Genomic DNA, 144,179 nt, shown 5'->3' on the forward strand with positions numbered 1-144,179 from the left:
CTACACAACTACTAGTATTAGTAGTTAGTGACTGCTTTGTACTGCCCAACTAGTAGTGCTAGTATTATAAACTAGTGACTCGTACATAGTACTGTGTGACTGTAGTAGTCACTTGTTACTTTGTAATTGTAGTCCTACCATATTACTGTACTTGAAATAGTGTGTTACATTTTTATCCATAAACTTATAAGATTTCCTCATTCTCACCTTCTTATTTAACCAAAACTAACTGTACCATAATATTTATTTCCCAATAAGTAATGATGCCTTGTAACTACAGGGCCATGCTTGGTTCTTTCTCTGAGTGACGGAAGCTGTCAAAAAGGATCCCAGAGGTGTTCTAATGTCTGGAGACCCATAGACCGTGGAGCTGATGTATATATGTTGGCACTGACCTGGGTGCAGCATCTCGTGGTTGCTGAGCAGAGGGCTGGTGCGGATGATGTTGATCATGCAGCCGGGGTTGCGACGCACGCGCTCTACCACCATGGACAGGTTGTGCACCTGCCGCTGCATGTCGTAGATGAGCGAGCTGTGGACCTGCAGCAGCGCCGTGGCCTCCGTGTAGCTGTCTTCCAGTGCATGGAAGCGGTGCTCCAGAGACGAGTTCCAGCCCGTCCGGGCCTGGTGCTGCCGGGCGACCACAAAGCAGAGTGAACATCATAGCGGCCAATAGAAACCACGATAATCAGGAGTGGAGCAAATGCTAAAATGTTCAGATCATCACCATGACAATCAGGAGCATGGTAAGGAGGTAAAAGATTTAGGTGGTCACCATGGCAACTAGGAGTAGGCGGGGAAGGGGGGGGCTCTGAACGTTTCTGGGGGGCCCAGCAAATTGTAGGGACCCTGGGAAATGCCAAGAAGTATAGCAACAGTAACAGTTTGTCTATAGCAATTGAGATGTTTTCAGAGGCTCCACAGTTTCCAGCTATGGCCTGATAGCTATCATACAGTTACTCTCACACAGGTCAATAACACTGAATTCTTGTTTCTGAGGAGGTCTGTCAACCGGCTTTTTTTCTGTAACACTTTTCTGTGTTTCATGGCATGTCCTTGACGACAGAGGTTAAAACTGAACTCTATTACCAAATCCCAAATTAGAACAAGAATACTAAGAGGAGCAATCCTTTAATCAAATAGCTCAGACCATATGCTAAGTAAGGTATTGCTTTATATTTAGACTATCTATTTACAGCATGCACCTTCATATAGTAAATAAACAAGTGACACAAAACAAAGCGTTTTCAGAGTCCTCCCATGAAAGAATGACTGGTGTCTTTAAGACTAAGTACACACATAGAACCCTGCCAAAACAACATCCCCCAAGCTCCTACTGTGCGTGTACACCAAACAAATTTGATTACCACGGTGCAAAAGCCTGATTAAACTGAATCATTCTAGTTGTTCGCTGTGTGAAATCTTCCAATACTTTGTACACACACACCATCCATAAAATGAGCCCTTGTAAATGTCAGGCGATGCCCTCAGTCTCTGGTCCACCTGCTGTCAGCGCTGACTCCCGCAGCAGGGCGGCACGTGGGTCTAGAGCCAGGTTTCAGGCCTAATCCAGTTATTGTCCAGGGGTTAAGGAGGAATTAGTGGAGAGACTGGTCGTTGCTTGGTGAGTTTCCCCTCATGTGCCTCGGAGAGGCTTCCGGAAGGGGAGATCGCCAGGGCAGGTACACAGTCATCCTTTTCATGCTCAGCTTGCTGCAGCTCCTGAACTTCGCTCCAGTGCCTTAGGTCTTCAAGTAGCTTATGGTCACACTCACTGACACATGCGCACATATCCCTCATACATACCATACATATACATCTCCCCAAACCTTACTCACACACACACACACACACACACACACACACACACACACACACACACACACACACACACACACACACACACTACATCCCCACCACAATTTCCCACACAAACACACACTACATCAGCTGTAACATTAGACAGTACATAGCCACAACCACCACAATTATCAGCCCCTCTTTCCACACACCCACAAAATGCACCCCATCACGCACAGTGTACATACCTGCATCTCCAAAACTTTAATGCGGTGCCTGTGGCTTCTCAGCTCCTCCAGGAGCTCGGAGATGGTCTCCTTCAGGTCCTGCACCTGCTGCTTGCGCTCCTCGTTCTCGTGCAGCCAGTAGGAGACCTCGTCCGTGCAGCGGAACATGTCTGGGCATCGCTGCTCGGCCAGCTGGGGCAGCGTGGCCATCAGGCGGCACTGCCCGTTGGGCAGCGCCTCATTGCTGTACTCGCCGCACTGCATGAGGCCGCTGCTGATGCGGTGCGTGCTGTCGTCGGCGTAGAAACCTGTCATGTTGTCCGACACCAGCGCCGACACCAGCGCCGTCACCCATTGCAACCACAGAGCCAGCTGGACTGGCGTGTGTGGCGGGGAGAGCCTCATAGTTCTGTTGGGTCCTGCCAGTCAGGTCCTGAGGTGGTCCAGGTCCAGTGACAAAGCAACAGCCAGTTGCTGTTAACAAAGGAAAGACCCAATGCTCTTCTGCATTCAGGTTCTGATGGAGACATTGGTCCGTTCACATATTTTTGAGGAAAGTGTCTTTTCAGTCTGTGCAAACAGGGTGGATTGCCAATCCTCAAGAAGCATTTGGTAGATCTGAGTAGAAAAAAACTAGGATAGTTACAGCTCAGAAACTTGGTTGGGGAAATGTGTCAGCAATTAAGAAACGGGACACATTTGCATAATCACTTGCGTTCTGACAACTAAGCGTCTCACAAACTCTTGGCAGTGAGCCAATAAAGGCTGTCCATTCACTATCTATATGAAACCACACACAGTTCCCTTTAAAGCTGAATGGTATACTCCATGTGATCAAATGGGATTCCTCTGTGTCATTCAGGTAATAGGTGGTGATGGCAGATGTCCACTCACTCTGTCTGTGGTCACTCCTCCATCAACAGGCTTTATGTATATGACTAAATGTATTTTAAATTGTATCCAATTGAACCATGACAACAAAGTTACACACACAGTACACTTCCTCTCCTTCTCCAAAGAAAGTGTGAACTATGAACAGATTCCTGAGTGTAAATTATGAACAGATTTTTGAATGTATCACTAACTTTCTAACTAACGTTTATTATATATTTTTTCACACATTTACACTCATACGCAGCTCTCTACATTCCTTTAGTGAACACTTAATGCCATATATTTAAAAAAAATAATCTTCTGGTCAACCAGGCCCCATCAGACGGCTCAGATCTAAGCCATCATGGCCGTGGTCAGTCAACTCAGGTTAGTCGTATTACAGCGAGTGGACTGATCGTCGGGGTTACTACCCCTCAGACAGCAACTGCCAACTCGTGACTCGTTTCCGTGGCATCAAGGTAACTGGCCATTAAGATGAGCTCAGGGGGAAGATTAAACAACTGCTGAAGGGGTCTAACAGGATTTACAATGCGGCCTGATGAACACAATGCACATAACAAAAGAGAATGTATGCCAGATGTTATTTGTGGATTTTGGGTTGTTTGTAAATATGAAGAAATAAAAAAGGTTAAACAAATGCATTGATAATCACATGTGCACTTGGCAACACTGGGAGAGACCTAGTCCTACTATTGTTATCTGCATGTACTCTCAACAAAAGTTGACTGCTTATTTTGCAGAGTACTGAGAATGCACCACATGTCCAAGTGTCAGTTACACAGCGAATGTAAGGAACACTGTTTATCTTAAATGAAGTCCTCGATGCTAATGTATTATTGTTGTTCTGTAACACAGCCAACTTCTCAGTCAGCTTCTTTGATGCACTGCTCACTAACAGAAAAATGTTAAAACTGTTTGGGAAATACATACATCTCTTTGCTGCTTAGTTATTTTTCATTCATTTATTTTTTAATTATTTATTTGTATGTTTCTTTGTTGCTTTAAATATGATGCTTTTTAATTATTATTATTATTATTATTATGAATGTCACCAACATTGTACCTCTGTTTATGTCTGATTACTGTAAGCATGGGTTAAGAATGTAATTTATACAATTATCTCACAAAACCAAGCCTTGGATGATAGCTGCTACATTCAAATATAATAGCAATGCTCTACAATGACCAAACACCTTGCTTACTACCTCAAAAATAGTACTCACAAGACGTAAGGAAAATAATTACACTGGTCAGGCATCTGAGACACAGGCCTCGGTCTGTTTCTCTATCAATGGAATAATACAGACAGTCACTCGCCTTTAGATGTGCACAGATGTCCATCCTCCCCGGTCATGGCACAGAGGATGAAACAGCAACATCGGCCGTTTTCACGCACAATCAAATTGTCCTCGCAGCAATGGGCAGACGCAATGCAGAAGGAGAGCATTTCTCTTTCGCTGGAAAGTAGTCCTGTGGGACAGAGCTGAGTTTCTGTGGACTGACAAGACATCTTATCCTCATAATCCACTCTAATAGGATTCCTCACAGACATGGCGCTACCCTAGGCGTTCTCCACTAAACACGATTCTTTTCCTGCAAAATACACATCTTGTCAAAAATGGAACTGGTCATTATCAGTGTTATACCCTTTAAGGATACCGATCGGATGACCACAATTAGCCACTAACAAACTTATATCTGCTCCAACTAATAGAATGTTGATACAACTCCACCTACTGATGAATCACATTCATAGCATCATCTTCTCGTTTGTTTCAACTTCTCGGTCTCGCTACTTTTCTCATTAGCTATACTTGTGCGGTTTGAATATTCTTCACTATTGGTGAAATATCCTACTTATACGAAACGTGTTTTCCACCACTCTACACCTTATGAGGAGCTATACATTTGTATTATTCTGATGAAATTGCGATTTTTATTTTTTTTTCTGAAAAAAAGACTTGCAATATCTCAGTGATGCTTAATCTCAGTCATGCCCTTGGAGGTTGGCCATTCATTCATAGAGCAACCACTAAAAGCTTTTCCATTCAATAGACCCATTCAGACCAACACAGCCTTCCTTCACACATGTAAACAACCTATGAGGCAGAGGCCAGACTCCCAAGGTCACAAAACAGTATTAATTGCTCTAAAGGATAATGGGCAACAAGGTTTTTTTTTTTTTTTTTCCTATACACTTCTTTTTGCGAAAATAAACATAAAAGAGTCACTTCCTTTATTTGTCAGTATTCACCATGCACTATGCACCAAATAAACACCTTTTGCCTATTCAATCCCTGCACTAAAAAAGGCATCAAGGTTGAAAGAAGTCAGGCTATTAGGATCAAAGAATACAAGTGCACATTCAGCCTTTAGAAAGCAACTCATAAGGCCATTAACTATTTAAAGAAGAAACTGCGTTTCTATTATCAGTTTGCATCTTAGAAACAGCACTTAAGTGTTACTTACGTAAAGAGTGATGCCACTGACACTGTATACACTAAGGACAGTTTTTTTCTTCACTTTTTTCTGTTGCAGTTTGAAGTTGCAGTCCAGGGTGTTTCATGATGTCCAGTGCATTGTTTTTTAGGTGTTTTTTTTTTTAAATAATCATTTCATTTAGGATTATAATTGGTTTTCTTTAAGTATATTCAATACAGTATAAATACATTACAGGAGACAGAAAACAGTCAAATGGGCCAAACTGAAGTATGGACAGAGGAGTGCAATGGATGCCAGTATGGGTAATGTAATGTGAGGTGTGTACGAAAGGTGTCTGTGTGTAAGGAGACAGTCAGGAAAGTGAGCTTGTGCACCGTCAACTCAGAAAAAGTTTGGTTCTCACACAAGTTTGGTTGAAATTTGAACTCTATCAAACACCTATAAACCTTAGCACTGATCGTATCCACTTTTCCCATGATGTGTTCGTTTTGTGTTCCTGATTATGTCAAGTCATTCAGAGCTCCAGTTTCATTTATGATCATATATGATCACCATCATCAGGAATATATGCATCTCAATATACGCATCTAAATATAAGCATCTAAATGAATCAACATCTTAAAACATCACTCAACAAAAAGTGAAGAGAAGTTGTGGCAGCCAGGATGAAATGCAGTTGATTGGCTTCCAAATGTTTGCCTGCTCATGTAAGTTCTAATAAAAGAATATCAAAATAATTTCCCCCATCATTTCCAAACCTTTAGAAAGTGGAATTAACACCTACATGTACCTACCTTAGTCCTGATTTTAATCTTCTGCAGTTGGACCCATGTAAGGGGACACTTGCACCTTTACGCCCACCAGTAAAGATGACCCATCCTGACTTGACATCTACCGAACACTTGCTAATCTCTATCTGATGTCACTTGACCTTTAAATAGTTGATTGGCAGAAACAGGGGTCAGATTGTTTTCATTGTCTCCAATTTTCCGGAACTCTGCTTGTGACTTGGTGGGCTAAGTGGCATAGAAGCAATCTGACGTCATTGAAAGGTTGTCTCTCTGGTACGGCTATAAAAACAGCACTCTTATGGTCTTCAAGCATCAGGGAGTGTGAGAGGACTGTTTGGTGTGCAGAGAAACAGACACACAAACACACACACACATACGTTCACAGACTACAAGGGACAGACGCTGAGGAGAACCTTTACGGAGAAGAAGGAGTACATTCTTACCGTGCGACAGGTGAGTAATTTCTGAACAGGTTGAACCAAGATGTAGTTTTGTGTGGTTTAACATTTTGTGATTTTTATTATATTTTCATGTGGTGTTTTATTTGTAGACTATTATTATATAATTTTTAGGGATGCACCGATATGGAAATTCTTGGCCGATACCGATACCGATGCCATAAACATCGGCCAGTACCATCGGTGAAAGTCAAGTTTATTACCGATAGGCCGATAACATTAAAAGAGGCAAACATCGGCCGATACCGATGTACGGCCGATGCATCGGTGCATCCCTATTAATTTTACATGCACGGTCAGACTTTTAACAACTTAGATTCTAGTCATTTCTAGATATTTAAAAAAGATGAAAGCTGTACCGTTCAAATCGAGCAACTTAGTCATTCTGAGAGACAGTTTTGTGCAGTAGTTCACCTACTGTTATGAAAAGTTGTTTTCTCCTCATGATTTAAACTTCAAATGCTGAAATTCAAAGTCGCAGCTATCACCTTATGAACTGATTACTTTGCCTTTCAAGGGCTATCTTAATCAATGTCTTTCATTCATTTTATGAAAGGTTGGAAAAGTGAAGTACTGTTTGTAAGTGTGTTTCCAATAAATAGTCTTGTTTCAATAATCTTCACTGGCAAAATTGATCTCTTAAAAAAAAGACTCATTCAAGAATTAAATGTAGTCATTCAATGCAATTGAATTTCAACATACTTTTGTATTATCATACTCATCAACAACCCATAACATGTTGATATCTGCCCTTTGCAGTGATGTTAAAAGGACTTAAGATGCTGTGTCCTGTATGGACATTGGCCATGGCTATGCTTTGCGTACTCGCTACGGAAGTCAGCAGTCAATGCTGGGAGAGCTCCTACTGCCAAGACCTCAGTTCCGAGGAGAACATGCTGGTTAGTGTCCTTCAGGGAGGAGTAGGGTTGGGCTGGGATATTCTTCAACTCTTAATGTGCATGAGTTTTGTTTCTATTGTAAAATGTGTATCTATATTTCTGTCATGTAAAAATTGTCAAATATCTGAGTGGAATATCCTGATTAGTGTTAGAACAGAAGTTGGTGTGTAAGTAAAGGAAATGTGGATCCTTCTACCTTGGTTGAGATATGTAGACACATTTCCCCATTTTCTGTCTTCTCATTTAATGAGTTTACTACAAGAATCCAATTGAATTTTTTATTTTTTTTAAGATTTGGAATTTTATGTATGAATTCAATGTGTATGTCTGTTCAACGTATGTTGTGTTGTGTGAAGTTGAGAATCTTATTCTTATGGGTTGTGTCTAATGTATTTTGTGTTGTGTGAAGTTGGGAATCGTATTCTAATTGGTTGTGGCAAATGTATTTTGTGTTGTGTGAAGTTGGGAATCTTATTCTAATGCGTTTTGTCTAATATTGTGCCTACTGACAGGAGTGCATTCAGCTGTGTAAGTCAGACCTCACAGCCGAAACCCCAGTCTACCCCGGTGATGGCCACCTCCAGCCCCCAGAGCAAGAAGGCAATGACGTAGACTCTGTGCCCGTCCTCCCCCTCACCCCCGCAGGGTCCCACCAGGACCTGTCCGAGGTGAAGCAGGCCTTCCCCAGGCACGAGGAGAAGCGCTCCTACTCCATGGAGCACTTCCGCTGGGGCAAGCCAGTGGGCCGCAAGCGCCGGCCCATCAAGGTCTACACCAACGGCGTGGAAGAGGAGTCTGCCGAGGCGCTGCCGACAGAGATGCGGCGCGGTGCGGACTACAGCCTGGACGAAGAGGAGAACATGCTGGCAGGGCTGCTTCAGCAGAAGAAAGACGGCTCGTACAAGATGAACCACTTCAGGTGGAGCGGGCCGCCCGCCAGCAAGCGGTACGGCGGCTTCATGAAGTCATGGGACGAGCGGAGCCAGAAACCCCTGCTGACTCTCTTTAAGAACGTCATCAACAAGGACGCACAGCCTCAGTGAATGGAGGGGGCAGGGGTAGGGGGGGTGCAGAGAAGGAAAGTGAGAGAGGAGAGGAGAGCAGATGGATGAGATGGATGAAGGGAGAGAACCTGAAGGAGAGAGGAGTTTGAGGGAAGGAAGGAGAAAAGGATACATGATTTTCCCCTCGCATTTTGTTTCCCTCCGTAAAGAGGGGACATACTTTTTCTCCCCTTACTTACCCTAGCACACAGTAAGCAGATTGCTTTGTAATATTGCTAGGGGTACCAAAAGGCTTTGTTTTACAAGTAACTCCATAATTAACATTGCTGTCATGAAATAAATTCTGAATATTGTACATATGCTGTTGTGATTGAGTATTAGTGAGAAGGCGGTATTCATCTAATTTATTGATGTAATATACTGTAAATTAATTACATGTGAAACATAAAAATATTTTATCGCAAGCACTTACAGGCATGCTTATTTATTTCCTGAATGCTTGATTGCATCATGGTACAAATTGAGCGGGTAACAAGTTCATTTAAATCTTTTAAATGCATGTGTAGAACAATAGATAGATAGATAGATAGATAGATGGATACTTTATTGATCCCGAGGGAAATTAAGGTCATAACATAACACGATAACAATTCATTAAAAAAAAATTACACATTGTTTATGCCTTGAACACACAAAAAACTGTTAGGCTTAGTGTGATTGGATAAAATAAAATAAAATAAATTATTTCATATTCATATATAATCTTTACACCATTTCCATACAATATATTTACATCACTGATTTAGCACTTCAAATGATTAAACATTTACACAAAGTCAAAAGTTGTACAATTTAGAGATGAAAGTGCTTGTCTGAGCACCTGTTCGGCATACACACATTAAAGCTTCATCTGGCAGAAAGACTGTTGAGCTGAAGATGGTTTGGGCACAGTGATAACATGCAGCAACTCAAAGGAAATCTGTCACAAAGTTCAACCACAAATATTTCTGCATCAAAACCATTGCACAGTTGCACAATCATCACCGTACTCTCAGCAAAAACAAAAAATGGAGAAAGATCTGTATTCTGTTAAGATGACTCGCTCCTTTTTAAAACCAGCGTCGTTTTTTAGCAGCGGGATGGAAACAGGTGAGGCAGGCTTGGAAGGCAGCAATGAGAATACTAACACTACAACATATTAGACACTACAGGACAACGACATGCAAAAGCAGAGATCTTACAGAGTGAATCAGAACAACACAGTTCAAACAAGAGGTAAGTGCTAAGTGCATATCAGTCAACAACAGCTGGAGTAGGAACAACAACCAAACAAACAAACGAAACTAAATATCATCTATAAATAAACTCACGACAACACACAACAAAGATGAGAAAGTACCATGGAATACAGCACGTACATCACAAACATCTGGTCCGACATTTTCAGACAATGGACAAGGACTGCGAGCAACGGTTTAGAGTAATCATTTGCCTGATCACTTCATCTGTTACCAGACCAGTAAGCCAACCTCTGAAAAATAAGAGGTACTGGCGCCACACCCTGACCCACTATGCAGCAGCTTTGCACAATCTGTTAGATGCATCTCTCTGAGCCTGTATTAAGACTTCATGGTGCCCCTGGGCAACATCGACTCTCTGGTGCCCACCTACCCCCACCCTGCAGAACACAAACCATATCTATCCACAGGGGTGTATTGGTACTTGAGTAGAAATACTTTCTGACTGCACTCAAATATTATTTCTGAGTATCTGTTATTTTTTATACATACTTTTGCTTTATACTGCTCCACTTCATTTTCCATACGTTGATGTAATCTATGTAAGGAATAATGCACTGGGAGCAACCGTTTACCCCCCTGAAGTGCGGTTATTTTCCATAACTCACTTGCTCCCAGTGCATTGTCCCACTTATATCACAGCTAACTTGCCAAAGTAATTAATTCATATGCTGTAAATTATGTTTAATGTAAACATATGTTATTAGAAATCATAACTTAATACAGTGCAGAACTATTGTTTTATCTTTTGTTGACCTTAATGAAATATCATTACTAATCTCAACATGTATATTATTCGTCTAAATCATAAGAAAGTTTATACTTTTACTTTTGGTACTTAAATCTGCTATAATCTACACAGAAAAGACCATGAGCACATGTACAAAACAAATTGGCACCAAATGTATTCTGCAGCAGGAACATAACCCCAAACATACAGCCAATGTCATTAACAACTATCTTCAGCTTAAAGAAGAACAGAGAGTCCTGCAAGTGATGGTATGACCCCCACAGAGCCCTGATCTCTACATCATCGAGTCTGTCTGGGTTTACATGAAGAGACAGGAGAATTTTAGGAAGCCTACATCCACAGAAGATCTGTGGTTAGTTCTCCAAGATGTTTGAAACAATTTACCAGCCGAGTTCCTTCAAAAACTGTGCGCAAGTGTATCTGGAAGAATTGATGCTATTTTGAAGGCAAAGGGTGTTCACACCAAACATTGATTTAATTTAGAATTTTCTTCTGTTCCGTCACTGCATTTTGTTAATTTATGAAGAATTGATGAAAATAAACTGTTAACACTTCCATTTTTGAAAGCATTCTTAGTTTACAGCATTTTTTCACACCTGCCTAAAACTTTTGCACAGTACTGTATTTATCAGAGTATACCGATCATCTATGTTGATGACAAATATTGTATTTCACTGACAAAAAGACGGTTTTTACATCATTATTGAATTGACCAAAATTATTCAAAGTAATCATCTTAATATCCTTATCCTACCCTGTCATGGCATACCAATGACCTATTAAGCTTTCTCTGAACCTTTCAAAAATGGTCTCACCAGTGTCTGTGTCTACTCCTGCTAGCTTCTAGCTAATTCCTTTTAGGGAGTATTGCTTCTCGGTACAAATGTATTGCAGCATATTGACACACCGCGTATACTATACATACACATGCACTACAAGATATGTATGGCACTACACCTGCATATGTCCTACTGTGAATTTCTGATGAAACATATGACTTGATAATACAGAGGACACATCATTGCCACACACCTCTGACATTCTATGTAAACAGTTGAATCAACGCTTAAGGCAGTCTTCGCTTTTTGCACAGGTGTGCCAAGTGATAGCTTCCGCCGAGTATTTGGTGATCCTTTAGAGAGTAGTTAAACATATACAGGTATGGATATCCATAGATTTATTCTTGCATCTTACAAACAAAAACAGTGCGAAAACAGCACCACAACAAACAAACGAGCGAAGAAAACAACAAGCTTCTGACTGATTAGTTGCTTGTTCAAGAAACGCATCAAAGTGATTCATAAGTATTAATTCTTTTGGAGGGTTGTAAAATTTCACATCAAACCCACTATTCATTGTCAGCATCATCATCATCATCACTGTTTAATCTGCTATCTACACCATTTTTCCTCAAAAGTTTTAAAGATGACACATCAGCTGTATAGCTCTCTGATGTAGGTAACAGATGCAAAACAAACAGAGATACAAAACAAACAGACAAACACAAATACTGGGCTACACAGACATACGGGGGGGGATCATAAGCTCCCTCAGTAGACACAGAGATCGGGGAATATCATCTCGTAGACGGGTATGGAGAGGCTCTGTCCGCGAGCATTGACAGTTCCACTAAACATGAGTCCACTAAAACATGAGTCATTCAATGAAAGAAAAGAGGGGAAAATGGATTCTATTGTAAAGCAAGCTGACCTTGGTTTCTCCACAAATACATCCTCTGGCAGTAAGTAAGGGATCTCCTTCTGTCGAGCTTCAATCACCTGATAAAGAAAAGCAACAAGAAAAAGAGTTTTTCTAAGATGGCTGCCAACTGAAACCATTCCTTGCATCTCTTAGTGGCTGCCAAGCTGAATCTATGTGTAACATTTCTGAGTGACTGCCACTTAATGAGGAAATGAATAAGAAGAGTGAAAAAGAAAACTGCTAAACCTCGTGTACGTGCTGGCAAAATGTTGGCACGGTTGTCAGCTGGCAGATGAGGTTCAGGTAGGCAGCAGAGAGGGCATGAATGGCACACCAATTGTACACAGGCAGCGCCTCTTCGCCCGCCAAGTCCTGGTGAGAAAGAACCAAGGGCAAGATGGTGAGTGGAACAGAATTACCCCAGACTCACCTCCCACCGTACCGCCTGGCTCCCCTTGGATGGATACGCCCCATGGATGGAGCCATTCCGGTTCCAAAATGAAGTGAGGCGTTGCAGTTTGAAGGTGCAGTCCAGGGTGTTTCATTGATGTCCATGTCAGCGTTGTTTTTTAGTTTTTATAATAATCATTTCATTTAGGATCATAATTAGTTTTCTTTAAGAATATTTCAATACAATATAACTACATTACAGAAGACAGAAAACAGTCAAATGGGCCAAGTATGGACAGAGGAGTGCAATGGATGCCAGTATGGGTTATGTAATGTGAGGTGTGTACGAAAGGTGTCTGTGTGTAAGGAGATAGTCAGGAAAGTGAGCTTGTGCACCGTCAACTCAGAAAAGTTTGGTTCTCACATAAGTTTGGTTCAAATTTGAACTCTATCCAACACTGCTAAGCAAAACCTTAGCACTGATCGTATCCACTTTTCCCATGATGTGTTTGTTTTGTGTTCCTAATTATGTCAAGTTATTCACAGCTCCAGTTTCATTTATGATCACCATCATCAGAAATATATGCATCTCAATATACGCATCCTAATATAAGTATCTACATTGCATAGAGGCAATCTGACGTTATTGAAAGGTTGTCTCTCTGGTACGGCTATATAAACAGCACTCTTATGGTCTTCAAGCATCAGGGAGTGAGAGGACTGTTTGGCGTGCAGAGAAACAAACACACACACCCATAGGTTCACAGACTACACGGGAGAGACGCTGAGGAGAACATTTACGGAGAAGAAGGAGTACATTCTTACCGTGCGACAGGTGAGTAATTTCTATTATTAAATAATTTTACATGCACAGTTAGACTTTTAACAACTTAGATTCTAGTCATCTCTAGATATTTAAAAAAGATGAAAGCTGTACCGTTGAAATCTCAGTTCAAATCGAGCAACTTAGTCATTCTGAGAGACAGTTTTGTGCTGTAGTTCACCTACTGTTATGAAAAGTTGTTTTCTTCTCATGATTTGAACTTCAAATGCTGAAATTCAAAGTATCGCAAGCACTTTCAGGCATGCTTATTCATTTCCTGAATGCTTGATTGCATCATGGTACAAATTGAGCGGGAAACAAGTTAATTTAAATAATTTGTAAACAATAACATAACACGATAACAATTCATTAAAAAAAAATTACACATTGGTTATGCCTTGAACACACAAAAAAACTGTTAGGCTTAGTGTGATTTGATAAAATTAAATTAAATTTATTTATTTCATATTCACATATAATCTTTTCACCATTTCCATACAATATATTTACATCACTGATTTAGCACTTCAAATGATTAAACATTTACACAAAGTCAAAAGTTGTACAATTTAGAGATGAAAGTGCTTGTCTGAGCACCTGTCGGGCATACACACATTAAAGCTTCATCTAGCAGAAAGACCTGTTGAGCTGAAGATGGTTTGGGCACAGTGATAACATGCAGCAACTCAAAGAAGGAAATCTGTCACATAGTTCAACCACAAATATTTCTTCATCAAAACAATTGCACAGTTGCACAATCATCACCGTACTCTCAGCAAAAACAAAACATGGAGAAAGATCTGTATTCTGTTAAGATGACTCTCCTTTTTAAAAACCAGCGTTGTTTTTTAGCAGCAGGATGGAAACAGGTGAGGCAGGCTTGGAAGGCAGCAATGAGAATACTAACACTACAACATATTAGACACTACAGGACAACGACATGCAAAAGCAGAGATCTTACAGAGTGAATCAGAACAACACAGTACAAACAAGAGGAAAGTGCATATCAGTCAACAACAGCTGGAGTAGGAACAACGACCAAACAAACAAACAAAACTAAATATCATCTATAAATAAACTCACGACAACACACAACAAAGATGAGAAAGTACCATGGAATACAACCCGTACAACACAAACATGAGGTCCGACATTTTTCAGACAATGGACAAGGACTGCGAGCAACGGTTTAGAGTATCATTTGCCTGATCACTTCATCTGTTACCAGACCAGTAAGCCAACCTCTGAAAAATAAGAGGTACTGGCGCCACACACTGACTCACTATGCAGCAGCTTTACAGAATCTGTTAGATGCACCTCTCTGAGCTAACAACCACTTTAAAGCTCAAATCACTGTAACCTCAATGCCAGAGGGGTGACACACATTCAGTCATTACAATCATCATGTGCATAGCAGCTCTCACAGCGCCGAGCTGAAACTCACCACAAATGTCATCTTTCAATTAGACGTTATGCTTTTCCACTCTTGAGATGAAATACAGTTTTGACGAGAATCATGAGATGGAATATTGTTGATATATATATATATATATATCAGAGTATACCGATCATCTAATGTTGATGACAAATATTATATTTCACTGACAAAAAGAACTACGGTTTTTACATCAAAATTGAATTGACCAAAATGATTGAAAGTAATCATCTTAATATCCTTATCCTACCCTGTCATGGCATACCAATGACCTATTAAGCTTTCTCTGAACCCTTTAAAAATGGTCTCACCAGTCTACTTCTGCTAGCTTCTAGCTAATTCCTTTCAGGGATTATTGCTTCTCGGTACAAAAGTATTGCAGCATATTGACACACCACGTATACTATACATACACATGCATTACAAGATATGTACGGCACTACACCTGCATATGTCCTACTGTGAATTTCTGATGAAAAATATGACTTGATAATACAGAGGTTGAATCAACGTTTAAGGCAGTCTTCGCTTTTTGCACAGGTGTGCCAAGTGATAGCTTCCACCGAGTATTTGGTGATCCTTTAGAGAGTAGTTAAACATATATGGATATCCATAGATTTATTCTAGCATCTTACAAACAAAAACAGTGCGCAAACAGCACCACAACGAACAAACGAGCGAAGAAAACAACAAGCTTCTGACTGATTAGTCGCTTGTTCAAGAAACATGTAAAAAGTGATTCACAAGTATTCATTCTTTTGGAGGGTTGTCGTATAATTTCACATCAAACCCACTATTCATTGTCAGCATCATCATCATCATCACTGTATTATTTGCTATCTACACCATTTTTCCTCAAAAGTTTTAAAGATGACACATCAGCTGTATAGCTCTCTGATGTAGGTAACAGATGCAAAACAAACAGAGATGCAAAACAAACAGACAGACACAAATGATGGGCTACACAGACATACGGGGGGATCATGAGCTCCCTTAGTAGACACAGAGATCGGGGAATATCATCTCGTAGACGGGTATGGAGCGGCTCTGTCCGTGTGCATTGACGGTTCCCGAGGGGCTGGGGGGCGGCCTGGGGAGAGAGGGGAGGTGTTGTACAAGATGAGAGTCCAGTAAGGAAGATGTAGGCAAAGTCAAACACAAGTGCTTAACGCAACCAGAATGGCTACATAGCTAGTACTGACGCATCCCAGGAGAGAGCTTTCAACAAACTACTGTTCCATACCTGATTGTGATCTCAAAGATCTGGTTGAGTTTACTCTGCAGCAGTGAGGTCTGGAGGGAAAACACACAAAATAGTCATTATAAGCAGCATCATCGTTATCATCAACAACAAAATGTAAATAATACCAATCAACATCATCATCACTATCATCATCATGATCATCATCATCATCATCAACCACATCACTACAATCATCCCAATCATCAACAACATCAACATCACTATCATCATCCCAATAATCATCATCATCTTCTTCATCAACAACATCACTAGAATCATCCCAATCATCATCATCATTATCATCACTATCGTCATCATCAATACCACCATCATCATCATCATCACCACTGCCATTGTCACCATTCATTTGAATGATGTCAGGAAGAATGTGCATCTAAGGCATATTTGGCCCTGATCTGGACTGGACCCGCAGACTTCAACCTGAAGAAGTCCCCCTGTGTGGGTTACGTACTCACCCTAGCACCACAGTGTGCAGCAATCTCCTCAAAGGGAGCCGTCTGGAACCTCTCCACCACCAGCCTCCTCCGCTCTCTCTCCTGCTCCTCCATAGTCACACTGTCCACTGAGGAGGGAGAAGGAACAAACGGCATCAGCCAACATCACTATAAGCTCTTCAGTTTATTACCAGCAATCTCATTAGATGTCATTTTTCTTCATGTTCTTCCAGGGTTAGGTATAACATCAGACAGCTATGGCTCTATGAATACCCCTCTCTCCGAGCTTAAGAGTGTTATCTAATGTTCCATATGAATACAGTTGTGGCTAAATAATTAAGTAGGCCTACAGTCGTAATTAAGACAGTTCCTGCATGTACAGTTCCCCATGGAACTGAGCTATGGTTGACAGTGCTTTATCCATAGAGTTTCAAACTATTTATCAAACTAAAAAAGTATCCAACGGATGACACATTATTTCTGTCAATGGCTACCAATGACACTGCATTTGAAACTCACCAATAGCTTGCTTCAGTGTTTCGAAGGTGATCTGTTCAGTTGGAGTTTTCTGTGGGCACAGAAAAAAGGGCTTTCATGGCACTGATACGTAGCTAGACCACAAACCTGAAGGGCAGAGCTTGGACTGTTTCTGATAAATATAAATAGGACACAGAGGACAGTCGAAGGGCAGGTGCTCATTCAGTATATTGGAAATACACTTGTTCCTTTACTCCTTTACCTTTAAGAGGAAAGTGTAATTTATTTCTCTCTGAAATATTTCTGCTCTGAACCAGTTTCAAACACGTTTAACTTGGTGTTCATTGAGGTCCAGGAAGCGTTTTATACTTTCAAGAATACAATCTTATTTCACTGCTAGATTTAGTTCTGAAAGATTATTCTCTGTCTTAGCAGCCAAACTTGAATGAGGTATTTTGAGGGCCTTGGTTATCGTGTAAACAAAGCTGCGTGTTGTCTCTGTCTGTCTCACCGTCTCTCTCTCTGGGCTGTGTCTGGAATCCATTTCTAGCTGGAGAGAGATGGTGTCCCCGATGCTTTTCCTCTTTGACAGTCTGTCCTCATCTGAAGGCAGAGACAACCACAGGAAAACTCAGTTACTATTCCAGCCACACGCATAAACACAAGGCACCATTTGATTGTGCGTCAGCTGTCTCTATTTGCAAAACAAATATTTCGTCTCACTCTTTTGAGCTCAAATAAAGATTTATTTTTTTAAGATGTGTTCAAACAATTTTTCAGACATATTACTTGCTATTGCACAGCTACATATACAGCTAAACATATAGAGAATAGCATTAGCAACACCAAGGTCATTGGTCCACTCATCAACCAGTGCACATATTATCACTCCTGATAGAGGCATCTATATTATGACTACAGGTAAACATTAGGAGCTGTATGCAGGCCTACCTGTTATTTCTGGAAAGTAAGGTGTGGCAAGCCTCTCTGTGTTGTAGCCGCTCCCTCCTAGCGTCTCCGCTATTTTGGACTGCAGGAAGACGATGTCTCCTTCAGGCTTCGGCAGACTCTCTGGCAGTCTGAGCGGGAGAGAGAGAGAGAGAGAGAGAGAGAGAGAGAGAGAGAGAGAGATGGAGACAGAAGAAACACGAGGGAGAGAGAGAGGAGGGAGGGTGGGAGAGAGAGAGAGACCGAGATAGGAGCAGCAGAGAGACGGCAAGAGAGAAAGAGGAGAGAAAGAGAGACACACAGACAGAGAGAGAGGGAGAGAGAAAGAGGAACATAGAGACAGAACAAGTACCTGAGCCATCACTGTCTTCCATCATCAAATGTTATTTTCAGAAAGTGAGTAGCTGATAACATCTTTAAGGTTGCATGAGGCTGGAAGGTCTGTAATGGACTTCCTGATCAGAGAGAGCCCCTACTGAGTTCAAACCGTGCCAAAATTCTCACACTCCCTGGACTCAGGAATAGTGCGAGGCATGTCCTTTAAAAGCCTTCAGCGAGGCCGGGGAGAACGGAAGAGGGGCCAGAGAGACAAAAAGACACACAAACATGTGAATGTGTATGGACTGTGGCAGAGACAACTCTTTTGAAGTGTCTTTGCGGGGGGACATTCATAAAGGCCTCTGATGATTCACGGTAGTTTGAAAGAAGGCGCAGGAAGAAATGGACAGGGATTTGTTAGCTTTGCATTGACTCATAACTGGGATGAAAGGTGGCTATTAAATATTGATCATCACAGAAGCCCTTTGGCGTATTTAAGTTTACAATTTGTTTGAAAGTCCACTAAAACATGAGTCATTCGATGAAAGAAAAGAGGGGAAAATGGATTCTATTGTAAAGCAAGCTGACCTTGGTTTCTCCACAAATACATCCTCCGGCAGTAAGTAAGGGATCTCCTTCTGTCGAGCTTCTATCACCTGATAAAGAAAAGCAACAAGAAAAAGAGTTTTTCTAAGATGGCTGCCAACTGAAACCATTCCTTGCATCTCTAAGTGGCTGCCAAGCTGAATCTATGTGTAACATTTCAGAGTGACTGCCACTTAATGAGGAAATGAATAAGAAGAGTGAAAAAGAAAACTGCTAAACCTCGTGTACGTGCTGGCAAAATGTTGGCACGGTTGTCAGCTGGCAGATGAGGTTCAGGTAGGCAGCAGAGAGGGCATGAATGGCACACCGATTGTACACAGGCAGCGCCTCTTCGCCCGCCAAGTCCTGGTGAGAAAGAACCAAGGGCAAGATGGTGAGTGGAACAGAATGACCCCACACTCACCTCCTACCGTACCGCCTGGCTGCCCTTGGATGGATACGCCCCATGGATGGAGCCATTCCGGTTCCAAAATGAAGTGAGGCGTGTACCCTTGTGCCCCCCATAAGAAACCCACACTCAGGCCTGGCAATGCTAATCTAATCAAACCTGTAAAGGCCAATGCCAAACAGACTGTACCTGCAGAGCCAGAGCCAGGCGGATGAGGTCCACCACCACCTCCTCGGTGGCCAGCTCTATGGAGAGGAGTGCCAGCAGGGAGAAGAGCGACTCGAAGTGGCGCTGGGTGCTGTTCTCCTCCTTACACACCAGGTAGATGTGGCGGTACAGCCTCTGGGCATTCTGACATGGCATGAGAAAATGAGGGAAAAGGTTGTTGTGATGACTGAAGGTCATCGAGGCTCCATCTTTGTAGTTTTCCACCATCTGGATTTACATTAATATACTCATTCCGAGGGCGTGGCTGAACTACTACGGTTTGTGAAATATTCCTGTGCATCCCTTACTGTCGCTTCATTGCATTTATATGTATTTTCAATCCTCAAACAATCAGTCATGCACTAACAACACTTTAAACAATCCATCAAGATATGCAGAATATACAGGAATGCTATTTCTCCTGAATGAAAGCTTTATTGTTTTTATGAACAAAAACATATAACCTATGAACAAAAACATATAACCTACACTGCAAGAAAACCATGAAATACACTTAATACATAATACATTATTAACATACTGTATACTGTTTACTGAAGCACTGCTCTGGTCCTTCTAGCACATTGCAATGTATTTCATCATATGTCTTCCATCTTAATTGGATAAATAAACCTCCACTGTGTAAAGATTGACATTACCTTTTTCATGAAGAGATTGTCCTGCCTGGAGCATTTGTCCACCTTAAGTTTCAGCACGGAGATATCTGTGATTATACTGAGAAACAGGGAAGAGGGTGTCCATGTTAGTGGCATATTCCTATTTGTAAAATATCTGAAACTAATGTCACTAACTAATGTAGGTTGTTTGTTTTGTTGTTTGTTTAGATTTTTCATCCTCGTGTTGCAGCCTGACCTGATGGAGGAGAACTTGAGGCGGTTGTCATGGCGATCGATGAGGCTGATGAGGATGTCCAGGACCAGCAGGCGGACTTCTGCGTCCTCCATCAGCGTGAAGGAGAGCAGCGGGTCCAGGAAAGAGGTGGGCAGGGCTGTCAGCATGTTGGTGGTCTGGAAGCCCACCGTCACCTGCAGACAGACAGACAGAGTGATGAAGGGGGGGGGGGGGGGGGGGGGGGAGAGCGCTGTAATGTAATGTTTAAGTTACAGTGTAGACAGAGTCAAACCCCTTTTTAACAGAGAATGACATTTCCATTGAGTCATTTCCATTCATGTCCATTTAGTGTCTTCCATTTAGACACTTTAGTGAGTTACAAGTAATATGCATAGCAAACAAATAGTAAAATCAAGGTGAAGAAATTGAAAGCAAAGTGCTATAAGAAAGTATGGAAATTTTTACAGCATATTACTTCAAAACCAAGTACCAATACACCAAAACAGCATTTCCAGTGTTTTTGAATAGTACTGCACCTGTAATAGTGACTTGAGCAGCATGACTTGAATCATGCGACTGCCCTCAAACCTGAAAGACATAATGAGAAAGACTGCGTTAGACGGCTCTGCCAGCCTCACTCCCCCCTGAGGCATGCAGACTGTGTCTCCTGGAAACTCTCTCACTTAGCAAAGTACAAAGTCTGTCATTTATTTATTATGAGATCGACAAACACTTTGGCACCGGCATGCAAATCGAACTGGGACACTAAATTGAAATGCAGACATGAATGCTGCCTAAACAGGAACAATTAATGACCTACCAAGACGTCAGGTCGGCAATGAAATGAGGTTCTGAGCAAATAGCTTTTGAGAGAGCAGAAACTATGTAGATATGTCGCATTGTCACAGTGTGTCCCAGTTCCAAGTTTAAAGGAAGCCATACATCCTCAGTATAGAAAAGGATCATAAAATCACAAATCTACTAATAGTCTATTCCAGAAGCCTCATGCAGATGAGATCGGAAAACCAGAGCTCAGAAAGAAAATGTCCTGCCATGTATTTATCCCTCAAGCTGATGACCCATGACCCCTACCTCTGCTTTGTGCTGACCAATACATTCAGACTACTGATTTAACATCTGGGAAAGGATTTTTTTCCTACTGAACACCACCTTTTCCATCTTAAGTGTATTGTACACATTGAATCTTCTTGAAGAGTCAATGCAGTGGAAGCAGCACTCCAAAGCATAAAAAAGATGCCCTACATTATCTCACCGAGGATAAATTCTATCTCTCTCAATGCTTTACATCAGAAAGACACTACATACATCAATAATAGTTCACGGACTGCTCTATGCTACGTTCATACATACATACACATATACATATATACATACATATACAGTAGGTATCATTACCTACAGATACATTACTCTAAATATAACTCCATGGAGTTAACACATGTATATGTCTCATGCATCCATATTTCTCAAATGTATAGTGGAGGGATCGGGGGCAGTACACTATGCTATGTGTCTAGTCTATTTCAAAGTGCTCGGGCAAAGTACACTATGCTAGGTGGCTAGTCTACTGCGGAGCGCTCGGGGGCAGTACATGCATAGTGCTGCTCTCAGAGGGTTCTCCCACCCTGTGTTGGCCGAGCCGAGGGCCGGGTACATCCCCGGTACCGGGATCTTCCCCATGATGAACAGCATCACCTCTGAGCGCTGATAGGTTGGGAGCGTGCTGGCAAACGAGCCTGCAGACACACACAAACAACACACACACACACACACACACACACACATGCATGAACCACACACAAACACATACACATACAATTATGTAAGTATAGGACATATATTAACAACAATAATTAAACAATAATCCACAGTATTTATGATTTTAATATTATTTTACAACTTTTAGTTCTAGCAATATTACGATTATGCTTACCCATTTTTCATAATTGTTATTACTGTACTTTTTTCATCAAAAGTTTTTGTAAGGTGCTTTTGACCAAAGCATCTGCTAAATAAATGAAAGAAACTTCTTGCTGTAAAAGGAGTTGTTGGTAGTGATCAATTAGACACATACACACACAGATACACACACACACACACACACACACACATGCACACTCACACACACACACACACACTCACACACTCACACGCACACAAACACACACTCACGCACACACACACACACATACACACACACTCAGGCACACATACACACACACGCACAAATGTACACAGACAGACAGACACACACACACACACACTCTCACGCACACACTCACGCACACACACACACAAACACACACACATGTTCTTGTGTCTCACCGATAGTCTTAATGACAGACTCCTGTAGCTGTCTCTCCTCGTGCTCTTTGATGATCTTAGTGCCGATGTTGCTATAGTCGTAGGCGCCTGTGAGCTCATAGTCCACACTGAGACGCAGCTGCTTCAGAAGGGTGTTAAACACCTCCAGCACCGTCGGCCCTGGACACAGGACAGTGTAGTGTAGTGTAGTGTAGGGTAGTGTAGTGTAGGGTAGTGTGGTGTAGTATTGTATAGTAAAGTAAGGTGCATGAGTATATGACCAAAAATATGACTATCATGAAAAATTTGATTGAGTAAGAAAATGTTAAGGGACAAGGGGCCTCATTCTCGAACGCAGTTGAGAAGAATTTAAGAAGGACTTTCTTCTGAACTCCACCTAGGCCGACGGGGCCATCTTGTGGTTATTGGAGCAATCGCATTTGAAAAAACTGTCCGTGTTAAACGGGTTAACGGTTGAATTTGTGAATACTCGTTGGTGATTGCGTTCACGTCAACTCTACAGACATCCTCGGATTAAAATGATTATAATAATAATACATATGAGAATATTTGTATCATTAACAGTTAAATTTCACATTTATTGATTCTACGAGGCATCGTGATGTCATTAAATAAACAAAAGGACTACACCAGGATGCTAATCCAAACTATTCTCATTTGTAGATCCAAACTATTTCTCACTTGTAGGCAAGTGAATTTCTCTGATGATGAATTGAATAGTCCAACAAGCTCCTTGATGCTCCTCTCTCCAGCTCTGCTCCCACAAAATGGCCAGAGGAGGGTTGGCCTTATATAGGCCAGAGAGGGGCTGAGAGGCATGTCAGGACATGCCTCAGGGGGAGACTCGAAACTGTCCCCAAACGTATGGGGGCTGCCTTGAAACTGTCGTGGGGTGTGAAATTCCACAGTTTACGACCCCCCACGAGGTCCTGTGAGTGGCCTACACAGCAGGGTGCACTGCTGGATTCATCTGGGGGAGCAGTCTTTTTAACAAACTGCCTAGCTAGCACTACCAGAGCAGGCGCGTCCCTCTCTACCTTTAAGAAGCTTTTAAAGACCCAACTCTTCAGAGAGCACCTCCCTTCCTAACTGACACTTCAACTAGTGCTTGTATTGCACTTACAGCAGTTGCATTCCTGCACTTCTTTTTTATTTTCTACCTCGTTTTTCTATTTCTTATGTAAAGTAGTATTTATTGTTACACTAGGTCTCTATTGCTCGTAACTGTTCTCTCCCTTGTACGTCGCTTTGGACAAAGGCGTCTGCTAACTGACTAAATGTGAATGTAAATGTACACGCACACTGCAAATGTAAGTGAATAAATAAATAAGCACTTAACTCAATTGCGTTAAAATAGCCATGGTGGAATAGAATAGACACATCTATATCCTACAGTACCTCCACGTCTGCACCGGGTTAGAGCTGCGTTTTTTGCTCGTTTTCCGCTGAGACATGACTCGCCTTATGAGGTGCTTTCGTGTGGATTCGGGAGATTCCGATAGCACACGTCTCTACGGTTGCGTGCCCTAATAAGGAGCTGGCGGGGTGTGTATGTATGCCAATCCACTTTCACGAGAACACGCATCAATTTAAGAAACTATTCCGGGAGAGCACAGCTGAGAAGACTTCAGCTTCTTATAAACGCATTTTCAAGCATGCAGGAATGCGGCAGAGGCGTTTCCCTTACGTTGTTTTTAGGAAAGTCCGTAAGAAACATTTCAGAAGAATTTCAGAAAATGATCGAGAATGAGGCCCAAGGTCTTTATTTCCCCATATTGATGAAAGGGGTCCTGCGGTCCCTCAAGTGGTGTGATTATGTACTGCAGCTTCCCCTACCTACGGAGCCACTGGCTTCAATCACTGCAGCCTCGGAGAGCACCTGCACTATCCCAGCGCGCACTTTGGCCGAGCTTTTACTGTTGGCATCCAGGTGCCCAAGCAGCTGCTGTATCACCAGGTGGGAATGCTGGGACTGCAGAAATATAATATAATATAATTTCATATAATATAGGCCTACTGTATGTTTTAATGTTTTAACAATATCTAAAGTTGTTTTTGTACCTGAATGGAGTACATGATGATCTTGAAACAGCGCACAGCAAATGTTTTAGTCTCCCACAGGGAATGGTTATCCAGATGCCTAGAGATATAAATAAATGTACTCCCATCAGCATCAATCAATGTGGTACAACAAACAAAACATGAACTTACTGCACTTGCTTTTCGGTCACTGAGACCGAGGATACAGTATAGGTTTCTGTACGTTGACACTGTAAACTGCGATTTCCATTAATTCCATTAATTTGGCGGTCTTGTTTCTCATAACTGGATCAACCCTCATTTTAGGTTGGAGCAGTTTGTAACCTCCCCACAACAATATAGCACGTCATAGCACATCAACCAAAACGTTCTCAATGCAGGATCCTTGAATAGCTGCATTCAATCATCCAAAACGTTCTCACTGCAGGTTCCTTGAATAGCTGCATTTAATCATCCAAAACGTTCTCACTGCAGGTTCCTTGAATAGCTGCATCACTGGACTGCATCCCTCCTCTAAAGACATCTGCATCCTGACTAAGGGCAAATGCGAATGTAAATGAGCATCTGTGCGTCAGAGCTGGTGACTCACATGAGGACGGGCTTGACGGCATTCTTGATGTTGCCGTAAGCAGCACGGCCCAGCAGCTCCCTGAAGCAGCGCTCAGTCAGCTCCACGGGACTCTCCTTATCCTTTTCTGCCTCCGGAGAGGGAGACTGGCTGCAGGTGACACACACACAATATTTCTTTTACAATTGTTTTCATGGTATGGACATGGTGCAGCACATAACTGTCAAAAAGCTAATAGGGCGTCACCATTTTCCCATATTCTTGCACTTTTCCATCTTCCAGTCTTCCTATGTTTTGCAGTCATCTGATTATACATTATTTATTACACTATTATATGTTATTACTGCCAGGATCCGCAAGAGGAGCCGAGATGGGAGAGGATTGTCAGATGTGGTGAGATTCATTTTTTTAGTTTCTTACAATTTCTGTATGGGCTTGGTGCACCATATGGTCTATGTGTTCTTTTTTAGGTGTGAAATTAGATGAATAAATCAATCTTACTAATTTCTCTACACACATACACACACACATACACACAAAGAAGAGAAAATTATGGATGTAACTTTCTGTCATCAACACATTGTTGCCCTAAGGATGTAATTTGTATTATTACCATTTTACCACTTTCTTGCATTTTTCATCTTCCAGTCTCTCCCTAAGTTTTGCAAAGTCATCTATTTACAGTGGCATATGATAAATGCCAGAAGTCTGTGTTTGAGCTGCAAGATCCCATTTGGTCCCATCAGAAACTCTCTGCTCAGCTCATGTGCACACACACTTATACACTCACTCACTCAAAGAGACGCTGGGTGGGAGAAAGGGGGGCAGAAAGGGGGGGGAGAAAAAAAATTGTCATGACAATAAAGCTCAATAAATTAAATTTAAAATTGATAGAAAAAAGAAAGAAAGAGGGAGGGAGATGGAGGGTAAGTGTAAGAGAGGGAGAGAAAGGATGAAATAGAGGAGAAAATGTGTGTAAAGCTAGATGAGGAGGGGGAGAGAAAGAGAGAGAGAGGGGGACAGAGAGAAATAGAAGGATAGGGAGTATAAGAGTATGTAAGTATGCATGCAAGAGAGAAGGAAAGGGAGGTGGAGAACCAGCCAGTTTTAGTAACTTTCTCTGGAAGTTTTTGTTCTTTAATTAATATGAACTCCCTCACTGTGGACAAATGCAATTCGCATACTGCTGAAAGTAGCATTTATGGGTGTGATAAGATTGCCCTGCACTTACTTGTGCACTTGAGAGCTCCTTCATAGCATTACACTCTGTGCTAAGAGCATTCGCCACTAATTATATCTGGATGAGTCATTCCACTATGGCTGTAATACACTTACAGCCTCAGTGTTCACTGCATAAGACAGTTATCAGTCAGGTGCTGCCCATAGATGATTGTCTATTTCTGACAGACCACAGGCTCTACCAAGGCATCTGTAGGCTACGGGGTCCCAGAGAAGCACTTAAGCTTTGTGTAAAGATGAGCAGTGATTGCATGTTCACTTAAAGCCTGAGACATATGTTATCGTTGTTATTTCAATTCATTTCAATGCTAAAATCCAGTGCAATAGAAATTTGAATATTTGTAGATAATACTTTATAACAAATATTTAATTGAATCAGTTTTAGTTGTCCAGGGTGAGACTATTACACACAATTGAGGTGGCTTACAATACTCAAGCATGTCTGTGATCCATACAGAATCATTTTGGTATGCTACTGGATACTGTACATATAAACAAACTGCATGGGAACCGATGGACTGTGGCAGTGCTCACCCAAGAGGGTCCTGAATTCAACTTTCCCTTTGGTCCACCGCCACAACTAGACAGCATGCTGTCACCTTATATGTCCATACACGGACACTAGATTCCCGGTGATAAAGCCACAGTGTTGCCCCTTGATTTAAAACTAAGCGCAGCACAAGACAGGTGATTGGGGGACAGCAGAGAAGGCCATAGCCCTTACCTCTCCACGGTCTCGTCCTGCAGGTTGAAGAGCAGGGAGGGGACGATCTTGTCCATGTGCTGCGGGTCCCAGATGTTGGCCTGCAGCTCATCGTTCACCGTTTTCCTCACCACCCCCTGCAGCCCCCTGATCCCCGCCATGCGAATCCTGACAGAGGAAACACATTGACAGTTTAGCCTGCTTCCTTTCGCACTTTCCTTCCGAACGCGCCAGACTTAATAGGCACTCGAGACTCATTTAGCACCTTCTGCGATAATCAGGAGAAGTGTCAGCGTAAACTGTTGGGAGTCTTTGAGGTGCAGTTGGGCGGGGTGGGGGGGGGGCGGGGGGGGGGGGGAGTGTGAGGTGTGTTTCCTCACTTGGTGCGGATGTCTGGATCCTCGTAGCTGGAGTGACACATCTCGCTGAAGCGCGAGACGAAGAAGTCGTAGCTGCGGTGGTATGAGGCTGTGTCCTCCTCGATGTTGGCGAACTTTATAAACTGAGAGGGGAGGAGGATATTCAACATGATGTGTGTTAACGAGTGATAGGTGAGATCAAAGCTTAAAGAAAAACAAATGTAAAAAACAATATGACACATCTGTCACAAGCAGATCAAAGTCAGTCTACATCAAGAGGCCTGTGACCCAGCCTATTTTCGACAAAAACAAACTAAATCTTGAAGAGATGTTCTCGTCCGTGACTACTGCACTACACACTGCCACCATCATATTTATCGAAAATACAATTTAAACCCCAGTCCTGGCTGTCCTAGATCTGCTTAAGTAATCTCTCTTTAATCTTTAAGCCTTCATATTTTTCTCTCCCACTCCGGATCAGCCTTCCTGTCCATTTGGCTAGATGTGATGGCTCTGCAGAAAACGGACACATTTGCACCGATACACGACTTTCCGCTGTTCCTGCATTGACAACAAATCAATGTGCAACTCACAACACTGTCACCTCCAGTCAAAAGAGTGCCCCAGTGAAGAGGAAGGGGGAGAAACATATACACAATAGATTTGCCTCTACTACTAGGCATTATTGTGAGTGGGGTACTTTGTCATGTTTGTCTATGCAGGCTGCCAGCCGTGGTGTGGCTTTAACAACTGTAAATATTGAGTGTTGCTTGATAAGTCAGCCAGGGTTTATGGAGGCGGGTTGCTAGTGGCATTGTAGATGTGGCCCTTGGGAAAATAACAACCTCCCTTCCTCCCCCCTCCCCTCGAAGAATTTCCCAACATCTGCTCGGAGACGCTGAAAATGGATTGGTCTGTGCCGTGATGACATGACAGAGTGATGATGAGGCCTTATGCCAGAAATCTCTCTCTTTCCCTCTGTCGGCTCGTCTCTCCTTCCCTTTCTCCTTCTTCCTATTTCTCTAGCTCCTCTCTCTCTATGTCTCTCACACACACTTTTCTCTTCTACTGTCTGATATACCCTACACAAACACCCATACAAGCACACACGCACACACACACATTCACACACACACACACACACACACACACACACACACACACACACACACACACACACACACACACACACACACACACACACACACACACACACGCGCGCGCGCGCACACATGCACACGCCCACGCACACTCACTCACACTCACACGCACACACACACGCACACACACACACCATAATTCTGGGATGTCAGCCATCCAGCGTAATCAGACTGAGCCGGGATCTCTCCTCTCTATCCTCTGACCCTGCAGTTCCAGGTCAGCCTCTCTGGCCCACAGGCAGACCCACCCCACCCCTACTCTCTCTCTGTCTCTCTGTCGCTCCCCTTCTCGTGAAGCAGATGCATGCTAATGCATGCTTACACAAGCTACTGAGGCCGCGCTGTTGCCATAGGGACGCTATTGACAGCATGGGAAAAAGAGACGTGATATTGGCACTTAGGTGAAGTGACAATAATAGCCCCGACAGAATGAAACACTGCTGGGAGCCTCTTGATGATGATCGTCCATTTGCACTCGTCTCCTTCTGATCTAACCATTCTCTTCATCAAAATGCTAAGACAGAGCCAGACAGACACACTGAGATTCCTTTATATGTTTTCTCCTCTTCGGCTGTCTATTTTTGACATTGTAATATCTGGACTTGAACATCCCTGAGGTCTCTGCACAGATATGAATTATTTCCTTGCTATCCCTACCTTTTCCTTCAAATCAGGGCCTCAGAGGTAGAACAGCCTCCACATGATCCTACATACTAGATCGACATGAGCCCTTAACTCCCTAAACTGATATGAATTGGATATTATATGGATGAGAAGGAAGGGTTGAACTCACGGAGTTGGTCCCAAGGATCTGGAGGTTGGGCTTGTCGGCCTCCAGGAGTTTGCGCACCATGCCGAGGAAGCTCTCCACGAACAGGTTGATGCTCTGGCAGTGGCACGCCATCAGCAGCTGATCCAGAGCCTCCATAGCGATGCACACATACCTGAGAAACACACACACACACACACACACACACACACACACACACACACACACACACACACACACATAAACATACACACACACATACATACACACACTCATAAACATACACACACATACATACACACACACACACACACACACACACACACATACACACACACACACACACATACATACACACACACACACACACACACACACACACATACACACACACATACGCACACAAACATACACACACATACATACACATACATACACACACACATACACACACACACAAACACACACAGGCACACACACACACATTTATTTAAACATTCCTATATTTTGGTAGTGAAGTACACTACTGTAACACTCATTTTGCTAATCACTAACTAACACCAATCTTTGCTCTCAGTGGGCATTTATACTGATTTTAAAATCCTTCCCTTTGGGTAAAAGTGCCTGACTTTGTATTAAGGAGGTTTCCTAGACTGTACTGTACACTATGTACACTAGATTTCAGCTATTAAAAATAGCGCGAACACCGCCCATCCAGTCACACACTTACTTATTTATTGCAGTTGGTGAGATTTTCCACAACGGTTGCCATGCACTTACATACAATAACATTCATTCAGCTGACAGACACTTTTTTCCAGTACAAAATGAGGCTGTGTATGAGTCAAGATCATCTGGTAGAACCATTTGGAAAACCTCACTGGAGGCTTTGACACCCTGGTCACATTGAAAACTGAATAAAACGTGCGTTGTTTGTTAAATGCGAGTTGTTTGCTTGTATGCAGCCCACCCGTATCTGTGCCGGGTCACATCTCGAGAGAGGCGTTCTGACAGGTAGGCGCCGATGCGGTCCAGTTTTTCTGGGGCAGACAGGGCGTAAAACGTCAGCTTCTCCATGTTGGCTTTCACCAAGCCATCCTGCACAGAGGGTGGGGGGTGGGAGGGGATCATAGGGAAGTTAATGTGTTTTCAGGAACAGAAAAGCCATTCATTTTCATCCTCACTGAGACTCATTTTTGATCCCTCTTTTAAAGACTTGTATGTAAGGCAATGTGTGAGTGCATGTGTGAGGTTGTTATTTTCCTCTTTTAAAGCCTTGTGTGTAAGGCAGTGTTTGTGTGTGTGTGTGTGTGTGTGTGTGTGTGTGTGTGTGTGTGTGTGTGTGTGTGTGTGTGTGTGTGTGTGTGTGTGTGTGTGTGTGTGTGTGTGTGTGTGTGTGTGTGGTTGTGTGTGTGTGCATGTGCGTGGGCATGGGCATGTGCGTGTGCGTGTGTAAGGCTGTTATTTTCCCCCACCCTGCTTTTTAGGAAGTGACACAACCTGAATAAAGAAAAGATCTATACACCACTATGAGACTAAATTCCATTACATAATGTTGGTGTTGCCATAAATAGCAAGAATCAATTTGGCTGCTGGAAAACAAATATATGTTGGATTTCACAAAGGGTTTCAAACATGGAGGGCAATGACCTGTAATCCTCTAGCTAATGCACTAAAAGCACTGTTTGCTTCCATATGAGATGTACCACAGGGCTATGCTGTTGCAAGAATACAGCAATGAATTACCTGTGTTTAAGTATTTATTAATCATACAACATGGTGTTGTCCTCGTATAGGCCTAATAGTCCCAAATCAAACCAACAGACAGGATAATAATAATAACATCATACAGTTGCATTTATTTTAAATTCCTTTTTGAATGTGCTACATAAACATCCATGGGCCACATTGGGAAAAACACAGTGAAGCCTTGATTAGAAACGCGCTTATACTCATTTAGTGACAATAACAGTTGGCAATGTATGTGCACAATGATTTTGAAAAAGTCTAGAGCTTTCCTCTTAAAAATACAACTTTATCTTTTTCTTTACCTCTGTTTCTAAAAGTCAACTAAAAGAATAGACTTCAATGTAAATCTTAACAGTTTTGCGTTAGCCAACCTCTATTTAACTTCAGAATATCAACATCCACACTGAAATAATTCTGTGAAGTTTTTGCAAAATTCTGGAAAGCTACCCCAAAACATATGGCTTCAACTGCTATTCCCATTTATGTGCAGAGTGATTCTCTGTGTGTCAGTAAGCTGACCTCTGATCAGACATAATCAGAACATTGAGGAATTGTGGAATATCCATCTATCTTTTCTGAAATTGTGAGACATACTGGAACAAGTTTTAGTCTTATACACAGGAGTAAATAAAGAAATAAATGGCCTAAACTGAACAAAATGTGAATGGTTCTGCCAAGTGGAGATGCTGTGGATCACCCATACCAGTCTGCCTGTACACAACCTTGCAGAACTATCAGTGAATTGATTTTGTGTTGATTTTTTCAGTGCTCAAGGATTCCTCCAGGTCACTGTCCAAGTCTAATTTGCAGTGAAAGGACATTTTTGATTAAGGTTATTGATGTGAAAGGATTCTACTCTGGGTCCAAGGGCTCATATAGATTTTTCCACAATGGACTCTTGTGTGTTATGTTCAACCAGACTGTGGCTGTGTCGTATTGTGATTTCAATGGAGGCATCACCCAGTGCTGAGAACTAGTTGTGTGGTGTCAGTGGCTTATTTTCTATCACATCCAGGTTGTCAGGGTTTATGCTTTTACCTCTGGGTCCTCAGGGAAAATGTTGTCCACTAGCCTTTTGTACCGGGGTCGCAAGGCCCCACAACACCCGCAAACACCTGCGGTTGGGAAGACAAGGGCAGACAATGTAAAACAGAGAAGGTGAACTTGTTAGCTTTGGTCACTGCACAACTAGAGGAATACAGTAACATGATGCCTTTTCTTTATTAAATGGGTTGGGTTTTTATCATATGGGCTTGACAAGCAATCGGTTAAAGGCCTGTTTTAAAGAACAATCCCCTTTGAAGGAACCTCCTTCATCATCATCATCATCATTATGGTGAGCCTAGCTCATTTCCTGTGTCTCCACATTGACTGACTGAAGCCATAAGCACTTGTTGATTTAATTGATTAGCTTGGCTCTTTAAATGAATAGCCTTGAGGTGCAGCCTGTGCCAAAGTGATTCAGTTTACAGAAAATGGCAATTACTTTTTCCTATCCTTTTACAACCACTGCAGTTTCTGACATCTTTGAGAGGCAAAACTGTACAGAGCAGTAAAGAATTGCCTATGGATCCCACCCCCCAAACCTTCCAGTCTTACACCCACACTGTCTCTCTCTCACACACACACACACACACACACACACACACACACACACTGAAAAGGATCAGGTAATAACGACCTAGAACACAAGGATTCTCAAACACACAGCATTGAATGACATCAAGCCTGAAAAATCATTCTCTTTGCCAACTCATTCTGCCCACCACCAACAAATCAGCCCCTAGGAAGAACATCTCTGCACTAACTAGATCAACAGAGTCTTCGCCCCCACCCTCACGCCCACTGATGCATCTAGAACAACGCACTGTGGTCTTTAGGGGTTGAGATTTTAAGAATTAATTTCCCCACGATTACGAGACCCAAAGATCAAACAGCGGGAGGAGGGGGGGGGGGGATAAAAAAAAGAAAATGACAACCCTGAGCAGCAGTAATCTTATTATGCAAGCTGTTTGGCTATTCATGCCAAGAGCGTAACAAATATTAGCTGAAGTAGACACTGACAAAATTCTGGGAGATTTGGTGCCTTTTCGTATGAAACGTGCAGTGCTTCTAATCTCATCAGCCCCAGAATAGCAATTCATGATCAGACCTCCACTATTTCACTGCAATCAGACCACCGGACCAGCTATTTAACTATTTATGACTCATGAATCTTCCATTTCTTGTCTTTTTTACAAAGACACTTCCCAGGAGCCCCTGCTAAGATGCCTTGAAATTCTTCTTCTGTGTCTTTAGCAGACGAGGAGGCCAGAACACACTGCAGCCTCAAAGAGAAGCGTGAGGTCGTGGGCGAGAAGCGGTGAGTCACCAGAAGACACGGCAGCTTTGCTCTCCACTCCATACCGGCACTCTCTGTCTCTCTCTGTCTCTCTCTCTCTCTCTCTCTCTCTCTCTCTCTCTCTCTCTCTCTCTCTCTCTCACGCGCACACTGCACGACGCGACAGCGCCTACCCCTAAGACAGGCAGCAGACGCCACGGATAAGGGGCCAATAAAGACGCTTGCTCCAGCCCACCTCCCTCGTCCTCGCCCTCCAGCATAAATTATCCATCATCGGCCTGACGTCTTAGATCTCTCCTGCCGTGGGTGACCACGTGTCTGTGTGCGAGCGGCAGGGAAAGAGGGGAAATACTGCAAAGATTATCCCTGATGATGGAAACTAAAAGTGTATATGGAGGAGGGTATATGCAGAAGAACATGGATAATGTTTTTTCTCTGTCTATTTCTCTCTCCTCTCTCCCCACTCTTCCTCTGTCTCTCTCTGTGACTCCCTTTCTCCCAACTCTTTCTCTGTTTCTCTCTCTCTGTCTCTCCCTATCTCTTCTCTGCACCACGGGGAAGCCAAATGTCAGGGTCCAAAAAACGTTTGCAAACAGCACTGTCACTGTTTGCAAAAGGGAGGGTTTAAATCACTGAAGCGCTCTTTCAGATGTTTCTTTTTTTTTAATGAATGGTAACATTACCGTCCCATTCAGCCCACCTGTCTGGACCACAGAATGACAGCAGATGTGCTCCATATACAGGGACAATTTATTTTAACATTGGCCTGAAAGGAGAGCCAGTGTGGTTTCCAGTCCCACGCGACACACATCACGCCTGGTGCTACGACAAGCCATGCCTTGGATGCACGCATGCCACATCTGGGAACAGCTTAAAACAAGGCAATTGAAAGAGATGACAAGAGGATTAGGGGCTAAGTTACAATGGCGAGCCGGGTTTCCCATTATCCCTGCAATGAAGTCAACAAAAGGAATGGAAACACTGGAGGCAAGCCAACTTATTATAGCATCGCTCGATACTACAACTTTGATTACATAACAGTGTGTGCATGTTCATTAAGGCAGTCCTGTGTAACTGCAATGGGGGGATCTCTTTTTCCAGGATACAACGCTAAATATAGCCTGCAATCCCTTTGATACAGTTTTTTCTGAGAAATACAAGGCTGATGCAGTAGTGATTAGGGCAGTGCACAAACTGCTTAGCATCTCCCTCCAACAACCAAGCCATTTTAGGATGTGAAATATAACCACACACCTTGCAACAAGATATTTCTAACAAGGCGATGCGACAGATACAGCAAAGATTTGCATGATTGTTGTATGCTTTGTTACCCACTGACTTTAATGGGTGAATTTTTTCTTTCCCCTCATGTCCTTTTTTTTATCTCCTGTCTGATCAATGTGGACAACTAGGACTGTCATTAGTATTATAGCTTTAGATCACAAGCTTGATTGTTTGATTTCACAGTGTATACTAATAGAATATTGAATACATCATAAATCAAAATACTGCCATAGTTAGTCAGGACAACTAAAAAAACTGATACTGTCTTAGCCAGCCCTGGTCTATTCCGAAGAGCTGTTCTGTTGTATTTTTTGACAGACGAATACAAAAAAAAAAACTTAAAGGGAGTGAATGAGCTTCAAATCCTAAATAGAGTCCAAGAATGTTTTAATTACAGGATGAAGGTTGATTAAATATGAAATTTTCCATCTCCTGAGGGTAGCCAGAAATAAGTTCTCTCTCTCTCTCTCTCTCTCTCTCTCTCTCTCTCTCTCTCTCTCTCTCTCTCTCTCTTTCTCTTTCTCTATCTGTGTGTGCAGCATTTCAAAAAGCAGGAAGTGACAACCGACAGTGTAAACAAATTGTGGCCAGTCATGTTGTATGTCTTAAATTATTATGTTGCCTGAGTAATGAACAACAATCTGCAACCATATTTTTAATAATGATTTGGGTACAAAAATGTCCACGAAATGAGGTTATCTACGAAGGTACAGCTATTACAATTCAGTAAAGGGACTGAATAGACTATGTTGCTCTGTCAAGAACACCAACCTTGCTTGGAAAACACATGAATTCCCCAAGCTCCGCTGATGATAAAGATACAATGATGACAGAAAACAGTAGCAGAGGCGCAGGACAGGAAAGAAACAAACCAATACACCACACACATTCACAAGTATCGTCCACAGGCTGACTGCATGTTCACTCTCACATTCTGCACACACAATTGCCTTTGCACACAGTGGAGGGAAACTGTCCTTACCGTACATCGATGGAAACGCTGCTAATATTCCACCCTTCTGGTTTTAGCCTGAAGCCTTTTCTGTGTCAGAGCAATGCTCTCACACACACACACACTCTCTCTCTCTGCTCTCTTTCTCTCACACACACACACACACATACACACACACACAAAGCAAACAGTCGCGCTCTCAGCAGCAAACACACTCACAAACGGTGCATGTGACCAGACTCCATGACCTTGGATTTTCCCAATAGCGTGGCACAGCACGGCTCAGTCTCCCAGGAACAATACTGGCTGCACACACACAGGTGCAAAAACACGCGCGCACATGCACGCTTGCCGCACTCTCTCACCACACACACACACACAAGTAGACAACACACATTCCCGTCACAACCACACAAACACACGCCCCCTACCCAGTCATGCGTAACAAAGACAGAGAGAGAGGGAGGGGGAGAAATGGGAAGGGAGGGCAGAGTGTGCATGTGAGCCGGAGCAGGAGCCAGTGAGAGGGGGAGAGAGAAAAATAATAGAAAGAACTGAATCTACTGGTACAACCAGACATCAGTCTTCTTTTTCTCCACCCCCAGCCCACCCCACTCCTACTGTGACAGCATCTCCACAGCATAGCACAGCATCACTACTGAAATCATTACAACGACTGGACATTAGTCTGCTTCATGTGATGTGCTGACAGAGGGTTTTGGGGTAAATTACATTAGGTTTAATGATGGTTTATTATACCTGAATTTAAGTTTAAATCTGAAGGATCACTGACTATTAAAAAGGTCATTACAACAGCTTCTACAGTAAAACAGCTTCTAAACAGAGTAATAAGAGTGTAATTGAAATAAATGAATGTTATTTTGAAGTATTGTTTACCACAAAGTGCAAGTCAATCTTTTAAATTACGTTCACATAATAAGACTGCAAAGTAAGAGCTGTTTCTTTGATATGGAGAAGGCTCTGAGGGGAACTGCCATGATCCTCGCCATGTGAATTGGCTCAGCGTTAATCCGGTTGAGGCACGAATCATAACACATGAAAATCAAATCTTTCTCTACACAAACTTTTTAGTGTGCTTTTATCACACCAAAACCTTCTCTGAAACTGTAAAGGGAAGGAATTTACTTCTGGTTTCAGAGAGATTACTTTTCAAAATTGATTTGACAGAAAATGTTAACATATCAAATGTTGCTGATATGATAAGCTTTCTATAAACAGTTAGTTCTAGGGCTACAGTTTTATTGCATATCTATCAACTCAACTAGAATATGAAGATATTTAAAACTGCACTGGACTATGAATAGAGGCTATCATTTACAGATGACTGACTGAAGATATTACAATACAAAAATGTGATGAGTTAACTTACCACCACCAACCTGATGATCCAAAATGGTGCAGCAATCCAACAAAAGTGTTCGAGGACTTGGAAAATTTGGAAAATTTGGCAATGTAAGCCAATATGGCATTCTTGGCATATTTGGCAAACGTGGCAATGGCATCTTCGCAGTATTCCAGCTCCTGACTGAAAAATAATGGAGGAGCAAGTTGCTGTTGGTGTTATCCCATTTTCAGCTGCCAACAACTTTTGAAAGTTGTTCACAGAGTCCTTTCAGAGGTGGCCCTCCTCCTCCTTCACTCACTCCCTCCCTCCCTCTCTCTATTTCTCTCTTCCTCTCTCTCTCTTCCTCTCTCGCAGTTCAACTCGAGAAAAGACAAGCTAGGGCAAAGTGCAGACTTGGAAAACTAAATATAACACTCGTACTATGTGACAAATCTGCAAATGTCTATAAAATGTATATTAATATCTGTGGGTTCTTCGAAGAAGACAATAGTGAGTGTTGTGTTGTTTAGCCGCAAGTCTTTTATTTTTAAATGCACACAGGCTGGCACACTGTTACACACTGAGACGAATAGGAGTTCTAGCTTTAAAATAACAGAAACACTGACACTGCACAAATAACGCAGGTATTACAACTTAGTACACAAATCATAACAGTCATACACGCCAAATCTGGACACAAAAGGGAGACACAAGCAACATTCTAAATTAAAAACACATACTGGCTCAAATTAAACCGCACAGCATGCTGGAAGTCACTTGCAGTCTCCTATCTAGAGCATGCAGAAGCTTCAGAACCCCCTGCATGTTACACAGCCACCACCTAGTGGGTTAGTTGTGCCCAACAACTCAGGTGTTTAGCACAACGTCTCTGAGGTGCTAGGGGAGCTGATGTTGTAATTATGACGGCGGTTGCTTGAGGAGGAGTGGGGCTTACTGAGTCTTTGTCCGGACCAGCCAAGGACCAGTTGGGTAAAAAGCCAGTCTTGGTGGAGTACCAACGCCCTGTTCTGTCTGACCAGCCACACCATATACACAACGTCCAAAAAACTCTCGATAACAGTACATGGACCAACCCATTGGCTCTTCAGCTTTGGAAAAAAGAGCTTTTGCACTCAGGATTGACAACCCATACCTGTGTGCCCAGAGCAAAGTCCTCTCCCCGGTAGAGGGTGTCATAAGCCCTCTACTGTTGAGCCCTGGTGTCAGCAAGAGCTTGCCTGGCCAGCTCGAGGACCTCCTGCATCCGTTGCAGAGTTAGTCCAAGCCAGGTCCACCCCTCACCTCTGGTTCTGGCAAAAGCCTGAACACTAAATCCACAGGAGCCTGAAAGCTGCAGGGGTGCAATTTGTGAACTGCCTTACGGTACGCCTACAGGACCAGGGGCAGATGCAAGTACCAGTCCCGCTGCCGACAGCTGGTCAAGATAGCATTAGTGGCCAGAGTGCAGTTAGAACGTTCCACTAGTCCATCACTCTGGGGATGCAACTCTTTAGTCCAAGTGTTTTTTAAGCCTAGCCGCCAGTAGACCTCGCTGACCATGCCAACATCAAAATTCCACCCCCTGTCCCTGTGCAGCTCCACAGGCATTGAAACAGCAGAACATTTGACTGACCAGGATCAGTCGTGGTGGAAGCCCTCTGGTCAGGGGATATGCATACGCCTCTGGCCACATAGTGAAGAAGCCGTTGGCTACAAGGCTATAGCGATTCCCAAGGTTGGTGGTGGGAAATGATCCCAGGATGACCCTACCTGGAACTGCAGCAGCACAGCATGCTTGGTCAGCCCCTTCTGAGTCATGCAGGAGTTATACCATTGGACATAGAACGTCCTGGCAACATACCCGGACAGTAGAGGTGGGGCTGGAGAATGTGAAGAGTCCTAGTGCGCCATGTACCAGCTGGAAGACTCTGGAGCGCTGTCACAGAGGCACTAGGAGCAGCAGGACATCATAGTGGCCCCAGGAGTCTGCCAACGGCTTTGCAGGCACCCATCCTGGCTCGTGAGGCAGGGCCACTGCGAGTAGAGGGCTTTGGTGTCAGGATCCAGTGCTGAGACAGCAACCCAGGCTGGTTGTTGACTCGCTCCCACCCTGGATCTGGGAGAGAACGGGTTCCTAGCTTTGGTCTTTTGTCAAAGCTGCTGGGTGTCGATGAATTCCAAACTGCTGTCGCCAATGGCTACTGGAGCCTGGATGCTGCTGTCGCTCTGAGAGGCATCGCCACCACCAGAGTCGCTGCATCCATGTCCTCGACACGCTGACAATGCCAGCACCCGTCCTCCTCACATGGTCATCAGGACAGAGCATCTACTTTCAGGCAAATCTCAAAGTCGTAGTCCTACAGTCTCTAGCCACCGTGCCATCTGCCACCCCGAGCCATCTGCGCAGTCCTCATGCCATGGGAATGCTTGCCCAATGGTGGCAAGTTAAAGTCTTACGAAGTGCTGGCCGTATGACACCAGACACAGGAAGCTCTACAGCTCTCCAATGCTGCAGGGAGTGGTTTAGTCTCTCAAGGCTGCTACCTTTGCTGGGTAGATGGGCACCCCTTCCGTGCTGAAGACATAGCTCAGGAAGGACGTCTCTTGTTGGAACAGAAGACACTTCTTCGGTGCAGACACAGGCCAGCTTGGCGCATGGCATGGAAGGCGTCACTCAGGTTAGCCAGGTTGACTTTGACGTCTGCAGCGTGAACAAGGAGGTCATCTGGTTGGACCATGCTGCAGCTCTGGGGGGCATCATTCAGGAATCTCACCATCAGGCGCTCAAAGGTGGCTGATCCATTCCGGACCCGCACTTTGAACTGCCAGAGACAATGGCTGATAGAGAAATCAGTCTTGGGGGATGCCTCTGGAGTCAGCTCCACCTGCCGATAGCTGCTATGTACATCAAAAGAGCTGAACCAGTGGGACCTGTTGATGTGTTAAAGGACGTCATCGGCATGTGGCAGCAGGTAGGAGACTCTTCGAGTGACATCGTTGAGGAGGGCAGGGGACGAGGTGTGCATCCTGGGCGTGCATCTCCAGTGTCGGTATCGTGCTGGACAAGGTTGGTGCGTTTGCAGTTCTTGTCCCTGGCCACAAAGATGTTAGTGAACAGCTCCAGAAGCTTTTGCAGTTGGTGTCTCGGGTTCGCCTTCATGTCCTCACAGCTCTGCTGGTACAGATCATCGACAGAGGCAACGCAGAGGCTATCCCCCCATCTGTCAGTGGCGATGCAGAGGACTTACAGCATCGATGTGGTAGCCCCTCTGGTTGGCAGCGATGGTGTGGAGAGCCTCTGGCTTAATCGTTCTTCTCTGTCATTAGCATGGATTGCCATAGCTCCAACACCCAGAAGTAGACTAGCTCAAAACACATCCACCGTAGGCCCCAGGTTTTTTTTTTCTCATAACGGCAGCGGGCGGATGGGCTCTTTCTGTAGGAGCTTCATTGCTCCTCACTGAGGTCGGCTCCTGGGTAAGCCACAGTCCTGAAGCACCCAGAGCGTCTGCACGATGATTATGAAGCACCTGGTCCTGTCCTGCAGCATCGACTAGCGGGGCGGCGGAGACAGCAACCCGCTGCTTCCTCGCGCTAACACAGGGCCTAACACACAGGCATTACAGCATAACAAACAGACATAGTGTAGCTTCTAAGCTGAACTGGTCAGCAAGCAACATAACACTGACTATCCTTCCACCGTATGAGGAATGTCAATGTTCTTATCCTTGCCAGCAGATTCAGCATCGCGTTTGCTTATAAAAAACTAAAGCAATGTAATATCTCAGTTTATGGTGCTAACGTTACTGATATTTGTATTTTAATAACCCCTCATTAAAATATAAACAGATGATTAAAAGTTCTGTACTTGAACCTGGAGATTAAATACCTCTCCACATATTCAGGGTGGTGGAAATCTGTTCGTTCCCATGGCAACGACAGATGCCTACATTGTACCACCCTGAATATGTGGAGAAGTATTTAATCTCCAGGTTCAAGTACAGAGTTTTTAATCATCTGTTTATATTTTAATGGGGGGTTATTAAAATACAAATATCAGTAACGTTAGCACCATAAACTGAGATATTACATTGCTTTAGTTTTTTAAAAGCAAACGCGATGCTGAATCTGCTGGCAAGGATAAGAACATTGACATTCCTCATACGGTGGAAGGATAGTCAGTGTTATGTTGCTCGCTGACCAGTTCAGCTTGGAAGCTACACTATGCATAGACAATCTTTTAACATTTAACGTAATTTTAATATAATATTTCATGTAATGGCGCGTATACAGCATAGTTTGGGGTAATATGTATCGCTAGCACGTCAGCGTCAGTATTTCAGCTGTAGTTGCATGATAGCCCATTAAGGAAGCCGAGTGTTTACTCCCAACGTAGCTAGCTACACAAGCTAACAGTCCAAACCAGTTAGCTGTCTTTGTACTCATGAATATCAAATTGTAAACTTTAATTTCAGTCATTGCAATATGGAAACAAATGTGCAAAAGCGACGTGAAAAGAAGTCATTGCGTGTGAAAGTTATCAGCTTGGGGAACGCTGAAGTCGGGAAGGTAAGGCAATGTTATGCAGCTAGTTAGGTAGCTATCTCCTTAGCATTGGCTTTGTGGTGATAACGTTTGTTGATTGTGGTCAGCCAGCTGTTTGATCGTAGCCTGCTCAGACCATTCCTGTAGCTAAGAGGATGAACACGTACGTTAATGTCAGCTTTTCGTACTTTTCAATCTTACAGACACGTTATATTAACAATAGATAACTCAATCGTTAGCTATGTCAGGAATCGTTAAGTAATGTAACGAGCTGTTCGTCTTGCTATACATGGACGTGACAATTGCCCCCCTAAACGCTGTCGTATGTTGTTAACATGAAGTGAGACGAAATGGTATAAATCATTCGTCAGGTCAACCCATTTCACACAGATGCACTCTTGAAATACACGAAGAATTGTTTAGTTACATAGATAGGCCTACATCTTTGAACATTAATGATAATTGGTGTTCTTTGTTTCTCAGAGTTGTATCATTAAACGCTACTGCGAGAAGAGGTTTGTTCCAAAATACCTGGCCACGATTGGAATTGATTATGGGGTGACCAAGTAAGTGAACGCAACTGTTGCTGTGATATGTGAGATTTTAAGCCAAGAACTACGGTATACAGCAGAAGTCACTGCCCTGTGCGGTATCACTTCAATGTCAAATTATTGTATCACCTCTCAATAATTGCATCGTTTCCAAGTTGAGAAAAAATGAAAATTGAAGACTTTAGAAAGACTAAAAATACGGGCTCAAAGCAGAAACTCAATAAAAGTGACAAGATCAGTGACCAGTGATCAGTGGCACACAAGTTAGAAAACCTGTGATCATTAAAACAAAATTCACACTAGTGATTTACAATGAGCCAAATTGCATGAACATGGTAATGTCTGTATCATGGCTCTATGTGGAAAATGATTGTCCTCAGTGGCCGCCCTCCTAAAATTACACCATGGATAGTGCGGTAATTTGCACAATGTAGCTCTGAAAAACAGACGAACAAGTGCTTCAGATTTGGCATAGGGGTTATCAATGGAGTTTTTGTTGCCGCTTAAACAGTGTGAAAGACATTGCATAATGTCAACCTCTATTGACAGCGTCCAAGAAAATGACCCTTTCTTGCCCTTTGACACAAAACTGCAAGATTAAACTTGCAGAACATGAAAAGAAGCCTGGTGAATATTGGGAGCACATTCTTCGGTCAGATGAGGCCAAGTTGCAGGTAAAACATTAGTTTTTTTAAGAAAAGGTTTATTTTACTGGGTGTAGGTTTGATATGCTCTTCCTTTCTGTCCCTGGGTTCTTAAGACCACAATATGCATTTTGGTGCACACAAATTCCTTGTTCTAATTTGTAACTGAGGAACGTATCAACAGGACTATGGGGACTTCCCTCAGGCAGACATGAGTCACAATGTAACATACACTGCCTAAACAGTAGCTGGAAAGGCTGCTGATGTATGTAATTTACACCATGGGATGGAGCATGCAATGACTTATAGAATGACCGAAGGATGCATATAGTGTATTGTGAAACCCCCCTCGAGACATCATTGTCAGTCCTAGTCTTGATGGAAACCAGCCATAACTAGTTTGGTCATATGCCTATATCCACGTGTCTTACACCAACATAATGGGACCGTATGTTGGAAGTGAGTTGAATTTGTAATAAGAAGGGACCTCATTCCACAAAGCTTTGGATTAGTTGCTTGAACCTTGTGTTGCTTGTAACTTCCCCTGGTGCCGTGGATAAAGCTGCACCTGTGTTGCCTGAACGTTGCTACCACACAGTCTCCAGAAACCTGGCAGAAGAGGGAATATTCCAGCATGATAACGATCCAAAGCACACTGTTTATAAAGAAGAAAAAAGTGAATACTTTGACCTGTCCAAGTATGACGCCTGACTTAAATCCAATAGCACACCTTTAGGGCATTTTAAAGAGAAAGGTCGAGCAACACAACCCTTCCTGCAAAGAGCAGTTAAAAAAAATCTCTGAAGAACTGTCAGAAACTTCTCTCCTGAAAAAGTGTGCAACACTGGTATCCTCCATGCCAGGAAAGATTGAGTCTGATATCAAAAATAAAGGTGGACCTACAAAGAATTGAAAAATGTAATATTAAATTCTGGGTAAAGAAAGATGCACTGACTTGTGTTGCATTGAGTTCCTACTGTGGGGTCTGTATTTCCAATAGAGTACAGCTAAACAGTTCTTTTTTTTAGAGCAAATACCCTACTGCTTAACATAAGTCATGCATTTACATAATTTTGAATTTACATAATTTTGAATTTATAATTTTGAATTATTTGACATGTCATTGACATTGCACAGGGTTGTACTGACTTCTGTAGTATACTGTAAAGGAGACACAGGAGGTTGATTGCAAGGGTAATGAGATAGCAATATTTGGTGGTTGTCTTTGGTTTGACTTAGGGTTCAAGTCCGGGACCGTGAAATCAAAGTGAACATTTTTGATATGGCTGGACATCCTTTCTTCTATGAGGTAGGAGCACCTTTTTTTGTATTCTTCCTTGACCTAAGCAGTGACATTATGTTTCTAGGGTTGTTAACACAAGAAAAATAATTGTTTCGTACTCTAACTGTAAAGGCTGCTTTGGTATCTGAATCTTTGGAACCACAGTAAAGAAAACATTCCCATCAGTACACACCCTCTTAATATGAGGGTGCTTTCTGACACCAGAGGAGGGCAGCATACAGTGCAATAAAACATACAACATCAGTATCGGTAATGAGACATGAAGCCATTGTGCCTGCAGCACATAATGAAGCCATGTTTCTTTTAGTCGCACTTCATGATTAGAGTTACCATGGTATTTAGGTTATTTTCGTTGCAATTTGCTTTTTTTTTTGCTTTCTGAAGTGTATATAGGGCTTCCCACACATTATCAAAGCAAAGTATTTTCATGTGATTATTATGCAGACACTGCGGTAAATTACTAGTTAGTTTGGTAGTTTCTCCACCACCTGTTGTCATTCAGTATCTCTCTGTCTCAGGTACGCAATGAGTTTTACAAAGACTCCCAGGGGGTGATCCTGGTGTATGATGTGGGACTGAGGGAGAGCTTTGATGCCCTCGACAGCTGGCTGACAGAGATGAAGCAGGAGATGGGCTCTCAGGCAAACATGGAGAGCATTGTCTTTGTCGTCTGTGCCAACAAGGTTAGATGGATGTCAGGAAGATTGAATTCTTTTATCCCCATTTATATCCTGACAAATGTCTTCTGGGAGCGCTTTCAATTTGTGTTGGTTTTCTAGTATCATTGCTGATGCATCGCAAAGCACTTAGTGTGGTTGTTTTGAAAATCAAATCAATTTGACGAGAAGAAACTGCATAAAAACACTATTTATGTTAACAATACTTATCTTGGTATTGCTGATCTTGACTTTTGCCTCCCCAAAGTCACAAACAAATGAAATTATCTCAGATTGAAGCATATCCCACAGGTAGTGGGAAAGCAGTGTTTATAAAGTGGCAAGGGCCAGATGATGTGTGACCCCGGGTGATGTTTTTGGCTGCAGGTGGACCTGACGAAGAGGAGGGTGGTGGATGAAAGCGAAGGCAGACTGTGGGCAGAGAGTCGGGGCTTTCACTACTTTGAAACGTCCGCGCAGAGTGGAGAAGGCATCAATGAAATGTTTCAGGTTTGGGCATGGATAACTTCCATTCTTTTATGCTGTTTTTTTTTTCTAGACTTATTTGCCTCTATACCCCCTTCACTCCTTACACATGCTACCTGTTTATTTAGATATTTAGTTGGTAAGTTTGGTAGTTAATTGATTTAATCTGTGGTTGCTCGCAATCTGTTGTGCCTATTTTGTTGAGCTATTTTGCCTTAAGTTCGTCAGTGACCTTTTTATAAAAAAAATATATAATTCATACGTTCATCCCAATGTACTCTTTTCTTTATTCTTTTTTTTTTTCTCTCTTTGTTTCCCCCAGGCCTTCTTCTCCTCTATAACAGACATGTGTGAAAATGGAGGGAAGAGGCCAACACTGGAGGTCAACGTTGGCTTCACCAAGGAGCAAGCAGACACCATCCGCCGCATCCGCAACAGCAAGGACAGCTGGGATATGCTGGGGGTCAAGCCTGGGGCCACCCGGTAGGTCAATGCTGCCAGTCTTTGGACTGAATGTGTGTACTGTCTATCTCCAAAAATCAAGCACAGGTAATGTTCACTGAGGGGTAGTGTTTCCAATACCGTAATTTCCCAACTATTAACCGTGATTTATACATGGAACATTTCTGCAGCCATGCGGTAAATACTCGGGTGCATCCTATCACTTAACGATTTGTCTTAAACATTAAGCGTCCATTCTCACACGACACCATAACACTAAATATGGCGCTCAAGAAATGGTTTTCACTTTTTTTTGAGTGGGAATGGGGTATTTGTGCGTGTGTGCGTAAGGGGAGGGGGTGTAGCTGCAGTATGTTTGCTTGAAATGCCCATCCCTATCCCTATCCCATACAACATTTTAAATGGCTAGTAGCGCTTGCACCACAACTACATGGCATGAGGAAACACTGAATAAACTGTGGTTAATACACACGGGCAGTCAATACAAGGGTTTGTTTTATAAAATTGCATAACATACTGTAATGTGATGTATGTATTGTGCGGTTAATAGTCTGGAAACTACAGAACTGAAAGTCATTCCCAGTCTTTGCCTATAATTTTTACATGTTTGAGAAACCAGCAGCACCCCAAAAGAGAACATAATAACAGTCACAAAGTTAAAAAAGGTAAAAGGTAAAATCTCTTAAATGCATCCATGATAGGGGGATATCAGATATCGCAATCGTCACTAATTACTTCATCACCTCAAAAGCAATGTAGCAGCACAATTTTCTAAATCCTGTCAGTGGAATTTTGCTGGGCAAAGAGGGGATGTGATGTGATGTGAATCCTTCTCACACCTGAGACTCCCACAGCAGGAGGCTGAGTGCATATAGGAACCCACAAAGCAATGAGGGCCCATTCTTAACGGCTGTTTTTATTATTATTATTATTTGTGCAGTGTTGGTGAATATTGTTATTGTATCAAATCGTAGTCTCTGCCTTTTTTAAATGTCTGTGTTTTGTAGAATATAGCAGGAAACCTCCTAAAAGAAAAGCCATATGGCTTTGTTAGGACATTTATCACAGTGAGTCACTAAACCACATAGTTGGAATACCCCCATGTCACTGCCCTTAGTTCATTGGGTTCTCTGAAACACTACTCAGCATGTTTGTTATTGCCAAGTTTGAGTAGTTTTTGACAGTCAGCTCTGCAACCATGCTGACTTTTTGTCCATCTTTTTACCAGTTACATTTAACATTTTACACCTTGTACATACGTTGCCACATTCTCAATGCAGTGACATTTCCTTCTTCAATCCAAAATGGATGTGTTTTTGTGTTGAACTTACATGAGCGTGTCTGGTTAAGTCACACTGTTGTGAACAGTTGTTTCAGTCAGAGGGCATTAGTGTACATTCCTCTGTACGGTGCAGGTTTGGGGCTGCCCTGTTGTCCTGCTGTGGGCACTATAATGAGTGTTTGTGGTGGCCGCCGGGGCGTGTGAACGTTGGGTCTGTTTCCAGCCCTGGCTCTGCCATGCAGGCGAGCTCTCGGCTCTAATAATAGAGGGCTCGGCAGTAGGTCAGCGAGCCAGTGGCGCAAGCAGGACAACGCACGAGTCATCATATGTGCTGGAGGACAGGCACAATCCAATTAGGCTTCACCTACCAGATTAATCAGGCTTGCCAATCCAATCTCTCTCTCTCTTTCAATCTCTTTGTCTCAATCTTTTTTATTTAGCTCTTTCTGTACTTTGCTTTCTTTCTTCTTTCTCTCATTGATGTATTTTTCTTTTTTTGTCTTTCTTTTTCTCTTCCTCCCTATTTCCATCTGTGTTTGCTCCATACCCCTCGTCTCGTATTCCCTCTCCTGGTCTCTGGAGCACCACTCAAAGTGTACCCGCCCAGGTGTCTGCCCTGTCTGCGCTGTTCCTCTCATCCTGTTGGCAGCTGGCCAACACCCACTCAATAAACTCAAGGCTGAATTAACTCTCTCTGGTGAATCAAGCCAAGGTCACAAATGGTGTCAAATGAAGTTGCCAACAGAGTGTTTGGAAACAAACACTGTCACTCCAAAAGTTCTCACAATTCTATGAATCAAAGAAATTAGACAACTAATTTTACTTCATTAGCAATAAACTTTGAGCTCTTTCAAAGAGCACTTTTTCATGGACTTGTTATGGATCTGAATAAATGTAAAACCATTTCCAGTGATGCCAGGACTCTTAAGGACTGGTTGATGCAATCAGTATGGTACGCATCAGCATGCTCATCTCTTGTGTGGTTCTGTGTGTTTCAGGGAGGAGGTGAACAAAGCCTACAGGAAGCTGGCCGTTCTTCTCCACCCAGACAAGTGTGTGGCACCAGGCAGCGAAGATGCCTTCAAGGCCGTGGTGAACGCTCGCACCTCGCTACTCAAGAACATCAAGTAGGGTCGCAGAAACGTCTTTCCCAGTTCTCCCATCCTCTGAACGCGCCTCAGAATTACTGTCCAAGAGCGAGGGTGGAGGAGTGGGGGTCTGCCATTTTGTATCCACGACAGAAAATCACCATGGATGTGCCACAGTTACTTTCATGTCTCTAAGGTTGAGTTTTGTTATGTTATTTCAGTGAATATTTAATTAAAGCCTAACTATTATGCCTGTTGACATGTTAAACTAAGCATCCATTGTATGTAACTGTAAAATAAGGAAAGTTACTCTTTAAAGGAAACCAGGGAGATAGATTACCTGATCTGGTGTGTTCCTGACTTGTTAGGCATTTACGTCTGCTAAGACTGTTCTCGTTACCTTCTACAAGTTTGAGCCTTCCTAGAGGGAGGGTACAAATAAGACAGATGGCTAAATCTGCCCTGTTGTGTAGAAGTTAATGATTGAACAGTGTATTGTTGGGCTCATTAAAAAACTATAGGGATTTATTATTTTTGTACTGGTACCGCATTCATAACTAAATGAGTGGCAACTGTAACTATGCACTAAATTGAATCCACATTCAGTCAAGCAGTTTGGCCTCTAAATGATTCTGAATTGCCTGACTGTGTTACATCTTGGCCGTCTAGGAACATTGCATCCTGGTTCTTAGCAACAGACTGAATGAATTCAAGACGTTTGTGTTAATGGCACGGACTCTGACTGCTTCGGCAGATGATCGCTGATGGGTATTTCAGCCACCTATGTGAGACACAAGCGTGAGGGATCATGGAAGGCTGCAAGGTGCAAGACCACTGCAGCATTAATAGTCTTAGCTGCAGTTTGCCGTCAGTGTGTTTGGGCTTAAAGTAATCCTTTCCTCAAGGTCCAAAGACCTCCATGTCCACCCATCCTTTCACCCGATTAGCCAGACCACTCACACAAATACTGTGTAATGATTTCCTGAATTCCAGCCACCAACAATGATTTCCTTTTTCTTTTTGTCTTGTTTGGTGACCACAAGACTGTGCTTGTGGAAGTAGGCATTTTGGTCTGTTAAGCGTTGTTGGTGTCCATATGTACAGTGAGTACTACACGGTTATTTAATTCAGAATATATGCTTATTTATTGAAAAAAAAATATAGCCTATATATGGTGTGAAATCTGTATAAATTGGTATCGTGATCTTGAACCACAAGTGAATGAAAGACCTCTACACTTTTGCACGAACTCTACACAGATGTATCGAAACAATCTATGTAGTTACAAAGATATTCATTTTAATACTCTGAAAGATGGTCATCATACAACTTGACTTAAAAACTGCACTTTCACTCCAGACCTACATGTTTAATTCATAACTTGCATCCTAGTACTCTCCAGATGCTAGTGTCGTCTAAAATCTCAACACTCAAATACTCCACTTTACACAGCTCTGAGAGAAATTGCTTTAAAAGCTTAACTGTTTACAGATGACATATCCCTTATTAACTTACAGACATGCTAGCTCACCAGGTAGGATTTAAAATTAGCCTGTGAAATCATTTTGTCATAATTTGGCAGAAGTACCATAGAATTCAAGGCTTCCTGTTTTCCTCCCCAAGTGGTGCCAACAAGGGAATGTTTCCGCAATGTTTACAATGAGCAACTATTTCTACTCGTTACTGTTAAATAATGTTTTAAGAAGAGCTTCATTATTTCATATGATGTGAATGCACCATATAAACCTGTATTTTTTGTTTAAAATAGTGCCAAATGCTAGCCACCGGCTGACGTAGTGGCACTTGTTTGTACAATAGTCCAGGTGAAGCACTACCATAAATATCTATCTTTTTTTGTAAGTTTGATCCATTTATCTGAACGTGTTGGATAAAGTTACATATCTCTGTGTGTTCTGTTTTAATAATTCGGAATGAATGTGTATGCTGTAAATTCTATCTATTAAATTTTACGTTATCAAAAGTTGCACTTTGAGTTGCGTTCTTAATGTGAGAGGCATGACGTGTCCCAGTCGTTGTAAAGATTGCCTCGAAAAGCCAACGCAAAATGAAAAGGCTGTTATTATCTTAAAACAAAAGGCTTGCACATTTACATTGTGCTAGTACCATGAGTCCACGGCATGACAGTGCCTCGATGGATCTGTCCTGTTTCGCATGATGTTTGAGGAGCTACTGCATGTTCCACGGGGATTTTCAAAATAATAAATGTGACCGATGTATCAAGTAATGGGTATGAGTTGGGTCATTCCTTGCTCTGACTGGAGTCCTGGCTTCTGGAAAATGCTTCCTTGAGTGTCAGATTGGCAGTGTTTTGGAGACTTGGCACTCTATTGGCTCCATTGCCACTTGGCAAGCTCAGTGAAGGCCGCTAAACCGTCAGAGCCAACAAAGATGCCTACCAACAGATTGGAGGACAGCATGACCTTGGTGGACAGTATGACCTATGTTCTGTAAAGCACCTTGAGACAATCATGATTGGTGATTAAAATGTAATCAGAAATTGAGCGGGCAGGAGATTCCACCCCTATTTCAAAGTCTTACGAATTGTATTATCAATTTATTATTAGTATCTAGACTACATAACTATCAACCTCAAAACTTTGGTCTTTTGAGAACTGTGCTCTACCAGTTTAGCCTCAAGACCAAAAACGCAAATATGTTACCCCAGCAAACATGCAGCACAGCACATGTGAAAAGCCAACTGTTTTTAATGGTTGTTTATTTGTTTAGTTGTTTCAGCGTGCTTGATCCTCCATTACCTCAGACTCCCACCCTTAATTGTGGCCTACATTCCGTACACTAGCTCATGAAACAGACCGGTCCTAGTAATTTCAAGGTCATAAATTGCAATCCTAACAAGCTTTATTTTGAGTTTCTCTGTGTGTTGCTTAATGGAGGTCCATCGCAACACAATGCCCAAAGCTCCTGCAGATAATACAGAAGCTGTGGTTAAGTTGCTGGAAAACAGGAAAATGACTTTTGTTCTGCAGGAGAGTCAGCGGCTGGCTAATCACATCATTCCCAGTCAACGCCCTCAATCCTATGTCATTGGCGGACGTCGAATTACAGAAAGGGCAAGACCCAAGTTACCTTGAGGCTACAAAAGTGAGAGATTAAGGTGTTTCTGGAGTTGAGTGACCATCAACTCACAACTTTACAGAAGGGAACTCTCATTACGCTAATAGTCAAGCATCAAAACACAAAAAACTATTGAAACATCTTAACATGATGCTACAGTTTGTTTACAAATGACACACACCTGGGTTTACCCTTGATGCCCTTATTCGCCTGTGGGTAATCCCCTACAGATAAGTCAACCCTCTGTGTCTATTTAGAGCTCATTGGGAAGCGAGGCATGCAAGACTCTTTTTCATTGGACTCATTTGCTTCTCGTGTGCGTTTTTCGACCGTCTTCATCTTTCGCTCTGTGGGGGAGAGTGGGACCATTACTTTGGATTAGCACCTGACAGATTGCAATCCATACACCGCAGAGACAAAAGAGTGAAAAGGAGCTTTTCCGGGGCCATCTGGCTAAGGGGCTGGCATGAGGAGCTTTGGTGCAGCACGGCTCAATGGAGTTTACTGCACATTATACCAAAGTGGTTGCCTGACTTCCTGCCTGTAATGTGGAACTTGTTCCCAGTTGAGATTCTTGTGAAAGTGATGTGATGATGAGAGCTCTTAGGACTCAAGACCGGGTCTAAAGTTTGCCTTGAAAGAATAATCTTTCACTTGTTTACATGGAAATACTGTGGAGGACACTGGACATGGATTTTGGCATATGGAGATTTGCTGAGGGAAATGATTGATGACTGTACTCTTTAGCCATGTCGCTGAGAGCACAGTTCACGTTATTCTTGGAGTTTTGCACCAGGAAAAGAAAGGGTTCATGGATGCTCCTTTGCCTAACAAGTTTATATCAGTGGTGAGTGCACTAAATAGATGGGTTAGCCCTCTCAGTGGCTGTTTAATGTCTATTTAAACGTCTATGTTAAGGTTTAAGGTTGTTTTTTCCATCTAAGCTGTTGGATAGCAACACTATTATTTTAACCAAATATCATGGGGTTAACCTTGAATAGCTTGAACCTCTTTACATTCCTGAATGTTAGTGATATGATGAAAAACTATCCAAATTACATCAATATGGATCTTTTATAGTAAAAAAGTCTGATAATATCTCACCCATGCTGTCATGCATCTAGGCTTTTTGAATGCTGACCTGATTTGTGTACACAGAGCTCGTGACCAGCCCTTCTCTGTGAGCTCAGGTGAGGTTTCACCATGACATCAGGAGACGAAGTCTGCAGCTCCGCAGATGTGATGCTGCACCCCCCTCCCCCCCAGCTGCCCACCATAGAGACGCCAAACAAGAAGCGCAAGCAGCTGAAATGGCAGAACGCTGTGCGCAACATTATCGACCAGCGCGATCTGGCTCAGACGGGCGACCTGCCGGCCACGCACAAGATCATCGTCACCGACGCCTACATCGAAGACATCAACCGGCAGATCCGCAACAAGCTGCAACGTGGTGGAGGCGTCAACAAGCGACGTTCCTCTGTCGCCCGCGTCAATCCGGCGCGGGACCGCAGCTCCACGGGCACGCAGAAGAGCATGGACGGCATCAGCGACGCCGACTTCTTCGTCAGCTGGGGCTCGACGGTGCGCGGCGTCTACCTGCCCGTGCTCCACCACACCTTCAAGTCACAGGACCTGGAGAAGCTCTATCAGCAGTACTCCTCGGACCAGCGGCGCACCTCACTGGTGGTCACCAACCTCATCGACATAGTCACCAAGCTCAACATCATCATCATCTACCTGGCCGTGGCTCCCGAGATGGTGGACTCGCTCCAAGGCTGGCTGGCAGGTCTCTTCATGGGCCTGGGCGCCTTGCTCTGCATTCTGGTGCTCATCTGCAAGGGCAACATGTCACCAGCGTACCTGCGCTATGCGGGAATGGCTAGCTGGTTGTCTCAGACTGTACAGGTGCTGGGAGGGTTGGTTTATGGGCTGGAGAAGGACCAGTCGTGGTATGTGCTATTCATTCTGTTTGCCACCTACACCCTCCTCCCTCTACCCCTGCTCTGGTCCATATGCACCGGATGCCTCACCTCCACCCTACACCTCCTGGTGGAGACCATACAGAACTATAACGACGTTGCCATAGTCAGGAAGGTGAGATTGACTGTTCACAATTGACACCGACCACACGTATGAACTGTGTACCTCAGCGCTCTCTGCAGATTAGAAAAGGAGTGCTACAAAACAGTGATTCGATGATAGATTTGTGTATTCCTGTTTGATTTGGGGCAGTTATATCTTGGAATGGAGGGCTTCATTCCTTGGTCTGTACACTGTATGTGTTTCAGTCCGTTAATCTCATGCATTGGAGTATAGTCCAGGTTAGCCCTGGCCAAAAAAAATCCTCCTACAGTGGCTGTCATGGCTCAGATGGTGCTGAAGACGAGCAGTTTCACACTCCCTCTATTAAAGTTGTGGTTCTGGTCAGAGGAGCTGTGTACCAAACAAGCTCTGCTTCCCAAGCATTGCTCCAATTTGCCCCATTGCTGGCAGTTGCCAGGTCATTGTCCTCCTTGGCACCTCCACAGTTTTGTGAATGCATTGACACTTGAACCAACAATTAGGGGAACTTTCAAATAGCTTGTTCACTGACCTATTGCCTAAGTGGAATTAGAAACATGCACTTGCTGAGACCAAATGTTACCTAACTTGCATGCTGTTTTGAAATGTGTTGCTGTGCAAGTGAGATTTTGGCATGGGTAGTGACTAGTGAGATGTTATCAATGCAGATGAAAATGAACAGACCTGGATGCAAAGTGGAGCTTACATAATTAATTCTGTCAGCCCTGAAATAAGCCTGAAAATGTTGCCACCAGATACTTTTAACTGACAAATAGGATGTTTAAAAAATGTACTCAGTTGTTGCAGAACTGAGTGAATAAGATTGTTAAAGACTCACTTGTATATTCTGAAAATTAAAATTGTGTTCAAATGAAGGTGAACTCAGACACTGACTGACTTTACGGGCTGTTTCAGGTGCTGTCAAAGGGGCTGCTGTACATGGGCATGAACACAGCAGGCCTATTCATACACTACCTCTCAGATCGGGCCCAAAGGCAAGCCTTCCTGGAGACCCGGCGCTGCATCGAGGGCCGGGTGAAGCTAGAGAGGGAGAACCACAGACAGGTCAGGCCATGGAGTGCTGCTCACATCTGTTAATGGACGTGTAATCAGTTTGATACAAAGCACACTAACAGGACAGGTAACAGGAACAGAGGACAGCAGGAGTCTGAAGAGAGGACAGGATGAATACAAGAAGAGTGACTGTGGTGAGAGTTGTCACCTCACCCAGCACCAAACCCATGTCTCCAGGCAATAACTCTGCACCCTGACTGCAATGCCATAGAGCCAAACACATTAGTATGTCAGTCAGAGCATATCCTCAACCGTTGAGGTGAATTGTTTTTGAGAGCAGCTGCAAGCTGTTTTGACAAAGTAATTTTAAAGTTTGTGTGTGCGTGTTTTTGTAACCAAGCTTTTATGTTCGAACACATAATATCCAGCAAGGAATACATTCGTTGCCCATTTGTTTTGTCAGTTACTGAAATTCTCTTACTGAATGTGAATCAACAGTGACTGTTCTGTTGCCGTCTGCTCTCTGCAGGAGAATTTAGTTATGTCCATCCTGCCTCGCTTCATTGCCTTGGAGATGATCGCTGACATGAGCACTTTGGACGATGACGTACTGTCTCAGCATTTCCACAAGATCTACATCCACCACTACACAGACGTCAGGTACTTTAAACCCTCCTTTAAATCCTTCAGCGCTCGTTATGACCATGGGAGGTCTCATGTGTATGTAGTACTTGACCTGCTGTGTATGCCTTTTGTTTTTGTGTCAGTATCCTGTTTGCTGATATACAGGGCTTCACCACACTGTCAATGACCATGTCTGCCCAGGACTTGGTGCGGACACTCAATGAGCTGTTCGGCCGCTTCGATCATCATGCAGAGGTACGAAAACACAGAAGCAGATATTGCAGAAAGTGCTGATTGCAAATATCACTCTCCCATCTCAGTTGTCAGATTGCCAAATATCACTCTCCCATTTTAGTCATCAGATTGCCAAATATCACACACCCATCTCAATCGTCAGATTGCCAAATATCACTCTCCCATCTTTGGGCAAATCTGATTGGGAAGCAAAACATGACAAAACACCTCCTTGAGCTAAATGTAATGTTGACATGATGTGGTATCGGTGTGTGGTATCAAAGAAGTTTGATAAGCGCAAGTACTATGAGTACTATGAGTACGAGTACATCACAAATACATTGAGAAGCTTACAGGCTGAAGATGCAGTATGGAGGATTTAGGGTGGATTTAGGGCTATTTCTACTAGCAGAAATAGATAACAGTATTCATAATTATATTTTCATTAGTGAATGTATACCTGTAACTATGAATCATTATCTTAGAAAGAGTCCTGCGTATCTATGTAGAGAGCGGCTCCTCCTCCACGGAGCCCCCCATGTTGCTTCGCCATGTTTGTACAGAAGCCCAGAATGGACAAACTGCCTTTTAATGGCACCTGACAGCCACAGTAGCTTCTCCTACCTACACACTTGGAAAGGGAGAGTTGGTTGCAATCTGCGGCCCTCACCACTAGATGCCACTAAATCCCACATACTGCACCTTTAAAAGATAAGAAAATGATTGGCTTACAGGTTAATGTACTGCTCTTAACAGCCAAAGAGTTTAGTCTCCAAAGGAAACATGACCAAGCCATTCTTGAGTGAAAAGTGAACTTGCATGGTCATTTAGCTCAATAGGTTTAACAATAACTGTAAGTAAGTCAAATATAGGACATTCCTGTAACTACTCTAAACTGATTCTTTATGGTGCGTTTAACTGGTTTGTCAGGAGCATCACTGCATGAGAATAAAGATCCTGGGGGACTGCTACTACTGTGTGTCTGGGGTCCCTGAGCCCCAGCGTGCCCATGCTCGCTGCTGCGTGGAGATGGGCCTGGCTATGATCAATACCATAAGGTGGGTCTTGGACCTCTGCTCCAGGGGAAGATTAAGCTGGCTATCATAAAGGTTATTTTGAAGTTCTCATAATAGCATTAAGAGTCCAGGATGAATGCAATTGCTTGCAGTCCACTAAGTTTTTTTTTTTAATCAAATCTAAATCCAATTTGGTTTTGCCATAGCTCTACAGTCTGAGAACTGAACATTATCAAACCAAAGCAAATACTCTGAACCTGAACAGTAATCTGCAATTTGCTGAATAACACCTTAGTGAAATCAATTGATGCGATGTGATGTAAAAGGTAGGGTTTTACTTTCTGAAACTAGAATTCTACATCTCTGCTGAAGCCAATTGATCTCTTCCTGTGTGTCTGCCGCACCGCATATTGCAAAAAAGACTTCATGTGAGAGTTCAAGAGTCCTTTGCTTTGACACAACCAGAACTTCCCTCTAAACTTGTTTAATCAGTCAACTACAATGTGTGGTTATTAAAAAATATTGTTTATATTGAGCAGTTTAAGGCAAATCTATCTATTAGATACATTATATAAGATTAAAATTAATGCATTTTGACCTTGTCTTTATAAAGAGTACCATAGGTTTTATAGTGAATGACTAGGTCTCTCTGAACCTCTCAGGTATGTACGCAGGGAGCTAAAGCACAACCTGGACATGCGCATCGGCATCCACTCCGGCTCGGTGCTCTGTGGCGTCCTGGGCCTGCAGAAGTGGCAGTTTGACGTGTGGTCCTGGGATGTGGACGTGGCTAACAAGCTAGAGGCAGGGGGGGTACCTGGGTAAGTGGTTAACAGGCTGGAGGCAGGGGGGATACCTGGGTAAATGATACTGGAGCTTAACTAGAGAGCCAGGTGCCAACCTCAGCGGTGAGTGTAGAGTGCACCTGCTGATGTACTGTAAGGGCGGCTGGGGGTGGTGGCAGATATACATCCATTGATCACTCAGGGGTACATATACTTTTTTCCCTTATTGTCAAATGTACAGTAACTTCAATGTCAAAAGGCCCCTTGTAGAAAGATCTATAAAGTTCAAATATGAAAAGGAGTGTTTCTCATTCATATGAAGTAATATCTTCATTTTCTATTTTATCATCTACTAGAACATTTTTGCTTCTCGTGTCTTTTCTTTGTCCTGCTTGTGTAGAGGAAATAGGCCCAACGTAACAAAGAACATGGAAGCATGTCATGGTTAGCTAATCATTCTGTCATTTCCTTAGGAGAGTTCACATCTCACGTTCAACCCTGGACTGTCTTGGCGGGGTGTACGAGACAGAGAAAGGGCATGGCTATCAACGAAATGAGTTCCTTCGCAAGCACAAGATTGACACCTTCCTCATCCTCCACACCCCGAAGGAAGACGTAGCACTACCCAAAGTTCGACGCGCAAGCCGAGAGGAAACTTCCTGGAGCGCCGAGTTGCCCTTTGACAACATAATCGGCATAAATTGCGTGAGTCCTCTGAACAATATAACACCAGTTCAGATTAACTGGATTGAATTTGATTGAGAGCAACTTGATTAGATGCAGCTCATCGTTTTATTTGTGCTGCTCTTTTAGTTACGTAATGTCACAAAGTAGAAATACATTATATAATTATGATTAGTATTATTAACAATACAAACAAAACAATGTTGGCTCGTTTTAATTTACACGATGCTGTGCTTATGTCCTGTAGCTCTTGGCCACATTCACCAACGGCTCGTTGGTGCAGCTGCCAAATCAGATCTCAGTGGGATACTCTCAGTCTCGTGAGATCAACAAGCGCATTAGGCAAGCCATCGAGGTGCGCAGCAGTGAGCTCATGAGGAAGGAGCACATCACGCCCTTCACCCTCGTCTTCAAAGATGGACACATTGAGGGCAAGGTACAATCAACACAGTTATCCAAAGGGGATTTTCAACAATTCCATCATCCTAAAATATCATCCTAAAGAATTGGTAGCACAAGAACATTGAACTGAACTCAATACTTCAAGATTTTGAAGGTTACTGACATCCCAAAGACCTGGTTGAACAACAGCATTAAACTAAATGTAATATTCGTTCCCAAGCTGTATAATTCCGAAAATTAGGATCACCCTGAAAATTTTACATTGGTGAGGTTGTGTGTAACTTCCTTAAAATGTTTAGCAAGTTTGCCTGGTTGAACATTTTATGCTCTGAACTTTAGGGTTTAGGCCTTATTGTTTTTCCATGTTCCCTTCCAGTTTTCCCAAATGAGGGACGAGATGTTCAAGTCCAATCTGGTGTGCTCCTTCATTCTGCTCCTCTTCATCATGGCCGTGCAGCTGCTCATCCCAGCGCCTCAGTGAGTGAACACCAGCACTCAACTACTCCACAGCCTCACAGATAATACACACACTTTTTCTCTCCATTTCTCTGTCTGTCTTTCAAATGTTCTCTTGCTCTCTCCTTCTCGCGTGACAACTGGCTACGTACTCACCTGTTAGCGAGTAAACATCAGCACTCAGCTCCTCGCCAGCCCCTCAAATAATACACACACTCTTTCTCTTTCTCTCTGTTCTCTCCATCTTTCAAACACTCTCTTTCTTATGCCATGACTGGCAACATCTCCACATGTTAGTGAGTAATCGCCAGCAGTCAGCAGGCTCCCAAGATGATACAAACACTCTCTTTTTTCTTTCTCTGTTTCTCTCCATCGCCTCTCTGTCTTTCTCCACTTCTTCTTTCTCTCCGTCTCGTGTCATGACTGGCCACCCCTCTGAGTCACCCCCAGCACTCTGCTCCTCCACAGCCATGACTCTCTGAGACAACACAATACAGCCCTCACAGCAATGCATACCACCATCTCCATCATGATATTCTCTTCCTCTCTCTCTCTGTGTCTCTGTGTGTCTGTCTCTCTCGCATCTGCTATGACTTTATTTTTTACTTTTTACGTTTATGTTTTATTTATTACTTTTGACCCTCTATACTTATTTATGTTCTTTGGCTCTTAGTTTTATTTAGTTATTAATGATTAAAGGGACATTTTGAACCCTTTTAAACCTCTGTCTCTCTCTCTTCATCTATCTCTCTCTCTCTCTCTCTCAGAATCTGTCCCATGATAGTGCAGTTCTCCCTGTTCCTGCTGGCATACGCTCTGCTGCTGGTGGTGACGCTGGCCGAGGAGTTCAAGCAATCCCCTCCTGCCCTGCAGAACCTGTGCTGCTGGATCCAGGAGACCAAGAGCGTCCGCAACCTCGTCACCCTCACCGCCATCGCCATCAACTTTGGAGTGGCCTCCTCGGATATCGTACGTAAAACAGAGGGACTTCCCTCATCATCCAACCAATAAAGTACATGTTATTAGGCATACTGAATCAATAGCTTATCACCGACAAATAACAATATACAGTATGCTGTATATCAGCATGTTATTATGCATACTGTATTCCATGCAAAATGCTAATATTGTTAAGTGTTCGTAGGACTATTCCAGTGTACAGTAGTTACATAGAGTAGTACAAAGTAGTATTACAGCAGTACATAGTAGTTCTTTATTTTGGTGAAAGAAAAGTAGTTTGGGTCTGACTGAAACAAATTTGTCTGTGGCCACCTCGGACATAGTACATGAAGTAGCGGGACTTCCCTGATCATCCAACCAACAAAATACATGTTGCATAACATATGCATACCAACATGTTGTTTTTTGTCTACATGAAGCACATTTGTCTTTTTAACCCAGTGTGGAATCAAGTGCAATGGCATAAAAATGGATTAGTTGATTGATTAACATTATGTGAGCATTTATAATACATATGCGAGTAGGTACCCTTCGTAGACACATATATAAGTTAGGTAAATTAGTCTTATCCTTGGACTTTTTTCCTGCAGTTGTGGTGTAACCTCATGGAGACAGAGGGTGAGGAGGCCAACTCAAACTCCCAGGAGATGCCAGCTGATGGCCTTTTAAACATCTGCACATATCCTGAGGTAAGAGATGGAATGCCACTCACTAAGGTTACCTCTTGTTAAAATGGTATACATAAAACTATTTATTTTTTTAAATACTTTAACATCATCCACACCGGTATACTAAATGTGTTTGTCATTTTGAATATAATCTATGTATAGTCAAATTTAAGTGCTCACAGCATACCCAAATGGTCACTAAAGTCACTCACCACTTGTCATCTCCCTTGTAGTACTTCGTACTAAGTGGTGTCCTCGCCATGGTAACGTGTGCAGTTTTTCTGAGGCTAAGCTGCTTGCTGAAGCTAGTGGTGCTGCTGATGGTCATCGCAGTCTACACGTACTTCATAGAAGTGGCACTGCACGTACTCTTCGTCCGCCATCACCACAACGGCCAACTCCAGAGGTACGGAGACAAAAATGTCATGTCATTTAGCATACATTTTTATGTGTAGACCGCAGGCCGATTAAAGACTATTCATTTATTTTCCCAGATCCCAGTACCTCAGAAGACAGGGTATTTCCGTGTTACTGGTGACTATGTTTGTGATCGCTGTTCTCTATAACAGCCGAAAGGTAAGCCCATAAATACATTAACAACAATATGTTTTTGTAAAACTGCAGATTATATTTCTTTTACTTTTTACTTTTAGTTGAAATTTTTTGGTAAACAGGAACTCATTCTCATCATCTCTCAACCTGTCCTTTTTCTCAGCTGGAGACGACCGCCCGCCTGGACTTCCTGTGGCGACTGCAGGCCCGAAAGGAGGTGGAGGACATGAAGGAGCAGAGGGAGCACAACGAGTGCCTGCTGTACAACATCCTGCCCTCTCATGTGGCACAGCACTTCCTGGCCAGGGACCGCCATAATGAGGTATCCCACCGGAGAACCCAACATAAAGAACTATTATCATGTACTTTCATACAAAAAAAAATAACAGGTAAATTGATGACACCTTTATAGGGTATATTTACTCATTCCCACTTCCCACCAGTTATCTTCTCTGTGTTGGGCTACAGTGATGGCATACTTGTGACTCGTGAACACTCCTCGTGCTCAGGGTTAGAGATGCACCTATAAATCGTCTCGATTTCTTACGTAACCTCGGTTCCTTTAGTAAAGGACCAGATATAACAAATGGGACTTGACCTAGTGTCATGGACCAATGCGCTGATAGGCAGGGAGACGTGCGTCTCGCTCGGGCCCCGCCCCCACCGGAGCCCATAAACACAGAGGCGCACGTATCCTTCTGCCTTGGATCAAAATCTGAGCATCGAAACACCCACCAAAGAAAAACACTGTATCACGCAAATATTGTTATATCTGGTCCCTTACTAAAGGAACCGAGGTTACGTAAGTAACCGGGACGTTCCTTATCGGGGGACTGCGATATAACAAATGGGACCCTATTTATTAGCGCGTGTAAATACAGTGATTGCCATAACACCCCAACTTATTATGCTTTGCCCTCATAGAGGTTCATACAGCAGCTGGTGGTGAAAATTCATAGGGCCTTACTGGTGCTTGTGAACACTTACTAGCACTTCACCGTGCACATATGTCAATCACTATCCCCTTGTCCATAGAATCACCCCTTGATCAGTTCATTGCGTCATGACAAGCAGAGGCTGATGAACCTATGTTTAACTAAACTTTCTTAAGTTTAGTACCTTGTTCATGCATTCTACCACGTAAAACCGATCAACAAATATCACATTCTAATTATTCTCAGGCTCTGGCGGTACAATATTGCTGGCCCGCAGAACGCTTTGTAAGAAACTAGGCTCTGTCACATCTAACATATAGAACCTAATGAAAGTGTGGCGAGAACTCCAGCTTGCTGCCTTACATATATCTTCCACTGATACGCCTTTCAACAAGGCCCAGGAAGAGTAGACCCCACTGGTCGAAAGCATGCAGCTTCGCCGGGGGGTCCAGAGACAAAATTGTATAAGACAACACTACGTATAGCCTCCACTATCCAACGGGATAGGCTGGGTTTAGTTAGAGGTCTGCCTTTTGCCTGCCCCCCGAAGCACACAAACAGCTGATCTGATCGTCGGAACGTTTTGGTGCGCTCTACATAACAACGAACAGCGCGCACCGGACACAATGTATTCAAACGCTCCTCCTCTGCTGACGCAAACGGACTCTATAGGCTCGAACAGAGGCCCTGTCATAGCACGTAGCACAATCAGTTAATCCCTTGACGGTACCAGGTGCCTGTCCGGCACTCTGAGACGTCTCACCTCTGCCATGAAGCGTGACGCTAATGGGTGGCAGCCCGGGGATTTATTACTAATACCTGCGTGGCAGGCGGACATGGCTGCCAAGTAAACCTTGAGAGTGGAAGCAGCAGAAAAATTACGCCCAGCGCACAGTTGATAGGATCATGTTGACGCTCAACACACCCCTTCTCAAACCTGCGGCACTTTAGCGTGTATAGAGACCGGGTCGAAGCCACCCGCGCACTCTGTATCGTTGCCAACACTGAGTCAGACAAACCTGAGGCTAGGAGCTTATGCCTTTCGGGTGCCAAACTCTGAGCCGCCACTGTGCACCTGCGATAGGAGATCCCTCCTCAGAGGTAGGTCCCATGATGGCTGCACAGACATTCTGATTAGATCCGCCAACCACGGGTGACTGGGCCAGTAGGGGGCCACTAACAACAATTCCCTGCCCTCTACCGCTTTCCTGCCTAACAGTAGTGGTAGAAGCGGGATCGGGGGGAATGCATACAGACTCATGTTTGGCCACTGGTGGCTCAGCGCATCCACGCCCAAGGGGGGGCGACAGCGAGAACCACAGAGGGCAGCAGGTGTTCTCTCTGTTGGCAAACAGGTCCACCTTGTAAAAGCTTTGCCATATCTGTTTTACCACCTGAGGGTGCAGGGCCCAGTCTGCCGCCCGAGGATTGCCCCTCGATAGCAGGTCTGCTCCGTAATTGAACTGGTATGTGTACCGCTCTGATTGAGGGAAAATGCGCCGCTGCCCAAAAGAGCAGGCGATTCGCCCATTGATACAGTGAGAACGAACTCCTCCTTGGCGGTTTATATACGCCATAGCGGAAGTATTGTCTGTTCTTACCAGCACATGTTGACCAACTTATCTGGGTAGAAAAGGCTGCAGGGCTAAAAAAAAATCGCCGACACACGCAAGACGTAAGAAGTCGCGCAAGGGGCGCGCAAGAGGCCGCGCAAGCCCCTTGCGCGACTTTTCACGTCTTGCGTGCGTCGGCCCCTTTTTCTAGACTTGCGTCATTTTTTACGTAAGCTCTTACGCGAGCCTCGCAGCCTGCATTCTATCAACGAATGTTACGAGATGAGGTTACTAAAATATTCTGCATGTCTACTCAGTTTTACAGTGCTTCCCAAGTAAAGGTTTGAAAAGAACTTCAAGCTTCAGACTTTCTGTTAGGGAACCTGTTATCTATCTGCAGAGCAAATGTCAGGCTCATACAAAAACATTAACATGAATTAATTGATGCTAATACCTAGTGCGGTGTCTATAGGATTTCCCATATACGTTAGCATTAAGCTAACGTATTTTCTACCACAGTAAAACATGCAATACTATGTGATTGTTTTTAGAAAACGAATGTTACGTGATGAGATTACTAAAATGTAGTCTGCATGTCTGCTCAGTTTAACAGTGCTACCAAAGCAAATGTTTGAAAAGAACTTCAAGCTTCAGACTTTCTGTTAGGGAAACAGCTTTCTATCTGCCAAGCAAATGGCAGGCTCATGACAACACGCGCAACCTTTGGGAGCATGAACTGCTTTGAGTAAATTTTGCGCAACAATTAACCCCAACGCAGAAGCAAGCAGCCTCCTTTAGGAGAAGGGTTTGCCGGCTGCGGTAACGGTGTGGACATTGTGTGTTGTGGACATGGTGTGTTGTGCGTAGCGATTGCCCTGTAGCTATCAAGCAGGTAAGCTAACCGCCTACCAGGTTTGCGGTAGCTTTGTTGGGGTGGGTAAATGTTTGTTTGTTAACGGGTTTAGTTTTGGTTTGTCCTAACGTGTATTTGAAAGCGACCTTTTGTCGGCAACTTTAAGTTGGTGAATCAGTTTCTAAATATGTTTGTATTATATATGGTTTTTCATAATAAGAATTCGCTAGATAAAGCAATTGTGGTTGTTTTTATGTATATTCATACTGGGAAAAGTGGACCCAAGATTATAATAAAGGAGATAAATGAACTAAAGGCTATTCTCCCTGATCTATTATCATGGAGTAGTGAAGGGAGCGCTACACTAACAAGTTGGAGACAGTGAACTCGACTTTCTGAAAGCGAGACGAGCTTGTAGCACTCTTGAGGTAGTGAAGGTTAAATAACCCGAAACTCACCAGCTCATATCGAGTTTTAGAAATAGAGAAAAGTAATACGACCAGCAAAGTAGAGCGTCGAATAGTTCTTGGAGTATTCAAATATTATGCGAAGATTTTGAAAGAGGAACAAGTATACGTGCGCCTCAGCATTTATGGGCTCCGGTGGGGGCGGGGCCCGAGTGCGACGCACGTCTCCCTGCCTATCGCCGTGAATGAATAAGTTCTCCGATTGGTCCATGACACTAGGTCAAGACCCATTGTTATATCGCAGTCCCTGCGATAAGGAACTTAACTGACACTGTGCACTGAGCTTTGACATGATAACAGCCTGTGCTGAGTCCCCTAGGGAAGAACACTGCTTCAAACAAAAAGAGCATAAAACAACTGAACAATGCCTCATGTGTATGAACATGCACATAAATAAATGTAGGTAGTGCTGTGCTCTGACATTTAATATGGGACCAGGACTTGACTGGACACCCATATAGTTACATCAATTAATTGGATTTGCCCAATTTAACTGGAAAAGGCCCTGTTTATCTTTTTATCTCTCTTGTTCTCTAGGACCTGTACTCCCAGTCCTATGAGCGGGTTGGGGTGCTGTTTGCCTCCATCCCAGGGTTTACTGACTATTACGAACAGAAGGAGCTTGACAACCAAGACGTGGAGTGCCTGAGGCTCCTCAACGAAATCATAGCTGACTTTGATGAGGTGAGTGCCAAAGAGCTGACAGCCACTATCATGTACTTGTTCTTCTCTTCCTGTTGTCTTGACAAGCCTTTGCGGTATCCGTGAATTTGTCAGGTTAAATAAGAGGGCAGAAGTACATTTTCTCAAAGATTGCAATTGTTTATCGAATGTAGAATGATTGGGTGTCCACATGACTCATAATAGAACATTAGGATATGTGGGGAAAAAGAGGTTTATCTCATCATGTCTTTTTTGTCTCTTTCTCTCTCAGTTGCTTGAGGAGTCTTACTTTCAAGACATTGAGAAAATCAAGACTATTGGCAGTTGTTACATGGCTGCTTCTGGGTTGTCTCCTGACAGGCCGGTAGGTTTGTCACTGTCCAACTTAAAATTTAAATTTTTTTTTGCAGCCAACTGCGCCCACACCCACACACACAGACAAACACACTGGCACCCCTCCCTTAAACAAAACTGGCAAGAATGCTTGAGAAGAATTGAAAATATTGCTTCTGTGCCTAATGACTTCATTTTTGTCTCCCCAAGACCAGTGCAGATGAGTGGGCACACCTAAGCGAACTAGTGCTATTCTCTCTGGCCATGCAAGAGACGCTGAAAGAGATCAACAAAATCACCACCAACAACTTCCAGCTTCGCATTGGTGTGTATGCCAGCAGTACAGAGGCATATTGATTGATTGATTTCTCAACACCACTACCTTATTATAGACGCTTGGAATACTGTAGATGCTTAAATGGAGGCTGATTCACTTGATTTGCATTTTCCCAGATTATGCCCCAGAACACTCACTGCCAGCTCACATTCAGTAAATACTTTGTTTTGTGTGGTTTGGAAACATTCAGGGCCTGATTTACTAACATGCGACCGCTGCTTAATCTGTGGTCGCACATTAACGCACGGTGTTTTTGCGCATTTTCCGTGGTATTTATCAACCCAGATCCGCACTGGGCAATCTGTGTTTACTCCGCCCTATATAGGGCCTGATTTACTAACATGCGACAGCTGCTTAATCTGCGGTCGCACATTAACGCACGGTGTTTTTGCGCATTTTCCGTGGTATTTATTTAGGAAGAGAAAATAAAGGTTCAGCGAAGATGAAGATAGATATATTGGTTCACGTTCGCTCAATCACTGAACCTGATTCAATGTGTGAATATTGTTGTTCTGCCCGCCATCACCTACAGCGAGATGTTTAAAAGAACATGATTATAAAGAATATGCTATTGGTGGCATTAATGCATAAACTGTCTATTATAACAATATAGATGTGTACATGGCGAGATTAATAATTTCTACAAGAAACATGGGTTCACTACAATATATATGGACGTGGGTGCAAGCAATGGTTCCAATTACGTTCGGAAAGTTTGCAATTTCAAAAAAAGTCCTGTTTGATGTCTAATTTCAGCTATGGCAGTGGGGAAATGTATTGACCAGTGCGCCGTAGCAATGCGTCGAGTACCTGGGTGAATATTTGGCTGAGTGAAGGCTGCGATATACCAACTGCTGATGCTATAACTGTTTGAAATGATCCGATGCCAATATTTGCAATGTTGTCCGGAGTTTAATAACGGATGGAATGGAATGTGATCTCCGGTTGGAGGGTTCGATGTCGTCTCTGATCTGGTTCAGTAATCGAAGTATTGCGTGGCTGGTTAACCTGTACCGTCTAATGATTTGTGGTCGCTCTTATAACTGCTGCCATATCAACGTTTTCAGACTCAGTGGAAATGCGCTTCCTGGTTAAGACGTGCTTTAATGAGGCGGAGAATTATCCCGCAAATTAGAGACGTGCGCTTGCAAGGCAGTTTTAGTAAATACCACGCAATACATCATTAGGCGCACTTACCTTCTCTCCTCCCATTAAATAGCGCTTTACGCCCACGTTCCACCCACGTTTCCACATTCACACCCCCAAAGCGTTAATATGCGACTCTACTCAAATGCGCCCCCTTAGTCAATACCGTTTTATGTTTACGACCGCTATTTTACGCCAGAAATGGGCTCAATCCTGTTAGTTAATCAGGCCCTCAGTTTCACTGGAATTGGGTGAGGGGTATAGCCAGCTAAAGATGCTCACAGTGCAATGTGAGGCTAAATAGATACCGTAAATCAAAATGAACAGACATGAGCAACACAATCTTTCACCCAATGAAAGGGCTTTCGTGACATTCAGCTGTTTTGCATGACTTATTTCAGATAATATTGACCCAGCTGAAATATAATCATGGTAACAGACCACTGCACTGGAAGCAGAGTAATAGTCTTATTTGGGACATCAATCCAGACAGATTAGATTTAACAGAAGCTGTTTCACTGTTTGCCTGTGTGCTCCTCACGACATACCCTGGGGAGTCTGTCACTGGTTTGCTATTCTGGTCCTCATGCTCAACAGGCAAAGTGGAAACTAATAGGTTTAACCAGGGGCATCAATCCAGGGTGATTGGATTTTGAATCAGAAGGCGAATACGCCAGCGCTAGCACCAGCACCAGCTAAACTTGGTTTACCAACATTGCATACTGTCAGTTTTATTTAATATTACTTCTGTTGTGTACATTATGTTTAGCTTGTCATAGAATGTCTGTCAGTAGGCACCACCACTAAGGTTTGGTCAAGGTGTAATGACCACACGTCTAGATATCTCTGTTATGAGTCCGGTCAAATACGTGGTCTGTACAGGACAATGTAAATATTCACTATTTAAATCCAAGACATCACATCCAGTCCTGTGGTGACTAGGCTAGCACAGTGGTGGTGAGGTATGTTGTGTGTAACCTATAATCAGGCACTAGGTCCCTGAGACCTAAAATAGAAAACATACCTCCTGACTGTAGCTGTTGTCATTAAAAAACTATTTATTAGCATATGAAGAGATAAGCCTTTTAATTCAGTCGATCATTTATGAAGCAGTGGTTCTGTAGCCAGACAAATGTGGCTCAGATTGGTATCAGAGTTTAGGCCTGATAGTAGTATTATTGCAACTGTATAGACACCATAAAGGTAGGAAGGTAGGATTACCGTTAGAGGTACTTTTTTCTGATAACTGCTACCATTCTTCCCTCTTGAACTCCAGGTATTGCTCATGGCCCAGCTGTGGCTGGGGTGATTGGTGCCACCAAGCCCCAGTATGACATCTGGGGGATGACTGTGAACCTTGCCAGCCGGATGGACAGCACTGGGGTCAGCGGGCGCATCCAGGTCCCAGAGGGAACTAGCAAGATCCTGGCGGAGCGCGGCTTCAAGCGCGAGTTCCGTGGCGACATCTTTGTGAAGGGCGTTAGCGAGAGGCAGGGTGGCATCCGCACCTACTTCATCAGCAGCCGAGAGCATAGGTCTGATGCCATCTTTACTGTTGACATCTACACTCTCCACCCCAATGCAAATATATATATATACATAGATAACCAACTAACTAAACAGGCAACTACAGTATATATATTTATACTGTATATAGGCAGCGATATGGCAGTGAAAAGCGTCAAAATAAAAATCCACCTACTCTTATGATTTTTAATGCTGCCACTGTTGTCGTTTCTCACCCTCTGTAAGTGACTTTGGATGTATATACAGTATATGCTGAATGAACAATCATAACTTAAACCTTAGGTCCAGCTATGCGGAACGCCTCACCAGCCGAGCGGGCCAGTTTGGACGCAGCACGCTGTCTGGAGTGGTGTTTTCCCTGGTGCAGGCGCGCAAGAAGGAGACTCTGAGAGAGGCTAACGGAGGTTTCCATCTACTGGAGGTTTCATAGTATCGGATCCCTAGGGCCATGCTGGGTTCTGCGTGCAAGAGCCACAGACAGTTGACAGAAATACCTCCACAGAGGATCCACTGAGTGAGATTAGGCTCCTGGAGATCTGTGCACATTTCCCTGCTTTAACATGGAGCCCTCTCGTCCTCAGTGATCAGCTGACCACGTTTCCTCACCTTTGACCTCACTGGAAACTCAGTTTTCCTACTACTTCAGCTGATGTTTCTGGCCACGTTGCTGCACTTGGTGTGTTTCTTTTGACAGACTAGTCCATGTTCACTTTTATAAGCTGGGGCAACTTGAATTGAGTCAGCATGTTACACCAGATACTTGGAATCTACTGCTTAATGTACTTAAAATTAAGACTTCTGAGGTCAGAGGTAATTTGCTCTCTTGCTCCCAATTACCTTCCATGATTGAGTGCTTAAACTTGAACTAATCTCAACTATTAAACAGCTCTGAACAGTATGCCTACAAGAACATTTTGACTTATAGATACCACAAAATAATCAAACGAAATGTTTTGTTCAACAGCAGATAGGCCTCTGACTAATTTAATGGGAATATTCTTGCCAGGAAAAAGAATGGATATAGGTCTAAGAACAGAGACATGACGCTGTAGATTTGCTTGTATTTGTATTTGGCCTTGTTGATTTCTAGAATGAGAGTATTTGAGGGCCTTCTCTAATAGTCTGAGTCATGAGATTGCATAACAAGAATTAGCAAAATCACCAGCAATTATCAGTGAAGAGAAGTCATTACTCAATACTCAGGTACTTGTTATGACCACACAAGTGTTCAGATAATGAATCCATTTTCTCAATTCATGATCATAGGCTAGGTATATGAATGGACTCTTTTTGTGACCATTAAACTGGCATGCCATATACTTTAGTGCCCTTCCTAAATTAGACTGTTGTTTATGCACTATTTTTATATAAAGTTTTTTGTATGAATTATTTTACTGGCATAAAGAACTGTCCTCACTTTTATTGTTAAAAATAATTCTGATTAAAATGATAATATACCTATTGACATACAATTTTAATTTCATAAGATCTTTTGCTGTTATTGTCATTTTTATGTTTCGGATGAACAAGACCTTTCCAGTCTGGGGTTCAGGACCCTAAAAGCAGACCCAACTGTAAGCCGGATGAGGAATTGGGTTTTAGAAATTGAACTAGTGACGACGTGTTCTGTCTGTGTATTGATCTCCGCTCCTTTTCAGTACACACACCCAAAACCGCTGTCCATGGTTCTGAAACAACAGCTAAGCATTACTCACTCAGGGCCTGATTTACTAACATGCGACCGCTGCTTACTCTGCGTTCGCACATTAACGCACGGTGTTTTTGCGCATTTCCCATGGTATTTATCAAACCAGATCTGCGCTGGGCAAACTGTTTACTCCGCCCTATATAGGGCCTGATTTACTAACATGCGACCGCTGCTTAATCTGCGTTCGCACATTAACGCACAGTGTTTTTGCACATTTTCCGTGGTATTTATGTGGAGTAGAGATAGATATATTGGTTCACGTTCGCTCAATCACTGAACCTGATTCAATGTGTGCACTGCTATATTGTTGTTCTGCCCGCCATCACCTACAGCGAGATGTTTAAAAGAACACGATTAGAATATGCTATTGGTGGCATGAATGCATAAACTGTCTATTATAACAATTTAGTAGTGATGCGCGGGTTACCCAATTACCTGCGGGCACCCGCGGGCCGGGTGGGTTGGGTAGCAGATTTCTCTAAGTATCGCGGGTTCGGGTGGGGCGGGTCAAAATAGTCAAGACCCGCAACCCGGAACTTTTGGAATACATAGGTGAAATCGCAATTTTGCGTTAGCCTACAAAACTTATCAATTGCATACATCCCACTGTCACAAAGTTATTGCACTCAAAGCTCCCACTCCTGCTAGTCGTCTGAGTTATGCTACATAACATGGGTGTCCACCTCACATTTTATTCTATACTTTATATTTTGTAAAATGATGTTACCTTTTAGAATGGTACAGTTAAAGATACAGCTCCGGTTAGTTTATCCCAACACGCCATCCGTAGTTTTTGTTTGCACCGCCAAAACTTCTAGGAGGACTCCAATAATGGCTTACTTAATAAGAGAGAAGATTAAAAAAGGCGATGCAAAGGAAAGCCGACCAAAAGAGCAAGGTGTGGGAAACATTTGGACAAGTCGTGCTGTCCGATGACACCATTGCAGCCTATGTCATGTGTCTTCAATGTGAGGCGCTGTACAAATATGATGGGCATAAAACAGGTAGGCTACATCAAATCTGTTACGACATTCATAGACATAGGCTATGTCTTCCACGCATTTGTTAACAGTTCTTCAATAAATAATTGCGTAAAGCTGTCGTTGTTGTTGTTGTTTGATGTAGACCTGCCGTTGAAGTTTCACAATAATGCGAATTTAGCGCAAATCCTTCTCATTTAGTTACGTGTTAAATTAAGCATAACCCTCAGCCCCAGGCTTTTTATTGTATTTGTTGTTATTATTATTTGTATTTTTTTGCGGGTCAAATTGGGCGGGTCGGGCGGGCCGCTCCAGAATTCCCCACGGGTCGGGCGGGGCGGTTTGGAAAATGTCTTGGGTCGGGTTGGGGCGGGTGTTAAAATAACGCCCTCTCTTGCATCACTACAATTTAGATGTGTACATGGCGAGATTAATAATTTCTACAAGGGACATGGGTTCACTACAATATACAGCCGCGGAAAAAATTAAGAGACCACTTCAAAATTATCAGTTTCTCTGGTTTTACTATTTATTGGTATGTGTTAAAGTAAAATGTACATTTTAGTTTTATTCTATAACCTACTGGCAACATTCCTACCAAATTTCAAATAAAAATATTGTCATTTAGATCATTTATTTGCAGAAAAATGACAATTGGTCAAAATAGCAAAAAAGATGCAGTGTCTTCAGATCTGGAATAATGCAAAGAAAACAAGCTCATATTCTTTTTTAAACTACACAATACTAATGCTTTAACTTAGGAAGAGTTCAGAAATCAATATTTGGTGGAATAACCTTGATTTAAAATCACAACTTGCATGTGTCTTGGCATGCTCTCCACCAGTCTTTCACATTGCCGTTGGGTGACTTTATGCTACTCCTGGTGCAAGAATTCAAGCAGCTCGGCTTCTTTTCATGGCTTGTGACCATCCATCTTCCTCTTGATCACATTTCAGAGTTTTTTTTATGGGATTCAGGTCTCAAAATTGGGCTGGCCATGACAGGGTCCTGATCTGGTGATACTCCATCCACACCTTTACTGGCCTGGCTGTGTGGCATGGAGCATTGCCCTGCTGGAAAAAACACTTCTCAGAGTTGGGGAACATTGTCAGAGCAAAAGGAAGCAAGTTTTTCTTCCGGGACAACGTTGTACTTTGCCTGGCTGGGGTTTGTAAAAGACCATAAGGATTGAACCAAAGCGGACTGGAGGGTCTCCTAGTTCGTCTTCTCTGATGAGTCCAATTTTCAGCTTTGCCCAACACATGGTCGTCTGATGGTTAGACGGAGACCTGGAGAGGCCTACAAGCCACAGAGTCTTGCACCTACTGTGAAATTGGACTCATCAGAGAAGACGAACTAGGAGACCCTCCAGTCGGCTTAGGTTCAATCCTTATGGTCTTTTACAAACCTCAGCCAGGCAAAGTACAACGTTGTCCCGGAAGAAAAACTTGCTTCCTTTTGCTCTGACAATGTTCCCCAACTCTGAGAAGTGTTTTTTCCAGCAGGGCAATGCTCCATGCCACACAGCCAGGCCAGTAAAGGTGTGGATGGAGTATCACCAGATCAGGACCCTGTCATGGCCAGCCCAATTTTGAGACCTGAATCCCATAAAAAAAACTCTGAAATGTGATCAAGAGGAAGATGGATGGTCACAAGCCATGAAAAGAAACCGAGCTGCTTGAATTCTTGCGCCAGGAGTAGCATAAAGTCACCCAACGGCAATGTGAAAGACTGGTGGAGAGCATGCCAAGACACATGAAAGTTGTGATTTTAAATCAAGGTTATTCCACCAAATATTGATTTCTGAACTCTTCCTAAGTTAAAGCATTAGTATTGTGTAGTTTAAAAATGAATATGAGCTTGTTTTCTTTGCATTATTCCAGATCTGAAGACACTGCATCTTTTTTGCTATTTTGACCAATTGTCATTTTTCTGCAAATAAATGATCTAAATGACAATATTTTTATTTGAAATTTGGTAGGAATGTTGCCAGTAGGTTATAGAATAAAACAAAAATGTACACTTTACTTTAACACATACCAATAAATAGTAAAACCAGAGAAACTGATAATTTTGAAGTGGTCTCTTAATTTTTTCCGCGGCTGTATATGGACGTGGGTGCAATCAATGGTTCCGATTACGTTCGGAAAGTTTGCGATTTCAAAAAAAGTCCTGTTTGATGTCTCTAATTTCAGCTATGGCAGTGGGGAACTGTATTGACCAGTGCGCCGCAATGCGTCGAGCACCTGGGTGAATATTTGGCTGAGTGAAGGCTGAGATATACCAACTGCAGATGCTATAACTGGTTGAAATTATCCGGAGGCCAATATTTGCAGATTAGTTTTAACAACTGATGGAATGGAATGTGATCGCCGGGTGGAGGGTTAGATGTCTCTCTGGTCTGGTCCAGTAATTGAAGTATTGCGTGGCTGGTTAACCTGTACCGTCTAATGATTTGTGGTTTGCTTAACTGAAAATGTTATACGAGTTGAAAAAATGATTTCTGTGCGCTGTCTCTTTCTGTGTGCGCTGTCTTTCTTCCCCTTGCTCTTATAACTGCTGCCATATCACGTTTTCAGACTCAATGGAACTGCGCTTCCTGGTTAAGACATGCTTTTATGAGGCAGAGAATTAGCCCGCAAATCAGGGACGTGCGCTCGCCAGGCAGTTTAGTAAATACCACGCAATACATCATTAGGCGCACTTACCTTCTCTCCTCCCATTAAAGTGCGCTTCACGCCTACTATGCTGTCCTCGTGGCGATGTGTGAGAACATCCACTAGACAGCTAGCTAAACTCTCATTATGCTCTCTTAAATGAAGAATGCCGTGTTTTTCGTTGCCTGGTTTATTCTGACTGAATCCACAATACAAGTAATGAGTGATGAGAGTGAAACTAAAACACAAACAAAATGGTGCAATTAGCCACGTTATATATACACATTTTGACTACAATGTAATGAACTAAGATGAAATAAAAATACATACAGCCAGGCCCGGTTCTGAAGGGGTAGCAACGGGAGCAATTGCACCCGGGCCCGTGTGGAGGGGGGCCCGTTCTCTTTGATCCTTTCTGATATACCGAGTGTGTCTCTAACAGCACAAGTTGATCCTGTGGCCTGTGCAACGCAATCTCCCTATTGGCTGTTAACGATTTATTTAAAAAAAAAAATGTATCAAAACACGTATCACACACCCCTCCCCCCGTGGGAAAATCGCGACGCAGGCTGGTTAGTTAGACTTAAAACGTAACAATAAACATCGAAGTTATGGTCTCCACTGTCAGTCACGGAGGAAAAGATTTCCAAATCTTTGTTTTTAATAATTTTTCTAGACACTCTATTATGCTTATCGCGGACTGAAAAAAATCCATTCGACGAGGCTGGTTTCCATATCCAGGCATACTTTCTTCCTACCTCCACCTGCTAGTCGGGCTCTGGTCTTTTTGGCTTCATTCAGTTCATTATTTTGCTTCTTCCAGTAGCCTATGTCGAATTCGTCTCGGGTCAATGTTAAACTGCTTTGCTGCTTTTTGTCCCGAATGTTCTTCAGCATACACCTTCTCTTTGAATTTAATATCAAAGTTTCGCCTTAGTGGCATAGTCTACTGCTTTATGATCCCTTCTGGAAAAAGTAACCTAGCCAACTAAAACTTTACAGATAAACAACAGTAGGCTACACGATACGTGCATTTAGGCTAAACAATAAGTAGGCTAAAATGTCGGGACACAAATCCGGTTCGCTAAAGAGAAAGGAAAGTAAATGGAGGAGCAAAGGTACAAAAAAGGAGGCAGAAAATGCGAAGAGAATTTATACAGAACTTATACATCTTGGCTGAGTAGTAGGCCTAGTAGACAAACGGCAGAGGATACGGGCCCTGAGACAGATGTTAGCCGCACGGCAAGACAAGTGGATTACAGTGGCATAATTGCCAGATTTGCTGCGGCCAAGACACGACGCTTACAGTTTTAAGGTAGGGCAATGGGGAATCAAGACAGTCCGCTGCGGCTGCTGGGTTCAGTTGTGTTGATGTTGTTCAATTGATCGGATTTAGACTAGGTTTTTTTTTTTTTTTGCGGGGGGGGGGGGGGGGCTGGCTGTGCGATGTTGCACCCGGGCCCAGAATAGCGCCGGACCGGGCCTGCATACAGCGATGCACCTGCTGGGGAATCAACCGTTAACTTGCTGTATGTGTTGCTAAACCTCCCCTGTTCACACTAGTGATGGGAAGTTCGGATCATTTTACCGACTCGAATCTTTGAATCTCGTTCAGTAAAATGAACGAATCTTTTTTCGAGTCACTCGTTCATTTTAACGGGGGGGGGGGGGGGGGGGTGCTACTCAACATTTTTAAATTTTATAGCCAATTCACTGGCGTAAAAACGTCCACTACAAATGCGTATCATATTTTCATGGAGGTTACTACATGTAAACACATACTAATTCCTGCATTCAAATAATATTATATGAAAGTTTGGATGAAATGGTCATTTATTATCACATAACCATTTAATGATCACGGCAAACAATTACGCTGCACTGAACTGTAAGTACAGTTTTAAAAAGTTAAAATAACTAAACCTGTAATTATTTATTGTGAACGAATATCATTCACGTCTTACTAAACATAGACACTCGGAAGTGAACTAGGTTAATAAGTCCTTTCTGTTTCCTCTTCTGAGCCTATGCAGGTTACGTGAAAAAATATCCAGAGCCCAGTCAAAATGAACGAAACATTTCGGTTTTCTCTAGCTTCCCATGCTGAGCCTATGGAGATCACGTGAAAAATGATCCAAATACTTGTATCCGGCAGATGACCTAATCGTTCACCTCCCGACCGTCTTTGGATCAACGTTTCGTTCATCTGCCGGATATCGTTCAATGATTCGTTCTTTTGCCGGATATCAGTCTTTCGTTCAATGATTCGTTCTTTCGCCAACCGTGTCTTTGGATCTATGATTCGTTCATCTGCCGGATATGGGTATTTCGTTCAATGATTCGTTCTTTTGCCGGATCGTTCAATGTTTCGTTCTTTTGCCAAACGTGTCTGTTTCGTTCAATGATTCGTTCTTTTGACAACCGTGTCTTTGGATCTATGATTCGTTCATCTGCCGGATATGGGTAGTTGGATCCTTTTCCACGTGACCTGCATAGGCTCAGTACAGTCAGCTAGAGGAAACAGAAATGATTCGTTCTTTTTCCGACTGGGTCTCTTGGATACGGGTCTTTGGATCATTTTTACGTGACCTGCATTCAACAAATCATTTCTGTTTCCTTGGCTTAGCCAATGCAACAGTCCCAGTTGTCCCGATGCGCGGTCATGAACGAGAAAAAGAACGAATCTTTTTTTGAGAGGACTCGTTACTCTCGAGTCGTTGTAAGGATTCGTTCAAAATGAACGAATCGTTCACGAACGACACATCACTAGTTCACACCCACAGGCGTTATTATGCGCTGCGCCCCCTTAGTTTTTGGGGGGGGGGGGGCAGCTTGCAAAAGTTTGAAAACCCCTGATCTAGGGTACACAACATGGTCTTTTGCTTTTCATGCTCTCAAGGTACACACCCAGTAGAACCCTCAGGTCCTCTGGCACTGAACTCCTAACAGTTTGAAGCGGGCCGCGGGCCGCGGGGGGGGGGGCTCCAACTACCCCTAACTAGCAGTGTTGGGAGTAACGTGTTACAAAAGTAACGAATTACTGTAATCTGTAATGCATTGCTTTTTGCGGTAACGCGGTAATGTAAGGCATTACAGAAAACAAATTGGTAATATTTACCTCGGTACAAATGTCAGTAACGCGCGTTACAATGCATTTTTAACCTGGAATGAAGTGTTTTATTTTCCTTCATCCAAATTCGCCAAAATCACCGCGAGATCAGCAGAGGTGAAACGTCGGCGCAAAATGTTTCACTTCCTTTTCCTTTAGGCTAATCGATGCCGCTTTCAACGGTGGAATCGCCAGCTTTCCGAAAAATTGGCAGCAAGATCCCTGTGGCCACTAGCAGCAATGATGACAAGGTAAGGCTAAAACGTTCAGATATGGTATCCTTGCAGATATGATACCCACACTACCATTGCGTCAACATGTTTTTTTCTTACTGGGCTAAGGTAACTTTCCTTCTGAAGCCATGTCACAATTAAATTAAATGTGGTTTGGAGCCACAAATGCATTGGTTCTAACAGACATGAATGAAAATGTACTTTTCCATTCTCAGAATATAGGTTAAAAAATGAATCACAAACGATTAAATATGTGGCCATCAACATGATCAGACAAGTTCAGAAAATTAACGTTAGCCTTATTTAGCACCAAGGTTCTCCCTCCTAGGCTAGGCTATGTGATGTTACTTCAACAGCCACTGTGGCTGCCTGTATCGTTTGACTTAAGACTCTTATCAAAGCAAACAAATGTATTGACAGTCTCTAGTTCCGCTACATATCTAACTGAACACAGGCTCCAACTACCCCTAACTAGCTTTGGGGGGAGCCAGCTTGCAAAAAAGCCCGCCAGCGCTTTTTCCAATCGTAGCCGAGTTTTTTTTTTTTTTTTTTTGACAGGCTCACAAATGAAGAAAGCTGATGCTCAGAAGAAATGAGAGAGAACATCAGGGCACCATGATTTGATCATCTGTCGTCTTTAACTGAACTTCAGGCCGACAGAAGGGTTTGCAACAAGCTATTTGCGTTACAGCAAAATAAAAAAACACAGGTTTATGTTTTGCAAAACGTAAATACTTTGTTGTATCGTTCGTTTGTTTGACTGTTCTCCTGAAAACCATAGTTGACTTACAGAACCCCCTAGAAAATTATATTAAATGAGGAAATCTTCAAATTAATTTTTTTGAGATGAGAAACGAACAGGAATTACAGTCATTTAACAGAGCAAAGAGTTGAAATTAGAGAGAGAAATAGAAAGAGAAAATTGATTGAAAAAATAAGCTTGAATGTTGATGTCAGATGGACTCATTACAAAAGAGTGTATTTTATTTACTAACATTCATTTAACTAGACGTAACGCAAAGCGTTACAAAATATGACCGCCGAACTGTTCAGTAGGTTTTGGCACAGAATGAGTCATGGTTGTCAGTGTGTTTGTGTCTATTTATGTGTTTTGTGTGTGTACATTGGTTTGTGTTTCATTTTTATGTATTAAAGGAATTATTTGTGATAGATTTTGATGATTTGGTTATGTAATGTTTTGTGTACTTCTTTTTTGTGGATTGTTTTGGTATATTTTCCTTTTGCAATGTAGTTTGTTAAAACAGGTCAAATAAAGAGGTGTGGAAACCAAGTTAAGTTTCCAACCACCAACAGATGGTGCTATAGGTGATATCAGCCAGGCATATGTACGCGTTCGGGCTGGATCCAGCGTCCTTTCGACATTTTCTCTGGATCAAACAATGTACGCAAGAGTTATAAGAGACTTTGTGTTTTGTGGCAAGCACTGGCAAGTTGGCAAAGTTTGAGGGTCTGCCACGCCCACACCTTCCGACTAATGAGAAAATCTTCTATAACTTTTAGTCGCCCATGGCTGAAGAGTAAGCTGACCACATTTCAAGGCGTTACCATTAAATTTGTCGGAGGAGTTCGATCAGATGCGAGGTGTGCAAACGCCGTCAAAACGCATCTTCTACTCAAAATGGCTGACTTCATGTGGACCTGCCACCATGGCGTCAAGAGACTTTTTTAGTGCGTCCAAGCATGATGAAGACGTGTACCGAATTCCGTCAAGCTATGCCAAAATAACCCCAATGCGCAAGGTTTTTTGCAATGTTCTAGGGGGCGATACAGAGCCATTTTGCTCCATTCATGGACAAAAACTCTACCGAAGATGGACGGTAACAGGCTTGATGTCCCTGGCAAATTTGGTAATTTTTCGAGCACTTTGCCATACATGCGATTGAGTTATAAGACACTTTGTGTTTTGTGGCAAGCACTAACAAGTTGGCAAAGTTTGAGGGTCTGCCACGCCCACACCTTCCGACTAATGAGAAAATCCAATATAACTTTTAGTCGCCCATGGCTGAAGAGTAGCCGGACCACATTTCAAGGCGTTACCATTAAATCTGTCGGATCAGATGCAAGGTGTGCAAACGCCGTCAAAACGCATCTTCCACTCAAAATGGCCGACTTCCTGTGGACCTGCCACCATGGCGTCAAGAGACTTTTTGGTGCGTCCATGCATGATGAAGAAGTGTACCGAATTCCGTCAAGCTTCGCCAAAATAACCCCAATGCGCAGGGGTTTTTGCAATGTTCTAGGGAGCGCTACAGAGCCATTTTGCTCCATCCATGAACAAAAACTCTACCGAAGATGGACAGGCTTGATGTCCCTGGCAAATTAGGTAATTTTTCGAGCACTTTGACATTCATGCGATTGAGTTACAAGAGACTTTGTGTTTTGCGGCAAGCACTAACAAGTTGGCAAAGTTTGAGGGTCTGAAACGCCAACACCTTCCGACTAATGAGAAAATCCACTATAACTTTTAGTCGCCCATGGCTGAAGAGTAGCTTGACGGAATTCGGTACACGTCTTCATCATGCTTGGACGCACCAAAAAGTCTCTTGACGCCATGGTGGCAGGTCCATAGGAAGTCAGCCATTTTGAGGGGAAGATGTGTATTGACGGCGTTTGCACAACTCGCATCTGATCGAACTCCTCCGACAAATGTAATGGTAACGCCTTGAAATGTGGTCAGGTTACTCTTCAGCCATTGGCAACTAAAAGTTATAGAAGATTTTCTCATTAGTCGGAAGGTGTGGGCGTGGCAGACCCTCAAACTTTGCCAACTTGCCAGTGCTTGCCACAAAACACAAAGTCTCTTATAACTCTTGGGAACATTGTTTGATCCAGAGAAAATATCTTAGGGTGGATGCTGGCCCGAACCCGTACATATGCCTGTACATATGCCTGACTGATATCACCTATAGCGCCATCTGTTGGTGGTTGGAAACTTCACTTTGTTTCCACACCTCTTTATGTGACCTTTTTAACAAACTACATTGCAAAAGAAAAATATACCAAAACAATCCACAAAAAAGTAGTACACAAAACATTACATTACCAAATCATCAAAATCTATCACAAATAATTCCTTTAATACATAAAAATGAAACACAAACCAATTTACACACACCAAACCCATAAAAACACACAAACACACTGACAACCATGACTCATTCTGTGCCAAAACCTACTGAACAGTTCGGCGGTCATATTTTGTAACGCTTTGTGTTATGTCTAGTTTGTAATAGACCTATCCATTCTCCATGTAGGCCTAGTTGTTGTGAGTGCACGTCAGGGACACCTATCGCAGCGCCTAAATAGGCAGTAACCCAGACTCTGGCCTGCCACCTAGTGGCGAGGAAAAATACTGGCCCGTTACTTGCCAGCCCCTGGCCCACTTCCATCACCAACCGGCCCTCCCTCTAACACCAACTATGTTTCATACTACACAGAACACGTACAATTTCTTCTAATACCTTCAGTAGATCAAAATCGCTGACTTTTATACTTACATATTCACACTCCTGGTGCCTATTTTTTGAACATTTTCTGAGGTGTCTTCTGAAATGTGTTCTTTCGGATTCTTATTTGTTCTTCGGAAGTTCAGCGTAAGAAAAGATCTCCACCTTACGTCTGAAAATGGGTTCTTACACAGCCAAAGTGTGCTGATTGAGAATGAGGATTCTTAAATTGAACGCACGTTCTCGTGCACCTGGATTTGCATACATACACGCCCCACCAGGGCACGCAACCGTAGTGACGTGTGCAGTCAGCCCTTAGCCCCAGGGGCGGTGCGTGCCAATGGGCAGTTGCCTAGGGCCTCGGCCACCAGGGGGCCTCGTCGCATTAAAATCAGAAAACTGCATTTTATAACATTCATGACTTTATTTGCATTTGATGCAAAAAATAAGTATTTGAACCCCCAAGCAAACAGCAAGAATGCTGGCTCACAATGACCAGTTATGTGCCCCGTTTATAAAAGAAACCTGTCCAAAGAATCATACTTCACACCTTCAACCTCACCACCATGGGGAAGACCAAAGAGTTGTCCAAGGACGTCAGAGATCAGATTGTAGACCTACACAAGGCTGGAATGGGCTAGAAAACCATTGGCAAGCAGCTTGGTCAGAAGCAGACAACTATTGGTGCGATTATTCCTAAATGGAAGCAACACCAAACAAATGTTAATCGCTCTAGGTCTGGGGCTCCATGCAAGATATCCCCTTGTGCGTTATTAGTAATCATTCGAAAGGTGCAGAAAATCCCCAGAACTACACAGGGGGAGCTTGTGAATGATCTCAAGGCAGCTGGGATCACAGTCACCAAGAAAACCATTGGCAACACACCACGCCGTAATTTTTTGAAGCACTCGCAAGGTCCCCCTGCTCAAGGAAGCGCATGTACAGGGCCATCTGAAGTTTGCCATTATAATAAACTTTATTACAGGCTCAAGGCCCACATGGAAGATGCACAATACATATAATCAATAAATTACATATAAATATACATACATAAATACAATCATAAATACATATAAATACACTAGGAAAGAAGGGCTAAAAAAGGCACTTATGCCAGTGTTCCCAGATCTTAGTGTACTTGACAGAGCTGCGGCAAGGGTCTGTCATCAGATCAATTATAACATTTGAACAGCGGTCCAGCTGACACAGACACTTAAAAGTAAGGTTCCTCAGCAAGGCCATGAAGGTGGTTAGACCCATATTACAGAACAGCTGACTGGCTCTAGTACTCATGGGTTTCTTCAGGAGTATCCTAAGACAGTCATTATAGGCTACTTTCAATTTACGCAAGCTCTCCTTCTTGTAATTCACCCAGAGTGGAGCTGTATAGAGAGGGGTGGAGTAGGCTCTAAACAAATTCATTTTTACATCATATGTACAATGGTGGAATTTTCTAACCAACATGTTAGCTTGGACATAGAGCAATCTCCTCTGTCTAAACATGTCGGCATCATCCTCCAACTTGTCTGTGATAATGTGTCCTAAGTATTTGGTACTATTAGACACCCCCAGAGCTTGCCCAGAAAGATGAAAGGCAGGAAACTTAATATCCATGCCAATGGTTTTGTAGCCCATTCCAGCCTTGTGCAGGTCTACAATCTTATCTCTGACGTCCATCAAGCATGGAGGTGGAAACATTATGCTTTGGGGCTGTTTCTCTGCCAAGGATACAGGACGACTCCATCGCATCAAGGGGACTATGGATGGGGCCATGTAATGTGGAATATTGGGCTTGAACTCCCTCCCTCCCATTGAAAACGCACTTTAAAGATTTGGAGAGGATCTGCAAAGAGGAGTGGACCAAAATCCCTCCTGAGATGTGTTTAAACCTGGTGACCAACTACAAGAAACGTCTGACGTCTGTGCTTGCCAACCAGGGTTATTCCACCAAGTACTAAGTCATTTCTGTCAATCAGTTTTGCTAGGGGTTCAAATACTTATTTTTTGCATCAAATGCAAATAAAGTCATAAATGTTATAAAATGCATTTTTCTGGATTTTTTTGATATTCTGTTTCTCATTGTTAATATACACCTTCCATTACAATTATAGATCACACATTTCTTTGCAAGTGGCCAAACTTGTGAAATCGCCAGGGGTTCAAATACTTATTTTCCCCACTGTACCACGGCTGCCCATATCCGGGACACTGACACCAAGTCATATACTCACAATAAATGTCAGTTTCAAAAAGTATTTTGTGTGTGTGTGTGTGTGTGTGTGTGTGTGTGTGTGTGTGTGTGTGTGTGTGTGTGTGTGTGTGTGTGTGTGTGTGTGTGTGTGTGTGTGTGTGTGTGTGTGTGGATGTGTGTGTGGATGTGTGTGGGGTTGGAGGGGATTGGTGCTTTAGTGGATTTCTTTTTTTGTGGGTGGAGGGGGGGGGGGGGGGGGGGCCTCAACATTGTTCTTTGTCCAGGGCCTCCAATTTGCTATTTCGCATTCTGAAATTCTGTTCTAAATTCAAAACAAATCCCAGATGAGAAAACGTTCATGAATGCCCTAAAATGCCCATCATTATTGGAGTTCAGAAGAAATTCCTTCTTAAATTCTTCTGAACTGCGTTTGAGAATTAGGCTCATGGTTTCCATCTTCATTGCTCATCTAATGTCTTCCGTCAGTCTAACTTTGTTTTAGGTGTAAACGTCAATCACTTTAGCCTACATTTTATTTTATTTGTTTTAATTCTTTGTGGCCTTTCCTGTTATTGTATATGTAAAGCACATTGAGTTGCATAAATAAATAAATAAATAAACAAAGTTGCCTTGCCTTGCCTATACTCAACACTTGCGGCACTCGCTAGCAGTAGCAGATAAAGTTGTTTTTGAGAGTGAGAGCCTGTCATCGGCACCAAAACGTAAAGGTGGAGCTGAAAAGCTCAGGGAGAAAAAGAAAATATGTCTGAAGCTAGGTGGGAAGGTGCATCAAAATATTTGAAAATCTCTGATTTCTTTGGGAAACCAGCGACTGTGACAGTGATACGAAGGTAAGTTGTGGCATTGACTTGGCCCATGTACTGTATGCTTGCTAGTTTTCACAGATGAGGTAACGTTCCCAACAACATGCAAGCCTAGCTAACATTAGGAACATTACCACTGATACCACCCCATAGTATGTTCTATTCTGTTCATTTCTACAATGTAGTTCATACTAATTCTACCCTCTGATTCCAGTTTCTTTATTGTGTGGACATTCATTCCTTAAGGCTCTGTAGTTATATGTAAACCATCTGATATTAGCCCAGAGTAAAGCATATTCATCTAGCAAACTTGACCTACCTTGGAGGGTTACAATAGCCAGTATCCTTTTATTCCATGTGTCCATACAGGCAAATTGGTGGATCCAAATGTTCTAAAAAATATATATATACAGTACTGTGCAAAAGTTTTAGGCAGGTGTGAAAAAATGCTGTAAACTAAGAATTCTTTCAAAAATGGAAGTGTTAACAGTTTATTTTCATCAATTCTTCATAAATTAACAAAATGCAGTGAAGTAACAGAAGAAAATTCTAAATTAAATCAATATTTGGTGTGACCACCCTTTGCCTTCAAAATAGCATAAATTCTTCCAGATACACTTGCGCACAGTTTTTGAAGGAACTTGTCTGGTAAATTGTTCCAAACATCTTGAAGAACTAACCACAGATCTTCTGTGGATGTAGGCTTCCTAGAATTCTTCTGTCTCTTCATGTAAACCCAGACAGACTCGATGATGTAGAGATCAGGGCTCTGTGGGGGTCATACCATCACTTGCAGGACTTTCTGTTCTTCTTTAAGCTGAAGATAGTTGTTAATGACATTGGCTGTATGTTTGGGGTTATGTTCCTGCTGCAGAATACATTTGGTGCCAATCATACGCCTCCCTGATGGTATTGCATGATGGATTAGTATCTGCCTGTATTTCTCAGCATTGAGGACACCATTCATCCTGACCAAATCTCCAACTCCACATGCAGAAATGCAGCCCCAAACTGGAAAGGAACCTCTACCATGCTTCACTGTTGCCTGCAGACTCTCATTATTGTACCTCTCTCCAGCCCTTCGGCGAACAAACTGCCTTCTTCTACAGCCAAATATTTCTAATTTTGATTCATCAGTACAGAGCACCTTCTGCCATGTTTCTGCACCCCAGTTTCTATGTTTTCGTGCTTAGTTCAGTCACTTGGCCTTGTTTCCTTGTTGGGGTAGAGCTTTTTGGCTGCAACTCTTCCATGAAGACCACTTCTGGCCAGACTTCCCCGGACAGTAAATGTCTGTACCTGGGTACCACTGGTTTCTGCCAGTTCTGAGCTGATGCCACTGCTTGAAATCTTCCGATTTCGAAGGTAAATAAGCTTGATGTGTTTTTCATCAGCTGCATTAAGTTTCCTTGGCTGACCACTGCATCTACGATCCTCAACGTCTTCTTCAAAAGAGCTTGAACTGCACATTTTGAAACCCCTGTCTGCTTTGAAATCTTTGTCTGGGAGAGACCCTGCTGATGCAGTATAACTACGTTGTGTCTTGTTGCTTTGCTCAGTCTTACCATGTAAATGGATACAAAATAAACATTTATTGTTTACATTTTTCAAAGCATTCTTAGTTCATAGCATTTTTTCACACCTGCCTAAAACTTTTGCACAGTACTGTATATATGATATATGAATCAAGTGTATGGGTATTTTTCCAAGTAAGCCACTGACTGGTCGATTCGTGTGATGCATTAAGTGGGCAGCGCACCTTGTATTGAGTGGGGCCGGTCGTACAGTTACTCCCGGGCCACTATTTCCCCCCAGTCCGCCCCTGGTCTCGCTGACTGGTTTACTGATCCATTACGGCAAATCTGTTTCAGGGGGCTCCCCTGAGCCAATCAGCAGCATAGATCGAGGTGTTCACAGACACCTCACCCAAAGGATGGGGCGGATATTTCTCACCGAAGGCCATTTCGCCCAGGAGACCCCGCACATAAACATCAAGATAATGGCAACCGTGAATGTATGAATGCACCACCACGTGGTTTCTCAGCAGGCGTCATTGTGACTATTCAAGGTGCCAGGCTTCCTATGCTACACGTTAGTACATAAAGACAGGAAGGAAAGAAGGAAAGGGTAAAAAGGTAAAAAAGAAATCCCATTTATTCATCCACAAGAGAGAGAGAGAGAGAGAAAAGGAGAGAGAGAGAGAGACCACAATCACTTAACTTTGATTACATTATTGTACCGTGGCCTACTGGTCAGGGTTTCGGGTTGGTAACCAGAGGGTGGCCGGTTCGATCCCCGACCAGTAGGAAAAATGTGGGCGGGGGAAGTGGTAGAGCACTGCTTTCCCATGCCCACATCCATGGCTGAGGTGCCCTTGAGCAAGGCACCTAACCCCGATCACTGCTCCCCGGGCGCCGCCAATGGCAGCCCACTGCTCCGGGTTAGTGTGAAACATCACTTCACTGTGTGTGTGTCACTTCACTGGATGGGTTAAATGAAGAGGTGGATTTCACAGTGTGTGTGTCTACACCACCTCTGCCATAGAGAGGACTTTCACTTTTCACTTTAGATTTGGCCAGAAGCCTTTTTATTTTGAAAGCCACAAACAGTAACACACACACTTAATGGCATGACGAGGGTAGGGCACACTTAACAATGACGATTACACTGACGGTGAATAGATAACGTTAGACAAAGAAAGGACTAAAGCGGCACAACACAAGGATCAAATAATAAACAATCACACATATTGTGTTACATAAGAGATACATAACCTGGGGTGTATTCCAAATATGTTGTTTAGTGATAAACATATTAAACGGGACGGAGGTTGAGCGTGTCCCCAGCTTTAAGTTCCTGATAGCCCCCCCACACACACCTCCTCCAGTGACTGTATTTTCCCCCTCCACCTGGGCCCTCCACACACCCTCCTCCAGCCAATTTACATGTTTTTACTACCGTATTTATCCCACTTATAGTGTATTCAAATGTATATCTATTTATATACTTATCTTGTCTATAGTGTATTCATTGAACTTATATCATACCTCCTAACTTACTCTGTATATAACATTACTACTACCTTTTAATTTCATTTATCTAATTTTCATTTCCTTTACTACAATCACTTATACTTACACCTGCACTTTATATATACTTATTATATCTGCACTATACTTACTTCTATTGCTGCTATTCTTCTAGTAATACTGTTCATACTCCATATCTTATTCCTTACTGTACATATCTTATTTATTTACATATTCCACTTTACATATGCACTTTTTCATACTCTGCACTTTTACTGCTTTTTTGCAATTCTGGTTAGATGCTTAACTGCATTTTGTTGTCTAAGTACTTGTACTTTGTGCAATGACAATAACGTTGAATCTAATCTAATCTAAACCTTTTAATAGAATAACCCTTCATTCTCCTCATAAAAGAAAGCCATCAATTACACATAGGCGTAAATAAAACAATCAAGGTTTGTTTGACAAGTGATTTGGGAAAGCATTCAAAAAATACCTTGGGACTGAAACTGATATGGTTAACACATAACTGATTGAATCCATTTGCATGTCATGACTTACACAATTAATAGATACTTAGATGTTTTGAGGGTTAAGACTTAACAGCAGACGATTATAGATGTCCTATTCGTGAATGTTCAAAAGCATTTGCAAAATATTTAAAATACTTAGAAATTGCTGTAATGATGTCTAGCAGGGACGAGTTGAGGAAGAGGTTGAACAAACAAGAATTTTAACTCTGATCTGAGGAGTGTATTATAGTATGAAGCCCTCTAACGGTCACGGACTGGTGATAGTTTTTTATGAGCAATTTTTGCGTTTCATCGCAATACGTATGTTCCTCGCGTTACCTCCACGGCACAAAAGTATTGCGATGTAACACAAGATGTATTGCGTGGGAACACAAAAACGCCTGATATCACCCGACCCAAATTTACTGAGAAGTGGGCGAAGCCAGGTTGCACAAAAGCAGCTCAGAGAAAAAAAATCACCACCATGACCCTTAGGGGGCTCCGTATTAATCCTTTATTTCCATGCTCCATTATGTATAGTGAAAAGGAATGCAAGTTTATTTTAATAATAACTAAAGGAATAAATAGTACATTGCTGCAGAGCATTTTGTAACATATTTCCACAGTTGCAGACGTGTCCCAACAGTCTATGTGGTGTGGATCATATCTGAAATGTGCTCTCCCAACTTTTACTTTTATCTCTGTCAGAAATATATTTCCACAATTGGTGGCAATATTTGTCATTCTGTCGGAATGGGTTCCAGCGATCTGTATTGTATTGTGCCTCCATTTCAAAACTATGGCGCTACCTTTAGACCTTTTTATCTGTTAGCTTGTGATATGCTTTGTCACGTGTTATAGACAGCCAACAGCTGAACACTGGTGTGAAATGAACGTCCCGTGTCCTCAGAGTCTGTGTGACATCCATCCACTTTCCTCCGTCTGTAAAGGCGCACAACTGCTACAATAATATGGCGAATATTGACAGGGAAAAACTTTCAGCTATGGAAACATCTGGGGATGAACTTGTTTTCTTTGTAAATGGGAAAAAGGTAAGTAAAAAAAAAAAACGGACCCTCAATATTCCATACATTATATCAACCAATTGTCATTAACTTACAGGTTAGGTTATTTCAGGTTACAACAAAGTTGAACATTTGCGATAATTTGTGCTATTTATTGCAGATTTTGGAGCGAAATGCAGAGCCAGAGATGACACTATTGACTTACCTCCGAAGAAAATGTATCCAATGCAATATGCCTACTTTTGCTTGTGCACTTTGTCTGACTTTAAATTCATGCCGTTACTGAATTATGTTGCCTCAGCGGTCCGTTTAACATTGCCTTTCACAGATCATAATAACCCTCTTTTAAGAAGCCTTTCGATTATGTTAATAGCCAAAGATACCGATTAAAATAACTTTTTTTCGAAGTGCTTTTATTAGCCTTGTTAAAATATTAATATTTAAATGGTATTGCTAAAGGCGTTGGTATGTTATGTAACACTTCCAATGCAAACACTTTCACATTGCCTCCATTGTATTGTTTTCACAGTGAATTGTGCAAAAGTACAAGATCCTATATGTATCGAAAACAATGTAACTGCAATATTCTTTCAATTGATCTTTTAGTCAAAAAGCATATATTCGATTTTGAATCTGAAATGGTCTCATATCTCCTTAGGGACAGATTGAAGAACTTAAACTTAGCGTGAATCCAATCCCTTAGCGTGAATCCAAACTACTTGCCCATGCAATTTTATTCACCCTTGTTAAAAAAATGATTTGTCTCTGCATTCCCTTACTTGAACTTGCACATTTTTTTCTTTAAATACAATTGAATGGGATAATGCTAAAAACAAATGTATTTATTCAGTTCTTAGACATGTTTTGCTTCTGTTAATGATAATACAGTATCAGTGTAGTGTTTCTGAAATATGCCCCCTGGCTCCTCTGGTCCATGACTGTGACATGTCCTGCTCCTTGACCATCTGTCAGTGGGTCTTACTGGAACCAAACTGGGCTGTGCTGAGGGAGGCTGTGGGGCCTGCACCGTCATGGTCTCCAAGTTCCACCACCACCAGAACCGCATTGTGTATCCTTTTCAGACAGCTTTTTTTGCTCATACATACATGAATTCAGGCACTCGACACATCACTATTACTGCTTGCACAAATGACAAATTCCTCTTTCCTCTTTTTGTGTGACAACTGATACACCCTCCTTTCACCTTAACCCTTAAAATATGCTGACCTGTTTCTGAGTAGAGGAAGGAAAAATTGTCTACATTTTGAAAGGTGATCTCAGTCATCATGCATCCTTAACTACCCCTACTATTAGGCACCATTCTGTGAACGCCTGCCTAGCCCCCGTCTGCTCTCTGCACCACTGTGCTGTCACCACTGTGGAGGGAATCGGCAGCGTGGCGAGCAAACTTCATCCTGTGCAGGCAAGAGTGCAAACATTAACATTGCAGTAAAGTTGCACTATGTAGGATTTGAAGTGGTCCATTAGCAGAAATAGAATGTAGTAATAACAAAATTATATTTTCACTAGCTGTAGATAGCTACAAACCATGGGCCCTCCGATATACATAGGGAGTGGGTCCTCATCCAAAGAGTCCTGCGAGTTCCTGCAGTACCCCAGAACAGACAAACCCAAAACATTTTGCATTTTTATGGCACATAATGATCACTGTAGTTTGTCGTACACGCCTGGCAAGGGAGAAATATTCAGCTTGTTGCAATCTGCAGCCACACCGCTAGATGCCACTGAATCCTATATACTGTACCTTTAATATATATTATTAATATAATGTTAAAACTGTGAATCAATGTCCCATTTGTGAATCAATGTCCCCCGTTTTTACAATTCTCAGTTCACAAACGGCTGCTTTATCCCTCAACTCACCTTTGTGTTTTTCTTGAAAATACCCGATTACTCAGCTTGCTCAGTTTTCTCCATGTAATATTCGTCCCCTTTCAGTTTAACACAAACTGATGACTGGTATAATGTTGGCTTTGGTGTTGAATATTCTCTGCAGGAGAGGATTGCCAAAGCTCATGGCTCCCAGTGTGGTTTCTGCACCCCTGGAATTGTGATGTCTATGTACTCACTGCTGAGGAACAACCCCCAGCCAAAGATGCAGGATGTGGAGGAGGCCTTCCAAGGTGGGACACTATAGCATCAGTCCATCAGTCCATCTATTGAGTGGAGAACAATGGACAATTGTGGTTGACATTTTGGCCCTGGTCTAGCTTGGATCGACTGGATCAAGACCAGATTCATGCAGAAGCCTATTAGTTTGAGGGTGTGGGGTTGGTTTAATTTGATTAATAGCGTACATTGCCATTGGTCTGTATCAAGGTTTTTATATTTGTCACCCCATAGGTAATCTGTGTCGATGCACTGGCTACAGACCAATTTTGGAAGGTTACAAAACATTTACAAAGGTATGGTTAAATGCCCTTCATCAGAGACCTTAGTGGCACTTCCAGAGCTTTCTATATCAGGTCATAGGCCATGGTAAGAGGTCAACTAGAGTGTAATGAGATATATCATACCTCTAATGTTAATATGATATGATGGGTGATGAAGCCATAGGTTACCCTTAGAGGTACATTTTGTATGTCTATCATACAGCCTCTGTGGTAAGCTAACGTGAATTTGTGGCTTGTCATCATGACCTGTATTTCTGACTCCTTTCTGTCCTGCACGTCTCCAGGAGGGGGGCTGCTGTGGGGGGAAAGGGAAGGCAAATGGCTGCTGCATGACGAATGGAGACGCCACGAATGGAAACTCAACCAATGGACACAAGGAAGACCACATCAATGTAAGTCCAGCCCGTTGACTTCAATGAATCAGCAATTTAAATAAAACTGTGACAAATGCTATGTTATCTTAAAAAGATTGTGATAGGTGTCGTTTGAAAAGTGATATTTGGGAGTCACTGAAGTCGGCCAAGTTATGCTCTCCCTGGTCTCGAGTATTCAGCAGATAGTTTGCATTCACGTTTGATAATCGATGTGTCATAGCTGGCTCGCAGTCCCAGGGCATACAAGGAATCTGGTCACATGTTTGAACTGAATCTCACTCGTGTTTTTTTTTTTCAAGGTCAGAAAGACTGCAATAGAAAAAACAACATGGGACACAGGTCCAAAGGAGTAACTCTCCCCCCCCACACACACACACACAAACATACACTTTCCCCCCATCCCCTGTAGACTGTTCCTTCAATGAACCATCTTCAACCCGACAGCCATTTTAACTGTGTATTTATGTTTATTCTATTGCAGGGGAATTCAACCATCTCAATCCAACCACTGTATGACCCATCTGAGTTTAAGCCCCTGGATCCAACACAAGAAGTCATATTCCCACCAGAGCTGATGGTTAGTGGCACACTTATTTTCCATTCTTCAGTCATGCATGTTATGCCTTCAATGGTAAACACATTGGTAACACAAGTGTGTAAATTAAGCACATCCCAGCACAGATCCCAATTATTGGAGTCAAAAATGAACGTTATTTGCACTTTATACACAGTCACACACTCACACATTCCGACTAATGTTTGCCAAACGCTTTACACGCAGCCAACTACAGTATATGCATAACTACATTTTATACATATTCAGAGTTCTCGTTCATTTGCAGAGCATGTGTAAGCAATCTCCAAAAGAGCTGAGGTTCAAAGGGGAGAGGGTGATGTGGATTCAGCCCAGTTCTCTCTCAGAGCTCCTGGAACTCAAAGCTCGCTATCCAGACGCCAAACTTGTGGTCGGGAACACAGAAGTAGGTGAGTCTGTTTCACCAGCCAAAGAACGGAAATCAGTAACCAGGAATTGGGATTATTGCCAACTACGTTTCCACATAAAATAACTTTGTCTTGGCTTTGTGGTGCAAGCAAGCTAAATAACCAGGTGAGGCAGAGACAAAGACATTTGAATGCAAATTATACATGCTGTAAGGCATACAACGGCAGCCAAGTCAAAGGCAGTTTAAAAATAAACATAAATATAGTGGTGTGAAGTAGGAGTCAGTGTTGGTGGGCGTTATTGAAGGGTAAATTAACTGACCCCCAATCAGACGCACAGAGTAAGCACATAGTGTGACTGAGACATAGCTGCTGATTTCAGGCAGAAGTCCACACACTGAACTGTACTTGAATAGGATTTATGCACTGTGGTCGGGTATAGATAAACTGTCACAGAAATGATTAACAAGTACAACGTCAACAAGTACTCCCGGACACCAGTGCTGGTTTAGCAATGGTAGCCATTACTGGAGACTGAGATTTCCAATTTGTCATATCTGAGGTGGCTTTATTATAGGCTAGGCTTAATAGCTTTGGGCAACACATAGCATCTGTCTTTTCAACGACCGCAGGGCTTTTAGAGATTTCCACGTCTTGTCAGAATTTAACTGAGAGCTGTTGACCAAAAATGGAATTTCTTTACAAATGTCTTTATAGCTTGGTGACATCAGTAGTCATTTAGGTTGTTTTGTCATTTTTGACACAACTCATGTTTCTGTGAATTTGTACCCACTTTTAATTTGATGTATCCCCCTGAATAAATCCTCCTGTGCTTTAGGTATTGAGATGAAGTTCAAAAACCTGTTGTACCCGGTCATCCTCGCTCCTGCCTACATCCCAGAGCTCAATGACATTCAGCACACAGAAGATGGTAAGCAAGCTGTGTGAAATCTTGCCAATGTCCAAATTATGCAAACTTGATATGGGGTAGCCCCCTAAAATAAAATAAAGTCTTACTTACTATCCCACAAACCTCCACCAATAAAAAGGGTCCTTAGTGCAAGTACTTTTAACAGTGCCACCAATAATCATCCCCATAGTGCTTGGCGTATTGTATCGGGGCAAATACTTGAAAATGCAGAACGGCCTCATGACCTCATGACCTTTGGTGTGTGTGGTTGAGCACTGTTTACAGAATTTGAGTCTGATTTGCCGTCATCCCCGTGTTGTGTAGGGATCGTGTTTGGGGCCTCATGCACGCTGACACTGCTGGGAGACGTGTTACGCACGGCTGTGACCAAGCTGCCCTCGCACCAGACGGAGGTCTTCAAGGCCGTGCTGGAGCAGCTGCGCTGGTTCGCCGGTCTGCAGATCAGAAACGTGGCGGTACGTCACTCAAGCAGCAAATAAAATATTTTGAATTTGATACGCAGCTTTTAGAGAAGTATAGAATTATGCATTTTGAACACATCGGATATGTTAATTATTTCATCATTATAAAAAAATCCATTTTAATGCTATGATGTATAAAGGTCTGAGATTAGATCTACCCTCTGTTTTTAGAATACGTAGATGTGATGGGTTGATTGTATATAAATGTGTATGCCTTTTAGGGATGATCGATATATTATGGAAATATATATTACAGCACGCTTGTTACAATACTTGCAGTTGAACCATTTACTTTTTATGATCAAAGTTTTACTGGCCATGTGCTATGTGCCCTGTGTTTTTCTAGGCCATTGGAGGAAACATAATGACAGCCAGTCCTATCTCTGACCTCAACCCTGTATTCATGGCTGCTACATGCAAGTTAACTCTACTGTCCAAAGGTACTGTAAGCAGTTACTTTTTAGTCTTTGACCGAGGGTAATCATTTACCTGAGCTGAACTGATAAAGCTGTGCACAAATATGCAGAAGTGATAGGATTGGACCAGAGCACGGGCAGTCCTTCCTCATAGAGTTTCTGCTAGTCTCTGAGTCATGAATTAATCCCGGACTGTGAACTGTGAACGTTTCTCGACATCCGTTTGGAAATGTACACACAGACTCTGCAAGGGAGTGAAGCACCAGTGCAATTGATTGTTTTGAAGCCTCATGTGTCACTAATTGAGTATTGATTATGTTGATTATTGATGGTGCTTGATTGAATCATTGACTATGACCTAAACCCCCACAGCATAATTATACCTGTAAAACAGCCAAGGCATGGAACAATTAAAAGTCTCTGTAATATTTTTTTTACCGTCATTGGGTATGTGTTTATGTGAATACTGTGATCTTTATGGCCAAGAGGGAACAGTTCTTTAAATTCTAAAGGGCTTTGACATGTACAGTAAGTAAGCCTCTCGTAAACCAGAGAACTGTAAAATCTTTAATGCTTGTTTCAGGAGGAACACGTGTTGTCCAGATGGATGGCAGCTTCTTCCCAGGCTACAGGAAAACTGTCCTGAAGCCCGAAGAGATTCTGCTGTCAATCGAGATCCCCTACACCAAAAAGGTAAAACACACAAGCATAAAGGCATCTTTTTAAGCACTTACCTCAGTACAAGGAGGAATATGTCTTTGCCATGTATTTTACCCTTCACGACATGTGTAACCTTGACCCATGGTTTTCCCCTGTCCCTCAAATGATTTACTTGACTTAGTAAGAGCACATGTGGATTGTTTCATAGCAGCTTTAGAGGCACACATGAGGCATATTATCAGTTGAGAGGAGACAAACAAGCAGGTCTCCCTTAGACCAGTGAAGATCTCATAAATGCTGCTGTCAGAATAAGACACCTTCTATCTCATTTGATTAACGTCTATATCAGTATCAGTATCAGTATCAATGTTTGCTTTTAGGGTAGTCACCTCAGAGCTTAACCCACGTGTTCACTTTATGTGTTCCAGGGTCAGTATTTCTCTGCCTTCAAGCAGTCTCCTCGTCGAGAGGACGACATCTCCATCGTCACCTGCGGGATGAACGTGGTGTTTCAAGAGGGCTCCAACATCGTAAAGGAGCTGCAGCTCAGCTATGGAGGGATGGCTCCCACGACGGTCCTAGCCAAGGCCACAAGCATGAAGCTCATTGGCAGGTTTGTCAACTGTACCAACATTTCCTGACAGTGATGGGTACAGATGGATGTGTTTGTTTGGATTGTTTTTGGTGTTTTTTTTGTTTGGAAACATACTTGTTGTTACACCTACTGGTATTATTGTTTGGCATGGAGACTGCTCATAGCAGTTACGGTCATTGGCTTACTGGATAATTACCTTGTCATCCAACAACCTGATCCAAATTTATTCCAAACGCAAATGTAACTGCACTTGATATATGAATGAAACTGATATTTGAATGAGGACAAAGTCCAAAAATGTTGTTTTTAAGCCCAGGTGTACACAAAGCTCTATGTACCAAGGCCTTGTGACGGTGACTTGAGTGTAACTGGCCTCTGCTCTGCAGGCCGTGGAATGAGGGTCTGCTGGAGGATGCCTGTGTGTCCTTGGCTGATGAGATGGCCCTGGCTCCCTCCGTCCCAGGAGGCATGGTGACCTACCGCCGCACCCTGACCATCAGCCTCTTCTTCAAGTTCTACCTGACCGTCCAGCATCAGCTGGCCCGAGATGTAAGTGTATGGTTTCATAAAGAGAGCGCATCAGCAATTCATATCATATTCACAGGTCACCCTTTTGGGAGAGGGGTCTGATCAGAATGGGTAAATGCATTTAAACATGTAATGGTAAAAGGTCAGGTGTTTAGAAGACGCTTTTATGCAAAGCGATGTAAAGACAACCTGCAGCAATCGTGGATCAAACCCAGGTCAACCTCTTGCACCATGCCTCATAATACTGACTACTGACTGGCAAACAACAGATCCATGTCCACAACTCACCCAACACGCATTTTGATATGACATGTATACATATATTCTAAATATGATCTGGTATTACAACATGTAGCACTGAAAATACAAGCTGAAAACAACATATCCCAACAACTTCTGTGTTTGTAATATTTTATAACACATATTTAATGAAAATGAAATGTTGTTCTATGCTTACATGGCATGTATCATCATGTTGTGCCCATTTGTGGTCTACAGGGTGTCATTGTGGAGGACGTCCGGCCAGACTACAGCAGTGCCACAGAGATCTTTCACGCAGAAACTCCCTCCAGTGTCCAAGTATACCAGGTAAAGCTGTGGATATGGAATACCTCTCACAATTCTCCCTGCTGTCAGAAAAAAAAAAACGGTGAACAACATTTGTTGGGTCCTACCCTCTTAATAATATCACAAAATAGATAATTTTAGAAGCACAAGTCTTTTTTTTCTTGGTTACAAAAACAAGCACATCTGTTTTGACCAACTGATAAGCTTTTTTTCAACATTAATAAGTCTTGAGCCAGAAAACAAGTTTAATGGCTGATTATTAAACCGGTATTTTCCACTTTAAAAAAATCTTACTATGCATTACTCACTAAACTGTTGAAAATGTCTTTGCAGACCGTGCCTCCTGGACAGAGTGCTGACGATGTCATTGGACGGCCCGTAATGCACCTCTCTGCCCTGAAGCAGGCTACTGGGGAGGCCATCTACTGTGATGACATCCCCTGCTTCGAGAATGAGCTCCATCTCGCTCTGGTCACCAGCACCAAAGCACACGCACATATAACGTAAGCCCAAGCATGTTGCCTAGTGTGTTTAATTTGTGACTCAGCTATCTGACCTTAAACCCTAACTAAAACCAAGGTATTGCGAGAGCAGATAGTTATTATATGTGTTAGACATGCTCAACAACCCCTCCAAAATTCCTTCATCATTCTCACCATCCAACACAGTATGTTAATAACCTAGAGCTATTAGAGAAAGTTGCTGAGATGGCTAGCAGGAAAATTCTTTACTTGTGTGTCTGTGCTGGTGTTGGCAAAACCATCAGCACCCAAGGCTAAGAATAGGAGTTGCTCTTTGTCTCTATATCCAGATCCATTGACACAGCTGAGGCCTTGGCCATTCCTGGAGTTATCACATTTGTGTCCTACAAGGACATCCGTGGCAGCAACAAGACAGGACCTGTGCTCTATGACGAGACAGTCCTGGCAGAGGACACGGTAAGTTAGCCGAGATGTTTCACACTACACTGAGCGTGTACTGAGCGTGAGTGGTTGAAGGGGAAGGAAGCCATGTCGTAAAATCACATGCTGTGTCTTTCTTTCAATCACAAATCAATTCCTCTGTGTACACAAATGACACAGCCATTTAAATGTGCAGCCGATACACATGACACACATTCACATCAATGGCCCACATTCATGAAACGTGACCACAAACGTCATGAGCGTGACGAATGTGTGAGCGAGTACTTTTCTCTTAAACCTCAATGCTCATTGATGTTTGCTGATTTCAGTTTTGGTTATCATAAAAAAGTTACACTTATTCCCAATAATTAAATGATAAACTAATTTAATTAATTAAATTAGAATGTTTTGTATTTCGACAGGCTTGGCACAATGTTGTGAAATGATCATCTAATTTTTGAGACAATGACTTGCTGTGAGCACCATGTTTGATCCATGCTATAGAATGCAATGCAAGCTATAGTACAGTATGTTGTGTTATTCTGAATACCGAAGCTATGAGGATAGATTTGCTTCCTTGTGAAATGTTACTTCACGTGTTCCTCACCTGACTCTCATTTGCTATATGTGGCAAAGAGTAGATCAAACATCTAAACTGTCCTTGTGATTCTGTAGAGTGTGGCAGGATAAAAGTTTAGATAGTTTTTTTATAGATAGTAGTTCAAAATGGGTGTCCGTATATTATTTAAAGTGCCAATTTATCATGGTATATGCAGTTTAACAATCAGTAGTATCCTTCTCCCTTTATCAGTAAGGAAATCAGTGTTGGAATTTAGTGCATTAGTCTGTGAAGTCTGGAGTAACCTACTTGACAAAGAAGCAGTTTATCCACATGGTTGTAGCAAATGAACAAGCAAAAAAGTAATTCTTACCTAAAGGATGACTAATACGTTGTTATAAAATGTTGTGTTGTAATGATGACGCAAGCCCGGCTATTTCCTTAAGTTTTGCTTGTGTGTTTGTGTGTGTGTGTATTTGTGTGTGTGTGTGTGTGTGTGTGTGTGTGTGTGTGTGTGTGTGTGTGTGTGTGTGTGTGTGTTTGTGTGTGCGTGTGTGTGTGTTTTAGGTCACATGTGTTGGTCACATAGTGGGAGCAGTGGTGGCTGACACGCAGGCACACGCCCAAAGAGCAGCCAAAGCAGTGAGGATCTCCTACAAGGAGATGAAGCCTGTCGTCACCATCCAGGTTGGTGTCCCCTCCCGCCATCACCGTGATTCTTATGCACATCTCGCTCTCGAGAGGACGGTGTACCTTTCTAACGTGTGTTTGGTACTGCTCTACTGTGAGGCACTGCTTATTGTAAGAAACTGCTAGTATTGCTGTAGCTATTGCTGTTTGTCAAATTCAAAAGGAAATTTCAGTCTCCTCCTGTCAGGCTGGTTTTTATTTTTCAGTGACTCCTGTCAAGCTGGTTTTTAAGCTGACATTTACTCAGGTGCCAAGTTGATGGTATAAATCCAAATATGAAGATAAAGTTCAATACGTGTCAATTTTCTAGATTTTTTTAACACATTTTTTGTTTTACCCTCAAACAGGATGCCATCGAAAGCCAGTCATTTTTCCAGCCAGTGAGGACTATCAAGAAAGGAGATGTTGCTCAAGGTTTCAAAGAATCGGATCACGTTCTTCAAGGTGCTGTGAAGTTTCACTGGTCTACTGGCCCAACTTTTACCCAAGTAAACATACTGTAAGGATATTAGTAAAAGTATTAAAACCTCCGCAGTCCTACATCCACTGATTTATCCTCCTGTATCCTGTATCCTCAATGCATTCTGTCACTAGAAGTTAATGACACTGCAGAGACTTTATACCCCACACTGAGCTTGTCTGGATAACTTATGGTGTATTCAGTTGTATTCTATAACTATATTCATGTTAAATCTTTAAGTCATAGTGCCACAATGGGTATACCATGTTGTAGGTCTGGGGCCAAAGCTTGAGGGACTAACTTATTCGCTTTGGCAACATAGGGGAGATTCATATTGGAGGCCAAGAGCACTTCTACCTAGAGACCAACTGCACCGTGGCCATTCCTCGTGGAGAGGATGAAGAGATGGAGCTCTTTGTGTCCACACAGTCAGCCACGAAAACACAGGTCAGCCATGACTAGGAGTATTACGGGAAGGAGTCTGTGAAAACTTGTTGGAGAAGATATATGATATACATTTTTGGAGAGGCTAGTTTAGATAATTTAGTGAGGTGCTTGTTTACGTGTTCATCTTTTTTTAGAAGATGCTTTATACCCTAGGCCTTGGTTGCTAAAGCACTAGGAGTGCCAGCCAATCGAGTTGTGTGTCGAGTAAAGAGAATGGGCGGTGGCTTCGGTGGCAAGGAGAGCAGAAGTACAATCCTTTCAACAGTGGTTGCCATAGCAGCACAAAAGTATGTACTCTTCGGATGGTGGTTTGTTATTACACATCTGCATGTTTACATGTATTACTGAGTATGTGAAATATGACACTATAGAAGCATCAGTGAGAATGCCTGAAATTGAGCTATATGGTTTTTTTGTTTGTTTTCTTCCCAGAGTCAAAAGACCTGTTCGCTGCATGTTGGACAGAGATGAGGACATGCTTGTTACTGGTGGCCGGCACCCATTTTTTGGTCGATACAAGGTGAGATGTGTAATATTAGTTTTCATTCAGAATGCCTTCTTCTATTTCATAGTTCTATCCATTCATGGCCTATTCGTACAGTTATACATACTGGACTAGAAATCTAGGGCCTGATTTACTAATATGCGAGCGCTGCTTAATCTGCGTTCGCATATTAACGCACAGTGTTTTTGCGCATTTTCTGTGGTATTTATCAAGCCAGATCTGCGCTGGGCAAACTGTGCTTACTCCACCCTTTAAAGAGCCTGATTTACTAAGATTGATTTGCGAACGCATCTTAATCTGCGCCTTTGCCAGGCGCACATTAACGCACGGTGATTCCCCGCATCTTCCGTGATATTTATCAAGCCAGATACGCGCTGGGCAATCATTATTTAGCGCACCGTTAAAAGACTGGAGAACTTGCCAGCAAGTTACTGCCACCATGGAGATTCGAGGAATGGGGACATGGGTTCACTACAATATATCCCCACTGAAACAAATACATTTACCAAGTAGCCTGCAGGCCTCTCCAAAATCACCGTTGCTCAAATACTGGATAGATGGCACTATTCCGGAAGATAAAACTGTCATGGACAGACCACTACCACGTAAGTAATGGTCATGTTGGCATCACATATGACCTGGACATTAATTGAATATGTGTGCTTTCTGTTTTGGTAAACGTGTTCGTGGATTGAAGGTGGGACTGTTTGTATGTGGGTGCGATCAATTTCTCCAATTACGTTCGGAAAGTTTAATTTCATATATGAATATATGAATTATACGAGTTGAAAAAAATATTCCTGTTCGCTGTCTCTGTCTATGTCTTTGCCTTGCTGCTGCCATATCAACGTTTTCAGACTCAGTGGAAATGCGCTTACTGGTTAAGACGTGCTTTTATGAGGCGGAGAATTAGCCTGCAAATCAGAGATGTGCGCTCGCCGGGCAGTTTAGTAAATACCACGCAGTTCATCATTAGGCGCACTCCTCCCATTAAATAGCGCCTCACGCCTATGTTACCACCCACGTTTCCGAACCATCCCACCTGTTTGCAGGTACACACCCTCAAAGCGTTAATATGCGACTCTACTCAAATGCGCCCCCTTAGTAAATACCGTTTTATGTTTACGACCGCTATTTTACGCCAGAAATGGGCGCAATCCTGTTAGTAAATCAGGCCCCTAGAATCTGAAAAACTAGAAACTGTTTTATCTGTTTTATTCACTGCTAAAATGAATTTCCCTGACCATGTCACAAATGGCAAATATCTATTTTCTTCCCAGGTTGGCTATATGAACTCAGGAAAAGTCAAAGCCGTGGAAGTGACATTTTACAGTAATGCTGGGAATTCCATGGACCTGTCATTATCAGTATGTATGAGTAGCATTTACCATCACTTTTCTTCTCCCCTCTATCTATGACCTCTAACCCAATGGTTAAGTATTTGTTTGCTGAAATAGTTCAAGATGTTGGATACCTTTTCCTTTATTTTTATAATATAGTAGGGGATATTTTGTGTCATTCGTTTGTGCTGTATGCTTTTAAGTAGAAAAGTTGAGACTGTTTTGTAAAGTACTAAGATCCTCCTCCTTGTCTGGTTTTAAAAACAAGTTTGGTCAGTTGTTTATATCTTAGTCTTGTCCCAGGTTATGATTTTGGGTGAATGTTGTCTCCCTCTCTACACTGCAACCCCTTGACTTTTAGGAAGACTGACAAAGATGGAAACATTTCTGAAGTACATACAAGTTTCCTGGTGTGTTTCCTTGTGTGTATTTTATGACATCCCAGTGTATTTTTTTTGTCTGTTTCCTTTTTTTAGATTATGGAACGGGCCCTGTTCCATATGGAGAACTCCTACAACATCCCACACATGTGGGGCACAGGCTACTTGTGTAAAACCAACTTGCCATCCAACACAGCCTTCAGAGGCTTCGGAGGGCCACAGGGCATGATGGTGGCAGAGAGCTGGATGAGTGACGTGGCTCTGGCCTGTGGCGTGCCATCTGAGGAGGTGACTGGCAATGTTCATCAGTAAAATATGATGAATGCTTTACAACGCATTTAAAGGTTATGCCACAGGAGTCATTGTAGCATCTTAATAGCAGTGCAAAGATTAATGAAAATAGGGCTTAACAACAGTATACTGACTTAACAAAAGTACACTTTAAGTTGTTTAATTCTTGATGTTACCTTCCAAAAAGCATAACGTGATTGCATTAATGTTCTAACAGGTGAGGAGGTTGAATCTGTACAGGGAGGGAGATCTGACCCCCTTCAACCAGTGCTTGGACCAGTTCACTATTGACCGCTGTTGGAAAGAATGCTTGGAAATCTCCAACTATCACCAGCGGAAGGCTGATGTGGAGAACTTTAATAAGTAAGTGGAGATGAAAGGATAGTTTAGCCACGGTGATGATTGAAGGAGAGACTTTAACCACGTTGGCACAGGTCCACTGGGTACCAGGGCCAGATACATTTATTTAAAACCGTGCTGTTTAAACATTAAAAAACAAGCCTTTAGTTATCCTCTTATTCGTTTTTCTCAGGGTTAGCTTCTGTTGCATCCTTCTTTTATCAAAAATGTTGCAAGCTTGCTATATGATTGCTAGTCAAATAGCGCTTGCTAGAGTTATACCGAGTGTCCACGCCTCTTAAGAAGTGATGGAAGTGGCATTGCTCCTAGTGTTATATTGCTAAGATATCTCTTTGGAACATTGCTTTCAGGCAGCATCGCTGGACAAAAAGGGGTCTCTGCATTGTCCCCACCAAGTTTGGAATCAGCTTCACCGCTGTCTTCCTTAACCAGGTTACCTCATCTTAAAACCCTGATTTTACACTGATTTCAGTTTTGTTTTTTAGACTCCATTAATTAGATCCATGTGAGTGGAAGCTTGATCACCAGTCCACATGCTGTTAAAGACAAATAAAGTTTTGAATACAATTATCTACAGAGTGTAATAGTATATATGATTTTGTGCTGTGATGTGACCCACTGCCATGGCAACAGGCAGGAGCCCTTGCTCATATCTACACAGACGGATCTGTGCTGTTGACTCATGGTGGAACGGAGATGGGACAGGGACTACACACAAAGATGGTCCAGGTAAGACAGTGGATATTAAAAAAGGTTTTTAGTTCTTAGTGCAGTTTCAAACAGAATTCATACTAAAGTGTATGAATACAAAATACCAAAGTTGGTTAAAAAAAGGAGGATTTTGAGATGATACCTTCCTATGCTTCATGTGCTCACATTTCAGTGTACTCACATTTAAGTTAACTCTTTTCAAAATAGATACTGGGATGTTTTTGAGATTCCAAATTTCCAAGAGTACAAAACAGGACGGAATCCAGGACGATACGCTAATGCATTCATTTGAAAAACTATTTTGCTGGTTACATTCTACCACTGCTTAATGCAATGCATCCCGAAAAAACATTTTTGAATACCTAGAATAGATCATTTGTGTTAGCGCTGTGGTTGTGAAAAACAATAGAACAGATCATTCGTTTTCATATTGTGCATTGCACAAAAATTGATTATCGGCATAATTTGTGGCTGTTCAGGTTGCCAGCAGGACACTGGGCATCCCCAGCTCTAAGATTCACATCACTGAGACCAGTACGAACACTGTGCCCAACACCAGCCCCACCGCAGCTTCTGCCTCATCTGACCTCAATGGCATGGCCGTCCACGTAAGACATTCCCTTACCTCTCTATTACGATCTGCCCAGTCTTTCTGCCATGTTAAAAATCGATCACAAAGTTAGGAGTGCATGCTGATATATACTACCATTCATTCTGTCCACCATGTTGAAAGTCCATGATCACATCAATGTCAAGAATATATAATGCAGCTTTTATCCTAACTACCTCTTTGGTGATGGACATTCTTCCTGCCATCCTGCTTGTTGGTCATCATGTCACTATCCCCTCATCACTTGTTAGCTACATACACTGTATGTGTAAACTGTTTTTTTTTGCTCTCAGGAAGCACAGACACTGATCTAGTGTGTAACATCAATTTGCTGTGTTGTGTAGAGACAGGTGTCTGGTAAATTTCAAACTACTAGAATTTTTTTTATTTAAAAAAGACACTTTTAGGGTCAAACACAGATATTACATTTGTATTATTATCTCTGCTATCAGACTGTCATGTACAAACAATGGGGAAACAGACTAAGCCAGACATCTGCTTAATCACTCACTGTGAACATTAATATCTCAAGATAAGAAGTCTTCATGTCTTTTGTCTTCATGACTTCATTATTTTTGGGTAAATATGTGATGCTCCCTCCCTTCTTGTAGAATGCATGCCAGACACTACTGCAGCGTCTGGAGCCTTACAAGGCCAAGAACCCCACAGGCACCTGGGAGGACTGGGTCAGTGACTCGTCAGAAATATTTACATGTGGTGGTCGTTCTTTTGCTGGGGCCTTGTAATATAACAGTTGTGTCATATGGAATTGAATTGTCTGGGTAGTTGGTGGATATATGGTGGTTGGTGCATATACAGTATGTGCTGGTAGTTCTCATACCTTGTTTTAATTCATATTAATTAATACGATTCGTTCATATTAATATTATAGTATTGTCCCATATACCGCAATGTATTGCCAGTAGTCCAGCCCATGTGTGGTTATACAAGAATCTTTATATGTATTTTAAAATGTTTGTTTGTTTGTTTGTTTTTGACAGGTTAGGGCTGCATACTTTGACAGGGTCAACCTGTCAGCAAATGGCTTTTACAAGTGAGCTTTATCACACTTTCATTTCATTGAAAGTTCATTATCCCATCCAAAGTATTTGAATGACTGTGTGGAATTCTGATCACGTGACAGTATTTATCTGTTTCTCCATTGCAGGACCCCTGATCTTGGCTATGACTTTGACAGTAACTCAGGAAGACCGTTTAATTATTTCAGCTATGGTGTGGCCTGCTCTGAGGTGGAGGTTGACTGTCTGACTGGAAGCCATAAGGTAGACCACTGGTGAATGTCATGTCCAGTGGCAGGAGTTTTTTTTATAGCTTGGCATAAGATATTCAGTGGGAAATACTACTGGTAGCTATCACTAGCATCAACAGAATACTTGCAAAAACATTTTGCACCTTCCTGAAAATGTCCATGCTATTTATAGTACTTTAAGAAGTGTGCAGAGGTGGTGATGGCCAAAGTCTTGTGGGAAAATGGCATTAACTATAAGTGTTATTTAATGATTCACTGGTTTTGATTTATGTGTCTTCTATCTCTGTGTCTCTAAGAATGTGCACACCTCCATAGTGATGGATGTTGGTAAAAGTCTCAATCCAGCCCTGGATATTGGACAGGTGCAGTTAAACATTATCATCATTCAACAAATAAGCTTCCTCTTTTCCTTTACATGAAAGCATATTAAATATACAATGATTTGAAGATAATTAAAACCTTGGTATTAAAGTTCAATAATCATTTCTGCTGTCAGACTGTGATAGATCTCCTAATGTGTTATTATCCATGATTTACATTTGATTCATTACTGGTCAATACCATTAACACACTTAAAGTACCTTCAACCACGCTTTCTCTGCCTTCACACAGGTTACGTTGTTGAACAGCAATAAAGAATGTGTTGAACTGAATTGGCTTCTTCATGAATTCATTTGTTTCACGTATTCATTGTTCAGGTGGAAGGAGGGTTCATGCAGGGTGTGGGCCTGTTCACACTGGAGGAGCTGCGCTACTCCCCTCAGGGCTACCTCTTCACCCGCGGCCCCGGCATGTACAAGATCCCCGCCTTCGGGGACATCCCCACCGAGCTGAGTGTAGCACTGCTGAGGGACGCCCCCAATGAGAGGGCCATCTTCTCATCAAAGGTAGGGGTGTCGTGTGTTACGTATTATTTACCTGAGGACTCATGATGAAAGATCAATGTAATGGAGACCATAGAAAAGCAAGGCATTCCAGTATATCGGGAAATAAGATTGAAGAATGACAGATACAGAATTGGAATTATGATAATGATATAAGATTCGTGGAACCCACATCAATCATGGAAAATATACGTGAATTTTTTTTTATTATATTTTTGTATTATTCCTGATTGTGAGTAACTCTGATTATCATTGCAATAACCAATTCATTTCCAGAGCCATGCCACTGTTGATGACCTGAAAAAAGTTCTTTGGGATCTGTTTTACTGTCATCAATTATGATTCCTTGATTTGGATGAGTGAAACCTGTTGCATTGTTCTCAAATCCCAACCCTTTGCCCACCAGGCTGTAGGAGAGCCACCTCTCTTCTTGGCCGCTTCTGTGTTCTACGCCATCAAAGAGGCTATTGCCGCTGCCAGGACAGAGTCAGAGCTGAGTGGCCCATTCAGACTGGACAGCCCTGCCACCCCTGACAGGATCCGCAATGCCTGTGAGGACCGCTTTACCAAACTGGTACGTGTGTGATGTCATGGTCTCTTACTAAATGATGAAATGTAATGTATTGTAGGGTTAAATGACATGGACTCAATTATTGGTTTGACATGAATTGTGTTGTTCATTTTTCTGATTGTGTTTGAGAAATGTTCTGATAAAAGCTCTGTCTGTGTGTGTGTGTGTGTGTGTGTGTGTGTGTGTGTGTGTGTGTGTGTGTGTGTGTGTGTGTGTGTGTGTGTGTGTGTGTATGTGTTTTTGTGTGCTTCAGTGTCCTCCTGCAAAGCCAGGCACCTTCACCCCCTGGGCTGTCCAAGTGTAAACCGGACATTTGTAAACAGAGCTACAACCACTTCCAGGCCTAAGACAGTGTGTGTGTTGGAAGTCTCTGCTGTCGCCAATCCAGGTGTGTGTGTGTGTGTTTGTGTGTGTGTGTGTGTGTGTGTGTGTGTGTGTGTGTGTGTGTGTGTGTGTGCGTGTGGTGCAGGAAACAGAGTTGAATTGGATTAATGGGACCACTCATGCTGAAGACAATTTATGCTGCAGAAATACCCAGGCTTCTGCAACGTGTTGACCACAAGGAAACGCACAGTCTGTTGTTTTTGTAGTCCCTTACTTTCACCTTTGTTCTCTGCTGTTTTGTTTGTCTTAACCAAATACAAGACTTGCGTCAGTGCGCCCAGGTGTTACATAATATTGTCCAATGATTCCACTAGACTAATACACTGAAACATTCAGATTTTTAAATATTTGTATTCATTGCACATCATAATACAACATATACTAGTACACGCTGCCCCACACCAAAAATATTTACTGCAGTACACAACTTATTCACATTAGAACGGCAATCACTCAACATTTGTTTATTAGAAATCAATTTGATAAAGCACTTAATATTTATTTAATATTCTAACAGGTTAACAGTGGCAACCTTTTATGGACAAGATTTCAAATTCTGTACAGTACCTTTACAAATAAATATATGTGGTATAATTTAATCTGCGGTTAATGTTCTTTTTTAAGAAGCACTCATGACATATTTTGGAAATGAAAGCCTTTACCAAACCCTTTTTTTGTTACACACTGAATCCTTTGAGATACAAAGTGTGTTCAGATATGAAACAACAAAGTTGTTCACACCATCATCTTTATTGAGAGACTACCCTTTCCCCCCCTTGATAAAAGGATTTCCTTAAGCGGTGGTCTTTTTGGCGGTGTCTGCAACTTCCCGGCTACTCTCTGGTTCGGCAGTAGCTCTGCAGCACAGGAACATGGTCTTGACTGTCTGGCGGTATGACTTCATCCTGTAGGCATAGAGGAGAGGGTTGAAGGCCGAGTTGGCATGGGAGAGGAGGATGGCCATGAGCATGATGGGTTCGGGCACGTTGCACTGTGGGCACAGCAGGAGGAAACAGTTGATCACATGCATGGGTATCCAACAGATGGTGAAGAGGAAGAGGAGGAGGAACAGCGACGTGGACTTCCTCACCTCGCGTCGCAAGCTGACAGCTCTGTTTGCCGGCGCCTTGGCCCCAGCCTGTAGCGCCGTGATGCGCCTCATCTGCCTCCGCACTGTCATGAAGATGTGGGCGTAGATGACCAACATCACCACTAGGGGCACCAGCACACAGCCAAAGAAGTTGAAATACACCATGTAGGTCAAGTCGATGACACAGGCAAAGAAGCAGTGGCTGGACTGAGGTGGGGTCTTGTGCCAGCCCAGAAGAGGAATGGAACCAGTCAGAAAAGCCAGGAGCCAGGTAACGAGTATGATCAATCTAGCGTTCCAGGGTCTCATAATCCTGTGGTAGTGGAGGGGCAGAAGGATGGCTATGTAGCGCTCCACAGCCACAGCTAGCAGACTGAAGATGGACGTGTGGGTTAGCATGATTAGCACTGATAGTATCAGGATGCAGAGATACAGGTTGTGGTAAGGCATGCCCAAGTCTGTCAGGATGGCACAAGGGATGGCAAAGGCGCCCACAAAGAAGTCAGCCACGGCAAGTGACACCAGAAAGTAGTTGGTCACAGTTTGGAGCCTCTTGTTTTGCTTCACAGCGAGGCAGACCAGAAGATTTCCTGTAGTAGAGAAGGTAGCTATGACCAGTTCTGCAGCTATGTAGGGCCCATCAAAGTGGGACTTGGGAACTCTGGCTGAAAACATGTCCATACTGATGTTCCAGGTTTTATTCATTTTGAGTACTGGTCATGTGCAAATGGCCCTGTAATAATTCCCTGTAAACAGAGGGAGAACAGTTTTTCAGCAGGTCATTTCCAATTACTAAAAGCTTTTTGCTTTCTTGTTTCTGACTTACGCATTCTTGGAGATTTATCTGATATATGACATCAATTTTTTCGTTACCTGACATTCCCTAAAGTCAGTTTGCTAGAATTACTAACATGATTATAGTTTGCCCAAAGACATGGTGGATTTCTGCATGATCATGGCAACAGAGACCTGTACTGTAATTACTGTAATTAAACAGGTATAACTCCACCTGGTGTAACAAAGGTGACACTGCAGTAACACATTTAAACCAAAAATACTACAAATTCATGTTTATAACATGTATAAGATAATTCTGAATTTATGTTTAAAGTGTTCAATATTGCATCGTTTATATTGTTCAATACTGCATAGTTTAAACAGGTTATGCTATCTGCAACTACAAAAGGGCAGATCTTGTTTTTCATGTCTGCTCTATCAGTTATCTGTATGCCTGACTGATCACTGTTCATTAAAATAGAGGATGAACCACAGACGTGCTACCTCTCTGTTTGATCAATGAAGGGTTATGAAGGTTTAATTCAAACAGGTTCTATGCTGGGCAAAAAACATACTGCTTGTGTATGTGTATAAACATCATATTTGGTTATGCTGTACAACATGATTATTGCATAGGCTCCATTTTTCCATTGCAATAATAGTAATTAGTGTTATATTTTAAAGATTAAATCAATGTTTTGACAAATCTTCTGCAGTGCATTTAAAACCAAAGAAAAGGCATGATCATCTTAAACTATTGTTATGAAAATTCTGGATCTTCTTTTCCGACAGTATATTGGTGTTAATACACCTGTCCTGTAACAGTTGCTGTAATGTGTTCATCATTGCTGTTGTATATGTTCCAAAAATGTGTATTGTCACTGTTATCCTTTATAACTTAGAAAGGCAAGTGATTAATAGGCATTTTTGAATGTATGAAATTAATCTGTGAATATAATTAAGGTAAATGAGCCGTGTACTTACCTACATACAGATCAAGAACTCTTGACACGCGATGCACAAAGCTGTACTCTTAAAGGCACTGAGATAAAACACGGTTCTGTTTTTGAGAACAGGGTGAGGTAAGCCATGTAAACAGGCAAGTTCATAAAATAGTCAATCCCTGAAAATGGATAGTGCATTAACAAATACTTTCTCAATATCAACACAAATAATAGACAGTTGAAACCATAGGTTGTCTAAGAGGAGGGGAATTTCAGAGGGCAACGACAAAAATCACCTGAAAGGGGACAGTGAAAAAAATGTTTGCTTTTCTACTGTATGAGATAGCATTGAGGAAGCTTATCTTGATTGCATTTGAACATATAACAAAAGACAAGGAGGATGTGTGTATTATTTATTGACTCATAGAATATAGTGATGTGGAATAAGCTGGACTGTTATTAACGTAAACTCTTTTTTGAAATATGATGTTATGGTACAACAGACCTCATAGACATCATTATTCAGTGTAGAACGACAGACCAATCATCTGGCCCTGATTTCTTAGGATTCATGATATACAAAACACATTATCAACTATAACATGAACATACGGCCATATGAGAGGGAGGGGAATGGCAAGTCTCACACACACCTCAGTATAGAGTTCACTAGAATCTATCTAACTCTGTTTCTGTAAATACTGGGTGTGTAAGTACAGTCAGTTCAGTCCAATGACACGAATGTGCACTGATGCTCAAGATTATCAGGGATACATGAAATCCAGACATATAGCTGTCATCTTTTCAAGAAGCAGGGGGAAAGCTGCAGGGATAAAGCAAATTAGATTTCATCAGACAAGTGATTTCTTCAAGAGTTTTAGTTGCAGGTTTGTATGCTTAAGTGATTAGGCTGATATTTGTATTGGTAAAAATGTTCTTTTTGTAAAGTAAAATTCAGAACACAAGGAAAATTAGTACCTGCTTTATAAAAGGCTTTAAAAAAATGTGTCCTCAAATCACTTCCCCCAGCCATTGTTTCTGCTGCCCATCCACCTGTGTGGATGCATGAATGCCCACTGACAGGCAGTCATTCGATGCAGGGCTCATTGACATGCAGTTTGGTATCCTTGTCCACTCAAGTCAAAATGATGATTTGACAGGCTGACTCTATGAATACCTTTAGAGTATCTGTGGAAATAAAGTCTGGAGGACCAAAAGAGAATATATGACCCCTTTTATCAGATAATGACAGTTGTGGTAGAACAGCAGTAGTGGGCTATAGTAAAAATGTATACATTATACATATTTTTTTTATATGTTTTAAGCATGGATGTATTTTCCTAATGTATGTTTTATTCTCTATACTCTACAACCGTATGCGAAAGCTTGGTTTCTTCCAAAATAATTTCTCCCTACTTACTAATTCTTTCGAATGGCCCTCTTCAGTCGTCTCCGTCCCACAATGCACCCCGACCGGCAGCCTTTGAAAACGTAGCGCGGCTGATTCAAGATGGCGGAGATGGAACAGCTGCTGGACGAAAGTGAGTAACTAGCTAACGGCGAATTACCTTGGTGGACATTTTGTGGATGTTGATAAGTGTTTCATTTTTCTAGACGAGAGTGTGCCACTGTGATGGTCACTTGACAATGTTTTGTGTGGTTAACCACTCAATGTTACACTGTTTCGAATCGCATACTGTTGCGAAAATTATTTTTGAGCAGCGGACCAGCTGCTGACTTTCGTCTTACTGTTGTTCTCACTCACTCGGGTTTGGTTTTTGGTTTTGGTTTGGGTTGCTGATAAGTCGGATACATTTTCGGATTTGTCCAACTTTTTCTTTATCACTGTATTGGGTTCCTGTGCACTATATTAAGATGGATGTCAGTTGGCTTGTCTCTCTGTTAAGTCGAGTTATTCTAGCTACCGTGGTTAGCTGACGAGGATCCTAGCTAAGATAGCTGGCTTGCTACTGGTAACTTACCTTCTTAGCTAGCTGGCTACAAACTAGCCAACTAGCCTCGACCGTATTTGACTGGCTGTCATCTCAAATACGTCTCTGGAGGGCCTTAGTTAATGTTGCCGATTGATGATTGCCAAATTTCAAAGAGGCACCTACAGATGATGACACATCTCGCAACCTCTGTGCCGCAGTTCTCATAGGCTGTAAATTATGTGTCGACCCCAATTTCATAACAAATAAGGAATTGTTCGTCTATGCATTGTTGTTACTAGCTTGCTGACGATAGCTAGCTAACATTACAAATAACGTTTTTTTTGTATTATTATTACATGAGAATAATTGTGCCTTAAGGACACTACTCGACACATAAGATGTTTGTCCTGTGTTTTATAATGGCATTCATTTTCCAATTAAAAGTTAACGTGTTTCCCTTCAGGTTCATCAGCAAAAGCTCTTGTCAGTCTGAAAGGTAAGTTAATACTACCTACAACCCTGTGCAGGTTGTCTTTGAAGAAGCAGCAATTGAATAGGCTAACACTAATATACATTGGCTATTAAGCAACCATGGTCCTAAATCCATCATTGTTTGAACTTAATTCCATCCATACTTGTTGTGCACTATGCTAACATACATTACCATGAAGTATTTGTTTTTAACCTTCATTTTCAGAAGGAAGTTTATCAAACACTTGGGGTGAGAAACATGGCTCACCCAAACCACAAACGCCAAAGGGAAGGGGAGATGTTTCACCTGTGGAGAATGTAGGCCTAACACTTTTTTTTTTTCAATGCTCATTGGGTCTTATATGGAGGAAAGAGTACAGTAATGGTCTCTGCTAGTAAGTCATTTAGCACTGGTCTTTCTGATATTCATTGCAGACCAGAGGCTCAAAGAGGAGCCGTGGTGTGTGTGAAGAGGATGAAGGGCCAGTTACCTCCAGGTCACCTCGGAGGAGTCATAGAGTGACAACTATGCCACAGGTTACTGTTTGTTATGTATTCTTACCACCCCCCACACACACACACGCACACAGTTTACAGATGCCCACTCAGATAAACTTAACTGTGGTTATCTGTTTTCAGACTGTACATTTTGGCTTAATATGCAGTTAACAGTAGCCATGTTTGTGCAATAACAGATTTCACCAGAAACATGTTGTACACATTATTAATCTGTTACTGCAAATACATCAGATGTAGGTTAACACACTAGGACTATGTTAATGAAAAGGATGAGTTGGTGAAAAGTTTACCATTCTGCCTGGAAATTTTGTATTTATATTGGTTTGCTTTGCTGCTGTTGTTATTCCTCTCTAAAGTATTCTAAAATGTCTTGCCTAATATATGTAGTTATGCTCATGGTTTTCTAGTTCCTGAATTGAAGGTTACAGCAACATCACTGTAAACTCGCTGCTTTTGCTGTTCTCCACTCTAGAAATTTGCTGATTTTGCAGTCCCAGACAAAAAGGCATCTCAGAAGATTGGACTGAGATTGAGGAATTTATTGAAATTACCTAAAGCACACAAATGGTGCATATATGAATGGTTTTATTCAAACATCGATAGGTATGTGACAAAACACACCTGTGTTTGAATAGTTCTATGCTGTTGTTGACATTTTTACCCCTGAAACCATGCTTTTTCCACATTGTCCAGACCTTTATTTGAAGGAGACAATGACTTCTGCCTCTGCCTGAAAGAGTCATTCCCAAATCTGAAAACCAGAAAGTTGATACGAGTTGAATGGGGAACAATCAGAAGGCTGATGGGAAAACCCAGAAGGTGAAATCATAACAAATACTTCTGTCTCGAGGGGTGTCCTTATGTCACTGTAATTCATTTAGATTACCTTAGGAAGGATTTGTCAAGTGAATAACTTTAAGAAATGCAGAGTACTGACCAGTCACCAGTGTCTTGTATTAACTTCTTGCGGGCACAACAACTGGCACGGCGTGTTACAGAATTCAGTCTTACTTACTAACCTGCTAACTTGCCTTACTATTACTACTGTTGTTGGAAAGAGACTTGACAATCTCGGTTTCATCACTCTATGTGAACTCTCTCTTGAGCTGTGCTGCCCATGTATTACATAGTTCTAGTTTTGCTCTATCTCTTCTGAGTTCTGTTTGTAAAGTGACTAATGTGGGCAGTGTTGATTGCGCTAGACAGTTGAATTCGAATAGTAAATGTCTCCTCGTTGATTGCAGTAGAGGATTGAAAATGAACTGCATGATTATCGGGCAGGTGCTCGTCGGCATTCTTCGCGGAGGAGAGATCAGCACTGGAGCAGAAGAGACAGAAGATCAGGCTTCTGCAGCAGAGGAAGCTAGCAGACGTGTCGCACTGCAAAGACCTGCCTGAGGAGATACCCCTGCCCTTAGTCATAGGAACCAAAGTCACAGGTAAGAGTTTGTGGAAAGGCTAAGGTGCCAGGGTTTTTTGTTAAAAGCAGTGTCTGTTACCAAGAAGCAGTGTGTTATTTGTGAACTGGTTTTGTAGGACCCACCATGCCAGTAGATGGCAGTGTTTACGTCATTGTTTTTAAATATATTTTTGAAAGTCCAAAATCACTGCATGGAGATCATGCAAATGCTTGGTTTCTCTCTCCCACCCATGTCAGTGATTTTTGTATTATTCCCAGTGACATTTAATGATGGAAGTGCTATTGGTGTAAATTAAAAGCTTCCACTGTTACAGGTCCATCCATTTATAACAATTACCAATGTCCAAAAAGCATTCATTTTCTCAGTCATATTAGCGTACATTCGCCGGCTACTTAAGGCAATGGCACATTATTAAGTGGTGTGTACTTCTAGGCCTTTTCTTCTCTCTCATTTCTTATCACACTTTGCATCAACTTGATTGTGAAAATGTGTTAAACTCACAAGTAATATTCCCAACTTTAGCTCGTCTGAGAGGTGTTCACGATGGCCTGTTCACTGGCCAGGTCGACGCAGTGGACACTGGTGCTGCCACATACAGAGTCACGTTCGACAGGAAGGGCTTAGGGACACACACGGTTCCTGATTACGAAGTCCTCGTAAGTCTGTCTACCACTTTCTCATGCTGGACAAGTGGACATTTACATACCTGGTGTGATTTCATCGTAGTTTATTGGCATACTGTGGCATAATTTCTGTTGTAAATGAGAGAATTGAATGAAAACAGTAACAGTGTTATCAGAAAATAACAAAAGCAGTGATTGTGGGGCAGCTTCCCTGTCAAACACACTGTCAATAGTAACTTGCTGTACAATGGAATGGCAGTTTTTAAATTCCTTTTGAGATATCCGGGGCCTGTCATGCATGACTGTAGAATATCCAAGCCATCCTATCCTGTGTACTTCTGTTGCCTGGTAAGTTGCTGTCTGAAACTTACATTTGTCATGGCTTTTGTGTTGTTCTCTGACTCCAGAGCCATGATCCCGGTGACACCATGCCACTCTCGGCCTTTGCCCAGAAACAACGTCCAGCCCGTCTCCACACCTTCCTTACGCCCACGCGAGAACCGTACCCCTCATCAGCCCCCTCCGCACTGATGGTATCAGCCTCTCACACCCTATGTGGGGTTATACTAGTGTGTGACTTTAGCTCACCCAGCACATCACTAAGCTACCATACCAAATTTATATACTTGGAGAGCAGACAAACGGATGTACATCTGAAAACAAATGTGTATCTGTTGCTTCGGGTAAAAGTGTGTGCTTATAGACAAAAGAAAAAACACTAATGTTTTAAGCCATTTTTGTTTTAGATGAGGATAGTTGATCGGTATTGCTGGCATTAAAAACATTCCACATCTTTTTGGTATTATTCTCAGATTGAAAATGCTTATGTTATTTTCTGTTGATTGGTTGACTGCAGGATAATGATCCATTGCTCGGTCAGTCTCCGTGGAAGAGTACCCTGACGACATCAGAGGGTGATACACTTGGTGGCTTTCCTGTGAATTTTCTTGTACAAGTCGTAAGTTTCACTCTTAAAGATGTTGTGCTCCTAATTGATTAGGCCCTGTTATGTTTTGATGTTTGTATTGAATTTTGTGCTAATGTATTCGGTCTGAATAGACACGGTTATCAAAGATCCTTACGGTAAAGAAGGAGCACATAAAACAGTTAAGAGAGATGAATGCAGAAGCAGAAAAACTGGTAAGCATGTTTTCTAAAAAAAAAAATAGATGTCTGTAATCTGTCTCAAACCTGTTGAGTAATGTTAAGTTAACGCCTTAATGTTGTTTTGTCTACAGAAATCATATGCGACACCAATAGAATACGAGTTTCAAAGGAGATATGCCACAATTGTGTTGGACCTTGAGCGACTCAACAAAGACCTCAATAAAGTGTTACATGAAGTTCAGCAATATAGTTCTAAGGTAATGATCCATTCATTCAGACACATGCACACAATGTAGGTTATGTTTCAGTTGTTCTCATATTCTACTGTATGAACCTGCCAGCCTAGTTTTGAGATGTGTGTGAAGTCACTCATGTTGTCCTGTGGGACTAAACCTGTCCTGACCTGAAATTCCTCTTTGAATAGTTTAGCTAAAATTCATTTGAGGGATTTTAAGATGGCTTTTTGAGATGGCTTTTTGGCTCTTACCCTGTAACATCGCCACAGCTGGCTCCAGAGCAAGGCCTTCAGCCAGAGGAGGAAGCGGTGGACGTGAGGAGACGCTGTGAGGAGGAGGCCCAGACGCTCGTCAGGCAGGCTAACATCCTCCCCAACGGACAGCACTGCGTCCACAGCCCCAAGCTCACCCAGCTCATCTCCAATCTCACCACGCTGCTGCTGCAGATCAAGGCAAGGAGAAAGCACAGTACCCTCTCACAGGGAGGATTTGTAGATTAATGAATGCTCAGTTGGTGAATTCATTTTGAATTCATCCTTCTAGGGTAGGCTGATTTTGGTTAAGTGGTTATTCACTTTCGCATGAGCAAATGTCCTTGAAGAGGTATATCGGTTCCTCCTCTGGCATACACTGATTAGTTAATTGACTAAATAATATATAAGTCATTTAGCAAGTACCCTGAAAAGGCATCATAGCTTCTTATGGAATGGAGTGTTTGATTTGATTAGATGCTTGTTCATTTAATTGGTCATTTAGGTTAAATGTCATTATAATGTAGTGTAATGGTATTATGCTATATATTTCATGTGACCAAGATTGGTTAAAATAACTTCTCTCTATTTTGTCTAGTGTTTGGCTGAGGGAGGTGATTTGAATTCCTTTGGGTTTAAATCATTAAACGATTCACTCAATGACATCAAAACGTCGATTGATAGTTCCAATGCCAGGTAAGCACATTGCTTGTTTGCCTTTTATTGCCATATTTAATTTTCATCCTAACTGGTCGAAAATCGAACAGTGAAGTGATGTATTTTTATTTTGGGGGGCTGGGTTTTGTAACCACACTTGTTTGAGACATGCCTCAGTTTCTGACTTTTTGCTGTATCCATTCAGCAGGCAATGATGTTTTTGGGGGACTGGGTTAATTAACTCCCCCTGTTTGAAACATGCCTCAGTTTGACTGTGTGCTTTATCCATTCAGCTGCTTTCAGAACAACGTGGAGATCCATGTGGCCCACATTCAGAGTGGCCTGAGTCAGCTGGGGAACCTCCACGCCTTTGCAGCCAACAACACCCACAGTGTTTAAGCCTTCCAGCCTTTAGTACATATCTAACCATCACTCTGTACATATCCTCTGACATAATCGTTGGAAATATACCTCGGGCAGCAAGAAGTGCAAGTACAAACCTTCAGAGAACTTTACTCTTCATAGGCCAGAGTTGGAATGAGGGGACTTTTATGCAAGAGATTTGTGAGATTTTTGTCACATTTTTGCACAGTGCGCACACACACACACACACACACACACATACACATCGTGAGGGTTGACTTGAGTTGACTCCTTTAAAAAAAAAAAAAAAAAACACCCATCAGATTGTAAAGAAATTGAGTTTCGCCCTGTGTCTCATATGTTCGTTCTTCCCAGGACCAGGCCTGTCTCTTCTGAACATTTTTCGATGATCTTTGGTGAATGCTCCCCTTGAATGTACGGAGCAGGAAGCTGAAACCTTAAGATTGTCCTTTGCTGCACTTCCGTTTGCTAATATCACACCATTTTAAGGGCTTGTTTTACCTCAAACCTCACTCTTACTTGTATGTTCAAGCACATTTATAGGAGCCTTTTTGAGAAAAACTAAAAAAAGAAGAAAAATCTACAGCTGCAGACTGTACTTGGGTCTGTTTATTTACATCAGTAGGTGAACGAGGACTCCAGGTGGGCATTGCACAGTACTGCATGCACCACACAAACCCGCTGCAAACAAGGATGTAGAGAACAGCTGTTAGGGTTTGATTCTTTTGTTTTGGTTTTCTTTTTTATTGCCATGTGTTTGTTACACAGCAAAATGTCATCGCATCTCTACCCTTCTTTTCTGTTTTAGATTCTGAAACATTTTTTCACTCAAGATGAGTGATTTCACAGAAATGCAAACCTGAAAATCTGCAGCCTTACGTGTAACAATATTCAGTGCTATTTTTGTACCTCCTGTAGTGTGCTTTGTCAGAATAAGTATTTATGATCTCTGGAGCTTGGAGATGGCTGTAAAGTTATGTGTAAATACTTCTAAATGATTTTTATCTCATGTTTTTGTACAGTAATTCCCATAATTCTTGAAATGTATGTTGTTAACTAAAGATACTTGCCTCCAGTAGTCATTTTGTTTGGATTACATTGAGCTCCACCCATTACAAAATATTATTTAACAGTATATTTTATTGCATTTATGGTGCGTCGATCAATTAAAAAAAAACTAAATGATGCACATGTTCCCTATGCAAAACTACCTTAGAAAATTATGTTTCCGTTAATGTGTGAAATTAAAATGGTTTCTCCCACTTTGGTATGTCTCTATTAACCTGACAAGCCAACCTTTGTCCTGTTGGCTCGAGTCATCAAGCTTTACGTGAGATAACGCAAATGTTCAGCTAGGACAACACCTGCTTCACACCACTTTGAAGTTTTAAGTCTCATTGTCCCTATCTACATCTGTAACCCTGTTGAACAGGTGCATGCCTTGGTCTAGTCAGCAATATACCGTTTAGTGAAGGACATCTTTGTATTAATATCTTCCTTGCGATTAGAACAGTGGTTTTCGTTGGCTGGGTTAGGCTGTGGACTTTGGTCATAAGGGTCAGGTAATCAAACGTGTCGGCTTGGAGAGTCAACAAATTAGAGCATTTCCGGGAGTGACTTTACGGAAGACGGTAGGCTACGTGGCCACCTTATTTGACACTTTGAAGGGGAGCTATGACTCTGGAAGTGCTGAAAACAGACGTTGACAGCGGGAGCCCTTCTTCCCACCAAAAGTGCTCTGACCGCCAGCAAGCGACTACCGAAGAATCCGGTGAGCGGGTAGAACTTTCACCGTCCATGGAAATATCTGAGACCAATTCGTGCCCTAATGAAAACGCGGTACCTTGGTCCATAGACAACAACTGGGGTCTCTCTCAAGAGGAATTGTTTGATATGGCATCTATCTTTTTGAAAGGTAATTCCATACATTATGCGCACAGATGAAGTTTTTGAAAACGGTGGCCCTGTCAGTGGGTGTCTGCCTGACATGAAGATGGTCTGCAGTTGTCACAATGTTTACATTAGTTAATTAAGAAATGGTTGGAAGTCTACACCTCTAGCCAGCACGAGAAAAGTTGTCATTGGTGTAGGCTTTATAAACATATGGCCCATATAAATAGACTACATATAGGCTCTAGTTTTAGTGTGAATACACTTGCATCAGCCTCTACAACTACACTGAAATTTGTTTGGGTGAAATTTCGGAAAATTGTAGAGGTCAGCTGACGAATTATGAATCCTACTTTCAGTGATTCATCTGCTGAATGTTTCAATGGCAGCCCTGTTTCACCCCCAGTAACCCAACATGTTATACAAGGTGACGGCGATCTTGAGCTTAGTCCCTAACAGTAACTGTTTTGCGTTTAAAGAGAAAGATGGCAAAGCTTTCCATCCAACCTATGAGGAGAAGCTGAGATTGGTTGCCCTGCATAAACAGGCATCTCAAGGGCCATACAACCCTGATACCTGTCCAGAAGTGGGTTTCTTCGACGTCTTAGGAAATGACAGAAGGTAATGTCAACAGAGATTGTACCCTGTCACAGTAAGAATTCAGACTGTTGTTCAATCACATGTTGGTTCATTTTCATTATTTTTCTCTAAAAAAAAAAAAAAAAACATTTCTACCATTCCTCCCTCTGTTAAGATCTAAGAAGACTACATTCGAAATTGTGAATATGTAAATATAGGCCATATTCAATTATGATCTTCAACTCATTTTTGTGGGCTACACGCATTCTCAGTATATTAAATCTAAAATCCAAGTGAAGTTTACCAGTTCATTGGACACTATTATTCTTTTGACTAATATCATAGTGATAAACTGTGCAATTTGATTCATTTTTTATTTGTTGGTCTGACAGGAAAGAATGGGAAAGCCTTGGCAAAATGACAAAAGAGGATGCCGTGGCAGAATTCATTAAGCTGATGAACATCTGTTGTCCTTTATTCTCTCCATATGTGACATCCCATAAGATAGAAAAAGAAGAACAAGAGAGGAAGAGGTAAGTACCAACTTTATTTCAGATTATCTTCAGAGGTGCTCAGTAAATCATATTTGCCATGATGACCACTTAGATTGTCCCCCACTGGACCTTACATAAGCTTCCAGAGTGTGTTATTATTAATGCACGTTCTTTACCAATCTGGCTTCTGTTACACAATAACAATTGTAGAAGAAAGGTTAGCCTATATAGCATTGTCCTCTGACCTTTTAAAACTTCTTCCCAGGCTGAATGTAATGGCCTCTCTTTGCCCACTTTAGAAGGGAGATGGTGGAGCGACTCAGGTTGGAGGGAGAGGAGATGGAGCGACGACAACAGGAGGAGGAACAGCGCCGCAGGGAAGAACAGATTCGACAGCAGCGAGAGGAGAAGCGGAGGCAAGAGGACGAGGAGCGGCTACGGATTGAACAGCAGAAGTGAGCAAGCTCGCTCGGATGTTCTACACTTACGTTCACGTTGAGCATTTCTGTTTTATCGGAGGGTTGTTTTAACATCACACATTTACATTACGTTTTTATTAATTAATCGAGGTACATGCTTTTATCCAAGGCCACTTAGTACAGATGTGTCCATTTTTATCAGTATGTGTGCTCCCTGGGTAACACAGCCATGACACTGGTATTGCTAGTATCTCGCTCTACTAGTTAAGTTAACTGAGAGCTCAGTTATCTTTCCTTGGGGTACTATATTTGACTTCAAATCTCAAACACATCACTGCTGTCACATTCTTCAACGAAACACTTGCATTTTTCCCCTGTTCCATGACACGAACCGTGTCTGAAAGTCATTAGGATAAAGCTTATCAGCATTCTCTGTGATTTTCTGATCATGGTTGGGTCTTTATTACCTCACCATGACAGACAGCAGATCATGGCAGCTCTGAATGCCCAGACCTCGGTGCAGTTCCAGCAGTATGCGGCCCAGCAGTGTCCGGATGATCCAGAACAGCAGAAGCTCCTCATTCAGCAGCTGCAAGAGCAACACTACCAGCAATACATACAGCAAGCATACAAGCTACAAGTCTCCCAGCAGCAGGTACACCAATTTAAATTCCTCTGTGTTGCACTGTGAATAACAGGTTTTGTTAAACAGCAGTTGGGAGTGTATTCCAGACACTCAAGTAGCTCAGTGTTACTGAGACTTGCCACAGCTATCTAAACTTCCTGTGAAACAGAGCATTGTTTACAGCATATTCAAGACATGTACCTTTTTTCAGCATATTCAAGACCCGTGCCTTTTTTTTATCCAGCAGGCTATTTTGGGAAAGCAAGAGGCAGAGTCTACTGTCCCCCCTCCAGGCAACAGAGAGCAAAGCGAGGCCTGTAAAGCTCCTGACGGTGAGCGTGTAAATGATAATCTGCGGAGGCAAGAGGACGAGGGGCGGCTACGGATGGAACAGCAGAAGTGAGCAAGCTTGCTTGGATGCTCTACACTCACGTTCACGTGGAGCATTTCTGTTTTGTTGGAGGGTTGTTTTAACATCACACATTTACATTACGTTTCTATTAATTCATTGAAGTACATGCTTTTACATACATATCCAAAGCGACTTACAGTACAGATGTGTCCATTTGTATCAGTATGTGTGCTCCCTGGGTATCACACCCATGACACTGGTATTGCTAGTATCTCGCTCTACTAGTTGAGTTAACTGAGAGCTCAGTTATCTTTCCTTGGGGTACTATATTTGACTACAAATCTCAAACACATCACTGTTGTCACATTCCTACAACAGAAACACTGGCATTTTCCCCCAGTTCCATGACACAAACCGTGTCTGAAAGTCATTAGGATAAAGCTTATCAGCATTCTCTGTGATTTTCTGATCATGGTTGGGTCTTTATTACCTCACCATGACAGACAGCAGATCATGGCAGCTCTGAACGCCCAGACCTCGGTGCAGTTCCAGCAGTATGCGGCCCAGCAGTGTCCGGATGATCCAGAACAGCAGAAGCTCCTCATTCAGCAGCTGCAAGAGCAACACTACCAGCAATACATACAACAAGCATACAAGCTACAACTGTCCCAGCAGCAGGTACACCAATTTAAATTCCTCTGTGTTGCACTGTGAATAACAGGTTTTGTTAAACAGCAGTTGGGAGTCTATTCCAGACACTCAAGTAGCTCAGTGTTACTGAGACTTGCCACAGCTATCTAAACCTCCTGTGAAACAGAGCATTGTTTACAGCAGGGGTTTTCAACAGGGGGTCCGTGGCCCCCTGGTGGTCCGAGACGGCATTGCAGGGGGTCCGCAGCATGAACCTATGTTGATCAGTTCACCATTTAATTTTTTGATTTTATAAATTCGCTTTGATATTTCCAGATTTCCAGATTACTCTTGAATATTGTGAAAATATCGTCTTATAGGCAGAATATCTGTGCAGGGGGAGGGGCGTGGCGGCTAGCGATGTACCCTGATCATTTAACATATTTAAGTATTATAGGCAGAATATCTGTGCAGGGGGAGGGGGCATTGCATCGGCGGTTACAAACAGGCATGCGTGTGCAGGCACATCAGTGGGCCACAAATTGCTTTCTAGTCAGAATGGTGGTCCCTGGAACAAAACCCCTGGTTTACAGCATATTTAAGGCGTTTAAGACGAATTATGTTCCCTTTTTCAGCATATTCAAGACCTGTGCCTTTATCCAACAGGCTAATTTGTGGAAGCAAGAGGCAGAGTCTACTGTCCCCCCTCCTGGCAACAGAGAGCAAAGCGAGGCCTGTAAAGCTCCTGACAGTGAGCGTGTTAATGATCATCTGGACACTAATTCCCCTCCACAGGTAGAACTACACACTGGACCACCAGCAGGTATGTGTTTTTGTAGACTGTTGGGTTAATGCCTGCACTGACCACTTGTTAGTTCATATGAAGAACTTTTTCTGATTAGAAAAGAGAGTTTGACTGATCATTTATTTTTGTTCATAAACTAATACATCTTATTAAAAAGTGGAGGTTTACAGATGTGCAGAAAGTTGAGGAGAATTTTCATCTTGGGCAATACGTTACGCATTCCAATTCAAAACGTTTCCGCGTAGGATGCTCCTCAGTTTTCTTGCTTATAGGTCCTCTATCCTTGCTCCTCCCTTCTCGGTTCCTTTGAGAACGTTTAATGAAACCATTTAATCTCCATGACTTCTGTCTGGCAACGATTACTGATTCACGAGCTGGAGGACTGAGGACAGAGGAAGCATACAAATTGCGAATTGGCATTCACCTATGTAAATACTTTTTACTACTGTATGTATGCAAGACCACAGTACAGTACTACTCTCATTGATCCCTGCAAAATACCATATTATTCTTATGTCTCAAGTTTATGTGTTGATTAATACAGCTTTTAGTTTGCCAACAAAGGTAATTGCATATTAGAATATCACTTCAACACTCAACGTCTTGATTGTGTCCTTCTTTAGAGATCTCTGCCCCATCCATGTGGACCAGACCACATATCAAAGACTTTAAGGAGAAGATACAGAATGATCCAGACTCCATAATCACAGTTGGTAGGGGTGAAATGGTTACAGTGCGTGTTCCCACCAATGAGGATGGCAGCTATATGTTCTGGGAGTTCGCCACAGATCACTACGATGTTGGTTTTGGTCTCTACTTTGAGTGGGAAGACATACCTGTTGGTTCCAGCAACAGTGTTTCTGCTAGGACTGAACCCAGTGATGAGGACACAGACAAAGGTGAGCATGAACATTCATTTCGTTTGAGATAGTTGGGTACATTAGTGGTAAATTAGAAAACTGGAAGCATCCAACTGTGTCTAATCTATATTTTATGAGGACACTATAAAACTAGAATTTGCATGGATTTCCATTAGGATCGAATAAATGACAGCCATGAATGTAAACAAGCATTAGGTTTTCCATCTCCCACTTTTAAGTACTGATAGTTATTGTATTTGGTCCTATATCAATGCCAAAAGTAGAGCTTGAGCAACCTTTTCCACCTCACTATTTTTTTCCTTGTGTCAAAGCAGAGCCTCAAGAAGAGACGGTGAAGGACACCCCGACACCTTTCGTAGAGGAGGTAGTGCCCATTTATCGGCGAGACAGCCACGAGGAAGTATATTCCGGGAGCCACCAATATCCTGGGCAGGGGACATATCTGCTCAAATTCGACAATTCCTACTCCCTCTGGAGATCCAAGGTTGTCTATTACAGGGTCTACTACACCGGATAAGGCAGAGAGCATATCCATTTGAACTAAACCATTGTCTTCCAGCAATTTTCCAGGTTTTTTTTATCAGAGGGATGTACAAAGCATTCCATGTCCATAGTATTTTTGTATTTTTTAAGTGCAGAATATTTAAACGCAATTAAACTGTAATCTCCAACCATCAATAGCCTACATGTTAAATCAGTGTATGTTACTTATTCTCAAGACAGACAAACGATTACTTTTATTCATTGTTCAGTCAAATCAATAATGTACAATTTGTGTTATTTTCACACTTACTCCTCTTTTAATGGCATTCAACAAAAATGTCAGTTTAGACTTTTATCCTTTATATCAAAGAATGTGATTGATGAGTTTAATTTGAAGAGAGCATAACAATTATGAGGATCTTACATAGATTGTAGACACATCTTAGAAATTATGTCACAATTAATATTTACATTATGTTTATGAAATTATGTCACAATTAATATTTACATTATGTTTACGAAATTATGTCACAATTAATATTTATATTTGTCTATGTTTGAACTTGAAGAGGCTGTTAATCATTCAGTGCACTTCAAACAGTGTGGTGGTGTGGACCTCATCTTGGTTTGCAAAGTGATTACTTTTGGAGGCAATAGTCACAATGATATATGGCAGTAATATTCCAGAACTTTAAATGTTTCGAGTAGCTTCACAGGAGTTATTCATTAAATTGTCCTAAATAACCTTTAAGCACAAACATGTACGTACTGTTTAGTTCTCTTAATAAAGAGCCCTCAGCTGGACTGATGTATGGCAGAGAACGGAGAATAGATGTTTTTCCTAAAGTCCACTTACACACAAATGATTCTACAAACATTCTGGTTGTCAAGTCAAATGTATTTATTAAGCACATTTAAAAACTACTCACACTGACCAAAGTGCTGTACAATTAAATCACAATAAAATATCAAAACAAATAGAAAAAAAGAAACAAAGCAATTAGATCACACAAAAAAAATCAAATAGAAAAACAGAAGCAACACACTCAACAAAGCATCTTTATGCACACATCAAAGAACAGAAACCCCTCTAACAGAAAGCAAATAAACAAATTATCAACTAAAATCAGGGGGATCCAAATGCTTAGGAATAAAAGTGGTTTTTAAAGCCTGGACTTGAAGGAGTCAATAGAGGGGGCTGATTTTATAGAGAGGGGGATGCTGTTCCACAGTGTAGGGGCTGCAACAGCAAAAGCGCAGTCACCCCTGGATTTAAGTTTAGATTGGGGGACTGCCAGGAGCCCTAAGTAAGATGACCTGAGGGGCCTGGTGGTAGAATAAGAGGTTAAGAGGTCTGTGATATAATAAGGAGCCTGCCCACTTAGGGTAACCACGCATTTAATCCGACCAGTAGGTGCAGCAACATATTGTGGAGTTGGCGGTTTTCCAGTATGTATTTTAAGGAAACAATGGTTAACATTGAAGTGGGAGGACAGATTTATTTTCTTCTCATGCTAAACTTGGGTTGTAAGGAGCACCTGAAATAATAAACCCTTTAAACCAGTCTGTGGAACTCACTCACATTGCAAACCACTTCATCTCTGATTGGGTAATAATCTTCTCTCATGTTCCCGAGGTAACTCCTCCCTTCCCTTATCTTACTAAAACATTAAGGCACCATGTAGCTTACTGTGATCAATATACTGTACATTTCATTCAGCAAAGAACTGACTCTAGGGCAATCGTTACAGCAAAGCAGAAGGGCTTTTTCTCTATTGATTCATCCTTTCAAGCCTTTATGTATAATATAAGATGAAGCCATCCCACTTTTACCAGCAGTGGCCTTGCACCTGAGCATCTGCTCACTTTCCCACGGATGGACTTCTCTCAAAGGTCATCAGGGAGGTCAGTGTTGCGTTTCTGTGCGTGGAGCCGGAAGAAACGGACTGGCGTGACGCGACCGAGACCTGAGAGGAGAAGTAACCCAGCTGCTCCTCGGCAAAGGCATGCTCCAGTGCCAGCAACACAGAGCGCTTCAGCTTCTTCTGAAACTCCTCACACATGAATATGTACAGAAAGGGGTTTATGCAGCTGTTGAGGAAGGCCAAGCTGACTGCCACTGGAATTCCTTTTTTTGCCATGTTGAACACATCACTGTTGAAGAGCTGTTTGTTTATGCTGTAAATGTAAAACTGGTCTACCATAATTACATCAATGATATGGAGGGGTAGCCAGCAGATGAAGAAGGCCAAGATGACTGTCAGGATGATGAGGAAAGGCCTCATCTTCTTCCTCCCGTGGGTTCGGTTTGCACGGACACCAATGGCCACGTAGCAGCATGTGATTACGAGGAAAGGGATCAGAAACCCAATCACAAAACGGAATATCGCAAGGCTCTTGCTTGTGAGCGCACCTGAAGTCTTGAGACACCTGTTGTTGATAGCACCGCGTGTGATTACAAAGGGAATGCTGCACCCCAGGGAGAGGAGCCACAGTAACACACAAATGAGCCTGGCTTTGTTTGGAGTACGCTTGTTGTGAGACCAAACCACCACCCATACAGTCAAGCAACGGTCCAAACTGATGGCTGTAAGTAGGAAGATGCTCACAAACATAGTGATCACCTGAACTAGACTGGTGAACTTGCACATGAAATCTCCAAAGGGCCATTCATTATTGAGAGAAAGACTGATGATGTTGAAAATAAGGAACAGCGTGAAAAGGAAATCAGCCAGTGCCAGATTCAGGAACCAGATGGAGTTAACCGTAGTCTTCATCTTGAAGCCTGTCACGTAGATAACGAGGCCGTTGCCAGTAACACCCAATACAAATATGACACAGTACAAGACAAGATAGATCATCTGTGAGGTGGTCAGAGAATCCTCTGTGCTTGAAGATGTGGTCTCATTAACGGGAGCTGTATCATTAATAGATGAGTCTGTAAAAAATGGGGAAATTATCAACTAAAACTTTTGGAGGCTTTTTTCAGGTTGTCAAGACATGCCATTGAAAGACCTATGCAACTAAATTGCTGAAAGAAATACCACTGCATGCAAAAAAAAAGAATTATGAATGATTTACTAAAATGAATATAAAGTAAAAGATAAGAGCATTTAAAGCAATTCATTGCATGCAAAGAAATACTCGCAAAATAGAAGGAAGGCAAAAGGTAAGAGGACAGAGAGGTGTGTAAAGAGAGATTCTATTCATTAAAGAGAGTGGGATAGTGTAGTGTTTTTGATAAAGACAAATATAGGGAGAGAAAAATAAATAATAATAAAAAATTGATTTTATGTTTAACAACACTAGTAATTGAATTAAGCATATAATTGTATGGCATACACTGTTTCCAACATAGATGTTCCACTAGATCTTTCTGGTATGAATGGGAACAATGCCTTATCTACAGATCCACAGGAAGCTGAAAGGAGACTACGCCCAAGTCTGACATAAACACAAGTGCACAACGAATGCACAGATTCATTGAATATTAGAAATTAATTAAATAAAAGAGGACATTTAATGTAAAATATACTTCAGAGTGACAGTGATAAAGTGTTAGTGTGACAAGTAATAGTGAGACAGTATAGTTTCTTTGATATGGAATGGGATGGAATAAAGAGAGAGAAAGAGTGAGTGAGAGATGGAAATAGAAAGAAAGAGAACGACAAAGAAATGTAACAGATTTAGACGTTTGATAATAAGATAGAGAGAAAGAAACAGTGATGGAGTGATAGTGATTAAGTTAGAGTGATAGAGATACTGTAGAGCAATAGTGCAATGGAGTGATACTGACACTGGAGTGAGAGGGATAGTGATAAGAGAAGTAGTGGATACATTGAAATGGTGAAGGATTTAGGATTAGAGACCGTGAAAATAAAGGATAAAAAAGGAATAGACAATTCTTAAATATCTTAAAGAAAAGTAGATAGAAATGAAAATTACTTGGCCTAAGTGTCATTTAGGAGACCTACAAAATGAAGTTAGACGGTTCGAGCGTATTCCTTATTTGCAGAAAATCGGTTTGAGGAAGAAGAAGTAGGAAAAGGAGAAGCATTCTCAGAAGGAGTGTTTTGTAAACAACTCAAGGAAATTACAAGATCTCAGCAAAATGTTGTGAAAATTTTAATCTTACCCATGGTTTCATCAAGATTCTTAAATTCAGCAGACACAACTGATGCTGTATCATAAAAATGTCTAAAAAGTGTAAAGAGATAAGAGGCAAAAGATATAATCTGATTAAATTCCACAACATTGTGAAGACATAAGAAACATGTACAGTATGCTAGGGATTCCCAGTCATCATTTGCATTTGCCATGCAACAACAGGTTTTGATAAACTGATATTTTCAAAGTTTATGTCAAAACGTTGCAAGTAAAGAAAATCCTGCAAATAGAGTCTGTTAACGATGAACAGTTTCATATGTATCAGGACAATCATAAATAAAAATAATCATGTATGTTCTTTTAAACTCTTATTTGTAAGTTAGCTAGCTTCACTGAACGCACAATACTGATTTATTCTGTACAATACTAATGTATAGTAGGCATAACAAACTTTCCCATGTCCCCAAATTTTGGAAAGTAATTTTGAGCAGCAGAAAAAAAGTAGCACTTGCCTTTCTCGTGGTGTGGCTTCTAAGCTGCAGAAAGCACAAAGTAATTTCTCTTCTTGCAGCTGCTGGTGACGAATGCAAGCATAGTTCTCTGATTGAGTAAGAGGCCACCAGATGGCACCTATTAGCACAGTTGATTGTTGTTGATATACTGTACATGTTTATAATTGTGATATATTTAAAATGAGGTTGAAGTTGAAGTGGAGTTGAAGCTGTTTCTACTTAGCACCAGCTCATACAGATCGCAAAACATTATTCTTCCAAATTCCAAAGAACTCCAATTTGGATGACAGAGCAACAAAATGAGATGCTGAAATGAGCCACAGTTTGAGCAGAAAGTACAGCCCCCTAGTAAGGCTTATGGTTGAAGTTGGTCAGATAGACATAGGTTATTACTGTGAGACATTTCTGCCATCAGAAACTATATCCAAATATTCAGGCTGATGAGGAAAGAAGAACAAATTGGGAACTAGAAGAGGCATTCAAGTGGACAGGTGTGTTTACCTCTTTTACCATATTTTTTATATATTATTGTTCTTCAGTCTTAAGTATTTTATCTTTATTTTTCTTTGGTTGCTGCGTTTGCTTTTTCTGTAAATCACATTGAACTGAGTCTGTGGAAACAAAAAATAAATAAATAGTACAGGCTGTTTTTTCCGAGAACTCCCCTGAATCATTCTTCTTTAAAGGATACAGGTCTGGAACTGTTGCTGCTGGGAACATTGGTTGAGTCATCCAAGTTTGAGTAAAAAAAGTATTAGTAAACTTAAGTCTGATGCTATCCACTCTCTGTCACATTATTGCATATTCATCCTGTCTCAGTCAGCCCATCTATAGGTAGCTGTTTTTTTTTTTTTAAAGTTATGTTGGTTCCTCATTTCAGCACATCTATAGGTAGCTGTAAGTTTTTTAAGTTACGTTGGTTCCTCATTTCATTGCTTTTTATGCCTCTCCATCAGTACTTTACTCACCTGGCCTCCTAGAGTTCGACAAAGCAAATTGAACATATACGTCATTATGTCCTCTGAGTTACTCTGTGAAAACTTTTCAGGCTGTTCTGAGTTTAGTTTTTATCATTTTGCATACAACCAGTCCAGCTTTGCTTTAGGCTGTATTGATTTTTCAAACTGGTCTTAGAACTGTGAATATTATGTGTATGTATTATGTTTACTGTTATGCAGGCTGTTCATAATGACAGTATATACAGTACAAACTATCCAACTGCAGTGGAAGTCATGGCACTGACCGCCACAGGTAATATATCCTTTTTCTCAAATGTTCTGATTCCAATTTCTGACTTCCGATTTCCGAGGTTGCATTCTAGTGCAGTTTTTGAGGTAGGAAAAGTATTTAGTGGTCCTGATCGTGGCATTGTGTAATATAGGCCTATAGGTAGGTTACATGTTTATGATTGCGAATGAAGACATTTTAGCATTATTCTATGTGGAAGCTAAACATACAGTGGGGAAAATAAGTATTTGAACCCCTGCCGACTTCGCAAGTTTGGCCACTTGCAAAGAAATGTGTGATCTTGAATTTTAATGGTAGGTGTATTTTAACAGTGAGAAACAGAATATCAATAAAAAAATCCAGAAAACTGCATTTTATAAGATTTATGACTTTATTTGCATTTGATGCAAAAAATAAGTATTTGAACCCCCAAGCAAACAGCAAGAATTCTGGCTCCCAATGGCCAGTTATGTGCCCAAAAAGCACACAGATTAGTCCTCATTAGGTCTAACAAGGTATACCTGATCTCAACTGGTGACCTGTATAAAAGAAACCTGTCCAAAGAATCATACTTCACACCTTCAACCTCACCACCATGGGCAAGACCAAAGAGCTGTCCAAGGACGTCAGAGGTAAGATTGTAGACCTGCACAAGGCTGGAATGGGCTACAAAATCATTGGCAAGCAGCTTGGTGAGAAGCAGATAACTATTGGTGCGATTATTCATAAATGGAAGCAACACCAAACAACTGTCACCCGCTCTAGGTCTGGGGCTCCATGCAAGATATCCCCTCGTGCGGAATCAGTGATCATTCGGAAGGTGCAGAATAACCCCAGAACTACACAGGGGGAGCTTGTGAATGATCTCAAGGCAGCTGGGACCAGAGTCACCAAGAAAACCATTGGCAACACGCCACACCGTAATTTTTTGAAGTACTGCAGCACTTGCAAGGTCCCCCTGCTCAAGGAAGCGCATGTACAGGGCCATCTGAAGCTTACCATTGCACACTTGAATGATTCTAGGGAGGATTGGGAGACAGAATGTGGTCAGATTATCCCAAAATCAAGCTCTTTGGCATCAACTCGACTTGCCGTGTTTGACAGGGGGGGGGATGCTGAATATGACCCCAAGAGTACATCATACCCACCATCAGGTATGGAGGTAGAAACATTATGCTTTGGGGCTGTTTCTCTGCCAAGGGTACAGGACGACTCCACCGCATCAAGGGGACTATGGATGGGGCCATGTAACGTGGAATATTGGGCTTGAACCTCATTCCCTCATTCCCTCCCATTGAAAACACAACCTTAAAGATTTGGAGAGGATCTGGAAAGAGGAGTGGACCAAAATCCCTCCTGAGATCTTTGTAAACCTGGTGACCAACTACAAGAAACGTCTGACGTCTGTGCTTGCCAATAAGGGTTATTCCACCAAGTACTAAGACATTTTTGTCAGTCAGTTTTGGGGGTTCAAATACTTATTTTTTGCATCAAATGCAAATAAAGTCATAAATGTTATAAAATGCATTTTTCTGGATTTTTTTGTTGATATTCTGTTTCTCACTGTTAAGATACACCTACCATTACAATTATAGATCACACATTTCTTTGCAAGTGGCCGAACTTGTGAAATCGCAAGGGGTTCAAATACTTATTTTCCCCACTGTAATCCTACATTAATATCTGTTAATATTATTATTGTTTTGTTCTGTACAATATAAATACCTATTTAAAATGTTAAACAATTACTGCATGTGTAAGACCTATGCAACAATCCATGCTTCTCGTGGGCTAAAAACAGAAGTAGTAGCTTCAGCAGTTCTTTGTGAGATTGGGTTGTTCCAGGACCAACTTTTGAATTTGAAATTCGGCCCTATAATGGTCCAAATGCTCCGCTGTTAGATACACTAAATGCAATTTACCTGCATGTTAAGAAAGAGTGCGTCTATCAGTAAGTTGTTTTCTTTGAGTTGGCTTGATTTCCACATAGTCAGCACACTTTTATTATTATTTATTTTGTAGTGCCTGTGGCGGTTATTTGTTTAAATTGGCTTGTTGTGGCCTCTTGGGAATGGGTGAAACCCCAGGTCAGGCTCTGTGTGAAGGATTCCTCGTCGCTTACAAGCGTGTGGAGCGTAGATCTTCCAAATGACCTCTGCTTCCAGTACATACAACCCAAAACATCCTGCCTTTTTTTCCTTTAACCTGACCTTGTGCTTCCCAGGAGACCTAAGAGTGCTTGAGAGTATTTATATTTGAAATTAACTACTGTGATATTGAACTATGAAGTGCTTAAACTCACATAAAAACTGAAAGAAAAAGGAGAGGAGGTTAAAAAAGCAGCAAAGAAATATAACTACTAAATACACACTGTATAAAAATACAATATATACTGTATAAAAATAGACACTATGAATAATTGCTTTTATAAATGAATGCATTATTGTACAAGACAAAACAAAACTATAAGCTGGGGGAATGCAGTGCATAACAGAGCCCTAGAGAGTCCAGTCTATAGAGTGTGTGGGTGTAGTGAGGTGTTCAGGTATTCACTGTATGAATGAGGTGAGGGGAGTGGTATTTCCTTCCCTGCTTAAGGCCTTAGCACTCAGTCTAACAGCGGCTGGAAAAAAGCTGCTGTGGATACTTTGTGAGTGGTGATGTTCTCTGGCCTGTGGTTGGTCAGGATGTAGAGAGTGAGCTGGGTGGGGTCGGCCACTAAGGATGCCTTGAGCTTTTCTCCTGCACTGTGTGTAGAATGCGCTCATGGATGGGAGGTCAGAGCCAATGATTCTCACTACAGTTTAGAGAGAATGTCCTCCCAGCCTGGGTGGCGTTTCCACACAGTCATGCCGCTGGTGAGAATGCTCTCAATGAGTCCTCTGTAGGCCTGGGTGAGGCAGTACTGGCAATATATGATCATAAACTGTCTTGAGGTATATGGCTGAAATTCATATTTAATTTAATTTTATATTACAATATGTACAAGGTGTCATACGTTTTTCTTTTATTTTGTCTGTGTTTTTTTTTATCATTGTAGGTTGAGTAATACGTTTCCAAAAAAATTGTAAGAAGAGGAAGCGTGAGCAGACACTCAGGGCTTAGGCAACACTCATGACACAATAAAGGGCATGGATTATTTTCTAATACATGTAAATTTCACAAAATAACAAAAATGTACTACAGGAATATATCAGTTATAAAGTCACATTCATCCCATCTTATTCACTAGACAGGTCTCAAAAGCGCAGAACGTGACTCACACCCTATCAGCCTACAGCCATCACATCCACAGTATTCTAATGTTGCCAGAAACGCAATCATTCAAGATTCCTTGACACCGCAGTGATTTATCATGTATGATTACTTCCACAAAACAAAATCATCATTGGTCATCTCTGTTCTCCTACTCCCTTTTATATGTTTTGTGTTTTTATGTTTTGTGAATGCAGCCACAAAACAGCCATTATCTGATGGTATTGCATAAGCAGACAGGCTGCTGTGGGCTGCACCACCACCTTTCCTGTTATCTGATGCCACTGTGAGTTCTCTCTTTCGATTTCATACTTCTTGAGACACATAAGTGTGCAAAGAGGAAAAACAACTCAGGCGGTAAGCTTCAGCTTTAATTATTGCATGTGATGGATTTTCTTAAATGGAAACAAAAAACTGTCTTTTCTGGAATGGGAAACTAGTGCCGCTTCAGTCTAATAAAAAAATTAAGGTACTTTTACATGGAAGAAATGTCTGTTAATAGTTTTGCATACAGTAGATGTATAATTTTAGTCCACCCATGTGCTGGTAAAAAGATACAAATTCATGTTCATAAAGACACCATTACTGTGTGGAATATTTAATGAAAACATTGATCTCTATACTGCCATGTTTGAACTTTGTAGACATATTTTGTGAACATAGAAACTGAATAATCAGATGATCAGTGATATCATTACAATATGATAACTGTATGATACTATGTTACAATATACATTTTTCTCAGTGTTGTGGGCAAAATCTTCTTCTTCCATTGATGTTTGTTTTCAGACATTCCTCCGGTACTCTCTTTGCATGGTGTTGGATACATTGGATGACTGTGAGGCAAAACCTACACTATGGGTAAGAATATCAGAGACATTCCCTCTAGAATGCTCAGACTGACATAATCTGTGATGATCGTCTGTGTTCTTTGCATGTCAGATGCTATTAGGGTGACAGATTTTTTGTCCTTTTTCATTTTGTAGACAACTCATCTAGCAATGGAACAACAAACCTGAAACCAACTCAAACATCTCTCACCTCCATACAGACATTTTGCATTGTCTTGTACTGTGTCATATTTGTATTGGGTGTTACTGGCAACGGCCTCGTTATCTACGTGACAGGCTTCAAGATGAAGACTACGGTTAACTCCATCTGGTTCCTGAATCTGGCACTGGCTGATTTCCTTTTCACGTTGTTCCTTATTTTCAACATCATCAGTCTTTCTCTCAATAATGAATGGCCCTTTGGAGATTTCATGTGCAAGTTCACCAGTCTAGTTCAGGTGATCACTATGTTTGTGAGCATCTTCCTACTGACAGCCATCAGTTTGGACCGTTGCTTGACTGTATGGGTGGTGGTTTGGTCTCACAACAAGCGTACTCCAAACAAAGCCAGGCTCATTTGTGTGTTACTGTGGCTCCTCTCCCTGGGGTGCAGCATTCCCTTTGTAATCACACGCGGTGCTATCAACAACAGGTGTCTCAAGACTTCAGGTGCGCTCACAAGCAAGAGCCTTGCGATATTCCGTTTTGTGATTGGGTTTCTGATCCCTTTCCTCGTAATCACATGCTGTTACGTGGCCATTGGTGTCCGTGCAAACCGAACCCACAGGAGAAAGAAGATGAGGCGTTTCCTCATCATCCTGACAGTCGTCTTGGCCTTCTTCATCTGCTGGCTACCCCTCCAAATCATTGATCTAATTACGGCAGACCAGTTTTACATTTACAGCATAAACAAACAGCTCTTCAACAGTGATGTGTTCAACATGGCAAAAAAAGGAATTCCGGTGGCAGTCAGCTTGGCCTTCCTCAACAGCTGCATAAACCCCTTTCTGTACATATTCATGTGTGAGGAGTTTAGGAAGAAGCTGAAGCGCTCTGTGTTGCTGGCACTGGAGCATGCCTTTGCCGAGGAGCAGCTGGGTTACTTCTCCTCTCAGGTCTCGGTCGCGTCACGCCAGTCCGTTTCTTCCGGCTCCACGCACAGAAAAGCAACACTGACCTCCCTGATGTCCTTTGAGAGAAGTCCATCCGTGGTAGAGTGAGCTCAGGTGCAAGGCTTTGCTGTGTTAATCACTCCCAAAAGGCAATTTTGTGTTTTGATTGATTGTTTAAATGTTTTACTTTTGAAAATCCTTTGTTATATGCTGCGTCTGTTTGGTGGTTGTATAATGTGTTGCTATTTATCCATTAAGTCTGAGGTACAAAGTAATGTCTCTTCTGGTGAAAATGTTTATGCAGACTCATTGTCACAACAATTAAACCTTGGTGTGCACAATTGACATACAGTGTCCATGAGTATGTATCTTATGGAGAATGAGTTCACTTGTCTCAGCACTTCCACACTTCCACTTCAATGGACATTTCCAAAAATGTGCATTTGCAAATGTGGAACCTCAGTCAAATTTTACTGAACGAAAACGATAATCAGTGTTCTGTTCACACCTAAAAGACAGTACTTTGTACTAAAGTTTCAAAACGTGTTTCAAAAACAGGATGTCTCTGTAGCCAGCAACTGCTCCGCGGGAAATGAAGATGTTAATAGTCATCAGATAGCTGATCATAATCTGCTACAAGCCACCCCTCTGCACCACCTTATTTGCACACAACACATGCTCACGTTTGACTGCAACACATTTTGGTCTAATTGTTCATGTGGTCTTGCAATCACACATACAGTATATTATTATGGGTTCACAATATTGTGAATAATATTCACAATAATTATAAGCACATTCATTGAGGGTTGTATTTATAATGCCTCACAATGACAGGCATAAGTCATATTCATACATACAGTAGTAATGACTGCACTCATAAAGCATTTTAATGTTATAGTATAAACACTTACAGCTTGAAGTATTACAATGCATAATAAATCTTCTTTTACCCCGGACTTACTCATTCCCAGTTGCCCATCAATGAAATTGCCCCATGACAGAAGCCTCAAGTGAACCCTACAGATCTGGTTTACAGGAGCATAGGCTGCATTTAAGGACATTCTTCATTATTTAATATGTAGCCATTTCATTTACTGCCTGTCCTGAGTATTGGCCACATGGGTAATTGAAGGAAATTGCACATGGGCATGAATCTAAATCTAAACTTTTAAGCAGGAGGTCAAACTAACGTGGAGGTCATTAGCCATTATTAGCTATCATCTGAATGAGGCACACAGTGAGCATCTCAGCCAAGCTGTTCAGAGGCCCTGGGTCAGCACACCTCCACTGAACTCTTAGCGGTCCTTTATGGCAGCACTGATGGCACCTTTTAAGGCAGACAGCCACGTGAGCTTGTCGTCCTGTCTCTCAGTTGCACATATCCACTGCCGCTTTGGCCCCTCCAGCACAAAGGCGTTCTGAACATCTACGGAAGAAACACCCAACTATTTCAACTTATTTCAAATTATTTCCTCAAACTGCTAATCATGCAAAAACATTCTAGGATTTGCTAGCCGTGACACATACCAGGCATATTGCAAAACATCAGTGGCTGTTCCTGAAATCTACAGAAGAACAAGCCATCTATGACAAATGAAAATGAACATGCATTGTGGCACGTGTTGCCTCTACTGTAGCAAGCACAGAGACAGCTGGTTTGACTCCCTTTACCTAATTGATCTACCTGCAACCTTAATGAAGAATCAGATGTCAGTACAATATACTAATATATAGTCAGATCTTGAACATTATGAGCATCAGCTTGGATGTCAAAGACTTCTCAAAAAAGTCAGGGAATTAGGGGGATGAAAGGGTTCACAGCTCTTATTGATATTTAGACTGGTGAATATAGATGGATTGCCTTGCCCCTGTCGCCATTGTGCTTGCTCTGAGGAGGTTCAGGCCCAGAGCCCTGAGAAAATGTTATTGTTTTGGTGCTATATAGATAAGATTAAATTAAATTGAATTAAATTGAATTAAATTAAATTATATTGAATTGAATTGAATTGAATTGAATTGAATTGAATTTAATTGAATTGAATTGAATTGAATGTGTATCCACTACCTTTTAGCTATGATAGAGGATTACTTGAGTCAGCACACCCTGAATGGATATGTTGTGCAGTGATGCAGTACACTTACATTTGGTGTCAGCTATGTCTCTGAGGATGAGACTACGGAGAGCCACAGAGGCCAAAAAGGTGTAGGATGTTCTGAGAGCATGGCTGTATGGCAGGTGGGAGACACACCTCTCACTCAGCACCAGAGCGTCGTTAAACAGGAACAGGCCCAAGTCTCTGACCTGCTCATACATCCTGGCAGGAATGGTGATACAGGAGGAAGGAAATTACTAACAGCTAATGAGTCGTTAGTGATTTTCTACATGCTTGACATACTTAGCCATTTAACAGATGGTTTCCTTTTACAACAAAAGTGTATTTGGTCAGCTTCAAGTGACACTTATTACCTAAAGGAGTGCATTGTTGAGCTATGGTAGCAACTTACACTTCACAAACATTTCCTGTTGGCTTGGCATTTATACTATGATATATTATACAAATCTCAGTAAAAAAGTGAAGATTTCACACCAATCTGTAAAAGTGTTAGTATTATCTTAAAATGACCTGGTTAATATAACAGTGAGCTTGACATCTCTTTTCTGAATGTCTCTTTCTTTTGATCCCTTGTATAGCAAATATATTTTATTTTATTTGTTTTCTTTCTGACCTCTTGTCTTACCTGAGAAATGTAGTGATGTCTTCATTTGGACATTTCAGTAATGCAACATTTTGTGTTGTGATCAAATATCGATCCCCCTCCTTCAAATTCTGGAATTACAAGTTTCAAAATCAATCTCCACCATTTTTTATATAAGCTATTTACAGGCATATACCTTGTGCTTTCACATGCCTTGTCACTCAAGTGTTGTAGCAACAACAATATGCTATGAGTTAACAAGACTGAAGCAAAACCTTATTGAACATCAGAATGAACAAAGCCCCAGAGTGCCTCAGTTTAGAAGAAGTCATAAATGTTGCAAAACCAACAGTGAGGACAGGAAATATTGCTGTTTTCCTGTTGTAACAGGCATGAACTATGAACTATATAATTTTGTATCATCTGTCTCTGTAACCCAGGGGTCTCAAGCTCAGGCCCGGGGCCAATTCCGCCCCCCCCCCCAAGCGGTTTTATCTGGCCCGCAAAGTTCCATTGATTTAAAAAAAATTGATTTGAATGGGCCATCCCAACATTTACCTTAAAAATCTGGCCCCCAATGACCAGACTGGACACTCATCGGCCCCTTGATAATTTGAGAGTGAGACCCCAGCTGTAACCCATACCCCTAGATATGCACTTTGTCATTGAGACCTGAACGATTAGCATATGTGCCTCCAGATAGCTGCCTTCCTGCTTTCAACAACATGATTTTGATCTGTCACAATTTAACACTTCTTCTTGAGGAAACTACAAGCTCATTTGAAAACTCATCTCAATCGACACATACTTTGGAATGCAAAGGTTTGAACACCCGTGCTCAAAATGTTGTTACTGTGAATAGCTAAGCAAGTAAAAGGTGACCTGATTTCCAAAAGGCACAAGGTATAGAATAACCTTTCTTTAATGATTTAAGGAAGATCACTTTTTTTCTTTCCATCTTTTACGGTCTCAGAATATTAAGAAAAGGGCCTGAAGCAAAAGTTTGGGCACCCTGTATGGTCAGTACTTTTTGTAGTCAGCTGTATGGTCAGTACTTTTTGTAGTCAGCTAAGAGTCTTTTTCATTCTTGTTTGCTGGTTTTGGCCCACTCTTTCTTTGCAAAAGGCCTATAGTTTGGTTAGATTCTTAGTCTTCTTCTTTTGAAGTCTATCAACAGATTTTCGATGATGTTTAGGTTGGGGGACTGTGAGGGCCATGGCAAAACCTTCAGCTTGTGCCTCTTTGATGTAGTCTATTGTGGATTTTGAGGTATGTTTAGGATCATTAACCTGTTGTAGAACCCATCCTCTTTTAAATCTTCAGCTTTTTTGGCAGTGTGTTGCTGTTTGCTAGTAATAGCTAAGCAAGTAAAAGGTGACCTGATTTCCAAAAGGCACAAGGTATAGAATAACCTTTCTTTAATGATTTAAGGAAGATCACTTTTTTTCTTTCCATCTTTTACGGTCTCAGAATATTAAGAAAAGGGCCTGAAGCAAAAGTTTGGGCACCCTGTATGGTCAGTACTTTTTGTAGTCAGCTGTATGGTCAGTACTTTTTGTAGTCAGCTAAGAGTCTTTTTCATTCTTGTTTGCTGGTTTTGGCCCACTCTTTCTTTGCAAAAGGCCTATAGTTTGGTTAGATTCTTAGTCTTCTTCTTTTGAAGTCTATCAACAGATTTTCGATGATGTTTAGGTTGGGGGACTGTGAGGGCCATGGCAAAACCTTCAGCTTGTGCCTCTTTGATGTAGTCTATTGTGGATTTTGAGGTATGTTTAGGATCATTAACCTGTTGTAGAACCCATCCTCTTTTAAATCTTCAGCTTTTTTTGCAGTGTGTTGCTGTTTGCTTGCAGAATTTGCTGGTATTTAATTGAATCCAGTCTTCCATCTACCAGTGCCATGGGCTGCAACACAAGCCCAAAGCATGATCGATTCAAATCCTAAACCATTTCTTCTCCAAACAACCTTTGCTCATTGGAGCCCAAAAAAATATTGGACTTGTTTCCAAAATAATTTGTTTAGATGTTTCTTTGCAAATTTCTGACGCTGAATTTCGTGGTGAGGACACAGAAAAGATTCTCTTTGTGAAGGTCTTTGCAGTTTGCGGGGGTCTTGTCTTTCTAGCAATCCTACTAGCAGTTCTCTTGGAAAGTTTCATTGGTCTTCTAGACCTCAACTTGACCTCCACTTTTCCTGTTAACTGCCATTTCTTAATTACATTGAGGAAATAGCTACAGCTAACATGCAGTCCTTTTGTAGTCTTTTCCTGATTTTCTTTGTAGTTATTTCCTGCTTTGTGGATCCGTTATTGCAATTTTCAGAGTGCTAGGCAGCTATTTAGATAAGCCCATGGCTGCTAATTGCTGGGACAAGGTTTGAGGAGTCAGAGTATTTACATTACTTTGAAATTAGCATCACCTAGCCTATTGATGATTATGCCCAAACTTTTGCATGGTGCTTCTTACCTTTTTTCATTCAAAAAATTGTACAGAACTAATAAATACACTAATCTTGCTAAAAATGTTTCATCAATAATGTTTCAACTTCATGCCTTTTGGAGATCAGTTCAGCTTTTACTCACTTAACTATTCACAGTAACAGAAATTTTGACCAGGGGTGCCCACACTTCTGCATTCCACTGTGTCTCTCCACGTTCTCTTGGCATCCTGCGGCTCACATTGGCCCATACTGTATCTGTGCCTGCATCTCTTCTCTTCCTGTTAAGCTCTGTCAAACCTGACGGCTGTCATGAATAATTTAGGCATTTGACTTGGGGAATACATTACAGGGCAGCACTGAATCATCCTCTGGGTCTCTCGCATTCGCACGTCTCCATCGCTGCTCCTCTTCAGCTGAAATGAGGTCACGGGGGAGCACAAAGTTTTGAGGTACAGGCAGAGAAGTCAATGAATACACAATTAAAGTGTTATGTGACTGATTTCAGAGTTCAACCGTTTCTATTGACAGGGTATTTCAGTATGTTCACTTTATAAACATATTTAGTGTTTCCCAATTCAAGGTCAAGACAATGTAAACACTGCTATAAAAATGTCTGACATCCAACATGAATAAAATGCATAGGATGCATATGTGAACCACTGTTTTCATCATGCCTTTAGAATTATGTCATTATGGATGCGGATGTTGGTGCACCTTGTGTAAGAAGGACCTGTAGCTGATCACTGTGTTCAGGGCAGAGGTTAAGTGACCGTGTTCCTGGTGTTCAGGTGGAGTGTGCACAGAAAGGGCCTGCAGTAGCGTCACATACTCTTCAACACGGGCAGAGGGGCCTAGCAGCAGCTCCGGAAGACTGGATGGTGAGGAACAGTCAAAATCTGAATTTACAGTGCATTACTTTAAACACACACACACACACACACACACACACACACACACACACACACACACACACACACACACACACACACACACACACACACACACACACACACACACACACACACACTGTGCATTACTTTAAACTACACTACTGATTGGAATTGGAATTACCCAGATAATTACACCTTTTCCGGGAAAAATCAAATAAGGTGCAAACTGAAAAGAAAATACTGTCAACACATTGGCAAGGTTAGAAATAATGATCGGACTGCTTCTTCTCTAAATAGGCCTTGCAGAATTTGAAGAATTGCTTTGAGTCACTGTCCTGTTGGATGATGAAATTGCATCCAGTCAAGTCCCGTCGACAGGGTACAGCATGTCTGTGAAGTTTCATCCTTTCCCAGTACCAAGCACCCCCTGATCATCACATTCCCTGTACCGTGCTTGACAGTAGAAATACACTGATATCAATTTTGCCAATATATTTGCTACTATTGGCCACCCTTTGACACTTATTGTTTCGTATCGGTATTCGTATCGGTATTCGTATCGGTAACATGTATACGTGACCTGGTGTTAGCAGCAGGGGTAGGACCGAAAGGATCTGGGGTGACGGAGAGTGCACTCAAGTTAGCTGGCTAGCAAGTTAACATTAGCTTTATCCCTATTGTACTGTCCTGTGTACGGTACCCAAACTAGCAAAATAGTTATAAGCATTAATACAAGTATTTTTTGATGTATTGCTCACACTGGAAGGTTATTAATCCACAGCTGTTTATCCCAAGAAGTGAATGAATGGCTTGAACAAGTAAATTCCCCTGAATTAACAAGCGGCCATGAAATGTCTCATGGATTAATCTGATCTGTACCTTAGCATGTATGTGCTGGGTGTTCTATCGTGTCTTTTCAAGAAGGAGCGGAAGGCAGGAAGCATTTCTTTGCACTGCAAATGGAGAGTAAGAAAAGAGAGCTGTTGCTTGGTACATGTTTCGCACACAGTTCACTTGGCCACAAATATACTCTTAATAATTAACAGTGACTAAAATCTCATTTCATCACTCATACTATGCATCACTCACCACATTATTGTTAAGAAAATGGCAAAATGCAAACTACTGTTTGGCCGACACACATGCCTGTACAGTACCTTGTCTATGGCTTTCAGAATCATCGGATAGTTATTGAAGAAGTTGGTGTAGACCCACAGTTTGGTGCAGAATTTTTTGAATATGTCCCCAACACACTGCTGAGGACTCCATTCCCCTAGACGCTCAGTCAGTTCCCTGAGGAAGAGACTTCAAAACAAGAGGAGACCCGATTATGACCTGATGACACGCACCCACCGGCAGAACTGACCCCCAGAGCAGGACAGTTAGAGTGTGCATAGGGCAATTACACTAAGTTACATAGAAGTTATCAGTTATCATTCACAACAGAAGTATAAAAAAACATCTCCTATAAGCAATGTTTGTCTGAAGCTAAAAATGACGAAACTCTATTCTACTCTAGCAGTATTGGACTTCTAGTTAAAGAGTAAACCTGTACCTGTTAACCTCCAGTATATCGAGGACAGGAGCGAAGACCATGAGAATGTTGGCAGAACTAAGGATGGCCCGGTTTGAGTCCAGGGCAGCTCTGAGAGGGGTGTAGTACTCTGTGGTCACGCATTGGAGATGCTGGATGTATCGACTCTCACTATGCTTCAGCTCTCTGACCACCGCCAAACGCCTGTTTACCTCACTGACACTGTCCTGTGGAGGAGATGGAGGGGGATGCAGAGAAGAAAAGAGAAGTTAGGAGAGAAGAGAAGTAGATGAAGGAGAAGAGGAGAGAGGAGAAGAAAATATCTACATTATGTTTTTTACAGAAAAAGCTTTGTTTCAGTTCCATTTCAGAACAGAAATATTACACACAGCACAGGACATGAGCACAGACCTGTGGCACCTCTATCAGAGGACTGAGTACCCCTTTATTGGTCTTCTTATAAAGGAACTCCTCCTCAGACTCCGTGCCAGCACTCCCCTCATATGTCCTCTGCATGAACCTCACCAGGAACTCTAAGGGCTTCTCCTGAACCACCGCACATTTAGAAAGTTGATCAGCCGCTCATATAATTATGGCTAATGTTTCACAATATGGCTCCCTTAACTCACATCAGTTAATCCATTAGTTAACACAATTAAGCCATGAACCTCAGGATTAGCAAACATTAATTTATAAGTGTTTTATTGATGTTAAATACTTGATATGATCATTGTTAGTTAATGGAAATACAATACAAAGCATAGCTGATTTGTAATGGGTGTAAACACATGTGTGCTGTAAGGTTCTCACAGGTGCTTCTGAACACAGTGCCATCAGAGCTTCAGTCAAGGCTGCTGTGACCTCAGACTTGACGAGGATATCTGGTAGGTTTACTCCATCACAGAGAAACTGACCTGAAGAGATAACATGAAAGATAGTCACATGATTTATTTACAAAGTAAAATATAACTAATCTTTATATTTTCACAAGCTGGCACCTAGCAACAGGTAATACAAAACAAGCCAGGGCTGGGCAAACACCGCACTATCAATGACATAACACTGACAAACTAAAAGTTTGAACAAAGTTCTCCATATTACATTACATTACACTGGGAATTTCACAACAAAATATCAGTTGTTATGAAGTTCTTCATTGCATAAGCATGTTTTGTGGTCTGGTGCTCATATTGGGCCTTAGTAGTTATCCCAGTGGAGACTCACCTAGCATGCGCCCCTGTGTCTCCTTACTCAGCTGCTGGAGCTGTGGCCCCATGTGCTCCCTGAGGCCCCTGAGGGCCTCCTCCAGCCACTCCGCCTGCCAGCACCAGCTCAGCAGAGGCCCCTCACTGAAGTACATCAGTGG

General features: G+C 42.1%; 12 protein-coding genes across 12 annotated transcripts in view; 7 read left to right on the top strand and 5 right to left on the bottom strand.

Moving 5' to 3' along the window:
* LOC308373934 (angiopoietin-4) overlaps nt 1-2,432 on the bottom strand; it is a gene marked incomplete at both ends in the record, with an annotated part of 6,960 nt that extends 4,528 nt beyond the window's left edge. The window contains 2 exons of the mRNA XM_080849608.1: nt 396-630; nt 2,049-2,432. Coding sequence (XP_080705734.1) covers nt 396-630; nt 2,049-2,432 — 619 coding nt within the window. The remainder of the gene's footprint in view (nt 1-395; nt 631-2,048) is intronic.
* A 3,229-nt stretch (nt 2,433-5,661) lies between these two features.
* pomca (proopiomelanocortin a) lies at nt 5,662-8,554 on the top strand (the record flags this gene model as incomplete). The annotated part of the gene is made up of 4 exons (XM_080850175.1): nt 5,662-5,665; nt 6,500-6,607; nt 7,372-7,511; nt 8,024-8,554. 4 exons carry the CDS (start codon nt 5,662-5,664, stop codon nt 8,552-8,554), a joined length of 783 nt encoding a protein of 260 aa, XP_080706301.1.
* A 7,318-nt stretch (nt 8,555-15,872) lies between these two features.
* efr3ba (EFR3 homolog Ba) lies at nt 15,873-30,683 on the bottom strand. The gene is made up of 21 exons (XM_080849706.1): nt 30,562-30,683; nt 29,616-29,766; nt 27,684-27,805; nt 27,325-27,471; nt 25,383-25,511; nt 24,815-24,893; nt 24,590-24,725; nt 22,754-22,912; nt 22,053-22,164; nt 20,944-20,995; nt 20,429-20,601; nt 20,215-20,290; nt 19,538-19,699; nt 19,180-19,305; nt 18,943-19,010; nt 18,040-18,167; nt 17,600-17,691; nt 17,131-17,179; nt 16,633-16,739; nt 16,157-16,206; nt 15,873-16,003 (listed from the first exon to the last, which is right to left on the bottom strand). The coding sequence occupies exons 1-21, from the start codon at nt 30,666-30,668 to the stop codon at nt 15,907-15,909; spliced, it is 2,322 nt and encodes a 773-aa protein (XP_080705832.1). The 5' UTR covers nt 30,669-30,683; the 3' UTR covers nt 15,873-15,906.
* Nucleotides 30,684-41,520: 10,837 nt separating this feature from the next.
* On the top strand, nt 41,521-50,138 carry dnajc27 (DnaJ (Hsp40) homolog, subfamily C, member 27). The gene is made up of 7 exons (XM_080849739.1): nt 41,521-41,831; nt 42,291-42,373; nt 44,242-44,311; nt 44,824-44,988; nt 45,349-45,471; nt 45,770-45,930; nt 48,190-50,138. The coding sequence occupies exons 1-7, from the start codon at nt 41,748-41,750 to the stop codon at nt 48,320-48,322; spliced, it is 819 nt and encodes a 272-aa protein (XP_080705865.1). The 5' UTR covers nt 41,521-41,747; the 3' UTR covers nt 48,323-50,138.
* A 2,440-nt stretch (nt 50,139-52,578) lies between these two features.
* On the top strand, nt 52,579-65,992 carry LOC308374623 (adenylate cyclase type 8; the record flags this gene model as incomplete). Its single annotated transcript, XM_080850494.1, has 17 exons — nt 52,579-53,469; nt 54,352-54,501; nt 54,980-55,110; nt 55,218-55,329; nt 56,239-56,366; nt 56,987-57,145; nt 57,583-57,814; nt 58,041-58,229; nt 58,572-58,672; nt 59,419-59,620; nt 60,202-60,300; nt 60,513-60,685; nt 60,774-60,855; nt 60,995-61,153; nt 65,177-65,323; nt 65,574-65,666; nt 65,846-65,992. 17 exons carry the CDS (start codon nt 52,579-52,581, stop codon nt 65,990-65,992), a joined length of 3,195 nt encoding a protein of 1,064 aa, XP_080706620.1.
* A 22,334-nt stretch (nt 65,993-88,326) lies between these two features.
* On the top strand, nt 88,327-106,555 carry xdh (xanthine dehydrogenase; the record flags this gene model as incomplete). The annotated part of the gene is made up of 36 exons (XM_080849564.1): nt 88,327-88,407; nt 88,541-88,598; nt 89,353-89,449; nt 89,695-89,803; nt 90,398-90,524; nt 90,745-90,806; nt 91,079-91,186; nt 91,650-91,745; nt 92,011-92,152; nt 92,949-93,041; nt 93,345-93,496; nt 93,849-93,942; nt 94,502-94,611; nt 95,007-95,191; nt 95,560-95,722; nt 96,200-96,289; nt 96,602-96,771; nt 97,080-97,206; nt 98,300-98,419; nt 98,770-98,866; nt 99,205-99,329; nt 99,483-99,616; nt 99,762-99,849; nt 101,115-101,201; nt 101,651-101,842; nt 102,063-102,208; nt 102,556-102,637; nt 102,839-102,934; nt 103,396-103,524; nt 104,138-104,212; nt 104,528-104,580; nt 104,695-104,809; nt 105,093-105,158; nt 105,495-105,683; nt 106,087-106,254; nt 106,505-106,555. 36 exons carry the CDS (start codon nt 88,327-88,329, stop codon nt 106,553-106,555), a joined length of 4,077 nt encoding a protein of 1,358 aa, XP_080705690.1.
* An 873-nt stretch (nt 106,556-107,428) lies between these two features.
* On the bottom strand, nt 107,429-108,430 carry LOC308374399 (adenosine receptor A2b-like; the record flags this gene model as incomplete). Its single annotated transcript, XM_080850176.1, has 1 exon — nt 107,429-108,430. The coding sequence occupies one exon, from the start codon at nt 108,428-108,430 to the stop codon at nt 107,429-107,431; it is 1,002 nt and encodes a 333-aa protein (XP_080706302.1).
* Nucleotides 108,431-110,926: 2,496 nt separating this feature from the next.
* On the top strand, nt 110,927-118,242 carry LOC308374549 (protein lin-9 homolog). Its single transcript, XM_080850345.1, has 15 exons — nt 110,927-110,987; nt 111,844-111,876; nt 112,078-112,169; nt 112,287-112,388; nt 112,843-112,973; nt 113,064-113,189; nt 113,652-113,809; nt 114,314-114,447; nt 114,822-114,947; nt 115,271-115,372; nt 115,474-115,554; nt 115,653-115,778; nt 116,027-116,209; nt 116,607-116,704; nt 116,959-118,242. The coding sequence occupies exons 1-15, from the start codon at nt 110,957-110,959 to the stop codon at nt 117,062-117,064; spliced, it is 1,629 nt and encodes a 542-aa protein (XP_080706471.1). The 5' UTR covers nt 110,927-110,956; the 3' UTR covers nt 117,065-118,242.
* Nucleotides 118,243-118,723: 481 nt separating this feature from the next.
* Nucleotides 118,724-124,241, top strand: LOC308374400 (Golgi resident protein GCP60; the record flags this gene model as incomplete). The annotated part of the gene is made up of 8 exons (XM_080850177.1): nt 118,724-118,964; nt 119,419-119,560; nt 119,911-120,051; nt 120,312-120,467; nt 121,912-122,086; nt 122,705-122,861; nt 123,467-123,742; nt 124,036-124,241. 8 exons carry the CDS (start codon nt 118,724-118,726, stop codon nt 124,239-124,241), a joined length of 1,494 nt encoding a protein of 497 aa, XP_080706303.1.
* A 1,828-nt stretch (nt 124,242-126,069) lies between these two features.
* On the bottom strand, nt 126,070-127,068 carry LOC308374401 (C3a anaphylatoxin chemotactic receptor-like; the record flags this gene model as incomplete). The annotated part of the gene is made up of 1 exon (XM_080850178.1): nt 126,070-127,068. One exon carries the CDS (start codon nt 127,066-127,068, stop codon nt 126,070-126,072), a length of 999 nt encoding a protein of 332 aa, XP_080706304.1.
* Nucleotides 127,069-134,165: 7,097 nt separating this feature from the next.
* On the top strand, nt 134,166-135,358 carry LOC308374402 (C3a anaphylatoxin chemotactic receptor-like; the record flags this gene model as incomplete). The annotated part of the gene is made up of 2 exons (XM_080850179.1): nt 134,166-134,169; nt 134,295-135,358. The coding sequence occupies 2 exons, from the start codon at nt 134,166-134,168 to the stop codon at nt 135,356-135,358; spliced, it is 1,068 nt and encodes a 355-aa protein (XP_080706305.1).
* Nucleotides 135,359-136,548: 1,190 nt separating this feature from the next.
* ect2l (epithelial cell transforming 2 like) overlaps nt 136,549-144,179 on the bottom strand; it is a gene marked incomplete at both ends in the record, with an annotated part of 11,054 nt that continues 3,423 nt past the window's right edge. Inside the window, 11 exons of the mRNA XM_080849922.1 lie at nt 136,549-136,679; nt 137,396-137,568; nt 137,993-138,081; nt 140,737-140,802; nt 141,104-141,260; nt 142,159-142,232; nt 142,437-142,584; nt 142,835-143,040; nt 143,225-143,359; nt 143,624-143,727; nt 144,038-144,179. The exon at nt 144,038-144,179 is cut by the window's right edge and continues 35 nt beyond it. Coding sequence (XP_080706048.1) covers nt 136,549-136,679; nt 137,396-137,568; nt 137,993-138,081; nt 140,737-140,802; nt 141,104-141,260; nt 142,159-142,232; nt 142,437-142,584; nt 142,835-143,040; nt 143,225-143,359; nt 143,624-143,727; nt 144,038-144,179 — 1,425 coding nt within the window. The remainder of the gene's footprint in view (nt 136,680-137,395; nt 137,569-137,992; nt 138,082-140,736; nt 140,803-141,103; nt 141,261-142,158; nt 142,233-142,436; nt 142,585-142,834; nt 143,041-143,224; nt 143,360-143,623; nt 143,728-144,037) is intronic.

This window comes from Sprattus sprattus, assembly GCF_963457725.1.
Source record: "Sprattus sprattus genome assembly, chromosome: 13".
Taxonomy (NCBI): Eukaryota; Metazoa; Chordata; class Actinopteri; order Clupeiformes; family Clupeidae; genus Sprattus; species Sprattus sprattus.

What these genes read in the sequence shown, in the direction of transcription:
- efr3ba (XM_080849706.1), bottom strand. Translation starts at nt 30,668, where the DNA reads ATGGAGAAGCTGACGTTTTACGCCCTGTCTGCCCCAGAAAAACTGGAC. An exon ending in AGATCCTTGGGACCAACTCC is followed by an intron (nt 27,806 to 29,615) that starts GTGAGTTCAACC and finishes CTCCCCTCTCAG; the next exon opens with TTTATAAAGTTCGCCAACAT. An exon ending in CTGCACACTGTGGTGCTAGG is followed by an intron (nt 16,207 to 16,632) that starts GTGAGTACGTAA and finishes TTTTCCCTCCAG; the next exon opens with ACCTCACTGCTGCAGAGTAA.
- LOC308374549 (XM_080850345.1), top strand. Translation starts at nt 110,957, where the DNA reads ATGGCGGAGATGGAACAGCTGCTGGACGAAA. An exon ending in GAGTGACAACTATGCCACAG is followed by an intron (nt 112,389 to 112,842) that starts GTTACTGTTTGT and finishes TCTCCACTCTAG; the next exon opens with AAATTTGCTGATTTTGCAGT. An exon ending in CTGATGGGAAAACCCAGAAG is followed by an intron (nt 113,190 to 113,651) that starts GTGAAATCATAA and finishes ATTATCGGGCAG; the next exon opens with GTGCTCGTCGGCATTCTTCG.
- dnajc27 (XM_080849739.1), top strand. Translation starts at nt 41,748, where the DNA reads ATGGAAACAAATGTGCAAAAGCGACGTGAAAAGAAGTCATTGCGTGTG. An exon ending in GACATCCTTTCTTCTATGAG is followed by an intron (nt 44,312 to 44,823) that starts GTAGGAGCACCT and finishes TCTCTGTCTCAG; the next exon opens with GTACGCAATGAGTTTTACAA. An exon ending in TTGTCGTCTGTGCCAACAAG is followed by an intron (nt 44,989 to 45,348) that starts GTTAGATGGATG and finishes TTTTGGCTGCAG; the next exon opens with GTGGACCTGACGAAGAGGAG.